The 138,117-nt window shown below is 50.5% G+C and overlaps 8 protein-coding genes across 45 annotated transcripts in view; 3 read left to right on the top strand and 5 right to left on the bottom strand.

Moving 5' to 3' along the window:
- Nucleotides 1–55,462, bottom strand: part of MINK1 (misshapen like kinase 1) — a 67,388-nt gene extending 11,926 nt beyond the window's left edge. For 14 of the 33 annotated variants that reach the window (XM_054459365.2, XM_063655757.1, XM_054459367.2 and 11 more), the window contains exons 1-9: nt 55,037–55,338; nt 8,840–8,905; nt 5,331–5,387; nt 5,114–5,239; nt 1,897–2,007; nt 1,365–1,455; nt 651–781; nt 299–353; nt 66–144 (exon numbers count right to left, since the gene is read on the bottom strand). In XM_054459365.2, the coding sequence (XP_054315340.1) occupies nt 66–144; nt 299–353; nt 651–781; nt 1,365–1,455; nt 1,897–2,007; nt 5,114–5,239; nt 5,331–5,387; nt 8,840–8,905; nt 55,037–55,093 (773 nt within the window). In that variant the 5' untranslated portion in view covers nt 55,094–55,338. Of the gene's footprint in view, nt 1–65; nt 145–298; nt 354–650; nt 782–1,364; nt 1,456–1,896; nt 2,008–5,113; nt 5,240–5,330; nt 5,388–8,839; nt 8,906–27,549; nt 27,668–55,036 lie in introns of all 33 variants that reach the window. The other 19 variants (XM_063655762.1, XM_054459370.2, XM_054459373.2 and 16 more) reach the window with 7 other exon arrangements.
- On the top strand, nt 28,985–30,407 carry LOC129016773 (V-type proton ATPase 16 kDa proteolipid subunit c-like). The gene has a single exon (XM_063655777.1). It carries the CDS (start codon nt 29,496–29,498, stop codon nt 29,853–29,855), a length of 360 nt encoding a protein of 119 aa, XP_063511847.1. The 5' UTR covers nt 28,985–29,495; the 3' UTR covers nt 29,856–30,407.
- A 10,094-nt stretch (nt 55,463–65,556) lies between the features above and the next one.
- On the bottom strand, nt 65,557–81,669 carry PLD2 (phospholipase D2). Of its 2 annotated transcripts, XM_054459358.2 has the most exons (25): nt 81,559–81,669; nt 80,903–81,012; nt 80,670–80,800; nt 80,368–80,510; nt 79,578–79,683; nt 79,422–79,487; nt 79,232–79,290; nt 79,000–79,092; nt 78,753–78,905; nt 77,827–77,976; nt 74,241–74,324; nt 74,032–74,110; nt 73,157–73,267; nt 72,809–72,979; nt 72,002–72,128; nt 71,693–71,811; nt 71,489–71,602; nt 70,636–70,740; nt 70,357–70,445; nt 70,135–70,248; nt 69,919–69,968; nt 69,508–69,642; nt 69,144–69,297; nt 67,075–67,189; nt 65,557–66,347 (listed from the first exon to the last, which is right to left on the bottom strand). In XM_054459358.2, the coding sequence occupies exons 2-25, from the start codon at nt 81,009–81,011 to the stop codon at nt 66,123–66,125; spliced, it is 2,802 nt and encodes a 933-aa protein (XP_054315333.1). In that variant the 5' UTR covers nt 81,012; nt 81,559–81,669; the 3' UTR covers nt 65,557–66,122. The 2 variants fall into 2 exon arrangements, with proteins under 2 accessions (XP_054315333.1, XP_054315334.1); XM_054459359.2 differs by lacking the exon at nt 67,075–67,189 and having other exon boundaries at nt 81,559–81,664.
- A 4,585-nt stretch (nt 81,670–86,254) lies between these two features.
- On the top strand, nt 86,255–87,667 carry C19H17orf114 (chromosome 19 C17orf114 homolog). The gene is made up of 2 exons (XM_054459357.2): nt 86,255–86,561; nt 87,371–87,667. The coding sequence occupies exons 1-2, from the start codon at nt 86,489–86,491 to the stop codon at nt 87,535–87,537; spliced, it is 240 nt and encodes a 79-aa protein (XP_054315332.1). The 5' UTR covers nt 86,255–86,488; the 3' UTR covers nt 87,538–87,667.
- A 2,648-nt stretch (nt 87,668–90,315) lies between these two features.
- PSMB6 (proteasome 20S subunit beta 6) lies at nt 90,316–92,852 on the bottom strand. Of its 2 annotated transcripts, none has more exons than XM_054459355.2 (6): nt 92,516–92,852; nt 92,017–92,084; nt 91,242–91,373; nt 91,000–91,129; nt 90,658–90,802; nt 90,316–90,531 (listed from the first exon to the last, which is right to left on the bottom strand). In XM_054459355.2, the coding sequence occupies exons 1-6, from the start codon at nt 92,615–92,617 to the stop codon at nt 90,389–90,391; spliced, it is 720 nt and encodes a 239-aa protein (XP_054315330.1). In that variant the 5' UTR covers nt 92,618–92,852; the 3' UTR covers nt 90,316–90,388. The 2 variants fall into 2 exon arrangements, with proteins under 2 accessions (XP_054315330.1, XP_054315331.1); XM_054459356.2 differs by having other exon boundaries at nt 90,343–90,551; nt 92,516–92,671.
- Nucleotides 92,853–99,695: 6,843 nt separating this feature from the next.
- Nucleotides 99,696–103,291, bottom strand: GLTPD2 (glycolipid transfer protein domain containing 2). Its single transcript, XM_054459350.2, has 3 exons — nt 100,996–103,291; nt 100,608–100,774; nt 99,696–100,525 (listed from the first exon to the last, which is right to left on the bottom strand). The coding sequence occupies exons 1-3, from the start codon at nt 101,272–101,274 to the stop codon at nt 99,988–99,990; spliced, it is 984 nt and encodes a 327-aa protein (XP_054315325.2). The 5' UTR covers nt 101,275–103,291; the 3' UTR covers nt 99,696–99,987.
- Nucleotides 100,499–104,993, top strand: VMO1 (vitelline membrane outer layer 1 homolog). Of its 4 annotated transcripts, none has more exons than XM_054459354.2 (4): nt 100,499–100,633; nt 103,900–104,120; nt 104,226–104,321; nt 104,619–104,993. In XM_054459354.2, the coding sequence occupies exons 2-4, from the start codon at nt 103,926–103,928 to the stop codon at nt 104,634–104,636; spliced, it is 309 nt and encodes a 102-aa protein (XP_054315329.1). In that variant the 5' UTR covers nt 100,499–100,633; nt 103,900–103,925; the 3' UTR covers nt 104,637–104,993. The 4 variants fall into 4 exon arrangements, with proteins under 4 accessions (XP_054315329.1, XP_054315326.2, XP_063511421.1 ...); XM_054459351.2 differs by having other exon boundaries at nt 104,226–104,341; XM_063655351.1 differs by having other exon boundaries at nt 104,226–104,377; nt 104,619–104,744.
- A 2,072-nt stretch (nt 104,994–107,065) lies between these two features.
- Nucleotides 107,066–118,460, bottom strand: TM4SF5 (transmembrane 4 L six family member 5). Its single transcript, XM_054459349.2, has 5 exons — nt 118,218–118,460; nt 109,381–109,461; nt 107,654–107,790; nt 107,255–107,438; nt 107,066–107,178 (listed from the first exon to the last, which is right to left on the bottom strand). Exons 1-5 carry the CDS (start codon nt 118,392–118,394, stop codon nt 107,164–107,166), a joined length of 594 nt encoding a protein of 197 aa, XP_054315324.2. The 5' UTR covers nt 118,395–118,460; the 3' UTR covers nt 107,066–107,163.
- Nucleotides 118,461–138,117: the final 19,657 nt, after the last annotated feature.

The raw sequence follows: 138,117 nt of genomic DNA, 5'->3' as shown, positions 1-138,117 counted from the left end.
ATGAAGGTGGGGATGGCCTTGTCCAGGGACCTTCCTTCCCAGAGCCCACACTCTCAGAGACCTACCACTTCTTGGACTTGAGCCTGGGCGGAGGGTTCCGAGGAATGAGGAAGAGGGCTCGCATGGGGTGCATGTCACACAGAGCTAGACACAGGAGAGATGCCCTCAGTCCCTTTCACTGTACTGGGAGCTATAGGACCCTTCCACGGCAGGGTCCCAGGACCCACCTCCTCCCTACAGCCATTCTCTGGGCCCTTCCTTTCCCTCCCCTCCTACTCCCGGCAGACTCAGAACTTACGGGGGGCTCCCTCTGCCATCTCGATGGCTGTGATTCCTAGAGACCAAATGTCACTCTATAGACGGGGGAGAAGGAACAAGTGAATATTCCTGACAACTCTGCCCTGCAAACTCTCTTCACCCACCATCCTGGCCTCTCAGGAGCCTTCCTGGGCCACACCCCTTCCTGCAGCAGTGCCCTCCAACCCATCCCATCTTCCCACCCACACTTGCCTTGCCGTAAGATATTCCCCAGCCCCTCACTGCTCACATCATCCGAACTTCCTCTGTTCCCCAGCCTGCTCAGGCCCCACGGTCCCCATATTGCTTCCTGCCCTTGGCAGCCCCCATGCTCCCAACTTTCCACTCCATACCCTGTAATCGTAGGTGGCATCGGGGTTCTCATCACAGGCGATGACCTCTGGAGCCATCCAGTAGGGAGTCCCAATGAAAGTGTTCCGTCTGCCCACGGTGCGGTCCAGCTGAGCACTCACCCCAAAATCCACTGTGAAGACACAGACGGAGGGGTCAGCATGAGGAGTCACCTCTGCTCCCTTGCCTCACATCCCTGCGAGCACACACAGGACTCGCCTGAGCCAGCTGTGGTCCTGGCCCAACCCAGACACCCCAGCACCCTCCTCTACCCCACCACCATCCTGAAGAACCCGATTCCATCTTCCCGCATCTTAGAGAAAACCCAGGTGAAAGGATCACGGACATCAGCCCAGGCAGGAGGGTCGTCAGATCCCATCTCCCCAGAGCAACCTGCAGAGCACCTGGCCCGTAACACGTGACAGGTGAAGAGCTTCGTGAGGGATTTTCAGCAGGAGGCAGGGCGTTCCAGAAAGGGGAGGGGGAGAGGGGAAAGGGGAGGGGGAGAGGGGAAAGGGGAGGGGGAGACGGGAAAGGGGAGGGGGAGAGGGGAAAGGGGAGGGGGAGAGGGGAAAGGGGAGGGGGAGACGGGAAAGGGGAGGGGAGAGGGGAAAGGGGAGGGAGTTGGGCCTGAGCCGCCAGAGGGAAAAAGGGGCCCCTCATTCTCTGTTGTGGAGGTGAAAGGGCCCCGTCAGCCTCAGAAGGAGCCGGCGCACCTAGCTTGACCTCAGCATTCTCTGTCAGCAGCACATTCTGCCCCTTGATGTCTCGATGGATCACCTTGTGGGCATGGAGATGCGCCAGACCCTGGGACAGGAGAGCAGGGAAAATTAGCCATGCTGTTGGATGGGGTGGGAAAGAGTAAGTGGGGAGTGAGTTGAGGGGACAAGGAACAATCAGTCTGGACAGGGCTGGGCTGAAGAAGCAGACCCTCTCCACCAGGAGCCCAAGCAAGGTGAGCTGTCCTGGAGAGCTTCCTCAGAGTGGTGGCTCCAGGTGAATTCCCAGCAGTTGCAGGGTTACAGGTGGAGAAGTGGCAGAGCTTGGAAATAGGAGCTTGTCTCCTCCAACAGCCTGAGACTTCCCAAGGTGGGGACCCTGCTTCCACATCCCACCCGCATCAGGCCTGCTGCTCCCTAAAGAGGGCAGTTACGTCTCCTCCCAGCGCAGGGAGGATCTTTGCTCATGGAGAAGCTCCAGCCAGGGTAGCAGAGGAGGAGAAGACAAGGGGAGGGGCCTTGAGCTCACCCTGAGGATCTCCCTGCAGATATAGGCGATACAGTCCTCCTTCAGGGCGTTGCCTTTCGTGTTCTTTACCAGGTCAGTCACTGAACCAGCACCACAGAACTCCATCACCAGCTAGGATCCCAGGAAGGTACCGAAAGGAAAAGTATCAGTCAGACACTCCCACCCCTGCCCCAATCCCCTGCTAGACTCCTGGAGGAGGATGAGACCTTGGGGCTAGAACTGGTATGAGCTAGACAGCAAGGGCCACAGAAGCCTCACAAAGGCCACAGGACTTCCTGAAGTCAAGAGAGAGAGGGAAAAAGCCTGGGTGCGGTGGCTCATGCCTGTAATCCCAGCACTTTGGGAGGCTGAGGCAGGCGGATCACCTGAGGTCAGGAGTTCGAGACCAGCCTGGCCAACATGGTGAGCAAGACTCCGTCTCAAAAAAAAAAAAAGAGAAAAAGAGGAGAAGGAATACAGATGGAAAAGAACTGGCAGGGTGGGGCTGGGTTTAGGGTAGGAGTCCAAGGAATCCCTGAAACTGTAGACAAAATGATGCAGGTATATGCATTTTCCTTGAGGAAGGGTCTAGTACTTTCATCAGATTCTCACTGGGATTCCAAACCCTAAAGCAGTTAAGAACTACTGCTTTACGGCTGGGCGCGGTGGCTCACGCCTGTAATCCCAACACTTTGGGAGGCCGAGGCAGGTGGATCACGAGGTCAGGAGTTCAAGACCATCCTGGATAACACGATGAAACCCCGTCTCTACTGAAAAAAAAAAAAATACAAAAAAGTAGCCGGGCATGGTGGTGGGCTCCTGTAGTCCCAGCTACTTGGGAGGCTGAGGCAGGAGAATGGCGTGAACCTGGGAGGTGGAGCTTGCAGTAAGCCGAGATTGCGCCACTGAACTCCAGCCTGGGTGACAGAGTGAGACTCTCTCTCAAAAAAAAAAAGACAAAACAAAACACTACTGCTTTGGGCCGGGCCAGTGGCTCATGCCTGTAATCCTAGCACTTTGGGAGGCCGAGGTGGGCGGATCACGAGGTCAGGAGTTCGAGACCATCCTGGCTAACATGGTGAAACCCCATCTCTACTAAAAATACAAAAAATTAGCTGGGCATGGTGGTGGGCGCCTGTAATCCCAGCTACTCAGGACGCTGAGGCAGGAGAATCTCTTGAACCCGGGAGGCAGAGGCTGCAGCGAGCCGAGATCGCGCCACTGCACTCCAGCCTGAGCGACAAAGCAAGACTCTGTCTCAGACAAAAAAAACAAAAAACAAAAAACTTCTGCTTTGGATCAAGGCTGGCCCAAGGCCTGCTTCTATATGGTCAGTAAGTCAAGAATGGTTTTTACTTTTTTTTTTTTTTTTGATACAGGGTCTTACTCTGTCACCCAGAGTGGAGTGCAGTGGCGCGATCTCAGCTCACTGCAACCTCCGCCTCCCAGGTTCAAGCGATTCTCCTGCCTCAGCCTCCCAAGTAGCTGGGATTACAGGTGCGTGCCACCACGCCCGGCTAATTTTTATATTTTCAGTAGAGACGGGGTGTCACCGTGTTGGCCAGGCTGGTCCTGAACTCCTGACCTCAGGTGATCCACCCACCTCAGCCTCCCAAAGTGCCAGGATTACAGGCTTGAGCCATTGCATCTGGCCTGTTTTTTACATTCTTAAATGGTTGTGGGAAAAAAACAAAAAAAGGAATCCTATTTTATGACATGTGAAAGTGAAAAAACATTGAAATGTGAGTGACCGCAGTGAAGGTGCTGGGGTATAGCCACGCTCATTCGTTTATGTACTGACTATTGCTGCTTTCGTGTTACAACAACAGAACTGAGCAGCTGAGACAGCAAGTATGACCTGCAAAGCCTGAAATATTTACTATCTGGCCCTTCACAGAAAAAGTTTGCCAGTCCCTGACTTAGAAGCAGAAAAGGGGCTAAGAATTAGTGATTCTCTAGGTCTGCTGGAGACATAAAGAGTGCGTAGGGTCTACCTCGACAGCTGCAACAGGGAACCTGGGAAGACCCGGAGAGAAACTCCTCCAGCACAGAGAGTAACAAGGCCAGGAGATGAGGAGGGCTCTGGGTCTGCACCTCCCAGGGAGAGCAGCTGAGACCCAGAGGCAGAGAAGATGGCTCCAACCAGTCTTCCCGGGAATCAGCATGCTTGTCCAAGTTTTCACTAAAAGCCACATCCAATGCAGGAAAAGGTTGAGTGGACACATATATTTGCATATGCAATAAAAGTAATTTGCATGTGCCTACTCCTTGGAGAGTAGAGAACAGTGAGAGGAGGGGAGGACCTGTGCCCAACAGGTCCAGAAGGGGGCGCCCGGCCACTAATGCCTCTAGCCCGCCACAATCTCCACCACACACACCTGGCAGGTAGACCTCCCTGTCACCTTTCTCCCTTTCTTTGTGTGCCTGAGTGTGTGTGTTCCCAAAAAGCCAAAGGGCCTTGGAGGCCAGGACCATGGCTCATGCTCATCTATACAGAGTATACAGAAGTACTTAGTAAGTGCTTGTTGTCTGAATGGCTGCTGGGAGGGGAGACCTGGCGTCAGCGCCAAAACTCCCGACAGCCATTGCCGCACTCCCTGCTGCTCCATCCTCAGGGACTGGGCTCAGTATCACAAAGGGTGAGGCTGGGGGAACATGTCAGCACCAGTGCCCAGGCTAGGGAGGGGAATGACTCTTAGGAATGTTCTGGGCCAGGCAGGAGGAATTTGGGGGAGGCCCCAAGCTCTGCAACAGGCTCTGGTTCCAATGATGACCCAGAAGGGCTGGGTGCACTGTAACATCTGGGGTGCTTGGAGGGGTCTGGGCCCTGTTATCTCCCACAAATATTTTGGTTCTGTTGCTTTCCCAGGAGCTGTGCTCAAAGGCAGGAAAACTGATGGACGGCCTCCCCACGGTCTCTCTCACCTTTGCCAGGATTATATTTATTTATTAAGAGCCGATCGCACAGTGTGAGATACTGGTTAGGGGAAGGGTTGGGGCAAACGCCAGGACCCCTCCCCACAAAACACTCAAAGGACGAGATGCTGCAATTCATGGGGGCTGGAGTGCGGGGCCATCCATGAGGCAGGAGGCCCCTCTGGGTCCAGGGACAGGGGAGGCTGGGTAGACCGGAGGGAGGGTAGCTGGCAAGGAAAGATGCTGGGCACTGACACTGAGTCCTAGTGAACAGCCCAGAGACAGGGACTGGGGGGAAGGCAGGCAGGGGGGCGTTTCTCACCCAGAGCTGGTCATCGTTTCCCGGGGGGCTCTTCTTGATGAAGGCTCCATAGTAGGTGGCGATGTTGCGGTGGTGAGAGTACTTTTTCAGCATGTTGATCTCCTGTTTGATCTCTTCCTCCTCATCCTAGGCAAATGGGAGGAGCTGAGCCCTGAGACTCCCCCCACACTCCCTTCTCGCTGGTCCGACCCTCCCACTGCCCAGCTTCACTCCCTACCTCCGTGACATCCATGACCTTGATGGCAGCCAGCTGCCCCGTCTTGACATGCCGACCCTGAAGGACAGTGGGATCTGAGTCTATGCTCAGAGAGCAGAACGTAGAGAGGGCTTGACTCTAGGAGACACAGCTTTTTTTTTTGAGACAGAGTCTCGCTCTGTCGCCCAGACTAGAGTGCAGTGGCGCGATCTCAGCTCACTGCCAGCTCTACCTCCCGGGTTCATGCCATTCTCCTGCCTCAGCCTCCAGGATAGCTGGGACTACAGGTGCCCGCCACCACGCCCGGATGATTTTTTGTATTTTTAGTAGAGATGGGGTTTCACCGTGTTAGCCAGGATGGTGTCGACCTCCTGACCTCGTGATCCGCCCGCCTCGGCCTCCCAAAGTGCTGGGATTACAGGCGTGAGCCACCGCGCCCAGCCCGACTGTTTTCTATCTTACAGAGTGCCCCTCAGCCGGGCGCCGTGGTTCACGCCTGTAATCCCAACACTTTGGGAGACTGAGGCGGGTGGATCACTTGAGACCAGGAGTTCGAGACCAGCCTGGCCAACATGCAGAAACCCCATCTCTACTAAAAATACATAAAATTAGCCGGGTGTCGTGGCAGGCGCCTATAATCCCAGCTACTCAGGAGGCTGAGGCACGAGAGTTGCTTGAACCTGGGAGGCAAGCCGAGACCGTGCCACTGCACTGCTGCCTGGGGGACAAAGTGAGACTCTGTCTCAAAAAAAAAAAAAAAGAAAGAAAAAGAAAAAAAAAAAAGAAAGTATCCCTCATTGTGGCTACACACGTCAGTGAATGTGCTGTTCGTGGGAGTGGACAGAGGGAGGCGCTCCCGAGCCATCATGGCCAACAGAGAAACCACCTACAGTGGACTTCCAAGTTACAGGCTCGATAAAGGCGAAGGGGCTCCTCCCATAGAAACGACAGATGAGGGAGAAACATTTATGTTCTGTTCCAGCCTCTCTGGCTTGGACTTTCTACAGTCTGAAAGTTAGAGCAGGGCGTGAAAGATACTTCTCCAACCTAATGGAGGATGGAGGGAATAGGAGGCGGCGGCCAGGGAGGGAGGGGCTTTGCCTCACCCTCTTCTCCTAAGCAAGACAAAATGCTGCTTTCCTGACTCACCAACTCTGGACAGCAGGCCTCTCCCAGAATCAACTTCACCCACAAAGCTTTTTATTCTTGTCGATAGGGAAAGAACAGAGACAGAGCTGAGATTTTAGGGAACTCAGAGAAACACAGAAGGGCCAGCCGACATGTGCTAATGCTCCTGTCACCAGTCCTAGTGGGAAGAAACTTCCTCTTCTTGAGTGTGTCCCAGCCATTGCCCTCCTCCCCCAACATCCTTCTGAAATTCCTAGTGGGAGCATCTAACGCTTGGAGAGGAAAGCCCAAAGGCTTCCTGGGGAGGAGCAGGATGGGGGAAGGTGGCCCCTCATGGGGATGGACTGGCTTTGCCAGCCCATGGGTAATTTTTATCCTCAGCCAGTCAAGACCCCAAGCCCAGAGACGCAGGAGCACACGGCACTACTATTCCCATGGCAACAACAAGGCAAGAGATTGCGGGTGGGGTGCCTGTTTCCCCAAAGTTTGCAAGAGAAGGATTGTAAGAGAAAGGCAGGTGGTCTCAGTGACACAGGAAACACGGGGCTAGAGATGCAGAGGAGACTTGCGACAGTATCACACACTCTGTTTGGAGATGAAAAAGCCATGGGCCCCAGGGGGCTCCAGTCAGAGGCAGCATTCACCTTGAGCATCCTCATTCCCCGCTGGAGCAGCTCCCCTATCCAAATGTGAGCAGTGGTCAGGCCACCTCATTCCCCGCTGGAGCAGCTCCCCCTATCCAAGTGTGAGCAGTGGTCAGGCCACCTCATTCCCCGCTGGAGCAGCTCCCCCTATCCAAGTGTGAGCAGTGGTCAGGCCACCTCATTCCCCGCTGGAGCAGCTCCCCCTATCCAAGTGTGAGCAGTGGTCAGGCCACCTCATTCCCCGCTGGAGCAGCTCCCCCTGTCCAAGTGTGAGCAGTGGTCAGGCCACCTCATTCCCCGCTGGAGCAGCTCCCCCTGTCCAAGTGTGAGCAGTGGTCAGGCCACCTCATTCCCCGCTGGAGCAGCTCCCCCTGTCCAAGTGTGAGCAGTGGTCAGGCCACCTCATTCCCCGCTGGAGCAGCTCCCCCTGTCCAAGTGTGAGCAGTGGTCAGGCCACCTCATTCCCCGCTGGAGCAGCTCCCGCCATCCAAATGTGAGCAGTGGTCAGGCCACCTCATTCCCCGCTGGAGCAGCTCCCCCTATCCAAGTGTGAGCAGTGGTCAGGCCACCTCATTCCCCGCTGGAGCAGCTCCCCCTATCCAAGTGTGAGCAGTGGTCAGGCCACCTCATTCCCCGCTGGAGCAGCTCCCCCTATCCAAGTGTGAGCAGTGGTCAGGCCACCTCATTCCCCGCTGGAGCAGCTCCCCCTATCCAAGTGTGAGCAGTGGTCAGGCCACCTCATTCCCCGCTGGAGCAGCTCCCCCTGTCCAAGTGTGAGCAGTGGTCAGGCCACCTCATTCCCCGCTGGAGCAGCTCCCCCTGTCCAAGTGTGAGCAGTGGTCAGGCCACCTCATTCCCCGCTGGAGCAGCTCCCCTATCCAAGTGTGAGCAGTGGTCAGGCCACCTCATTCCCCGCTGGAGCAGCTCCCGCCATCCAAATGTGAGCAGTGGTCAGGCCACCTCACTCCCCCCGCTGGAGCAGCTCCCGCCATCCAAATGTGAGCAGTGGTCAGGCCACCTCACTCCCTGCTGCAGCAGCTCCCGCCATCCAAATGTGAGCAGTGGTCAGGCCACCTCACTCCCCGCTGCAGCAGCTCCCCCTATCCAAGTGTGAGCAGTGGTCAGGCCACCTCACTCCCTGCTGCAGCAGCTCCCGCCATCCAAGTGTGAGCAGTGGTCAGGCCACATGAGAGGGCTGGGCTGGCCAACCTAAAAGCTACCATCGGTGGCTGAGAACATGCCACTTCTGTCAGGGACAGAAGCAGCTCAAAAGCAGAAAGCCTGAGCTCTGGCTCCAGCTGTGGCTCCAGCAGGCCAGCTGTGGGAGCAGAGGCCACTTCCCCTCTGCAGAAGGTCACCCATTAGGTTCCACTACCTCAAAGTCCTGGGTCTCTCTGTGGTCCGGGGAGAGGCCAAACCCACACCTCTGGCCTTAGCTCTCTCTGAATCCCAGAAGAGTTCTGACACACAAGGCCGTATGCCCTTCCGCCTGCTCTCACTGCTGCAGGCCACCCTGCCTGGCTGCTGGCCTGTTCCCACCATGTCCGGGACTGGCTCTACACTCAGGTAGAGAGAGGCATCAACAGTACCTCCTTCTGGGTGCTCTTTCCTCTCCCCGACTCTACCTTTCCAGGGCCCCAGCCTCTGGCATCTCCCATAGCCCCCCTCAGACCTGCAGACCAGGAACCTACTTCCTTCCACTGCTCCCAAGAGTGCCCTGCAGATGTGGAGGTCATACTTCCACACCATTCATCTCACCTTGTATACCTGTCCATAGGTTCCATTGCCGACCACCTCCACAAGCTCAAAGATCCCAGCAGGGTCCTAGGGGCAGGAGACAGGAGGGAGACAGAAGAATACTGTGTCAGGACTTTAGAAAAGGATTACAGAGCTAGGTGGGGGTAAAGTGGTATCCAGTCAAGATATGGGAGTGAAGACCAGCATATCAGGAGGACAGGTGGCAGGAACCCTGGTGGCTGGCTGCCCTTTTCCTGGATTGGTTCAGAGTGAATGTTCTATGGGAAAAGTTGGAAGAAGTGAGTGGCCGGGTGCGGTGGCTCATGCCTGTAATCCCAGCACTTTGGGAGGCCGAGGCGGGTGGATCACGAGGTCAGGAGATCAAGACCATCCTGGCTAACACGGTGAAACCCCATCTCTACTAAAAATACAAAAAATTAGCTGGGCATGGTGGCGGGCACCTGTAGTCCCAGCTACTCGGGAGGCTGAGGCAGGAGAATGGCGTGAACCCGGTAGGTGGAGGTTGCAGTGAGCCAAGATTGCGCCACTGCACTCCAGCCTGGGTGACAGAGCAAGACTCTGTCTCAAAAAAAAAAAAAAAAAAAAGAAAAAAAACAGAAGTGAGAGAACGTGGAAGTCAGAGCCCAGACGGCTTTTCAAAGACATGTTCCTGATTTCAAATCCACCAAGAAACTGCGTCTGTACCCTCATCTGCAAAATAAGGGTGCCCGAGTACCTTCCTCTGGGGTTGGTACTCACATTTTAAGTGAAGAAATGCCCATCAAATGCTTCAGATGGTTCCTGGCACCAGAGCGTGTGCCCAATAAAAGTTAATGACCATTATTATTATCTTACTTCTTAAAAGCAGGGATGAGGAAAGCTAGCAGGGAGCAGGAATTTCAGGGCCACCATCCTTTTGTCCTTCCCTCTTCCCAGTCCCCCTGAGACTGAGGGCTTCCAGGCCAGGGTTTGAGGCAACTGGGGGCAAAGGGACCTGGAGGGAGGGAGTCAGCAGGTGATGATGAGAAAGGGCCTCTGAGAAGGGAGAACTTTCTGTTCCTACTTTTCTGAGCCAAGCAGTGCCAGGAGGAGAGGGCCCGAAGGGCTCGAACAAAGCCTCTAAAGAGGCTCGTCCTCCTCCTGGGCCAAGAGCAGGCAGGCCTGGCCTCAGCAATACAGCTGCGGTCGGGAGGCCACCCACACCCTCCTGGCAGAATCTTTTTTTCTGTTTTTTTTTGAGAGAAAGAAGTTGGGAGGTGGAGCTGCAAGCTGAAGAGAGATACAGCCCAGTACTGTGTGCACTCCTGCACCTCCTGCAGAATGATGGCTCTTTTTTTTTTTTTTTTCTTTTGAGACTGGGTCTCACTCTGTCACCCAGGCTGGATGCAGTGGTATAATCATAGCTCACTGCAGCCTCAGTCTCCCGGGCTCAAGCAATCCTCCCACCTCAGCCTCCTGAATAGCTGGGACCACAGGCCTGCACCGCCACTCCTGGCTAATTTTTTTTATTTTTAGTAGAGACGGGGTGTCACTATGTTGCCCAGGCTGTTCTCAAACTTCTGAGTTCAAGCAGTCCTCCTGCCTTGGCCTCCCAAAGTACTGGGATTACAGGTGTAAGCCACCATGCCTGCCTCAGAGCCGGCAGTTCTGACAGTTCTGGTGTTTCATAGGGCAGGCCCCTCCCCACCGCTATGAGGACCGAGCGGAGGCAGAAAGTGAGGATGGCACTTGGGAATAAACTCTCCAGGCAACACGTGGCCTCTGTGCTGATAATCCTAAAAGCATATAATCTAAAACTCCTTTCTCCCTGATTCTGAAAGCTAATATAGGGTTTCTGGGAGAAAAAAAAAATCCCATAACCAAAAAACCCCACATCCATGCCAATAAAAGCACTTCATCCACTGAAGTAATAAGCCCAAGGAAGACGACTTGTGCGTGTTGAAGACCAGAGGGACACCAGCCCAAGGCTTTTAAAAAATGTCCTCACTGTGCACTTTTTCCATTTTCTCAAAGAGGAGCTGGAGAGCGGAGATGTGCCCCTGGCACCCTGTGCGTGCCCCATCAGAGCATGTACCATGAGGCATTGTGACTCCACATTTACTTGTCTTATTCACTGGAGAAAGGGACTGAGCTCTCCTTGCTCACCAGATAATGTCTAGCACCTCGCTGAGGCCTGGCGTGCAGCAGCCTGAGAAAACAGCCCAGCCTGCTCGGGAGGAAGTATTGACAGAGCTGAAAGGGGTTCCTTCTCTGTGCTCTGAAGGGGACTGGGCTGACCAGACCAAGAACTTTGTGGGTCTACATTCAATTATTTGGCTTCAGCTAAAGTTACGGGAAAAAAAAAAATCTTGGCCGGGCACGGTGGCTCACACCTGTAATCCCAGCACTTTGGGAGGCTGAGGCGGGCAGATCAAGAGATCAGGGGATCGAGACCATCCTGGCTAACACGGTGAAACCCCGTCTCTACTAAAAATACAAAAAACTGGCCGGGTGTGGTGGCTCACACCTGTAATCCCAGCACTTTGGGAGGCCGAGGCAGGTGGATCATGAGGTCAGGAGATCAAGACCATCCTGGCTAACACGGTGAAACCCTGTCTCTACTAAAAATACAAAAAATTAGCCCGGCGTAGTGGCGGGCGCCTGTAGTCCCAGCTACTCGGGAGGCTGAGGCAGGAGAATGGCGTGAACCCGGGAGGCGGAGCTTGCAGTGAGCCGAGATCGCGCCACTGCACTCCAGCCTGGGCGACAGAGCCAGACTCCGTCTCAAAAAAAAAAAAAAAAATTAGCTGGGCGGGCACCTATATTCACAGCTACTCAGGAGGCTGAGGCAGGAGAATCGCTTGAACCCAGGAGGTGGAGGTTGCAGTGAGCCGAGATCACACCACTGCACTCCAACCTAAGTGACAGAGCAAGACTCTGTCTTCGGGAAAAAAAAAAAAAAACTTAACAAATTTATTCATTTTTTTTGAAATGGAATTTTTCTCTTGTTGCCCAGGCTGGAGTGCAATGGCATGATCTTGGCTCACCGCAACCTCCACCTCCTGGGTTCAAATGATTCTCCTGCCTCAGCCTCCCGAGTAGCTGGGACTACAGGTGTGTGCCACCACGCCCAGCTAATTTTGTATTTTTAGTAGAGACGTGGTTTCACCCTGTTGGTCAGACTGGTCTCAAACTCTTGACCTCAGGTGATCCACCCACCTCAGCCTCCCAAGGTGTTGGGATTACAGGTGTGAACCACTGCGCCCGGCCTAATTTTTGTTTTTTGAGAGTCAGATCTTGCTCTGTTGCCCAGACGGGAGTGCAGTGGCATGATCACAGCTCACTGTAGCCCTGAACTCCTGGGCTCAAGCAATCCTCCCACCCCAGCCTCCCAACACATTAATATTATAGGCATGACCCAGCATGCACAGCTAAAACAACATTTAATAGATGTAAATCACAGCAGGATCCACAGGAAAGAGAGGTGTTGTCACTGCAGTGCAAGGGACTAACGGGAGGTCTTTCTGACCCTGAGAGCTGGAAGGAACCTGAAAAAAGTCATCTCATCCGTCTTCAGTTCTAGATTAGAGGCTCAAAGACCATAGAGTTCCCTACAGAGCTGCCCAACAGAAGAACTCATCCATTCCGGAGCCTCTGAACTGACTGCTGCGAAGTCCTTTCTTAAATCAAACTGTAGCTCTTTCTGAGATGGAGGGAGACAGGAAAAAGGACCTAGGGTCATAATTTTCTGAACACTCCTAATCTAAGAGGGAAAATACCGTGGGCCTGTTAAAGCCATAATGATCTGTCACCATCAAGTCAAATCACTTCAAGTACACTTTAATTTTGTAACCTTGACTCCCAATCTGTCTCCTTCACCTGTGTTTGGGTGGCACTGAGGGTTGAAGGAATATTTGAGGTCAGACACCCTGGGTTCAGGTATCGACATTTAATGGGTTTCAAGTTGGTTTCCTGAAAACTCCTACTGGAAAGGGTGATTCAGAGAAGCAAGCTGAGGTCCCGCACGCGGCACTCTGGTTGTAGTCTCTCACCCCCTCCCCACCCAGATGCTCCATGTTTCAATAGCAGCACTGCTTTCCCACCACAGTCCAGCCTCTGCCTAATCCTCTTCCTCCTCCTCCTCCCTTTCCTGTATCGCAGCCACCCTGTCCTTTCTCCCTTCAACATGTGCTTGGCTTGTCCACCACCTCAGACCAATCCCTCATGTCCTCCCTCCTGAACTCTAGCCTCCCCCATGTCTTCCTTCTGCTGCCACTGATTTAACTCTTCCAAAATGGCGCTTTCCTGATTTTACTCTTCTGCCCAGAACTGGCAGCGGGGTTCCCCAATGCTTAGAGAGTCCCAACACCTCAGCCTGATATTTAAGGATGCCTCATTATTATCCAACCACTAAGTATCTTTTGAGTGAGCGCCTCCATTTGCCCTGCACTGGGCTAAGCCCTAAGCAGGGAAAAGCTATAAGGCAATCGTATCCCATTTCATTCATCCATTACATATTTCCTGAGCACAAACTATGTAATAACTCCCGAATTAGACACAAAAGGGAGCTCACCAATATATGAGAAATATAAAACCTTACAATTTTATAGATTGGCCAAGTACTCAAATATGAAAATGTGGCAGTCTACGATTATATATCATAACAGCAGCCGAAAGCACGAAAGCCGCTGAAATGCTGCTTGGTGTGGCGGAAAGAGCATGGGAGAGGGGTTTTCAACTCTGGCACTAGTCATATGTCTAACTGTTTGAGGCCTCATTCCCCTCCCACAAGCTAAGAGGGGGTTGGATTGTGTAAAAAGTCCCCTTTAGGGTTGGGCGTGATGGCTCATGCCTGTAATCCCAGCACTTTGGGAAGCTGAGGAGGCTGGATCACTTGAGGTCAGGAGTTCGAGACCAGCCTGGCCAACGTTGTGAAGCCCCGTCTCTACTAAAAAATACAAAAATCAGCTGGGTATGGCGGTAGGCACCTGTAAACCCAGCTACTCGGGAGGCTAAGGCAGGAGAATTGCTTGAACTCAGGAGGCGGAGGTTGCAGTGAGCCGAGATCGCGCCACTGCACTCCAGCCTGGGTGAAAGAGTGAGACTCCTTCTCAAAAAAAAAGAAAAGAAAAAAGAGTGGCGAAGACCATGCTGTGTTGTGGGAGAGCAGTCTGGGTTTGAATGTTGAGCTGGGGATGTTAAAGGATACACATGTACATTCTATTGCCATGCTGTGCTGTGGGAGAGTGGTCTGGGTTTCAATGTTGAATCGGGGATGTTAAGGATACACAGGTACATTGTATTGTGCAGTTAGAAACAAGGATCTGTAAATACAATTTACAGACATTCGTGAGTGTCAGAGTTGGAGATACAAACAAATTATCCAGGGAGAGTGTGGATGGCCACGGGCAACACGTGAGAGCAGCAGAACAGACGCCAGAAGAAGAGATGGTCATGGAGGCTGCAGGGGGATAAGGGGAGTGATGGCCTCGAATGCGGCAGAGCAGCCAGAGGGCACTGAAAAAAATCCCACTGACCTCAGCAGCTCGGAAGCCACTGGGAACTGCCGCTGTGTGAGCAGAGGGCAGACAGCGGGGGCTGGAGGAGACAGGGCTGTGCTGAGGAAATGAGGGCAGCACCCTTTCTGGAGAAGTCTAACCTTGAGAGGAAGGGGGAAAATCAGATGACAGCTAGAGCTGGCAGCAAAGTCAGACAATAGGGTTTTCAAAATAGGGAAGATCGTTCATCATTATGGAGGGGAAGAAGCCAAAAAGGGTGGATGTCTGAGGAGTTGATTTTTCTTTTGTTTCTGAGACAGAGTCTCTGTCACCCAGACTGGAGTGCAGTGGCACGATCTCAGCTCACTGCAACCTCCGCCTCCTGGGGTCAAGCGATTCTCCTGCTTCAGCCTCCTGAGTAGCTGGGATTACAGGCGCACACCACCAAACCTGGCTAATTTTTTTGTATTTTTAGTAGAGACGGGGTTTTACCATGTTGGTCAAACTGGTCTCAAACTCCTGACCTCGTGATCCACCCACCTCGGCCTCCCAAAGTGCTGGGATTACAGGCGTGAGCCACTGTGCTCAGCCAATTTTTGTACTTTTTATGGAGACGGGGTTTCACTGTGTCGCCCAGGCTGGTCTTGAATCCTGAGCTAAAGAGATCCACCTGCCTTGGCCTCCCAAACTGCTGGGATTACAGGGGTGAGGCACCATGCCTGACTCTGTCCATCCTTTTTTTTTTTTTTTTTTTAAAGACTTGATCTCATTCTGTTGCTCAGGCTAGAGTGCAGTGGTGCAATCTCAGCTCACTGCAACCTCCACCTCCTGGGTTCAAGTGATTCTCTTGCCTCAGTCTCCTGAATAGCTGGGATTACAGCTGACCGCCACCACACTTGGCTAATTTTTTGTATTTTAGTAGAGACAGGATTTCACCATGTTGTCCAGGCCAGTCTCAAACTCCTGACCTCAAGTGATCCGCCCACCTCGGCCTCCCAAAGTGCGGGATTACAGGAGTGAGCCACTGTACCCAGCCTGTCCATCCTTTTGATTGGAGCCATCCTAGTAGGTGTGAAGTGGTATCTCACTGTGGTTTTGATTTGTATTTCCCTCAGGAGGCTGAGGCAGGAGGATCCTATAAGTCCAGGAGTTCGAGGCTGCAGTGAGCTATGATCATGCCACTGTACTTCAGCCTGGGCAACAGAGTGAGATCACCTCCCTACCCCATCTAGAAAAGGATGGACAGTCAAAAGTGTTGCTGAGGGCATGGATAAACTGAAATTGTCATACACTGCTGCTGGGAATGTAAAATGGTCCAGCCACTTTGGAAAACAGTTTGGCAGTTCCTCAAATGTTAAACAATGAGTTATCATATCACCCAGCCATTCCACTTCTAGGTAGATACTCAAGAAAATTGAGAACATATTTCCACACAAAAATATGTAGATGGATGCCCACAGGAGGATTATTAATAACCAAAAAGTAGAAACCACCCAAATATCCATCAACTGATAAACAGATAAATGTGGTATATCTATATAATAGAATGATATTGGCAATAAAAAGAAATGACGACCAGGTATGGTGGCTCATGTCTATAACCCCAGTGCTTTGGGAGGCAGAGGCGGGAGGATCACTTGAGGTCAAGTGCTTTGAGACTGCTTGGCAGGTTTGAGACCAACCTTGGCAAGATAATAAGACCACATCTCTACAAAAAATTTAAAAAATTAGTGAGGCATGGTGGCATGTACCTGTAGTCCCAGCTACATGGGACGCTGAGATGGAAGGATCCCTTGAGCCCAGGAGCTGAAGGCAGTAGTAACCTATGATAGCACCACTGCACCCGAGCCTGGGTGACAGAGTGAGTGAGACACTGCCTCTAAATAAAAAATAAAAAATAAAAATAAAACAAACGAACAAAAAAAAGGGAATAAACTACTGCTAGATGTTGCAACATGGATGAACCTTGAAGACATTATGCTTAATGCAAGAAGCTAGTCACAAAAGGCCACATACTATGTGGCTACATTTATGTATAATGTCCAGAATATGCAAATCTAAAGAGATGAAAAGTAGATTAGTGGTTGCCAGGGGCTGGGAGGAAGGAGAAAATGGGTAATGACTGCTAATGCATACGGGGTTTCATTTGGGGATAATGAAAAGGTTCTGAAATTAGATAGTGAAGATGGCTGCATAAATCTGTGAGTATACCAAAAACCACTTTAAAATATTTTAATTTTTGTTAGTTTGTTTTTTGAGACAGGGTCTCACTTTGTTGCTGAGGCTGGAGTGCAGTGGTGTGATCTCAGCTCACTGCAACCTCCGTCTCCTGATCTCAAGCAATCCTCCTGCCTCAAACTCCCAAGTAGCTGGGACTACAGGTGCACACCACCACACCTGGCTAATTTTTACATTTTTTTGTAGAGATGGGGTTTCACTATGTTGCCCAAGCTGGTCTTGAACTCCTGAGTTCAAGTGATCCTCCCGCCTTGGCCTCCCAAAGCGCTGGCATTACAGGCATGAGCCACCACACCTGGCCTAAAATATTTTAAAAGGGTAAATTTTATGGTATGTAAATTATATTTCAATAAAGCTGTTATTAAAAATAATAATCCTTCAATATCACTAATAATAGAAGAAATGCAAATCAAAACCCAATGAGATAGCATCTCACCCCATTTAAAGGGTTATTATCAAAAGACAAAATGGCTGGGCATAGTGGCTCACACCTGCAACTGTAACCCCAACACTTTGGGAGGCTGAGGTGGGAGGATCACTTGAGCCCAGGAGTTCAAGACATGCCTGGGCAACATAGTGAAACCACTCCTCCACAAAAAATAAAACAGTCTCAAAAAAAAAAAAAAAAAAAATTGGCTGGGCGCAGTGGCTCACGCCTGTAATCCCAGCACTTTGGGAGGCCGAGGCAGGTGGATCATGAGGTCAGGAGATCAAGACCATCCTGGCTAACATGATGAAACCCCATCTCTACTACAAAATACAAAAAAAAAAGTTAGCCGGGCGTGATGGCGGGTGCCTGTAGTCCCAGCTACTTGGGAGGCTGAGGCAGGAGAATGGCATGAACCCTGGAGGTGGAGCCTGCAGTGAGCTGAGTTCACGCCACTGCACTCCAGCCTGGGCGACACAGCAAGACTCCATCTCAAAAAAAAAGAAAGAAAAAAAATTGCGCCACTGCACTCCAGCCTGGGCAACAAACTGAGACTCTGTCTCAAAAATAAATAAATAAATAAATAAATAAATAAATAAATAAATAAAATAATAAAAATGAATAAATAAAAAAATAATTTTTAAAAGACAAAAAAAAAAAAAAAGAGATGCTGCCAAGGATATGGAGAAAGGGGAACTCTTATACACTTTTGGTGGGAATCTAAATTAGTACACCCTCTATGGACAACAGTAAGCAGGTTCCTCAAAACACTGAAAATAGAACTATCATAAAATCAGGTAATACCACTGCTGGGTATATATCCAAAAGAGAAAAAATCGTCAGGTACAGTGGCCCACGCCTGTAATGTGAGCACTTTGGGAGGCTGAGGCAGGAGGATCACTTGAGCCCAGGAGTTAGAGACCATCCTGAGCAACATGGCGAGACCCTGTCTCTACAAAAAGTACAAAAAATTAGCTGGACGTGGTGGTATGCACCTGTAGTCCCAATTACTAGGGAGGCTGAGGCAGAATTGCTTGACCCTGGGAGGCGGAAGTTACAGTAAGCCGAGATTGTGCCATTGCACTGCAGCCTGGGTGATAGGAGTGAAACCCTGTCTCAAAAATAAATAAATAAATAAATAAATAAATAAATAATAATTTAACAATTAAAAAATTAGGCCGGGCACGGTGGCTCACACCTGTAATCCCAGCACTTTGGGAGGCCAAGGCAGGCGGATCATGAGGTCAGGAGATCGAGACCATCCTGGCTAACATGATGAAACCCCGTCTCTACTAAAAATGAAAAAAAATTAGCCAGGCGTGGTGGCGGGTGCCTGTAGTCCCAGCTACTTGGGAGACTGGGGCAGGAGAATGGCGTGAACCCGGGAGGCGGAGCTTGCAGTGAGCCGAGATCGCGCCACTGCACTCCAGCCTGGGCAACAGAGTGAGACTCCCGTCTCAAAAAATAAATAAATAAATAAATAAATAAATAAATAAACAAACAAATAATTAGCCAGGTGTGGCAGTGTGCACCTCTGCTTCCAGCTACTTAGGAGGCTGAGGTGGGAGGACTGCTTGAGCCTGGGAGGTTGAGGCTGCATGCAGTAAGCCATGATCATGCCACTGCACTCCAACCTGGAACAGAGTGAGATCCTGTCTCAAAAAAAAAGAAAAAAAACGAGAGAAGAAATCAGTACATGGAAGAGACATCTACACTCCTATATTTATTGTAGCACTGGTTATAATAGCCAAGATATAGCATTAACCTAAATAAATGCATACATAAAATATTGCATATCTATACAATCAAATATTATTCAGCCATAGAAAGTACTGAAATCTGTCCACTTGCAGCAACATGGATGAGCCCAGAGGATATTATGTTAAGTGAAATACACCAAGCACAGAAAGACAAACATCACATGGACTCTCTCATATGTGGGGACTAGAAAGAGCTGGTCTCAAGGAGGTGGAGAGTAGAACGGGGGTTGCCAGAAGCTGTGAAGGGCAGGGGGATGAAGAGAGGCTGGTTAATGGATTCAGAAATACAGGTGGATAGAAGAAACACTAGAAGGTTCTAGTGTTTGACAGCACAGTAGGGTAACCACAGTTATCAATACTTTATGATAAATTTAAAAAGAGCTAGAAGAGGGTTGGGCGTGGTGGCTCACACCTGTAATCCCAGCACTTTGGGAGGTCGAGGAGGGTGGATCACCTGAAGTCAGGAGTTTGAGACCAGCCTGGCCAATTGGGTGAAACCCCATCTCTACTAAAAATACAAAAATTAGCTGGGCGTGGTGGTGCATGCCTGTAGTCCCAGCTAGTCAGGAGGCTGGGGAAAAGAATCACTAGAACCTGGAAGGTGGAGGTTGCAGTGAGCCGAGATCATGCCATTGCATTCCAGCCTGAGCAACAGAGCAAGACTCTGTCTAAAAATATTAAAAAAAAAAAAAAAAAGAGCTAGAAGAGAAGATATGGAATGTTCTCAACAAAATAAATGTTTGAGGTAATGGATGTCCAAATTATGCTGATTTAATCATTATACATAGTATGCATGTATCAAAAGATCACCTGTATTCCATCAATATGTATAATTATGTATCAATTACTTTTTTTTTTCTTTTTTGGAGACAGTCTCACTCTGTCACCCAGGCTGGAGTGCAATGGTGCCATCTTGGCTCACTGCCACCTCTGCCTTCCAGGTTCAAGCAATTCCCCTGCCTCAGCCTCAACAGTAGCTGTGACTACCAGCCTCGCAAGTAGCTGTGACCACCATACCTGGCTAATTTTTGTAATTTTAGTAAAGATGGGGTTTTGCTATGTTGGCCAGGCTGGCCTTAAACTCCTAACCTCAGGTGATCCGCCCACCTTAGCGCCCCAAAGTGCTGGGATTATAGGCATGAGCCACTGTACCTGGCCCAATTTTTAAAAATTTTAATTATTATTCTTTTTTAGAGCTGGGTCTCACTATGTTGCCCAGGCTGGTCTCAAACTCCTGGGCTCAAGTGATCCTCCTGCCTCAGCCTCTGAAGGTGTTAGGATTACAATCGTGAGCCATTGTACCTGACCATGTAACCTATTTTTTTTTAACGCATTTTTTAAAATCCTAAGAGGCAGGGCATGGTGGCTCATACCTGTAACCCTGAGATTACAGGTGTGAGACACTCAGGAGACTGAGATAGGAGGATCACTTGAGCCCAGGAGGATGAGCCTACAGTGACCTGTGGTCATGCCACTTCACTCCAGCCTGGATGACAGAGCAAGACCCTGGCTAAAAAACAAACAAAAACACCCATCCTAAGAGCACCCACTATAGTGTGCAGTTTATTATTATCATTATTTATTATTATTATTTTTTTTGAGACGGAGTCTCGCTCTGTCACCCAGGCTGGAGTGCAAATGGCACGGTCTCGGCTCACTGCAAGCTCTGCCTCCTGGGTTCACGCCATTCTCCCACCTCAGCCTCCGGAGCAGCTGGGACTACAGGCGCCCGCCACCACGCCCGGAGAATTTTCTGTATTTTTAGTAGAGACGGGGTTTCACCATGTTGGCCAGGATGGTCTCAATCTCCTGACCTTGTGATCTGCCCGCCTCGGCCTCCCAAAGTGCTGGGATTCCAGGCGTGAGCCACCGCGCCCGATCTAGTTTTTTGTTTTTTAATTGAGATGCAGTGTTGCTCTGTCACCCAGGCTGGAGTGCAGTGCCAGAATCATGGCTCACTGCAGTCTCAGACTGCTGTGCTTAAGCAATCCTACTTCAGCCTCCCAAGTAGCTGGGACTACAGGCATGTGCCATCATGCCTGGCTACTTTTTTTTTTTTTTTTTTTGGTAGAATCAGGGTCTCACTATGTTGCTCAGAATTTGGTTTCTTATTCTTGGCTCTGCTGCCAACAGGCTGTGTGTCTAAGGACCACTTAACTTCTCTAAGTTCCCTTTCAATAAGATAGAAAACTTTCTTTTTTTTTTTTATTTTGAGACGGAGTCTCACTCCGCCACCAGGCTGGAGTTCAGTTGCGTGATCTCGGCTACCTGCAACCTCCAACTTCCTAGTTCAAGTGATTCTCCTGCTTCAGCCTCCCGAGTAGCTGGGACTACAGGCACACCCCACCACGCCCAGCTAATTTTTTGTATTTTTAGTAGAGATGGGGTTTCACCATGTTGGCCAGGATGGTCTTGATCTCCTGACCTCGTGATCCATCCGCCTTGGCCTCCCAAAGTGCTGGGATTACAGGCGTGAGCCACCGCGCCTGGCCCAAAAACTTTCTAACTCTATGATTCCAAACGCTCAGGTCCACACTCCATGAGGCTGCCAACCTAACGACGATTTATTCCTTCCTATCGTGTGCCAGAAACTGTGCTAGGCTAGGGAGTAGAACAGTGAGTAACTGAAGCAGTCCCTACCTTACTGGTGTTTACGTTCTGAGGAGAGAGGCACACATTAATAACCTCTACAATTAATTGTGTAATTATAGCTGTGGTATGTCTTTGTTTTCTTTCGTTGCATCTCAGATGACACAAATCCATGTATTGTTTCTTTTTTGAGACAGGGTCTCACTCTGTCACCTAGGCTGGAGTGCAGTGGCACAATCATAGCTCACTGTAGCCTCGAACTCCTGGACTCAAGTGATCCTCCTGCCCTAGCCTACCAGGTAACTGGGACTACAAGCACACACACCACTCTGCCTGGATACTGGCTTTTTTTTTTTTTTTTTTTTTTTTTTGGTAGAGACGGGTCTCCCTGTGTTGATCAGGCTGGTCTCGAACTTCTGGGCTCAAGCGATCCTCCTGCCTCAGTCTTCCAAAGTACTGAGATTACAGGTGTGAGCTACCATGCCTAGCCTATTTTAATGTTTTTTTAATAGATCACAACTTCATCATTTTATTCTATGTAGCTGTCCCACATAGGCAAATTTGTCCTTATGAGAAACAGGGGAAGAAAAAAAAAATCCTTGAAACTTTCCCCCCTAGTCCAGTGTCTGGTTATTTAAATATACATCTCATGTAAAACAGAAAAGATAAAAAAGTAAAGATAAAAATAAAAACGTATGGAGTGACACTCCTCCTGCTGCTGCCAAGTGTGTCTCTTGGACCGAAAAGGAGGAAGGAAGGTTTGGGTCGTGGAAAGAGCTCTGGTCTGTCTTATGTGCTGAGAAGTGCAGGGTGCCAAGAGAGCACACCTGACCGAGGCTGGGGAGCCAGGAAAAGGTTCTTTGGAAGAAGACATATTCAAGCTGCGGTGGTCTAACCGCCTTTCCAGTACCTTCCTCTGAACAATGAATGCTGTAATCTGCCCCATCCTTCCGGCCCTGATATTTACCAGTTTAGGAGCTTGCCCATATCAGCCATCTCAGAGATCACTGTCATTGTCCACTCTCCCCATAGGTCTTTTTTTTTTTGAGATGGAATCTCACTCTTGTCGCCTAGGCTGGAGTTCAATGGTGCGATCTCGGCTCACTGCAACCTCTACCTCCCGGGTTCAAGAGATTCTCCTGCCTCAGCCTCCCGAGTAGCTGGGATTACAGGCACCCACCACCATGCCTGGCTAATTTTTGTATTTTTAGTAGAGATGGGGTTTCACCATGTTGGCCAGGCTGGTCTTGAACTCCTAACCTCAGGTGACCCACTCCACCGCGGCCTCCCAAAGTACTGGGATTACAGGCACGAGCCACCAGGCCCGGCCCCCATAGCCCTTTATTTTATTTAATTAATTATTTATTTATTCTTTTTGAGACGGAGTTTTGCTCTTGTTGCCCAGGCTGGAGTGCAAGGGTGTGATTTCGGCTCACTGCAACCTCCGCCTCCCAGGTTCAAGCGATTCTCCTGCCTCAGCCTCCCAAGTAGCTGGGATTATAGGCATGCGCCACCGCGCCTGGCTAATTTTGTATTTTTAGTAGAGACAGGGTTTCTCCATGTTGGTCAGGCTGGTCTCAAACACCCGACCTCAGGTGATCCACCCTCCGCCTCCCAAAGTGCTAGGATTACAGGCATGAGCCACCACACCTGGCCCCCATAGCCCTTTAATAATGACACAGCTAGGCCAGGCAAGGTGGCTCACTCCTATAATCCCAGCACTTTGGGAGGCCGAGGCAGGCGGATCATTTGAGGTCAGGAGTTTGAGAGCAGCCTGACCAACATGGTGAAACCCCATCTCTACTAAAAATACAAAAATTAGCTGGGCGTGGTGGCACACACATGTAATGCAGCTACTTGGGAGGCTGAGGCAGGAGAATCTCTTGAACCCGGGAGGTGAAGGTTGCAGTGAGCCGAGATTGCGCCACCGCACTCCAGCTTGGGCGACAGAGCGAGACTCTGTTTCAAAAATAATAATAATAATGAGACAGCTAGCAATTTTTGAGCATTTTATTTGTTCCTGGTACTGCTGAGCACTTTAGAAGTATAATCTCACATGACAAGTGGGTACTATTGTTATACTCATTTCACAGGTGAAAAAGTTTACAACAATTAAACACTTGCCCAGGATTACACACAGCTAGGAAGCAGTGGAGCCAAGATTTGACCTAAAAATTTCACCTCGAGGCCTGCAGTGTGCTTTGCCTGGTCATAGCTCCTGTTGCCTAAAGGACCGGGTTTTCAACCATTTCCTCCCATTTCTAGCCCCAGCAACAGTTTAAGAAATGAGTTCCTGACCCCAGGGAGCCAGTCCAAGATTGAAGGAAAAAAGGTAACCTAAGGCAAACTTCCCCTTCAGCCATTTCAAATAAAAGGGAAGATGCCAGAGAGTGCATGGAGAGTCAAGGCTGGAGAGCCCATTATTATCTCAGGTAAAGGAAAGCAGAGGCCATGAGTGGGCAGAGCGGCCAGACTGTACACAGAGAGCACAGCAGACACGGAAGGAGAGGGTATGGGAGCTGCAGGGGGAGACAGAAGCGGGAGAGTGACCAGCTGACTTTAGCTATCCTCCGCTGTTACCATTAACCCAGAACCACCCTGTGGTTCCAGTTCCAAGGAACTGTCTGGGCTGCCATTCAGGTGCCCAGGTTCGAACAAGATTCTTTTTCTTTTCTCTTTTCTTTTCCCTTGGCATGTGAAGTGAGAAGGACATTTTTTTGGTTTTTGTTTTGTGAGGCAGGGTCTTGCAATGTTGCCCAGGCTGGAGTGCAGTGGTGCAATCACAGTTCACTGCAGCTTCAACCTCTTGAGTTCAAGCAGTCCTCCCACCTCAGCTTCCTGAGTAGCTGGAACCATGGGCATGCACCATCATGCCCAGCTACTTTTTAAAACCTTTTTTGTAGAGATGGGGTCTCACTATGTTGCCCAGGCTGGTATTGAACTCCTGGGCTCAAGCAATCCTGCTGCCTCAGACACCCAAAGTGCTAGAATTATAGGCATGAGCCACACGCCCTTCCAAGAAGGGTCTTGACTTTAAATAAAAAATAATATTGACAGCCAGGCACTGTGCTAAGTGTTTTACACATACCAACTAATTTTTTTTTTTGAGACAGATTCTCACTCTGTCACCCAGGATGGAGTGCAGTAGCGTGATCTTGGCTCACTGCAACCTCCACCTCCTGGATTCAAGCAGTTCTCCTGCCTCAGCCTCCCAGTAGCTAGGATTACAGGTGCCCACCACCATGCCAGGCTAATTTTTGTATTTTTAGTAGAGACAGGGTTTCGCCATGTTGGCCTGGCTGGTCTTGAACTCCTGACCTCAGGTGATCCACCCGTCTCGGCCTCCCAAAGTGCTGGGATTACAGGCGTGAGCCACCGCGCCTGGCCCACATATCAACTAATTTAATCCTCACCTAACTCCATGAGGTAGATATTATTATTATTCTCACTTTACAGAGGAGGAAGCAGGCTCAGGCAAGGTAAATAACTTGCCAAGGTCAAACAGCTATTTCAGTGGCAGAGCCAGGGTTTGAATGCATATAGCCGGCTCGAGTCTCTGCTGCATCTATTCCTTTATTGGACTTAGCTAGAGCAGATTCCTTCCAACCCAACAAGCCAGACAACAACATCTATTAAACCTTTCACAGGACTAAGCCTCATCTCCACAAGTAGAACAGAAGCTCCTTAAGGGCAGGAGCCATTTCTAGGTGGTACTTGGGTATACATAGAATGAGAATTAGGCAGCCTCACACTGAGATGGGTGCCTCAATGAAAACAGCAGTACTTTATCTGTACAGCTCTGAATCTATAACATACACAAAACGACTATTGTCGCATAGTGCGCATGTGGGGTAACAGTCTGTTGCTGCTTTCTCTCATTCACTAGAGCTTCTATTACTAAGCATGTCTTATCTCCTCACATTTTACATATACTAAAATGTGGGCCGGGCACGTTGGCTCACCCTGTAATCCCAGCACTTTGGGAGGCTGAGGTGAGTGGATTACCTGAGGTCAGGAGTTCAAGACCAGCCTGGCCAACATGGTGAAACTCTGTCTCTACTAAAAATATAGAAAGTGTCTGGGCGTGGTGGCGGGCGCCTGGAATCCCAGCTACTAGGGAGGCTGGGGCAGGAGAATCGCTTGAACCCAGGAGGCGGAGGTTACAGTGAGCTGAGATCGTGCCACTGCAATCCAGCTTGGGCAACAGAGTGAGACTCCAACTCAAAAAAATAAATTTAAAAAAATCTTTGGTTGATGGAGAGGCTCGGGAAGATATTATACAAGTGTTGGACTCAATTATTGAAGGGTGGGGCTCTGGGATAACAGACAGAGCGCCTCATGTGGGTCGAAATAGATGTCACCTGGCACTGTGCCCTGCGTTGTTTACGATGTATAATTACACATATTGCTTTTTTCAGCTATGAAGAGCCAACAGTGATGTTAACGCAGAAACTCTTGGTAGATGTCTCCTCTCTCGCAGCTCCGCATACAATGCAAGGCACTGGTCCCACCAGGCTGGCCCCGAGCAGCACATCCTCGTGACACTGCACTCGCCTCACTAGGGAGCTGCCTGTGGTTTGCTCCTGCTCCCCTCACAGCTCCAGGTATGTTTCTGAGTATATACGAGGTCACCAAATCCTCGCTGATTTAATGATTCAACGCCAGACAGAGCAAGGCAGAGCTGGGTTTGCTCAAGGAAAGCTTTTCAGAAGAAGCTGAGGAATAAGGGCTGGAGGGAGAGAAGAGGCACAAAGCTGGTGGCCTGAGGCAGGCAAGGGGAGGGCACGAGCTGTCCCCTCAGACTCTGCTCCTCTGCCTTAAATCCCCCTTTAACTATTTCAAGTGTATTAGTTTCCCCAGCTTCAAAAGCTTCCCGAAGGTGCTGCCTAAGGCTTCGGCATCTCCCCAGCACATGGCGCGCACTGGTGCTGTACAGTTATGGGACACAGCACCGTGGTCCTTCCACCTGCACCACGGTCTCTGCTCCCTAGAACTGACCAGGGGAGAACCAGGCATACACCAGCCTTGAGCCCTTGCTTCTTTGCTCTGCTGACCCTCAAGGGGCTCCCTGGACTCCTCCCACAGCTCCTACCTGGAGGGAAAACTAGGGGCAAATGTGAGCCCGTTCCCGCTCTCACAGTGCTGCCTGGGGCCCAGCATCAACAGACATTTTCCTTTCCTTTCCCCAAAACCAAAGGCATTTTAATGTAGTAGTAGGACAGACTGAGAGTAGATTAGAAACAAAGGGTTTGATTATTTCCCAAGAGAAAATGCAAGAGTTTATGCATAAACTGTTTCCAGAACACTGTCTGGTTGGGAGGCTGGGACACGAACTGAAGCCCAGAACCTAGGAAGCGTGAGCCAAGGCTGTGGGGCAAGGAAAAGGAGAGAAGGAGAAACCCCCGTCAGTCCCTCACAATCAGCATGTGGAAATCTAGAAATGCAGGAGAGGCCTGGAGTCATGGTGGAATCCAGGATGAAAGGGGTGGATGACTGAATGAGCAAAAGGAGGCAAGCACCAGAGGCTTGGGGTCACATTTCTTGGAAGTGGCCTGGAGCTGGCAGATGAGAACTCTGGCTGCCAGTCCTCATTCCACTAACAATAGCTCCTCTAACAACATGCCCCTTCCCTTTGTACCCCGCTCCAAATGGGGAAAGCAATTCCTGTGGTGTTGGCTTTGCATGTAGATGAAACCCTTTGAGGAGTAAAGGTTTTTTTAAGTACTTTAGCAAATGCAAACTGTTATTATCAATATTAGCCAGCATTTTTTTTTTTTTTTTGAGATGGAGTTTCGCTCTTGTCACCCAGGCTGGAGTGCAATGACAAAATCTCTGCTCACTGCAACCTCCACCTCCCAGGTTCAAGCCATTCTCCTGCCTCAGCCTCTCAGGTAGCTGGGATTACAGGCGTGTGCAACCACACCCGGCTAATTTTTGTATTTTTAGTAGAGACAGGGTTTCGCCATGTTGGTCAGGCTGGTCTCGAACTCCTGACCTCACGTGATCCACCCGCCTCAGCCTCCCAAAGTGCTGGGATTACATAGCCAGTGTCTTTCTTAAATGCCTGTCAAATAATGCTCCTGATTTATAAGCACCCTGGCTCTACCTTCTGGGTGCTCAGACACCAACAGAGAGAGAAGAGAATGAACATCCTGAGGAGTCACATATGCTAAAATATAAAGAGTAAGGTTGTGAGGAAACTGCAGGGGAAGCAGGTAGGTTAGGAAAAGGTATCCTCACTTTTCTGCTGACCGATGAGTCTTATAATTCTTGAATTTCGGTGCTGGAAAGGTCCATTAAACATTCCAGGAGATTCTAGGGAGCTTCCAGAATGGTAGAAGAACTGGAACCATAAAGCCTGGGGAAGGGATGGAAGTCCTTGGGAAAGAAGCACTAAACAGCCCAGTGGAGACAAGGAAGGACTGGTCTCTCCTGTGCTTCGAGCCCAGCAACGATTATTCACTCAGATATGTCCCGGCAGGTCCTGCTGCTAGAGCCAGTGCCGTTCCCAGACCCAGGCAAGGTGCCATCCTACCCCTGACAGGAAACAGGGCAGGAGGTGGGGCTGCCCTGGGTGCCTGGTGTCGGGAGGGGCCGGTGGGAATCCCGGGTATTGGGAGGACAAGGCAGAGTCAGCTAGCTGTGAGGCTAGGGGAGAAGACCTCTCTAATCTGGGAGAGACCCCTCCTTTCCTAGCTCCTTGTACTTCCAAAAAGGCAGGCTTCCTCCTGTTACTAACCATACCAGGACTGACTATACAGGGGCCAGAAAGACTCAGAGAAACCTGTGATAGAGAAAAACAGATGGGGAAGGGGGAGAAGAGAATTTCAGAGGACACTAGGGAAAGAGAATGGGAACTTGTGGTCTAAAGAGGGAACCAAGTCTGGCCAACATGGTGAAACCCCATCTCTATTACAAATACAAAAATTAGCCGGGCATGGTAGTGCATGCCTGTAATCCCAGCTACTCAGGAGGGCGAGGCATGAGAATCATTTGAGACTGCGAGGCGGAGGTTGCAGTGAGCCGAGACTGCGCCATTGCACTCCAGCCTGGGTGACAGAGCAAGACCTTGTCTCAAAAAAAAAAAAAAAAATTAAATTTAAATTAAAAAAAAATAAAGAGGGAACCAACAAGAGCTGGCAGAACAGAATAAAGTCTCAAGCCAAATAACTCCCTTGCCTTGGAAGAGCAAGGCTGCCAGGGTCTTGGAGCCTCTGTTTATCGGGTACCAGTTCAAAGGACAGTGAGCCTGAGCTGGCCTGGGAGGCCCTGCCCCCTCCCAGATGAAAACAATAGGCCTGTTTTCCTGAGGTCTTCCTGTAATCCAGAAGGCCCACACAGAGAGGAAGAGGGGGGCAAAGGCAGTGGCTATACCCAGTGGGGGAGGGGGTATTTAGCCTCCCATAAATTCATTAGCTTCCTTAAAGACACCCCCAAACACCAACAATCTAAGTGTTAAAATAGTGACTGCTGTGCAAATGGAGCTTTAAAACCTATCCCTTAGCCCCAGGACCACCAGATTACTAACCCTAAACCCCATCTGTAGGAGATATTCTGAAGCTACCACAGGAGAAGGGATAAGGGCCTGAGAGACAAGGGACAGATGGGGTTTCTCCAACAATTTAAGTTCCACAAGGATACAGTACTGGCAGAGATATGGAAGTAGGGGCAAGTATTCTGACAGAAGGGTGGTGTCTTAGGCATCCTTCAATTAGACAGGAGTAGCTAAAGGCTGTGTATGTGTGTCTGTGTGTGTGCATAAGAAAAGAAATAGGAGGGTATGTGTGTGTAAGAAAGAGCATCTTGGCTGGGCGCGGTGGCTCACGCCTGTAATCTCAGCACTTTGGGATGCCAAGGCTGGTGGATTGCCTGAGCTCAGGAGTTCAAGACCATACGGGGCAACATGGTGAAACCCCGTCTCTACCAAAAATACAAAAAATTAGCCGGGCATGGTGGTGCGTGCCTGTAGTTTCAGCTACTCGGGAGGCTGAGGCATGAGAATGGCTTGAGCCCTGGAGGCAGAGGTTGAAGTGCGCCGAGATCACACCACAGCACTCCAGCCTGGGCTACCGAGTGACACTCCGTCTCAAAAAAAAAAAAAAAAAAAATCTTTGCTGCCACTAATCCACTGTCTTTGCACTCACCCTCTGCCATGCCCATCCTTGTCCCCCTCCCCACTCACAGACATGTCCAACAACAGCCCCGAGTATGCTTTGGTTTTCACGATCTCGGGTGCTATGGCCACCATGGTCTCCAGTGGCCTGGGTGCTGCCTGTGGCATGGCCAGGAATGGCACCGGCATCGTAGCCATGTCAGTCATGTGGCCAGAGCTGATCATGAAGTCCATCATCCCAGTGGTCATGGCTGGTATCATCACCATCTATGGCCCAGTGGCGGCTGTCCCCCCTGCCAACTCCCTGGATTATGAGAACAGTCTCTATAGCAGTTTCCTCCAGCTGGGGGCTGGCCCGAGTGGCCTGGCAGCCGGCTTTGCCATCGTCATCGTGGGGGACACTGGCAAGTGTGGCACTGCCCAGCAGCCCTGACTATTTGTAGGCATGATACTGATCCTCATCTTTGCCAAGGTGCTCATCCTCTCCACAAAGCAGCCCCTCTCAAAACCCACCAGTCACAGAATATGGTGTAAAGACCACCCCTCCTCATTCCGGAACAAACAGCCCGACACGCATGTGCCGGGCCGCTGGCCCTCAGTAGTTGGTCTTCCAAGTGTACAGTGTCCTTGTGTTCATCGTCTGTTGGCCAGGCCTTCCCCCTCCCGCCCCATGCTGTGGGCATCTGAACCTACTCATCACCCATCCAGGTCCCCGACCAGTGAGGACTCAGGCCCCTGGATGCCCCACCTGTCTTCCTTGAGTGCTCTATGTATAAGGATGAATTAGAGCTGTCATTTTCTCTTCACTGGATATTTATAAGGATTTGGCCTGTCCATATCCCTGTGGAGCAGCCCTCGTCTCCCACCTATCTGTCACGTCATGGAGGTTCCCATTGCGGAGCCTCCTTGGATGGAACCACCCTCTCCAGCCCGTGCTGCCAGGCCCTGTGCGGCAGCTGTGTCTGATAAAGTTCTCAGATGTCGGGGGAGGAAAAAAAAAAAAAAAAAAAAAGAGAGAGAGTGTGAGTATGTAAGAGAGAGAAAATGGGAGTGGGTGTGTGAGCTGGAGACAGGGAAGTGGCAGGAAAAGTCTGATAAGATCACCTCCTTCCTACCCAAGCAGAGATACTGGACACAGCCCCCCAAGGACCCAGAGGGTAAGTAGAGCGTGAGATGCTTGCCTTTCTCAACGGGAAGTGGCCTCCCAGGCCTGAAGAAGTCTCCATTTACCCCAGAGCCAACTAGGAAGCAGGTAGGCAGCATCATCCCCACTTATACCCCAAGGTGCTTGGGGTGAACGGCAGGCCCAAAGCCAAAGCATGAGACAGATTAAATGTTCCTATGGCGAGAGAAGGAGAAGGGGCCACCAGCATCTCTCCACTGAGCAAATGAAAGGAAGAGAGAAGGCAGGCTGATACCCTCATCAATTTCCTACTGTCCATGACATACCATCATCAACTGGACTTTTTTTTTTTTTTTGAGATAGAGTCTCGCTTTTGTCACCCAGGCTGGAGTGCAGTGGCGCGATCTCAGCTCACTGCAACTTCCATCTCCCAGGTTCAAGTGATTCTCCTGACTCAGCCTCCTGAGTAGCTGGGATTACAGGTGCCTGCCACCACATCCAGCTGATTTTTTTGTATTTTTAGTAGAGACGGGGTTTCTTTTTTTTTTTTTTTGAGATGGAGTCTTGCTCTGTCACCCAGGCTGGAGTGCAGTGGCGTGATCTCGGCTCACTGCAACGTCCGCCTCCCGGGTTCACGCCATTCTCCTGCCTCAGCCTCCCGAGTAGCTGGGACTACAGGCATCTGCCACCACACTCAGCTAATTTTTTGTATTTTTAGTAGATACGGGGTTTCACCGCTGTCTCAATCTTCTGACCTCATGATCCGCCCGCCTCGGCCTCCCAAAGTGCTGGGATTACAGGCATGAGCCGCTGCGCCTGGCTTTTTTTTTTTTTTTTTTTTTTGAGATGGAGTCTCGCTCTGTCGCCCAGGCTGGAGTGCAGTGCCACAATCTCAGCTCACTGCAAGCTCCGCCTCCAAGGTTCACGCCATTCTCCTGCCTCAGCCTCCTGAGTAACTGGGACTACAGGCGCCCGCCACCACGCCCGGCTAATTTTTTGTATTTTTAGTAGAGACTGGGTTTCACCGTGTTAGCCAGGATGGTCTTGATCTCCTGACCTCATGATCCACCCGCCTCGGCCTCCCAAAGTGCTGGGATTACAGGTGTGAGCCACCATGCCTGGCCTTTTTTTTTTTTTTTTAAGACAGGAGTGTGGTGGCACAATCTCAGCTCACTGCAACCACCCCTTCTAGGTTCAAGAGATTCTCCTGCCTCAGCTTCCTAAGTATAATAATAGCTGGGACTATAGGCACCCGCCACCATGCCTGGCTAATTTTTTGTATTTTTAGTAGACACAGGGTTTCACCATGTTGGCCAGGCTGGTCTTGAATTGCTGACCTCAAGTGATCTGCCCGCCTGGGCCTCCCAAAGTGCTGGGACTATAGGCGGGAGCCACCGTGCCCAGCCTGGACTCTTTTTAATGAAGACTTCAAAAAAACTCCTTTTCTCAGCTTTTCTTACTCTCTGAAACAGACTCTCCACTCTGCTAACCCTGCCTCTCACGCTGTGGAACTCAACCAGATCTTTTTATTCTGAATCCACAACGTGAAGTACTTGTCCTCTGTTTATGGATGGCTACCTGTGTTTTGAAGTGTTTTTATGGGAATGAAGCACAGGAGGGGAGGAAATCAGGCCAGTTCTAGAAGTAGAAGGAAGGCGAAGAAACCAGGAAAAATATTTATGTGATGGGAGGAAGGGCAGTTTATAAATCACTCATGGATCTCTATGCCAGAGGGATGTGTGAGACACACGCGTGCACACACACTGACTGGCAGGTACATGCAGAGGCAGAAACAAGTCAGGACATGACACATACATGGATACAGATACCATTCTCATCAGAAACCAGTCAGAGCAGAGGGGCGCTGCCTGGAGCAAGGAGACTGGAATTTATTCCCCTCCTCCTCTCACAGGCTAATTTTGCTGCCTCCTTGTCTAGGTTCCCCACAGATCTGGCTGCCTCAGACAGGGGCCCTGGCCTGGTGGCTGGACCCAGCCTGGAGGTCTTCACAGATGGAGGCCTATAGGAGGTGGCAGCTGACACCTGGAGGGAGCTGGATGAAAGCAGGCAGTGCAGAGTAGAGAAAGCCAGGCGGTGGGGGAGGGAGTGAGGGAGAAGAGGGGACCAGATTCAAGCAGCCTTGCGCTGGTTCTAAAATGGCCACAGCAAGGCAACGGACAGATGGTCCCTTTCTGATGCTGAGCCGGGGAAGTGGGGAAAGGGAAAAGGAAAAAATAAACACCATCACAGTCAGAAATTTAAAAATAAACTGAAAAACCTAAAAAATAAACAGCTTGCTTCTGAGGTTCCGTCTGCCTCCAGAACCTTCTAAGGGAAAATAGAGAACTGCAGGCCTGGAAGGGCAGCCCCAGCCTCGGGTGTGAAGATGGCTGGAGGTCATTCTAGCCATCCCCTGTCCCCAGCTGGAGTATCTTGCAAAGCCTTTCAGGCAGCGGAGGTGGTGTCTCAGCCTTTACCTCCCCAGCACTTCTTCTCAAGTCTCACTGTAGGTGAGCAAGGCCATGGCTTTTCAAATGTCAGAGCCGTTTCATTCTGTCTCCCTCCCAACAGTCAGTTTCCGTCCGAGATCAGCAGAATCAAGTTCATCCTCTCACAGTTGCTGCCCCTCCTGCCACCACCCAACTGCCCAGACTTTACAGTTCACAGGGCGCTTTCACAGTCATGACTGCATCTGCACTTAAACCTGCAGGGAAGCTGGGCAGGAATGACTAGCCCAGAGCACAGATGAGAAAGCCAGGGCTCTAACAAGTGAAATGTTTGTCAAGGTGAAGCAAAAGCTCAAACTTGCATAGCCTTCCGATGACACACAGCAACCACACTCCTCCCACCAACCACACTCCCCCAACAATCACACTCCTCTCACCAACCACACTCCCCCCACCAACCACACTGCCCCCACCAACCACACTCCCCCACCAACCACACTCCCCCACCAATCACACTCCCCCTCAACCACACTCCCCCCCTCAACCACACTCCCCCACCAACCACACTCCCCCACCAACCACACTCCCCCCACCAACCACACTGCCCCCACCAACCACACTCCCCCTCAACCACACTCCCCCCACCAACCACACTCCCCCACCAACCACACTCCCCCCACCAACCACACTCCCCCCACCAACCACACTCCCCCACCAACCACACTCCCCCACCAACCACACTCCCCCACCAACCACACTCCCCCACCAACCACACTCCCCACCAACCACACTCCCCCTCAACCACACTCCCCCCAACCACACTCCCCCACCAACCACACTCCCCCCACCAACCACACTCCCCCCACCAACCACACTCCCCCTCAACCACACTCCCCCTCAACCACACTCCCCCCACCAACCACACTCCCCCACCAACCACACTCCCCCAACAATCGCACTCCTCCCACCAACCACACACCTCCCACCAACCACACTCCCCCACCAACCACACTCCCCCACCAACCACACTCCCCCCATCAACCACACTCCTCCACCAACCACACTCCCCACCAACCACACTCCCCCTCAACCACACTCCCCCCAACAACCACACTCCCCCCACCAACCACACTCCCCCAACCAACCACACTCTCCATCAACCACACTCTCCCCATCAACCACACTCCCCCACCAATCACACTCCCCCACCAACCACACTCCCCCCATCAACCACACTCCTCCACCAACCACACTCCCCACCAACCACACTCCCCCTCAACCACACTCCCCCCAACAACCACACTCCCCCCACCAACCACACTCCCCCCACCAACCACACTCTCCATCAACCACACTCTCCCCATCAACCACACTCCCCCCACCAACCACACTCTCCCTCAACCACACTCTCCCACCAACCACACTCCCCCCACCAATCACACTCCCCCAACCAACCACACTCCCCCTCAACCACACTCCCCCACCAACCACACTCCCCGTCAACCACACTCCCCCCATCAACCACGCTCCTCCACCAACCACACTCCCCACCAACCACACTCCCCCTCAACCACACTCCCCCCATCAACCACACTCCCCCCACCAACCACACTCCCCATCAACCACACTCCCCATCAACCACACTCCCCCCATCAACCACACTCCCCCCACCAACCACACTCCCCCCACCAACCACACTCCCCGCACCAACCACACTCCCCCAACCAACCACACTCCCGCACCAACCACACTCCCCCACCAACCACACTCCCCCCACCAACCACACTCCCCCCACCAACCACACTCCCCCTCAACCACACTTCCCCACCAACCACACTCCCCCACCAACCACACTCCCCCCACCAACCACACTCCCCCTCAACCACACTCCCCCCACCAACCACATTCCCCCTAAACCACACTCCCCCTAAACCACACTCCCCCCACTAACCACACTCCCCTCACCAACCACACTCCCCCCACCAACCACACTCCCCCCACCAACCACACTCCCCCCACCAACCGCACTCCCCCCACCAACCGCACTCCCCCCACCAACCGCACTCCCCCCACCAACCGCACTCCCCCCACCAACCGCACTCCCCCCACCAACCGCACTCCCCCCACCAACCGCACTCCCCCCACCAACCGCACTCCCCCACCAACCGCACTCCCCCACCAACCGCACTCCCCCACCAACCGCACTCCCCCCACCAACCGCACTCCCCCCACCAACCGCACTCCCCCCACCAACCGCACTCCCCCCACCAACCGCACTCCCCCCACCAACCGCACTCCCCCCACCAACCGCACTCCCCCACCAACCGCACTCCCCCACCAACCGCACTCCCCCACCAACCGCACTCCCCCACCAACCGCACTCCCCCTCCAACCGCACTCCCCCTCCAACCGCACTCCCCCACCAACCACACTCCCCCTCAACCACACTCCCCAACCAACCACACTCCCCCATCAACCACACTCCCCCATCAACCACACTCCCCACACCAACCACACTCCCCCACCAACCACACTCCCCCACCAACCACACTGCCCCACCAACCACACTGCCCCACCAACCACACTCCCCCCACCAACCACACTCCCCCCACCAACCACACTCCCCCCACCAACCACACTCCCCCCACCAACCACACTCCCCCACCAACCACACTCCCCCACCAACCACACTCCCCCACCAACCACACTCCCCCTCAACCACACTCCCCCCACCAACCACACTCCCCCTCACCAACCACACTCCCCCACCAACCACACTCCTCCACCAACCACACTCCCCCCACCAACCACACTCCCTCACAAATCACACTCCCCCACCAACCACACTCCCCCACAAATCACACTGCCCCCACCCAGTAGATTCCATCTCCCTCTGTGGGCCAAACAGGTTCTTCCTCAGGCTCACATATGACTGCTGTACAGCTGAATATCCCAGCTATGGTTTACCTGGAGCCTTGCCAATTCTCATGCTGGTACCTTTTGGTTCTTGCTGGTATGAGGATGAGGCAGAGGGACAGGAACACTGCACTAACTAGTGGCTTTCTCTCTGTTCCTTCTCACTCCTGGGTCTCCACATGCTGTTCATCACTCTCCTCCTCTTTACCTGGATGCCTCGTGCCTGTGCCTCCCGACCTCCACTGAGACAATGTCACCTCCAGGAAGTGCCCCTGACGATCCTCTCCTCCCACAATACCCTGTACTGACCCTTTCATGACACCAATTACATTTTTGTGATTGATTCTCTTATCTGTCTCCTCTGCTAGACTAAGTTCTTGGAGGTCAGGGCTGCCCTCAATACCTGTCAGTGGAATGAATGAATACAGAAATAAAAGAAAAACCTCCCTCCTTCCTTAATGCAGCAGTTATCTAGAAAAACCTCCCTCCTTCCTTAATGCAGCAGTTTCTAACACTAGTTTTGGATTATCTCCATCCTTCCAAAATAATCCTTGAATATTCACTTAAGTGGAATGCATTAGAGCAGCTACTAAAAGTGAATCTTCTTTTTGTCATATGAATCAGCACCTCATAATTTATATGCTTGGTAAATGTTTTACCAGAGAGTGGACTTTCTTAGTTCTTTTTTTTTTTTTTTTTGAGACAGAGTCTCACTCTGTTGCCCAAGCTGGAGTGCAGTGGAGCAATCTCAGCTCACCGCATCCTCCGCCTCCCCGATTCAAGTGATTCTCCTGCCCCAGCCTCCCAAGTAGTTGGGATTACAGGCACAAGCCACCACGAGCGGCTAATTTTTGTATTTTTAGTAAAGACAGCGTTTCCCTTGTTGGTCAGGCTGGTCTTGAACTCCTGACCTCAGGTGATCCACCCTCCTTGGCCTCCTAAAGTGCTGGGATTACAGGCGTGAGCCACCACGCCCGGCCCGAGAGTGGACTTTCTTAAGGCAGGGAATTCCTACATGGTTGGCAAAAACCACACGGGAACACTAATAATGGCCCAAAGAGGTCGGGAGACAACAGGGCCAGGAGAGATGAAGGGAAGGCTTCCTGGAGGAGAAAAGAGCTCAGCGCAGTGGAAAGGAGAAGGAAACGGGCAGAGGCTGGGCTGGGTGAGAAGGGCCAAAGAAGTCCCCATAGCAGCGGGGCAGACAGCGAGCAGGAAGGCTCTAAGATGGAAGAGGGTAACTCAGGGGTAGGCTTTCTTAGCGAGGACAACAGCAAGACAGGAGCGTGGTGAAATGGAATGATAGTGCTTAGTGTTTACTGAACTAAGAATCAGAAGGCCTGGGCACTGGTTCTGACTCTTCTGTATAATGTAGGCAAATCCGCAAATCACTTAACCTCTTGGAGGCTCTTTTCCTTATCTACCCAGGCCCATTTCACAAGAATTCACCCATGTAGAAACATTTTAAAATCCATTAAGTGCTACAAATTTGCATAGAGTCATTATGAAGAAACTGGCTCCCACAGAGCAAGGCAAAACTGTGGCAAAAAGTGATTCACTAAAACGGTTGGCGTTACTGGGATTTAGGGTGAAGTGTGGCAGTTCAGGAGAGAAGAAACGAGATAAACAGTAGAACTGACAGGAGGGCAGGTGACACAGAAGGAAGGAAAACCAGATCTGTGGCCTCGGAGGCAGGCTGCCGGGGCAGGGAGGAGGGTCAGTCCCTGGGAAGCAGACAGCAGAGAGAGCAAGGAAGGGCACGGCATGGCAGCAGGAGGGGCAGAAAGGAGATGCCAGGCCCGTTCGGGCTGGCAGATACCAAGCTAACGGAGGAGGACAACACTAGTAATCAGGGGTTGGATAATGATAAGGCTTCTTGCTGCTGGTTTTCAGCATAAACAGGTCATTATATCTTATTGCCAGCCTCCTTCTGTGGGAGTCAGGTGTCCACAAACCCAAGGGAAGAGACTAGGGAAGCTTCATGACCAAGAAAACTTGTGACCTGTACCCATATGATTTCGAATTCCAGAAGACCAATGAGAGGCCATGAGAGAAAACTTAGGAAGGAAAGCTCTGAAGGACAAGGGGACAGGAAAAGAGATCCTGGAAGGAGAGGGAGAGGGTGTGAAGCTGAGTCAGCTGGAGGACGAACAGGTAGAGGGCGGGGGGGCCAGCAGGAAGGGGAGGAAGGACTGTCTGAATCACACTCTGAGAAAGAACAGGGTTACTCTCCAAAGGGTGGAGATCAGATATTCTCTGGCCCCACCAAGGACCAACCCAGGATAAATTACAGCTGAAGAGACGCAGGTGAGACAGAAGGGGAACTTCCTGACCAGCAGGATGAAGCAAACATGTTCACTCAACTTTTCACCAGGCCTGTCTCTCCTGTTTATCCTAAGAAACCTTCCCAGACACCTTTCGTGCCAACTGTATGGCCTGGTGAGCCAGCTCATGCATTCATTCAACAAACACTGAGTGTCAGCTATGTAGAGGCATTGCTAGATACTATAACGTGGCATTGAACAAAACAGAAATGGTCCCTTCTTCCTTCATGGAGCTTACAGTCTAGTCAAGGAAGCAGACATTAAAGACATAATTACATAACACCTGTGAAAGACTCTGACGAAAAAGTTACAGAGTGCTGTCAGAACGATTCAAGGAGGCTGCAGTGAGCCATGCTTGCGCCACTGCACTACAGCCTGGATGACAGAGGGAGACAGTGTCTCAAAAAAAGAAGCAGCAAAGAAAAGATTAAAGGGAGGTCATGATGGGAAGGGATCCATGAAAGGCTTGCTAAGGAAGTGATATTTAAGCTGAGACCAGCCGGGCATGGTGGCTCACACCTGTAATCCCAGCGCTTTGGGAGGCTGAGGCAGGCAGATCACCTGAGGTCGGGAGTTCGAGACTAGCCTGACCAACATGGAGAAACCCCATCTCTACTAAAAATACAAAAAATTAGCCGGGCATGGTGGCGGGTGCCTGTAATCCCAGCTACTTGGGAGGCTGAGGCAGGAGAATTGCTTAAACCAGGAGACGGAGGTTGCGATGAGCCAAGATCGCGCCATTGCACTCCAGCCTGGGCAACAAAAGCAAAATTCCATCTCAAAAAAATGAACAAACAAAAAAAAACGCTGAGACCACAGGGACAGGCAAGAGTTAACCAAGGCAGGAGCAGGGGTGGGGAGCGCACAAAGGCTCATGGCAGGAATCTCAAATCTCCAGGCAAGGCAGAGTAAGGAGCCCAGCATCCTGAGCCGCCCAGCCTTGAATCTGTGCCTTTCAATAAAGCTCTTTATACATTTTTGTGCGAATGTCTTGTCTCTCACATCCCAACAAAGCTGTGTGTCCCCAAGGGAGAGGCATAGGTTTTCCCCTCAGGCTGAATGCTTTCTCTGGGTGGGTCCAGAGCTTTTACAGAAAACAGCACGCAGGGCCAGAGTGACTGCCCAGTGATTGCCGGAATTCCTGAGTCAGGACAAACAGGAGTTTCGTGTTCAGATAGAAGATTTTGAAGTTACTCTTCCTTGCAGTGACGCTGGAAGACTTTCAGGAGATGGTAGGAGGCTCTAGGACTGGGAAAGGGGAGTCAAGCCCACAGAATTCCAGGTCTACACCTGGGGCTCACTGACTCACTCTCAGCCCTTTACATTAAAATCAATAGACTGGGTGGTTTTCTTTCTTAAACAAAATACTAAGTCAGGGGAGAGGCATGTTAAAGAACCCCAGGAGACACGCTTTCCGGGAACTTTGTGCAATAAGAGAAGTTGGGCAGCTACCACCTGTCTAATGAGCATTTACCAGACTAAGCACTTTACATCCTTTTATTTAATCCTCTCAACATCCCTATTAGGTGAGTCTTGTTACCTTCATTTTACAAAGGACAAAACTGAGGCACAGGGGCCGGGTGCGCAGTGGCTCAGGCCTGTAATCCCAGCACTTTGGGAGGCTGAGGCGGATGGATCACCTGAGGTCAGTTCAAGACAAGCCTAGCCAACATAGCAAAACCCCGTCTACTAAAAAATACAAAAACGAGGCCAGGCGCGGTGGCTCACGCCTGTAATCCCAGCACTTTGGGAGGCCGAGGCGGGCAGATCACAAGGTCAGGAGATCGAGACCATCCTGGCTAACACAGTGAAACCCCGTCTCTACTAAAACTACAAAAAATTAGCCAGGTGTGGTGGCAGGTGCCTGTAGTCCCAGCTACTTGGGAGGCTGAGGCAGGAGAATGGTGTGAACCTGGCAGGCGGAGTTTGCAGTGAACCGAGATCGCGCCACTGCACTCCAGCCTGGGCGATAGAGTGAGACTCCATCTCAAAAAAATACCCCCAAACACTGAGGCATAGGGGTATGAGTTACTTGCCAAAGAACACATAGTAAGTGACAGAACTGGGGTTTGAATCAAGTCTGTCTCCAAGGTCTGTGCAGTTGCAGGGAGCGATGGGGAAGGTCCCCCATTCCAGGTCCCTCTCTGTCCCTAAGGAACAATTCCCTGTCTTCACAAGTCAATCCCCACTTGGTTCTGACTGCTCTTCCTCCTCAGCACTAGCAGACTCAGGAAACCATCTCTGGAGTGTACGTATTCTGAAGGTCATATTTCAAATCAAATAGTCCTTCAGAGTCCCTCCCGTCCTCCTCCCTCCTTCTTCCTTTCTCTCTCCCCTCCTCTCTCCTTTTAAACAGAGACGAGGTCTCTATGTTGCCCAGGCTGGTCTCAAGCTACTGAGCTCAAGCACTCCACCTACCTCTGCCTCCCAAAGTACTGGGAATACAAGCATGAGACACTGCACTGGGCCCAGACCTTTTTCTGAAACTTCCCTTTTTGTGTCCTTCCCATGGATTCTGGGCTCCATGCCCACACTCCGACACTGCGCCCAACCTGAGATCTCTCTACACAGTAGGAACTGATGTTTCCAAGACCAGCTCTGAGACACCACCCGCCCTGGCCACTGGCACCCCCCGTTTCTGTCAGCTCCCCCCAGCTTAACACAGTCACCACCTCATACATGCACTTTTCCTTATATATAGAATGCTGCAAATTACACATTTAATATATTCATATGTTTAAGTCAGTGTGAGAACAAATAAAGCATATTTTGACCTCTATGACGGAGGCTGGCTCTGTCTCATAGTAGGCACTCAAAAATTTTTAGGAAGAAAGAAGGACTCCTGGGCCTGAAGGGATCTTAGGGAATCCTATCATCCTACAGCCCTCGGGAAACACTCCCTGCAACTGCATAGGATTTGGAGACAGACTTGGATTCAAACCAGCATCAGCTCACCTAGTCAGGTGTGGTGGTGGGAGCCTGTAATCTCAGCTACGCTAGAGGCTGAGGCAGGAGAATTGCTTGAACCCAGGAGGCAGAGGATGCAGTGAGCCGAGACTGCGCCACTGCACTCCAGCCTGAGCGAGACTCCATCTGAATGAATGAATGAACGAACGAACGAACTGGAACCAAAACTAGAACCAGGTCGCACAGCTCCTCATGCCGTGTTCACTCCATGGATCACATTGCCTCAAAGGCAAAGGCAAACAGCCCGTTGTGTTAGCAGGCCTCCCACTGACAGCTCTTTAGAGATGGGCAGTTTGGGCCACCTGAGGAGATTATGAGGCCAGGAGAGGAGATCCGGGCAGTAGCAGGTATGTTCATTGTTAACTTGTGAAACACATCTAATCTGCAAAGACTACACTTTGGACTCCACACTGACCAATCTCACACGAGATCTTTGTTTCTGGTGGGGACTGGGCAATGCAGCAGAGTCATGAGGCATGAGTATGGGAAGTCAGCTCTCATTAGCTCTGAGGCCTTAGCCGACTGCTGGCACCTTCTGAAATGTAAGATGGGGCCGAGCATGTGGCTCACACTTGTCATCCTAGCACTTTGGGGGGCAGAGGTGGGAGGATCACTTGAGGCCAGGAGTTCAAGGCTATAGCGAGTTATGATCACGCCACTGCATTCCAGCCTGACAGCACGACCCTGTCTCAAAAAAAGTCATAATAAGATGGCCCATAGAGGCTCTGCTTTAAACACAAATACTTCAATCACTTATCACTTGTATTGGCGATGGTGATGGGAACAACATCCAGGCAGACTGTAGGATAACACCTAAGGATGTTAGTGTCTCTAGGACTCATCAGTTGGAACATTCCTTCATTCAAACTTTGAACATTAGGGTGGGGTAGACTGAGACTCAGTCCAAGGAAAACAACTGACTGCCATTCAGACCTGGCTCAGCCTAAGAAAAAAGTAGGCTTTAGACTGCAGTAAGAGGAATTGTGGTGAGAAGGGCCATTCGGCATTGGGCAGTTCCTGGAAGGTGTCATCAAATACATGTAGCCTCCTCTAAAGTTGTACACGGAGACAGAGAAAAAAAGACCTCATGAGTCCTTGAGTCTTCCCTTGATCCTTGCAACCTGACACTATTGTGAGGAAACGCAGGTCTTTTGCGCTGCAGGCTTCTGCCTGGTAATGTAAGGGCACAGCCCACAACAGTGTACCCTAAGATACCACCCCAGCCTACCAGCTAGAGACCTGTATTTTGACCTCTAAGACAGGGGGCTCTCCTGCCCCCCTCTCTTCCTGGGTCACCTGGAGAATGAGTGTGTCATTCCCTCCCTTTTTCCTCCTTCCCCATGAAGGTCAATGAGAAACTCTAAATAGCAAGGATGAGGGAAAGTGAGGAGGCCAGGAAGGCCATTGCACTCATCTCTGTTCTAAAATATCCAACTCAGCCATGCGCGGTGGCTCACGCCTGCAATCCTAGCACTTTGGGAGGCCGAGGCAGGCGGGTCACTTGAGGTCAGGAGTTTGAGACCAGCCTGGCCACCACAGTAAAACCTCCGTCTCTACTAAAAATACAAAAATTAGCTGGGCATGGTGATGCACACCTGTAGTCCCAGCTATTATGCTTGGGAGGCTGAGGCAGGAGAATCGCTTGAACCCAGGGGTGGAGGCTGCAGTTGAGCTGAGATTGTGCCACCGCACTCCAGCCTGGGTGACAGAGCAAGACTCTGTCTCAAAAAAAAAAAAAATCCAATTCAATTCCAGATCATGCTTTGGGTCTGTCCAGGGGTATGAACACTAGAGGAATACAGAGCCTGACCTGGCTCTCAACTGTCCAGGCCTGGAGGTCCAGGAGGGTTGACCCCCCCTTTAACACATGTACCCCTCACATACTAATACAGAAATGCTGCTACATTCCATGTTCTTCATCCCCTAAACGACCTGATCTCCAACTTCCTCTAGCACCTACCCCATCAGACCCCCAGGATGAGACGGAGTAAGAGGCTGAAAACAAGCACCTGATCTCCAGCTTCCTCTAGCACCTACCCCATCAGACCCCCAGGATGAGACGGAGTAAGAGGCTGAAAACAAGCACCTGATCTCCAGCTTCCTCTAGCACCTACCCCATCAGACCCCCAGGATGAGACGGAGTAAGAGGCTGAAAACAAGCAAGATGACAAACATGAGCACAGCAGAACCAGAACTCAAGTCATGGCTGGGGGGTGGCAAAAGGAACTGAATACGGAACAGAAACCCTTAACTTCTCTTGCTACTGCCCAATCCTCTTGTGATTCCAGGCAGCCATTTCATTTAAAATCCCTTTCAGAAGCCTGTCATCTTGCATTAGAGCTGGAAGCGGGGTTGTGTTCTGGGTTGGCTGATGATACATGGACTTCTGAGACATGCACCTAGGCTGACTCAACAAATATTAAACATCTGCTCGGTCAGACCCTCTGCTCAACTCTGCACACACAAAAGACGATGAGATGCAGAATGGTGGTTGCCAGGGGCTGGAAGGTGGTGGGTTCAGATAGTGTTTAATGGGTACAGAGTTTCATTTGGGAGGATGAAGAAGTTCTGGAGATGGATAGTGGTTACAGTTGCACAACAAGTGTGAATGTACTTAATGCCACAGAACTGTATGCTGAGAAATGGTTATAATGGTAAGTCTTACATATACTTAATCACATTAAAAACAACAACAACAACACATTTTTAAAGGGTGGGGGGAAATGAGACAGCCTTCCTTTCCTCCCTCTGAAGAGGCTTTCTTTTGAATTATTTGACTATCTTTCTTGCAGACCAAATATTCTGAAGTCTTCTGCATTTCCTTCTCGTCATCACAGTGATGTGCCCAGCGGCCCTACATTTAGAAATCTCTATTAGTTCTGGGTACGAGCCCCATGGAGCTCTGTATTCCCAACATGTGCTTCCCAGTGCCAACCCACCACCTGTTCAGCTCAGGCTCAGGTCACTTACTCTCCCCACCTCAAAAAGACCCAGGTATACGAATAAAAGGTGTCCTCTACTAAGACACAGATCTAGAGGCCATGTGCTCCTGGAGGGCAGTACCTATCTCTCATACAGACTGTCTCCAGCCCATGAAACAGGCCATATTCCAAAAGTCTCCAAAAACTTTACCAAGAAACATTATGGATAATGTTATAGTCCTCAGTAAGCCCACAAAGCCTGTTTACTGTAAGTCACAGAAATATCACACATTTACAATTAAAACAGGCAGGCCGGGTGTGGTGGCTCACACTTGTAATCCCAGCACTTTGGGAGGCCAAGGTGGGTGGATCACCTGAGGTCAGGAGTTCGAGATCAGCCTGACCAACATGGTGAAACCCCGCCTCTACTAAAAATACAAAAATTAGCCAGGTGTGGTGGTACGCACCTGTAATCCCAGCTACTCGGGAAGCTGAGACAGGCGGATCGCTTGAACCTGGGAGGTGGAGGTTGCAGTGAGCCTAGATCACGCCATTGTACTCCAGCCTGGGCAACGGAGCAAGACTTCATCTCAAAAAAAGCAAAAACAAACCAAAAAACAGGCAGAAAACAATACTAGTTGCATGTAGTCTAGAGTGCCAGCTACACACTGCCCTCCTGTCCTCCCCTCAGTGCCCACCCCTAAATACACCCCGCCACGTGGGAGCAGGCCTCCCTCCAACAGCATGGCAGCCCAGGTTTTGGAGTCAGACTTGAGTCTGAATGTGGGCTCTGCTGCTTGCTGGCTGTCCAACCTCAGGCAAGTTACTTAACTTCCAAGTTAATTTCTGTAAGCTTTGGTTTCTTCATCTTGCAAATGAGGATAATATCGTCCACCTCAAAGGGTTATCGTGAGGGACAATGAGATTACAGAAGGAAACAACCTACTGCACAGTAAGTGTTCATTACTGTTCTTATTCCAACCCCAAACACCACCTTCTGAAATGAATCTTCATCATAACAGAAATGACTTCTATCAGAGCAATCTTTGTTCCAAACAGAAGACAGAAAAAGGACTTACTAGAACCAACCAACTTCCTTTTTTTTTTTTTTTTTGTGACGGAGTCTCATTCTGTCGCCCAGGCTGGAGTGCAGTGACGCAATCTAGGCTCACTGCAACCTCCGCCTCCTGAGTTCAAGCGATTCTCCTGCCTCAGCCTCCCCAGCAGCTGGGATTACAGGTGCCTGCCACCATGCCTGGCTAATTTTTTGTATTTTTAGTAGAGACGGGGTTTCACCATGTTGGCCAGGCTGGTCTCGAACTCCTGACCTCAAGTGATCTGCCTGCCTCGGCCTCCCAAAGTGCTGGGATTACAGGTGTGAGCCACCGCGCCCAGCCCCAACCAACTTCTGATCCACATCCTGCCTGTTCCCCCTACCCTGCTTCGACACGTGGGGCTCAGGTAGTTTCCACTGTGAGGAATGAGCTTGTTAAGGTTAGGCGGACTCTCCACTTCCTCTAAACCTTAGCTACCCAAGGCCAGGAGCCTACCAAGTTCTGCTCTCCTGACTGGGACTGGGAAACAGTGAGCCGTGGAAGGCAGCTCTGCTGCACAGCTCCAGCTCATCCTGCTCAGCTGTGCTGCTTCCCAGCCATTTGTCCACCCTGAAAGGATACACTAGGGCAAGGTGTCTTCTACTCTCTCTGGTCACTCCCCGAGATGTAAGTAATGACACTCATTCACCACACCTCTGTCTTCAAAAAGACAAGTGTAGGATGAAAAGACCCCAGAGAAGAGACGATGTGCTGGCCCCTCTCTAAGATGCCACATGCACCTGCCTATCTTTGCCTCACGCTGCTTAGGCTTTGGGGCATTCTGTCCAACTGTTTTCTTGAAGACTCTTTCCTGAGTCACTTAGAACTAAAGACTAAGTATTGCAAGCTTCAGCCACTTTCTTAAATATGTGCCTTGAAAGAAAGAGTGGGTGGGTGGCGAAAAGAGAACATGAAAATCTTCCTTACAGTCTGGCTGGGAGCCTACCTATTTTACCTCCAGAGGTATGCTAGCAGACAAAAGCTGCTAGATATGTGCCATGCCCAAGGGTAATTTAGAGCCCACATTCCTCTCTCTACCTGCAAAGAAATACACAGGGGACTTAGGAACTACTTCCTACTTCATGGAAGAAACCTGTCCAGTCCCTCCCCGGGTCACTCCCATGTCCATAACAAGTTCATGAGAGGTACCAGTAGCAATCTGGGTGGAAAAACAGTTCTTCGATGCACTGTCCCAGACTCTGCCAGATGGCTGACATCCCCGATCCCCATGTGCTAAATGCCGTTAGTGCTCCCAAGACAGTTTTTTTTTTTTTTTTTTGGACGGAGTCTCGCTCTGTCGCCCAGGCTGGAGTGCAGTGGTGCGATCTGGGCTCACTACAAGCTCCGCCTCCCGGGTTCACGCCATTCTCTTGCCTCAGCCTCCCAAGTAGCTGGGACTACAGGCGCCCGCCACCGCACCCAGCTAATTTTTTTTGTATTTTTAGTAGAGACGGGGTTTCACCGTGTTAGCCAGGATGGTCTGGATCTCCTGACCTCGTGATCTGCCTGCCTCAGCCTCCGAAAGTGCTGGGATTACAGGCGTGAGCCACCGTGCCCCGTGCTCCCAAGACAGTTAATTCTCCCTCCTCAACATTTCTGAACACCCCCTGGAGGCCAGTGGTGCCCTGGCTGAGAACCACTGAGTCAGCACCTGTATTGCTTTGCATCCCACGGTGCCCAGCATATACTGGGCACCCTGTACTACTTGTGGATTGAATCTAGTAGGAAAGGTCCAGTCACAGACATACTTAGATCCATGTCTCTTACCAAGTAATTTCTGAACCCCTACTGTGTGCTCAGCATCTTTACAGGGATCAAGAGGAAATATGGATCACAGTCTCTATACATAAGGAAGTGGTAGGAAAAACAAGACCATAAAACATTATTCAATATAAGGCAATATATAAGCCAATGCTAAACTGTAAGGTCTGTGAGAAAGTGGATGACGTGATCAGTAAAGGCTGGCAAAATCAGGGGAGGCTTTGTGGGAAAAAAACATAAGTTGAGGTGGCTCTTGAAGGAGGTGGGATTGTCTTCATTTAGCCCTACCGATCCTCAGTCTGTCCCTGCCAGGACCGCTGTTCATGGAAAACTCCTCTAGGCCCGTGGTTCTAGGAGCAATTCGGCAACTCAAGCCCTTCAAATCCCATCCCCAGGGGGCTCCTGGAACAAGACGGTGTGAGAAATTTCCCATTCTTTGTCAGAAGACCAGCGAATATCAGGCCTGCTTTCAGGAGGCCTGCTCATCCCAAAGGCAATGGAAGAAACCACTGGCGGAAGTGCCAATGGCGGAGATGCCCAAGACAGAACCAAAAAGCACTTGGTGCTACGTGTACATACTGAGTCACAGGCTCTAAGTGCTGGGGCTCCCAGTTGTGACCACAGACACTCCCCACATCGCCTGTCCCCTGTGGCCCTGGAATTTACCTGCTGTGGATGAACCTGAGGTCTCAGCTATCTCCTCTGTCAAAGGTCTTCTTGTCTCCTCCCTCACCAACCATCACCATGTTTGTTAGGCAGCTCGTCCCCATTTCCTCCATTCATCTCTCTCCAGCCACCTAGGCTCCTCCTACAGGCTGTGCCACCAAACTCTCCTCACAGCCCACCCCACCGTCTTCTACGCTGCCATCCTCCTGACATTCAAGCTGGTCCCAGAGTCTGGCTCCTCCAGGAAGCCCAAGACTTGTGGCTTCCCCAACCCTGTTTCCTTTCAAACAGGCAAAATCAGTAACACTCCCCCTCCACACCCCACTCATCTTTTACTTGTATACAATGTAAATGGAGAGTCTTGTCTATTTATATACACTATCTATCCAATGTTAGAAAGAATCCCACTTCCCACAGACCACGGCAGCTAAGCTGAGGGCTTGGCCTACTTGTTCTTATTTCCGTGAGACTTACCTACCTTCCAAACCCCAGGCACCCCTTAGGCTAATAACATCTAGGGATACACCCTCCTCTCTCATACACCCCATTCTGAGGAGCCACATCTAAGTCTACAGACCCAGGACCCAGAGTCCCTCCCCCAGTAAGTAAAAATGAGGATTATATGAGTCATAAGCTCTTTCCATATACATGCTCTTAACTTTCGAGACAAACAAATAAACCATTTTTTTCCCCTCCCACAGGAAGATTCAGAAGAAATCCTTTTGGAATTAAGCCTGGAGTTTCCACCCCATCCTCAGGCTTCTTGCCCTCAGTTGTTGACCAAATGCTTCACCATAAGAATGGCCCCATTCCAGAGTCTCCCAATTCTCGCCATCACCAAACTCTACCTGCTGGTTCAACTCTATCTAATCTTTCTGCAGCAATGCCAGTTTAGCTTTCTGACGTGATTTACGTCTCTCTCAATCAACTAGATATTTTTGTCTTTTAAAAGTTTTGTCTCGTAAAAGCAATTTTTTTCCATGACACAGCCCTCAGGAGATCCTGAGAACATATGCTCAAAACAACTCTTGTTATATGTGCCCACGGCATGTTAAAGTTTTCACTACAGTCCTTATCATGGCTTGCAATCACACACACACACACACACACACATTAATAATTACTTGATTAATGTCTCTCCCTACTACTAGACTGTATCACCACTGTGTCCTCTGTGCCTAGTTCTAGATCTTTCCTCAAACAGAACACAAAATCCTACCCACATGTAGCACGTACAACCTCAGGCTGTCTAGCCACTGGACAAAATCTCCAGGGGCTCTCTTGGGTCACTACAATTCCATCCCTCTTTTCTCTCCTCCCTTTACTATTCCCGCCTTTAGTAAGAACAAAGAGCCTCAAAACCCTTTTTCCATTGCCCCCTGGAAGAGCTTCCTACAGATAAGAGAAGCCCAGTCTCAAGCCAAGGACTGGTTGGTTTGGAGGAGAATGGCAAAAGAACTGGAGAGAGCAAATGGCCGTGAGCTGTGGACAGGATCCGAGTCTTCTACAAGTCATGTTTTTGTATCTTACTATACTCTGTGGGCATTCAAGAAATGCTTTGAGAGTTGACTTATTAACCTGATCACTTTTGTTCTGTCTTCAATCCAGGAAAGAGAAGACTGAGACAGATAGTAGTAAAAAGTAGGTGCTGAAGGGAGTGGGGCTGAAGACCAGGTTTCAAGATGACTGCCCACTGACCACAGAAAATGAGTGTAATTCATGGAAATCAGGTTTAACAAAAATGTCCCAACTTTGAAGGTTGCAGGATATTGAGGAAAACAGTAACAGTTAAGAAAAAGAGTCTAGGCCGGGTGCAGTGCCTCGCGCCTGTAATCCCACCACTTTGGGAGGCTGAGGCAGGCAGATTACAAGGTCAGGAGATCGAGACCATCCTGGCTAACGCGGTGAAACCCCGTCTCTACTAAAAATACAAAAAATTAGCCAGGCATGGTGGTGGGCGCCTGTAGTCCCAGCTACTTGGGAGGCTGAAGCAGGAGAATGGTGTGAACCTGGGAGGCGGAGCTTGCAGTGAGCCGAGATCGCGCCACTGCACTCCAGCCTGGGCGACAGTGCGAGACTGCATCTCAAAAAAAAAAAAAAAAAGAGTCTAGGCTTGGAAAGGCATTGCTTGCTTGGGTGGATGTCCCCAGAGATCTGGTTAAATAGCTTAGTAGCGGACTGAGTACTATATTACATCCTTTCCATAGAATCTGGAACCTGATTCTCAATACAGTAGATTGCCAATGCTTGGCGACTGACTGGTGCAGGACAGGGGATTATTGATAACTTTCTCTGATTCGACTTTGTCTGGAGACAGAAATATTAGACAGGCAGACTCCCACAGGCTTCTGGAGGTGTTCTCCAGTCCAGAATTGCTTTATGTTTCTGGGTTGAGAGGTTACTGCATGCCTTATCTACAGACCTACGCCAGAACACAAGCTTATCAAGAGCGGCCGCACACTTCCTGCCATCATGTCCCCTAAATGACAAACAAAGATGGTTTACATGTGCAAGTTGTGTGTGTTACCCTGTCTTAGGCACAGAGTTCAATGCGGAAAGGAATGGAGGCCAGATTTGAAGTCAGGATTCTACACAGCACAGTTTTAACTGAGCTCCTGGGGCAAGAGTGAGGGGGTGGGCCAGCTGGCTCCCTTGCTGACCTTACTGTTATCTTACCTGTCAAAACCTCCCCGCTGTGTATGTCCCTAAGGACTATGGCAAACTGTCCTATCCCATAGCATAAAGGGTGGTGATTGATGTCTCTCCCTCTGTTTGGGGAATGACAGATCACCTAGTTTCAGCCAAGTTCTCAGTAATCTTCCTTCCGTCATTTTGCCAAAGCAGCATTTCACTTCACTCTAAATGCCTCGAGCTCTCCAAACAGCCCCATCCCCCTTTTGCAATTTTCTAGGGAAAAAAAGTCACTATTGAATGTCCTTACTTCTGCAGCAGGAGGTCACTCTTCCCATTCTCCTGCCTAAGGCATCTGTCATCAACATTTGGACAGCTAGCACATCAGAACACAGTGGCAGTCCCACGTTGCTCAGCAGCCTAGAAATACATGCCCAGAACTGCCAGCTTTCCGAGTGGTGCTGGCTCCACAGCCGCATGAAGAGAGGAGGAAGGCGAAGACACTTATCCAAAGAACAGACACAACAACACAAAATCATTTGAAAAAGAACATCTCTGTCAGCAGCTACCACCGAGCAACAAGTCCTTCTTGAATGTGCTCCATGCTATGATTTCAATCCAGCAACGCTAAGCATAGCTCCATAGTTTCAAGGACACCGCAGTCGAAAACTTCGAGCTGGACGGTAAAAAGAAGCTGTTTGATTTATGAAGTGGGTCAACCAAAAGGAGCAATGCAAAAGTAAAGAGGTCAGGCCGGGGCCTGCCCCCTCCTTGTCCCATCCACTTCCGCTGATATTTATCCTTTGTGAGAAGCCAAGAGTTCCAAGTCAGAAGGTTCTCCTGGAATATAACCAAGCTTAGACACAGAGGCCCACATTTTCTCTTGGATGATCCTAACTTTACTTCAAGGGCATCGCTCAGCTGGAGGCTTCCAGAACTGTTTACCCCAGACAAGGTCTGATTCTAAAAACATCCCAGAAAAAATATATTCTTAATTGTGCATAAATAAAAGAGGGGCAAAATGAAGCCTAAGAAGCCTGGGGTTTATTGAATACTTTCTCTAAGCAAGCACTGCGCTGAGCTTTCACGTGTTGTAACAGGCACTTCTGCAACAAACATTTGAGCCCCCATTATGTGCAAAACACGGTTACAGGCACTGGAGATACAAAAATGAACAAAATAGTCAAAATCTTAGCTTTCACCGAACTGTCTGTTGTTGTTTGAGACAGAGTCTGGCTTTGTCGCCCAAGCTAGAGTGCAGTGGTGCAATCTTGGCTTACTGCAACCTCCACCTCCCAGGTTCAAGTGATTCTCCTGCCTCAGCCTCCTGAGTAACTGGGATTACAGGTGTGCGCCACCACGCCTGGCTAATTTTTTTGTATTTTTTTTAAGTAAAGATGGGGTTTTACCATGTTGGCCAGGCTGGTCTCGAACTTCTGACCTCTCAGGTGATCCATCTGCCTCAGCCTCCCAAAGTGCTGGGATTACAGTCGTGAGCTACCACACCCGGCCACTGAACTGACATTTTAGTGGGGCTGACAGAAATATATACGTCAGCTGGTGATAAATACTATGAGGAAGGATAAAGCAGACTAAGGGAATGCTATATAAAATTTTGTATAAAAATAAAGCAGAGGAGGGAGTGCTATTTTAGATAAAGTTGTCCTGGAAGGCTTCTCTGATTGCCATTTGATAAAAATAACTACAAAAAGGGCTATCACATATATGATCACTATGTGCTGGGAACTGTACTAAGTACTTAATGTGCATTTAATCCTCAGCAACTCTGCATTCAGTACTATTACCATGCCCACGATACAGGACTGAATGAAGCTTAGAGACGGTAAGGCTCTTGGCAGAATCTGCAGTAAGGGGAGCAGGGCCAGGGTTACATTGTAAGGGAAGAAGCTAGGACTTGAACTCAGGGCTGCAACTTCAAACCACATGCTTTTCCTCACCACGCTGCAGCCAGGCTGGTGGAGAAAAGGAACCTCAAAGAGGTCAAGTGTGGCTGTGGCTACAAAGTAGCAGGTCCATCTGGCCTCCCCACACATGGCTAAGAGATTAACGCAATTCAATCTTCCCTAATATCAGGCGATTACTCTCATCACCAGCTGAAAACCAAGCCTTATCTTGAAACAAGAGGAGAAATACACCTTGGGCTCCTTAAGGCCAGCAAATAAATACTGAATATGTTCCTCTCTCATCCCTCTCCCCAGCCCCCAACACAAGATGGTGTAGTAAAGGGAGACACCATTTCTCACTGGAAAACAGACAGGAATAGCACAAGAGATGACCACACTAGCTGCTTGACAGTGCCACAGCTCTCTGAGGTGGAGTCAGGGGGACAGGCACTGAGAAAAGGTCCTCAGCAGGGAGAAGGCAGGCCCTGGCTAGCCCCATGTCAAAGGAGGTACAGCTCTCCCTCAAGCCCTTGCATTTTAGGATGGAAAGGGGGAAGCAGAATGCTTTCTTAAGCAGCATAAGGTAGGCCAGACAGAAGCACTGGGAGCAGGTCACCAGGTCTCCTGAGGGGAGAGGAGAGTAAGGCTGGAGGCAACTGAGGAAGGCTAACATTGCTTCAAGCCGAGAAGTCCAGAAGGGAAATACCACATCTAAGGTCAGAGGGTATTTGTGGAATTGCTGGAAATCCCAGGTTGAGGGTCCAAGCCAAACTACCAAGAGGCTAAAAGAGAAACCCAAGCAGAGTCCCACAAGGTTCAAAGCAAAGGTTGTGGTTTGGACCTGCCCCGTTTTTTTGTTTTTTGTTTTTCAAGACAAGGTCTCGCTTTGTCGCCCAAGCTGGAGTGCAGTGGTGCAATCTTGGCTCACTGCAACCTCCACCTCACCGGTTCAAGCGATTCTCCTGCCTCAGCCTCCTGAGTAGCTGGGATCACAGGTGTGTGCCACCATGTGTGGCTAATTTTTGTATTTTTAGTAAGGATGGGGTTTCACAGTGTTGGTCAGGCTGGTCCCGAACTCCTGACCTCAGGTGATGCCCCTGCCTCTGCCTCTGCCTCCCAAAGTGCTGGGATTACAGGTGTGAGCACCTTGCCCGGCCTGACCCACCCATTTTTTATTGTATTTTAGTCACCCCAGCCACAGGAACCTGTAGCCAGTTAATCAATAGCCAAGGTAGGAAGGAAAGGTGGAAGTTCATCCCAGAATGGAGCACATTAAGGGACTTTTATTCAGAATCTGGATTTCCATCTTATATCCCAACTGACTTGGGCATCCCAGTTTAAGCCCTGGCTAAGCTGACCTTAAGAATCTCCCTCCTAAAGCCTTCAGACCCTCTCCCCATCAACACACACACATGTGCCTGCGCACACAGAGAAATTCAACGTTCACTCCCTCTCCCCAGAAATTTATCACGTTATCTCCAGCAAGTCAGGTCTCATGGCCCAACATTGCATCAAACAAATTATGACCTGAAAATGGGAAGAAAAAAAACTGTGTCACCTAGAGAAACCCAATTAACAACATGACTCCGCTCTCTTCAATTCCCCTCTCCCCTCCAGCCATATCCGGGGCACCTGTGTGGCTGACCGCCTTTTCCCACTACTGGCCATGTTCCCTGGCTGACTCAAAAGCCAGAAGACAGTCTGAGCAGGGGCCTCCAGAGAAGCGAACCTAGAGATGGGAAGTCCTGCTCTCCCCACACCTTGGCCTGGTGAGAGCGCTGGAAGGGCACAGGATCAAAACACCACCTGGCTGATAGTCTGGAGTGTTCACCTTGAAATCACTAAGTTGCCACTTAAGCCAAAGCTCCCTGCCGAAGAAAAACATAAATGCTACAGAAAGCTCTTCCACCAGAGTGTGTAAGTGCCCCACAAGGGACAATGAACGGGTATTTCCAAGAAATTCCTGCAGCATTTGCTTCCTCTCAACCCCTTTCCTTATTAGCTCCTACCTTGAGAGGTCTCCATTGCTTCCAGCCTTTAGCTAACATAAATACCCACTGCCTTTCCAAACCTTCAGCCTGACCACATGTAGCATGTGTCGTGTGTGCGCGTGTGTGTGTGTAAACATCATCTTCCCAGCCCGTGCTACAGTTTCCAAAGAGAAGAAATGCCTCCCCTCCTCCCCGAGGGCTCCCAGCCCCACGCTGCTGCAGTTGGTCATGTAATATTCAGGGACCCTGAGACCGGAAATGCCTGGTTCTGAACTGCTGCACTTGAAACAGGAGAGAAGGGATAGGGAAAACTGAACGTGGGATTGAGGGTGACGGTACAGGGGTGGGGTGGCTGAAATTCCGACCAGGGAAAGGATGCAATTCAAGGGTGGGCGAGGCAGAGAAAGGGATGAGAGAGAGGCTGTCGAGACAGTTGCAAAGTCAAAATTCGAGGAGCTGAGGAAGAGGAGGGGAAGGAAGAAGACAGAAGTAAGGGCAAAGGTGGAAAAGGGCCGTAAGGAGGTAAGGAGCCACAATAAAGATTCTCCAGGTGATGGGGGAGGCTAAGTTTAGGCGAACCAGTGGGTCCCGAACCCCAGAGTAAAGGTAGGGTGGCACGGAAGTGTGGGGGCGGGGCACCACAGGGTGGGGACCGAACTGGCTCCCAGCATCTGCAACCAGTGGAGAGAGAAGGGAGCAGAGGGCGGGGGCCCAGCCGCGGCGGGAGTCCGGGAAAGGGGCACGGGTCGCCAAGGGGACCCAGGCTGGTGGAGGGGGCGCCCGGGAGCACGCGAGGCGTGCAGCCACCCCGCTCCCTCCCCTGCGGCGGGGACAGGAACCAGGGCGAGGCTGGGGAACGGCGCGCTCACCCGCAGGGCGGACAGGTCGATGTCGTCCAGGCTGCGGGCGGGGGCTGGGTCGCCCATGGCCTCCGCGGGGAACGGGGCACCGGGGCCGCTCACGCTCCGGCTCGGTTACTCCACTGCCGCCGTCGCCGCTTCTCCCCCATCGGAGAACCCCGGGGACGGACTCCACCGCGCCTCCCCCGGAGACCGGGGAGGGGGAGGGCCGGCGCGAGGACCGACCCACCGACTGACAGTCGCTATCTCCCCGGAGCCAGCCACCCGAGCCTACCACCTCTCCTGCGCAGGCGCGGAGCGGTCGCGCACTGGGAGGGTAGAAGCTCGAGCGTGACGCGAGCGCGCCGGGGCCCCCTCCCCCTAGGCGCCGACACCTGCGCGCAGGCGCAGGCGAGCAGGCGAAAGGCGCGCGCGAGGACGGAGCGACCGCGCGAGCCTGGCGTGAAAGAAGTGGGCGGCGGCCGAGGCGGCCGCGGAGCGCGCCCACCGGCTGGCGCGCGTGCGCACACGCGTTTCCTTGTCTTTACCTATTTTTTTGCCCTTTCCCTCCCTTATTTCCTTCTCAGATCTCCTTTGACGCCTTTCCTTCCCTTTCCCTCCTTCTTTCGTGTGCCCAGCTGCCAATCAAGCCACCTACCTTTCCATGTGCGGGGGAAGGGGGCGGTACCCAACCCCCTCTATTACTAGGGGGTTGTTATGGTAACTCCCCACGCGAGGGCTGGGTGGCCTCTAGATAGGACGGGCTGTCCACCCACCCAATTGCTATGGCAACAGTGGAGCCGCTGAGGGAGGGGCCACTCCGTGAGAACTTGGCTGGAGAAAGCACGTGGGAGTTGGGGGGCAGAGGAGGGGCACCGGCTGCCTCAGGACTGCCCTTTCCACCCTCACCTAGCAGGTTGGGGAAGCATCAAGGAGCTCTCAGATCTCAGGATAAGGAATCCTACCGCAGACGTGTATCTCTGCACCTCTTTTAAGAAAGTGTTCTGCACAAAGGAACTGTTTCAACAATTATTCATTGATCACTGGAGTCGCGCGTGGAGGAAGGGGTGGCGAAGGGGAAGAGAGGGAATCTGCGTTCAGTCCCTTAAAATATTGCTTGGGTCACCTTAGATCTAGTCATGTTGGCACAGCGCCTACAGCCATTAGCCTCAGTGGAGGCGGGGTAATGCTATCTAAGAACCACGAGTCATGTTCTACCACTGAAATGCTGTGTGACCTTGAGCAAGTTGCTTTGCTTCTCTGAGGTTTTCTTTCACTGTAAAATTGAGGGGGGAGGCTGTATGATCCTCAAGAGCTCTTCTAGCACCAACACTGCCTCTGAAAGACTCCACCACCAGCCTTAATATAAACATCATTTAAGAGAGTTTAATTTAGAAGTCCTTGGAAAATAGCTGAACACATTCCTTTCTGGACCCTTAGCATTTGGATGCACAGCCAGTCGGCCCCCTTCCCTAACCCCTAGCCCATTTTCCTTGCCACTGCCCTTATTCAAGCCGCTATCCCCATTCATCTCCTATTTGGCCTTCCGGCCTGACTCCTTCAAGTCAATTCTATTCTTTTTTTTTTTTTTTGAGACAGAGTCTCGCTCTGTCGCCCAGGCTGGAGTGCAGTGGCGTGATCTTAGCTCACTGCAAGCTCCGCCTTTCGGGTTCACGCCATTCTCCTGCCTCAGCCTTCCAAGTAGCTGGGACTACAGGTGCCCGCCACCTCGCCCGGCTAATTTTTTGTATTTTTAGTGGAGACGGGGTTTCACCGTGTTAGCCAGGATGGTCTCGATCTCCTGACTTCGTGATCCGCCCTCCTCGGCCTCCCAAAGTGCTGGGATTACAAGCGTCAGCCACCGCGCCCAGCCTCTATTTTTTTTTAAAGACAAAGTCTCCCTCTGTCACCCAGGCTGGAGTACAATGGCATGATCTCTGCTCACTGCAACCTCAAGCTTCTGGGCTCAAGCTATCCTCCAGCCTCAGCCTCCCAAGTAGCCAGGACTACAGGCAGCGCATGCCACTACGCCTGGCTAATTTTTATATGTTTTGTAGAAATGGGGCTTTGCCATGTCGCCCAATCTGGTCTCAAACTCCTGGCCTCAAGTGATCTGCCCGCCTCGGCCTCCCAAAGTGCGGAGATTACAGGATCCCTTGAGGCCAGGAGTTGGAGGCCAGCCTAGCCAACATGGTGGGGTTTTTTGTTTGTTTGTTTGTTTTTGAGACAGTTTTAGTTTAGTTTAGTTTTTTTGTGAATTTGTTTTTATTGGGGAACAGGACACAGGGTGGAAAATGTCACCTTGGTGGAGACAGAGTTTTGCTCTCGTTGCCCAGGCTGGAGTGCAGTGGCACAATCTTGGCTCACTGCAACCTCCGCCTCCCAGGTTCAAGCAATTCTCCTAACTCAGCCTCCTGAGTAGCTGGGATTACAGGTGCATGCCACCACGCCCAGCTAATTTTTTGTATTTTCAGTTGAGACGGGGTTTCATCATGTTGGCCGGGCTGGTCTCAAACTCCTGACCTCAGGTGATCCACCTGCCTTGGCCTCCCAAAGTGCAGGGATTACAGGCATGAACCACCACACCCGGCCAAGCCTGGCAGACATGGTGAAACTCCGTCTCTATTAAAAATACAAAAAATTGGCTGGGCACGGTGGCTCGCGCCTGTAATCTCAGCACTTTTTGGGGAGGCTGAGACGAGCAGATTACCTGAGGTCAGGGGTTTGAGACCAGCCTGGACAACATGGTGAAACCACGTCTCTACTAAAAATACAAAAATTAGCCAGGCGTGGTGGCAGGCGCCTGTAATCCCAGCTATTTGGGATGCCGATGCAGAAGAATCGCTTGAACCCGGGAGGCAGAGGTTGCAGTGAGCCGAAAACCTGCCACTGCACTCCAGCCTGGGTGACAGAGCAAGACAACGTCTCAAAAAAAAAAAAAAAGCCGGGCGCGGTGGCTCACGCCTGTAATCCCAGCACTTTGGGAGGCCGAGGCGGGAGGATCACGAGGTCAGGAGATCAAGACCATCCTGGCTAACACGGTGAAACCCCGTCTCTACCAAAAATACAAAAAAAAAATTAGCCGGGCGTGGTGGTGGGCACCTGTAGTCCCAGCTACTCTGGAGGCTGAGGCAGGAGAATGGCGTGAACCCCGGAGGCGGAGCTTGCAGTGAGCCGAGATGGTGCCACTGCACTCCAGCCTGGGCGACAAGAGTGAGACTCCGTCTCAAAAAAGAAAAAAAAAAAATTGGCCAGGCGTGGTGGCTCATGCCTGCAATCCCAGCACTTTGGGAGGCCAAGGCAGGCGGATCACGAGGTCAAGAGATCAAGACCATCCTGACAAACATGGAGAAACCCCGTCTCTATTAAAAATACAAAATTGGCCGTGTGTGGTGGTGCATGCCTGTAATCCCACCTACTTAGGAGGCCGGGGCAGGAGAATCTCTTGAACCTGGGAGGCGGAGGTTGTGGTGAGCCGAGATCATGCCATTGCACTCCAGCTTGGGCAACAAGAGCGAAACTCCGTCTCAAAACAAAACAAAACAAAAACCAGATTGGCTGGGCATGGTGGCTCACACCTGTAATCCCCGCACTTTGGGAGGCCGAGGCAGGTGGATCACCTGAGATCAGGAGTTCGAGACCAGCCTGGCCAACATGGTGAAATGCCGTCTCTACTGAAAATACAAAAAATTAGCCGGGTGTGGTGGGGTGTGCCTGTAATCCCAGCTACTCGGGAGGCTGAGGCAAGAGGATTGCTTGAACCCAGGAGGCAGAGGTTGCAGTGAGCTGAGATTGCACCACTGTACTCCAGCCTGGGCGACAGTGTGAGACTCTGTCTCGTTTAAAAAAAAAAAAAGCAGATAAAGTGTAGCATCAAAGACCCTTCAAGATTCTGCTGGCTGGGTGCAGCGCACCAGCATGGCACATGTATACATATGTAACTTACCTGCACGTTGCACACATGTACCATAGAGCCTAGAGTATAATAATAATAATAATAATAATAAAAAGAAAAAAAAAAGATTCTGCTGGCTCTTCTTGCCTTCTTTTTCTTTGTTAACGGTTTGTTTCTTTAGGAGTTGGGGTCTTGCTCTATCACCCAGGCTAGAGTGCAGTGGCATGATCATGGCTTACGGCAGCCTCCAACTCCTGGGCTCAAGTGATAATCCTGCCTCAGGGTCTTGAGTTGCTGAGATTATAGGCATGAACCACCCTGCTTGGTGCCTGCCTTATTTTTCAATACTCAACTATTAGACCTCACATTTTCCAGCCATACTGAAATACTCTACTCACTTCCCAGAACTCAACTTTCTCTCCCCCAACCTTTGCATGTACTCTGTTTTCTCCTTGGAATATTCCCTAGCATCTTGGCCATGCCCACTCTCACCATGCTTTGCTTTGTCCTACGTGTCTAAATCACCTCCTCCATGAAGCGTTCCTTGACTCACCAAGACTAAGTTTGGTTCTTCTGTTTTAGCTGCCTGGCTTTAGTCCATGGTAACATTTAATGATTTGAATTGTAAATGTCTTTTGAATCTCCTTAAAAGCAGGAATAATATTAGTCTTGTTCAGCACATGGCCTGGCACCCACTAGAAAATCAGTAACACTTAAAAAAATAAACAAAAGAAAGAAAATCACTAATACTTAAGCAATGAAGGTGGCCAGGCGCTGTGGCCCATGCCTGTAATCCCAGCACTTTGGGAGGCTGAGGCGGGTGGATCACCTGAGGTCAGGGGTTCAAGACCAGCCTGACCAATATGGTGAAAACCTGTCTCTACGAAAAATACAAAAATTAGCCGGGCGTGGTGGTGTGCAACTGTAATCCCAGCTAGGCGGGAGGCTGAGGCAGGGGAATCGCTTGAACCCGGGAGGCTGAGGTTGCATTGAGCTGTGATCACCCCACTGCACTCCAGCCTGGGCGACAGAGCGAGACTCCGTCTCAAAAAAAAAAAAAAGTAATGAAGGCATCTGTTGTCTGGGTGGGCACTGTAGCAGTTCAAAGTCAAGACCATGGGATAGTAGAAAAAAGCATAGAATTTGGAGATAGTGCTTTAGGCAAATCACTAACCTCTCTGAGGCTCAACTCTGTCATCTGTAAAATGGAGATAATAATAGGGAGGTTAGGATAAAGTAATATATGTAAAGCACTTAGCATATACTAGGTCCTCAATAAATTTACTAATGCCTCAGTCATAGAGGCTACTCTTTCCATTCTGGGTTTAGAGCCAACTCTTCTGATTCTAAGCCCTCTGCTTCCACCGCCCACCCCCCCTCACTATGGTTGGTCTCCATTTAAAAAACTCCAGGACTAGGCCGGGCACAGTGGCTCATGCCTGCAATCCCAGCACTTTGGGAGGCCGAGGCGGGTGGATCACCTGAGGTCAGGGGTTCAAGACCAGCCTGACCAATATGGTGAAAACCTGTCTCTACGAAAAATACAAAAATTAGCCGGGCGTGGTGGTGTGCAACTGTAATCCCAGCTAGGCGGGAGGCTGAGGCAGGGGAATCGCTTGAACCCGGGAGGCTGAGGTTGCATTGAGCTGTGATCACCCCACTGCACTCCAGCCTGGGCGACAGAGCGAGACTCCGTCTCAAAAAAAAAAAAAAGTAATGAAGGCATCTGTTGTCTGGGTGGGCACTGTAGCAGTTCAAAGTCAAGACCATGGGATAGTAGAAAAAAGCATAGAATTTGGAGATAGTGCTTTAGGCAAATCACTAACCTCTCTGAGGCTCAACTCTCATCTGTAAAATGGAGATAATAATAGGGAGGTTAGGATAAAGTAATATATGTAAAGCACTTAGCATATACTAGGTCCTCAATAAATTTACTAATGCCTCAGTCATAGAGGCTACTCTTTCCATTCTGGGTTTAGAGCCAACTCTTCTGATTCTAAGCCCTCTGCTTCCACCGCCCACCCCCCCTCACTATGGTTGGTCTCCATTTAAAAAACTCCAGGACTAGGCCGGGCACAGTGGCTCATGCCTGCAATCCCAGCACTTTGGGAGGCTGAGGCAGATGAATCACGAGATCAGGAGTTCCAGACCAGCCTGGCCAACATGGTGAAACCCCGTGTCTACTAAAAATACAAAAATTATCCGGGCACGGTGCGGGGGACCTGTAATCCCAGCTACTCGGGAGGCTGAGGCAGGAGAATTGCTTGAACCCGGGAGGTGGAGATTGCAGTGAGCCAAGATTGTGCCACTGCACTCCAGCCTGGGTGACAGAGCAAGACTCCATCTCAAAAAAACCCAAAACAAACAAACAAAAACCTCCAGGACTAGGGAGGCGAAGGCAGAGAGTTTGAAGCAGAAGCCCTCGGCACCCCTGGCCCAGCCTGGGGCAACCGCCGCTGCCTCTCTCACTCCACAGTGAATGAGGTAATGGTCCCCCTGGGGAAAGAGGCAGTTAGTGCTGACAATGAGGCTAATTAACAGGATGCCAATTAGCACCAGGAGACCGCTATATGTAGGAGGGGAGAATTCTGGCACAGAAGTAGCTTCTTTAGCTTCTCGTGAGGACTGAGAGCTGAACTCGCTCCGGCAGAGCAACATCATCCCCTCTTCATGCCTCACCCACCCAGCACATCTCTCTTCCAGGAAGGCTTCCTAATCTCCATACTTCACCCCCCTCGGTTTCCTCCTGCATCTGCGGTCAGTTCTGAGACTGGGGCATGAGGCTGTGGGAATGAAGGGCAAGAGCCAGGACTTGTGCTACATTTTTTTCTTTCTTTCTTTTTTTTTTTTTTTTTTTGAGATGGAATCTTGCTCTGTCGCCCAGGCTGAAGTGCAATGGCGCGATCTCAGCTCACTGCAACCTTCGCCTCCTGGGTTCAAGTGATTCTCCTGCCTCGGCTTCCCCAGTAGCTGGGACTACAGGCGCCTGCCACCACGCCTGGCTGTTTTTGTATTTTTAGTAGAGACGGGGTTTCACCGTGTTAGCCAGGATGGTCTCGATCTCCTGACCTTGTGATCCGCCCACTTCGGCCTCCCACAGTGCTGGGATTACAGGCGTGAGCCACCGTGCCCGACCTACATTTTTTTCGAATTGAAAATATTTTGGGGCCGGGCGCGGTGGCTCACGCCTGTAATCCCAGTACTTTGGGAGGCCAAGGCGGGCTGATCACTTGAGGTTGGGAGTTCAAGACCAGCCTGACCAACATGGAGAAACCTCGTCTCTACTAAAAAGTATAAAATTAGCCGGGTGTGGTGGCACATGCCTCTAATCCCAGCTACTCGGGAGGCTGAGGCAGGAGAATCACCTGAACCTGGGAGGAGGAGGTTGTGGTGAGCCAAGATCGCGCCATTGCACTCCAGCCTGGGCAACGCGTGAAACTCTGTCTCAAAAAAAAAAAAAAAAAAGAAAATATTTTGGGCCAGGCACGGTGGCTCATGCCTCTAATCCCAGCACTTTGGGAGGCCGAGGAGGGTGGATCATGAGGTCAGGAGTTTGAGACCAGCCTGTACAACACGGTGAAACCCTGTCTCTACTACAATATACAAAAATTAGCCAGGCACGGTGGTGCCTGCCTGTAATCCCAGCTACTCAGGAGGCTGAGGTGGAAGGATCAATTGAGCCCGGGAGGTCCAGACTGCAATGAGCCCTGATTACACCACTGCACTGCACTCCAGCCTTAACAACAGACTGAGAGCCTGTCTCAAAAATGAAACAATAAATAAGCTGGGCACCATGGCACGCACCTGTAGTCCCAGCTACTCTGGAGGCTGAGGTGGATTGCTTGAGCCCAGGAAGTCGAAGCTGCAGTGAGCTGTGATTGCACCACTGCACTCTAGCCTGGGCCGCAAAGCGGGACCCTGTCTCTAAAAAATAAAAAGGAACAAAAATAAAATATTTCAGACATACAAAAAGTTATGAATATATACGTGTGTTTATGTTTTTTTAATTAAGAAATTTTTAGACATGGGGGTCTTGCTATGTTGCCCAGGCTGAGCTTGAACTCTTGGTCCTCCTGCCTCAGCCTCCTGAATAGCTGGGATTACAGGCTTTAGCCACCATGCCCAGCTTTTATATACACTCAGTTTAAGAAATAAAAGGGGCCAGGTGCTGTGGCTTGTGTCTGTAATCCCAGCACTTTGGGAGGCTGAGGAGGGTGGATCACCTGAGGTCAGGAGTTCAAGACCAGCCTGGCCAACATGGTGAAACTCTGTCTCTACTAAAAATACAAAAAAAAATTAGCCAAACGTGGTAGTGGATGCCTGTAGTCCCAGCTACTCAGGCAGCTGAGACAGGAGAATTGCTTGAACCTGGGAGGCGGAGGGTGCAGTGAGCTGAGATCGTGCCACTGCATTCCAGCCTGGGCAACCCTGGGCAACAGAGCAAGACTCCATCTCGAAAAAAAAAAAAAAAGAAAAGAAATAAAAAGGGCCAGGTGCTATTTATGCCTGTAATCTCAGCATTTTAGGAGGCTGAGGTGGGAAGAGGACTTAAGCCCAGGAGCTCAAGACCAGCTTGAGCAACATAGCAAGACGCCATCTCTACAAAAAATAAAAATATTAGCCAGGTGTGGTGGCACATGCTTATAGTCCCATCTATTCAGGAGGCTGAGGCAGGAGGATCTCTTGAGTCCAGGAGTTCAACATTGCAATGAGCTATGATTGTGCCATTGCACTCCAGCCTGGGGGACAGAACAAGACTCTGTCTGCCCCTACCCATCAAAAAAAGAGTTACCATTGTTACCAGTGACATTCTCTCTGTGTACCTCTCCTGGAAGGTAACCATTCCCAGTTTGGTATGTGCAATATGCTTCCATAGACCTTGCCATATTTTCCACCTCTTCCCTCTGGGCAGAGGGCTGTCCAGTAGAACTCTGTGCAGTGATGGAAATAGCCTATACTTGCACTGTCCAATATGTTAGTTACTAGCAACAAGTGGCTACTGAGCACTTGAAATGCAGCTAGTTTAAGGGACTAAATATTTTTTTGAGACAAAGTCTTGTTCTGTTGCCCAGCCTGGAATGCAGTGGTTGCAATCTCGGCTCACTGCAAGTTCCACCTCCTGGATTCAAGCAATTCTCATGCCTCAGCCTCCTGAGTAGCTGGGATTACAGGCACCCGCCATCATCCCCAGCTAATTTTTTTATTTTTGTAGAGACAGGGTTTCACCATGTTGGCCAGGCTGGTCTCGAACTCCTGACCTCAAGTGATCCACCCACCTTGGCCTCCCAAAGTGCTGGGATTACAGGCGTGAGCCACTGCACCCAGCCCCTGAATTTTTAATTCTAATTTTAATTCACTTAAATTGAAATAGCCAGGCCCAGCACGGTGGCTCACACCTGTAATCCCAGCACTTTGGGAGGCTGAGGTGGGTGAATCATCTGAGGTCAAGAGTTCGAGACCAGCCTGGCCAACATAGCGAAACCCCGTCTCTACTAAAAATACAAAAATTAGGCCGGGTGCAGTGGCTCACGCCTGTAGTCCCAGCACTTTGGGAGGCTGAGGTGGGCGGATGATGAGGTCAGGAGTTCGAGACCAGCCTGGCCAACTAAAAATATACAAATAAGCCAGGCATGGTGGTGGGCGCCTGTAATCCCAGCTGTTCAGGAGGCTGAGGCAGGAGAATCGCTTGAGCCCAGGAGGTGGAGGTTGCAGTGAGCTGAGATCACGCCACTACACTCCAGCCTGCACGACAGAGCAAGACTCTGTCTCAAAAAAAAAAAAAAAAAAAAAAAATGAGCTGGGCGTGGTGGCACACACCTGTAGTCCCAGCTACTCGGGAGGCTGAGGCAGGAGAATCACTTGAACCCGGGAAGTGGAGGTTGCAGTGAGCTGAGATCATGCCACTGCACTCCAGCCTGGGTGACAGAGAAGACTCCGTCTCAAAATAATAATAATAATAATAATAAATAGAAATAGCCAAACGTGTCTAGTGGCTAGTGGCTACTGTACTGGACAGTGAGGCTCCAGAACAGAAGTGCCATATGGGTGAGGACTTTGTTGCACTCACTTCTGTGAGTCTAGAACAGAGCTGGCAAATAGCAGGGAATCAATAAATATTTAAGTCAATGGCTGAGTCTTGACAGAAAGCTAGTCATGTCGGTATTATTCCCATTTCCCAGCTGGGACCACTGAGGCCCAGAGAAGTGATATGACTTGACAAGTTCACCTAGCTTCTCCTTGAGGAGTCCAGGATTTGGGTCCAGTTCTTCCTGACCTCAAGCCTATACCCTCAGCCACTCCCACAGGGCCTTCATTAAGCCTCTACCAGGGCTGTTGCTTGAACAAGAGGCAGCCTCTCCAGGTCCTTCTCAGAGCATCTCCCTCACCTGCAGTGGTGATAGCAGCTTCACAGTTCTCCAGGTGCCCTGGTTGGGCCCTGCCCGTCCTTCTACCCAGGCGTCACTGTGTCAACACCTTCTCCTCTCCGGAGCCAGGTGACCGAGCTCCCAAAGCCACAGATAGGTAGAACAGAGGTGGGGAGAGGAGAAAGAAGAACGGAGGAGGGTGGAGATAAGGTGAAGGGGACTGGTGCCCCATGTGGGCAGGAACGGGAGGCTGGAACAAGCACTTAGTTCCTCCAAGGAAGACGCATGAACCTTTTCTACACCTTTATTTATGAAATGCTTATTGAACGGATACAGAGTTAGTGTCTGTCAGCAGGCTGGTGGAGGGAGCTAATGTACCCTCCTTCCTTCCCCTGGTGAGGGCTGAAGCCACAAGTGGCTTTATCCTTCCCTCCACCTTGGCAGCAATGGGCTGGGAGGGCCCTGGGACAGGGAGGGGGTTCAAGGGCAGGAGGAGGAAGGGAACAATGGGTAGTAGCGCCTGGGGCAGAGCCCCCTTCTCCTGGAATAAGAGGCTTGACCCTGCTCACCCTGGCAGGAGCTGTGCTTCTCCTTTGCAGCATGGAGAAGTGGTTTGCACTGGGCAGCAGGGGGGATGAGCTCTGGGACTCTCTCCTCCTCCCCAGCCCAAGGTTCGGAGTGCCCTCTTCAGCTATTTCTCACATAAGGGTCCTCTGTGACACCTCTAGTTCCCTTCAGGAATGCCTGCCTCCCCAGATCTCAAAGGGCACTGCCCTCAGTCCTTGGGGTTAACGGGCAGGGAGCCAGACCTGGTGGGGCACAGCAGCTGGTGACCTCTCCCTGACGGGAGCCTCAACTATGTCCACACTTCTAGGGGGATCATGCCCTCCTTGCTACCCAGCGGGGGCAGCAAAGACTCATCCTCTAGGAACTTGAGGGGGAAATGGACCAGGTGGCCCTGGACCTGGGTGAGCTCAGACCGAGCCAAGGGGGGACTGACTGTGGCCAAGGGCTCCACGGCCACGTACTCCCGGAGAGTCCGCAGGGAACGCGTGGCATTGGACGGCAGGCAGCGGAAGATCTGTGGGCAGGGGCATGGACGCCAATGAGGCTTGTGGAGACTCTCCCAACAATCTAAGTCCAACTAGGCTAGACCCCTTCCCCCATACCATCTCTCCATACTCCCGTTGACCCTGGGCCACTAACTCTCTTTTTTTTTTTTGAGACGGAGTTTCACTCTTTTCGCCCAGGCTGGAGTGCAATGGTGCGATCTCAGCTCACTACAATCTCCACCTCTTGGATTCAAGTGATTCTCCTGCCTCAGCCTCCCGAGTAGCTGGGATTACAGGAACCCACCACCATGCCCGGCTAACTTTTGTACTTTTTTTTTTTTTGAGACAGAGTTTTGCTCTTGTTGCCCAGGCGGCTGGAGTGCAATGGCGTGATCTCGGCTCACTGAAACCTCTGCCTCCTGAGTTCAAGAGATTCTCCTGCCTCAGCCTCCCAGCCACACCTAGCTAATTTTTTTGTATTTTTAGTAGAGACGGGGTTTCGCCATGTTGGGAGGCTGGTCTCAAACTCCTGACCTCAGGCGATCCACCCACCTCGGCCTCCCAAAGTGCTGGGATTACAGGCATGAGCCACTGTACCCGGCCTGGGCCACTAAATCTCTTGATAGCAAATGTCCCCAGGCCCTCATCCCCCTTCCCAGAATGACTGTGTGGTAGAGCTTCTCTCCATCCTACCCTGAGCAGGATAATCTACAAATTTCCCCAGGCCACTCTACTGCTTCCCTCCCAAGTTCCCACCTGCTCATAGATATTGGCGTTGCTCTCAGCCGTGTCTTGCCACAACTGGAAGAAGTCATCACAGATGGGGTCTTGGAGATCCAAGTCTGGCTGGGTATTTGCTCCAAGAATCACACTATAGGAGAAAGGGGTCCCAGCAGGGCCAGATTAAGATCCATAGGGAACCTGAGTACCAGAAAAGTTACATTGTCCCTACTCAGGTAATTCAAAATTGGCTGGGCACGGTGGCTCACGCCTGTATTCCCAGCACTTTGGGAGGACGAGGCCGGTGGATTGCTTGAGCTCAGGAATTCAAGACCAGCCTGGGCAATATGGCAAAACCCCATCTCTACAAAAAAATACAAAAATTAGCCAGGCGTGGTGGCATGTGCCTGTAGTCCCAGCTACTCGGGAGGCTGAAGTGGGAGGATCACTTGAGCTGGGGAAGTCGAGGTTGCAGTGAGCTGTGGTAACGCCACTGAACTCCAGCTGGGTGACAGAGCAAGACCCTATCTCAAAACAAACAAACAAACAAAAACAAAATAAATGCAATATAAAATAGTAAAATAAGTGTAAAAGAAGCCAACAGAGTTCTGATTTGTCTTGACTTCGATGACTACCTTGATGCTTTAAAAAATTACTTTTAAAAGATTTTTTTTTTGGCCGGGTGCGGTGGCTCACGCCTGTAATCCCAGCACTTTGGGAGGCCGAGACGGGCGGATCACGAGGTCAGGAGATCAAGACCATCCTGGCTAACACGGTGAAACCCCATCTATACTAAAAATACAAAAAATTAGCCGGGCGTGGTGGCGGGCACCTGTAATCCCAGCTACTTGGGAGGCTGAGGCAGGAGAATGGTGTGAACCCGGGAGGCGGAGCTTGCAGTGAGCCAAGATCGTGTCACTGCACTCCAGCCTGGGTGACAGAGCGACTTGTCTCAAAAACAAAACAAACAAACAAAACACAAAAGATTTTTTTTTTTTTTGGCTAGGGGCGGTGGTTTATGCCTGTAATCCCAGCACTTTGGGAGGCCGAAGCCTGAGGTCAGGAGTTCAAGATCAGCTTGGCCAACACAGCAAAACCCTGTCTCTACTAAAAATAAAAAAATTAGCTGGGCGTGGTGGTGGGTGCCTGTAATCCCAGCTACTCCGGAGGCTGAGGCAGAAGAATTGCTTGAACCCAGGAGGCAGAGGTTGCAGTGAGCCAAGATTGTACCATTGCACTCCAGCCTGGGCGACAAGAGTGAAACCGTGTCTCAACAACAACAACAACAAAAAAGATTTTTTCTTTCGTGGCCAGGTGCAGTGGCTCACGCCTGTAATCCCAGCACTTTGGGAGGCCGAGGTGGGTGGATCACCTGAGGTCGGGAGTTCGAGACCAGCCTGACCAACACGGCGAAACCCCATCTCTACTAAAAATACAAAATTAGCGGGGCGTGGTGGCGCATGCCTGTAATCCCAGCTACTCGGGAGGCTGAGGCAGAAGAATCGCTTGAACCTGGGGCAGAGGTTGCGGTGAGCTGAGATCTCGCCATTGCACTCCAGCCTGGGCAACAAGAGCAAAACTCCATCTCAAAAAAAAAAGATTTTTTTCTCATTTTTTTTTTTGGTGTTCCTGCTTTACTGATACTCTAAACTGATTAGTCTGCCTACTGATTTTTTTTTTTTTTTTTTTTTGGAGGCAGTCACGCTCCGTCGCCCAGGCTGGAGTGCAGTGGCGTGATCTCGGCTCACTGCAACTTCCGCCTCCTGGATTCAAGTGATTCTCCTGCCTCAGCCTCCCGAGTAGCTGGGATCACAAGCGCCCGCCACCACACCCAGCTGATTTTTTGTATTTTTAGTAGAGACGAGATTCACTATGTTAGCCAGGCTGGTCTCGAAATCCTGACCTCAGGCAATCCACCCGCCTTGGCCTCCCAAAGTGCTGGGATTAGAGGCGTGAGCTGCCGCGCCCAGCCTTGCCTATTGAGAATCTAGTACTGCCTCTACCTCTGGCTCCGGGAGCACCTATGCGGTGCTACCTTTCGTCCTGCTCAAAAGGCAGACGCCCCCATCTCCCTCCCATCCTGTAGCACCCCGCCCCAGCTCTACCTGAAGCAGTGCTTCCGCAGACTCAAGGCAAACCTGCCCGCCTGATACTCTGCCCCATTCATGAGGGATGGTTCCGTCTCTGTGTCCTCGATCAGCACGGCCAGCTCACTGTCCCGCTTCCCCAGCAAGCTCCGGTCATTGATGTTTGCAGAACCTGGGGTGGATGCGGGGCACACTGTCTGCTTGGGCCCAGGGCACTCCCCCCAGTACCCCATCCCCTCTACCAAAGCACTGGCCTGCAACATTCCTTCTTGGACCCTCCACCCCTACGTGAGCCTCAGCTGCAGTCTCTGTCATCCCACCTCTCATCTCTTTGCCTGTCCCCACACCCTCTCCCTGCCAGGGGCCCAGATCCGGCACTGACCGATAATGACTGTCCGGTCATCTGCGATGAGCATCTTGCTGTGGATGTAGATGAGTTCCGAGACGGGGTGCCCGCCTAGCTCTCCATGGGTACGAAGCCCGCAGATGGAAATATAGTCCCGCCATGCTGTCCCCACTGCGTACAAGAGGTGGTGTGACAGGAGGGGAAGTGAGGTGAGAGGTGGCTCTGTGTGCAGACAGGGCCCTGTCCCACCTCCTCTCACTCCAGAAGCTCTTCCTACATAGAGTCTGGTCTCTCTCCTTCTCCCTGCGGTGAAAGGCCAGCTATGGCCTGCATAGCATCAGAGGCTCACAGGAATGACAGCCTCCTTCCCCCACCCCCAGGCCTCCAGCGCCCCAATCTCCCTCTTCCAGGGGCCCAGGGCTTGAGCCCCCAGCCCCCAGCACTCACTGGCTGCTTTGAGGCGATGCAGGATTGAATACTCCCCACGACACAGGGTCCTGAGAGAAAAGAAAGAGGGAGAGAAGTGGAGGCTGGCAGAGGGGAGGGGAGCGCAGGAGAGGTGGCCCTCCTTTAAGGCCCAGCAGGAAGGGATCAGGACAGAATCAGGAGGGGGACACGGGTGGGATGGGGCCACTGAGAGCTGGAGTCGGCCTGGGGGGTCACCTGTAAGTAAAGTGCAGAATGGCCTGGATGGAGTTGCCACCGCCTGTGGAGATGTCACCCTCGAAGCCAGGGAGTAACGGCAAAAGCACGTAGACTCGGTAACACTGCCCCTGTCTGGGGAGAAGGTGGAGCCAGAGGTGCGACTGGTCCCTCAAACCCCACCCCCTTCAACTGGGCTCAAACCACACCCACAGTCCCCACCTTCCTGACAGTCCACCTTACTTGTGGGCCTTCAGGATTCTGTCCACAATCTCATCGCCCACCTTGTTCAGAACCGTCCGCCCATCTGAGCAGCTAATGAAGAACTGATTCTGGGGCAAGAACCAGAGACAGACATCAGCAGCCTGGCCCCTGGCCCTGTCCTCGGCCTACAGCCTTGGTCCCAGGCTCCAGGCGTCTGCTTCTGCTCCACCAGCCCTCGATGACTGACTCCACTCATTCCCCAGGTCTCTCTCCTGGGACACCCCTTGCATGCTCTCCCCCACCTCCTCCCGGTCAGACCTCAATGTAGAGGAAGTGCCGGCTCTCCCTGATGGTGTGCAGGTAGGCATTGAGGATGGAGTTCTCCAGAGTCCCTGCTGACCAGCGGTCCACTGACCGCAAGACCTAGGGAATGGTGAATGCGATGTGCTTCATTTTTTTTCTTTTTTAAGACAGAGTCTCGCTCTGTCGCCTAGGCTGGAGTGCAGTGGCATGAGCTCCGCTCACTGCAAGCTCCGCCTCCCAGGTTCACGCCATTCTCCTGCCTCAGCCTCCTAAGTAGCTGGGACCACAGGTGCCCGCCACCACGCCTGGCTAATTTTTTGTATTTTTAGTAGAGACAGGGTTTCATGGTGTTAGCCAGGATGGTCTCGATCTCTGGACCTCGTGATCCGCCCGCCTCGGCCTCCCAAAGTGCTGGGATTACAGGCGTAAGCCACTGCACCCGGCCTTTTATTTTATCTTAATCTTTGAGATGGAGTCTTGCTCTGGTGCCCAGGTGGGAGTGCAGTGGCGTGATCTCAGCTCACTACAACATCCTCCTCCTGGGTTCAAGCGATTCTCCTGCCTCAGCCTCCCTAGTAGCTGGGACTACAGGTGCGCACCACCATGCCTGGCTAATTTTTTGTATTTTTAGTAGAGATGGGGTTTCACCGTGTTAGCCAGGATGGTCTCGATCTCCAGACCTTGTGATCCACCTGCCTTGGCCTCCCAAAGTGCTGGGATTACAGGCGTGAGCCACCACGCCCGGCCGTGATGTGCTTCTTAACCACAGGGAAGGACAGTGTGGGCAGCTCTCATACCAGGGAGAGTGGGTTGGGGTGTTAGGCTGAAGGAGACAAAGGGGAGGGCTGGCTGAAGTGGGGGGCCTCACCTGTACGGTGGTGCACTGCCCTCCTGGAAGTGTGAAGGGGAGCTGATTGGCCGTGCTGGTCGACTTGGGAAGCAGGTAGGGGTACATGGGAGTCTTGTACTTGGCCTTGGTGGTCTGAGGTGGAGGGATGGCAGAGTCAGCAGGAGGTGCCAATCCGCCCTGGCTCCCTCCCTACCTCCAGCCCCTACCGGAGGGGATGAACACCTTGGTGAAGTTCCAGCGCTGGATGAAGTGTCGGGCGAGGTCCCGGGCAGGTAGGCCATGGACGACCACCCCAACGTCCCGCCATGGCATCCGGGGGGTCGTCTCCCTGTCAATGAAATCTGGGGGGTCCCAGGAGAGTCAGGGGAGACGTCAGGGCTGGACTCCTTGGGACACTTGGGGCAGGGAGAAGGAGCCTGCCAGAGGGAGGGCTGTACTACCCTTGACCCCTCTCATCCCATTCTCAGTACCAGCCCCAGCTTCTGACCCTGCTCTCAGCTGTCTGGGGCTTTGGCGGGTGGGAGGCTTCACCTTCGAAAGGCCGGTCCAGCTGCACCCAGTCCTTGGTGATAAGATTGCTGTAGTCCTTGCCCAGCCAGAAGAATTGGTTGTGAGAGAGGTCTGGGGTGGCTGGCGAGTCTGGGCACGGGGTGGGAGGCTGTAGGGGGAACATACCCAAGCCAGGGGCAAGGGGAAGTCATGGGGCTGTACAGAGCCAGGGCCAAAGAGAGGAGCACTGAAAGAGTGACAGAGACCGAGAGGAAGAATGAAACAGAGGGTCTGATTCCCCAGCCTTCCCCTCCAGCCGCCTTTGACACTTTTAGAGGAATGGGGTGATGGTCAGTGAAAATGGGGAAAGGACTGGGTTACAGCACTTTTTTTTTTTTTTTTGAGATGGAGTCTCGCTCTGTTGCCCAGGCTGGAGTGCAGTGGCCCGATCTCGGCTCACTGCAACCTCCGCCTCCTGGGTTCAAGTGATTTTCCTGCCTCAGCCTCCCGAGTAGCTTGGATGACAGGCAACCGCCACCATGCCCAGCTAATTTTTTGCATTTTTAGTAGAGACAGGGTTTCACCATGTTGGTCAGGCTGGTCTCGAACTCCAGACCTCAGGTGATCCACCGGCCTTGGCCTCCCAAAGTGCTGGGATTACAGGCATGAGCCACGGCTCCCGGCCAGTTACAGCACTTTCAAAGTGGGTTCTTGGAGTCCCAGAAAGTCTGAGGAACCCTGAGGTGGGCAGGGCCTGGAATGACTGAGGGGGTAAGGCTGGAGCTGGGAAATGATGTTGACTGAGCTTATCTGAGTTTGGGGGTGCTCAGAAGGCCTCAGGGGGATTACCTGGGAGGCAGCTGATTCAGAGGAGTCTCCAAGGTCAGTCAGTCGGTAGTGCAGGTCATCCCAGCGGCCATAGGCAAGGTCCAGTCCCCCCAGGAATGCTACCACTTGGTCTACCACCAGGAGCTTCTCATGATGGGCCCACAACGTCACTTGGTCTGGGTGACGCATCACCTGGAGCAGGTATGGAGGGTTCATGAGGGTGGGTTTAGGTGAAGGAAAACAGGAGGTACTGGGAGGGAGAGAGGAAAGATGGAAAGATGAGACCGTCAGGGAGCGGGAGCACTGGGGGCTGGGACAGTGTGGGGAGAAGGGCTGTCATGTGGGAGGGTCTCTGAGGCCCAGATTCACCTTTATGTTGGGGTGCAGCAGCATCAGCGCCCTCTTGCTATAGCCACTGTTGATGCCCAACGCCAATTCCACTTCTTTAAACAGCAGAATAGACACGCGGACACCCTCCTCCTGGTGGTGAGTTGGGGAATCAGATCCTAGCGCCTCTCCCAGAGTAGCCCCTTTCTACACTCCCAGACCTTTTCCACGTGTGTCCCTCCAGCCTGTCTGGAGATCCTAGAGGCTCTGCCACATATGCCCTGCTTTGCTGCTTGCCGCAGACTTAGACTAAATGTCATCTGTGTGCTCACCCACTCAGCCATCCACACATCTATCCACCCACCCTTCATCATCCATCCATCCATCTTCCCAAGCATTTACTCATCCCTTTATGTACCATCTATCATTCATCCACCTACCCGCCTACCCTCCTAGCCCTCCACCTTTCCAACTCATATCCTTCCATCCATCACCCTTTCTGTCCTCTATCCATCCACCTGCCCAGCCACCCTGCATCATCCATGCATCCTTCTTCCTGTCCGTCAACACCACACATGCCCCCTCCATGGCAGGTGCTGTGCCTTGTAGTGGAACAGTGATATTAACTAGTCCAGTGAGAGAGATAGACATGTACACCCCCAGATAACACAATAAAGTATTATGTATACTGGGAGGAAAGTCTCTGCCAGGTGGAGGGAGCATGAAGAGGAAGTTGTCAGTTCTCCTTAGGGCAGAGGGAGAGGGCGGAGGTGATGCCTGACAGGCACTGGGCCAGGATGGGCACTTTTCCCTCCCCTGAAGCCTCAGACTCCCTGCTTCTCCCAGGCTGCAGCCCTGCTAATCAACCTCCACCCACAGGCAACCCCCTCCCGCTGCGTCCTGACTGCTGTCCTCACCGCCTTCCTCTTGAGCATAATGTCCAGTCTCCAGTCATCTGAATGGGCCGGACGCTTCAGGTAAACCTCAGGACTCAACCTGGGATTCAGGGCAGTGGATTAGGGGCAAACGAAGCCCCAGACCACCAGCTGCACCCCCCCCCTCCTCCTAATGCTGATCTGCCCAGGCTCTATCCTGCCCCGTGTTGTTGGGGCCTTTTCCCACTCACCACCAGTCTGTGATGAAAATCTCCTCTTGAGCTCGAAGGATGGCATCTGCTACAGCAGCAAAGTAACCTGCCCCATTCACAAACCTGGGGGGAGGCCAAGCCAAGGAGGTCAGGGGAGTCAGAAGCCAGAAAGCTCTGGAGAGTGAAGACCGGAGGACAGTCGTGGGTCAGAGGTGACAGCAAAGTCAAAGATCAGAAATGATCAGAGAGCACAAGTGGTATCAGACACATCAAAATAGTGTTTGCCCATATGCGCTAAATACAAATAAAAATTACAAAAAGACACAATAACCTAATCAACTAAAGAATGGGAGGATTAATACATCATACATAAAGAACACCAATAAATCGACAAGAAAAAGTCACATGAGCCAACTGAAAAATGAGCAAAGAGTAAGAACTGACAGTTCACAGAGAAATTAAAATGGCCAATTGTGGCAAATGTTCAGTTTCATTAGTAAACAAAGAAATTAAAATGAAATTACATTTAAAAAATCCATTAGATTGGTAATAATTCAAATCATTGGTAACATTCGATATCAGCATATTGAATGTTATTCAATATGCTGGGGAATATTCAATATACTGGGGAAGTGGGTATTCTCATAGACTATGGGAATATAACTTTTAGGAGACAATTTGGCAGTATCAAAAAATATATGTATAGCTTTTTTGAGATGGTGTCCCGCACTGTCACCCAGGCTGGAGTGCAATGGCATGATCTTGGCTCACTGCAACCTCCGCCTCTTGGGTTCAAGCAATTTTCCTGTCTCAGCCTCCCAAGTAACTGAAATTACAGGCGCCCGCCACCATGCCTGGCTAATTTTTATATTTTTAGTAGAGACGGGTTTTTGCCATGTTGGCCAGGCTGGTCTTGAACTCCTGACCTCAATGATCTACCCGCCTTGGCCTCCCAAAGTGCTGGGATTACAGGCATGAGCCAAAGCGACTGGCCGGCAGTATCAAAATATTAAATGCACACACCCTTTCATATCATTAAATATACATAGTAATTACATGCCTAGGAATACATCCTATACAATGCTTAGGCAAAGACTGTGTTCATTGCATTGTTTGTAAGAGTGAAAAATGGGAAATAATCTAAGTGTCTAATCTCTCACACAGGTATTAAGTGAAAAAATAAGTCACAGAAGAGGGTGCATGATCTCATTTATGTTGAAACAAAAGTAACACGTGCATGCACATGTGAAAATATGCAGGAAGGCTGGGCGAGGTGGCTCATGCCTGTAATCCCAGCACTTTGGGAGGCCGAAGCCAGTGGATCACTTAAGGTCAGGGGTTCGTGACCAGCCTGGCCAACATGGTGAAATCCTATCTCTACTAAAAATACGAAAGTTAACTGAGCATGATGGTGCACACCTGTAATCCCAGCTACTCAGGAGGCCAAGGCAGGAGAATCGCTTGAACCCAGGGGGTCAGAGACTGCAGTGAGCCGGTATCGCGCCACTGCACTCCAGCCTGGGGACAGAGCCAGACTCCATCTCAAAAACCAAACCAAAACAAAACAAAACAAATGAACAAACAAAACCTTCTTCCATGACTAATATCACATGTGCCTGTGATATTAGCACATGGGACCCTGTGAGATCAGGTGCCACTGACTCCCAGCTTCTCCTCTGACTGCTTCTCCTCACTCAGTAACAACAATATGTCCTAGTGGTTCCCAAACACCCTGAGCTATTTCTGTCTTCTGTGCCTGGACTGTTCTGCATTTTCTTTATCTTGTATAGTTCCATGAGGATCAGCAAGTGTATGTTCCCATGCAATTACCAGTCCTATCAAAATATAGGACATTTTTATCGTCCTGGAATATTCCCTTTGTGCCCCACTACAGGCAATCTTTTCCCCATACCCTGATCTGATTTCCATCACTGTGGATTGGTTTTGGCTGTTTTAGAAGTTTATAGCCAGGTGCAGTGGCTCATGCCTGTAATCCCAGCACTTTGGGAGGCCAAGGTGGGCAGATCACGAGGTCAGGAGATCGAGACCATCCTGGCCAACATGGTGAAACCCTGGCTCTACTAAAAATACAAAAATTAGCTGGACGTGGTGGCGTATGCCTGTAATCCTAGCTACTCAGGAGGCTGAGGCAGGAGAATCACTTGAACCGGGGAGTCAGAGGTTGCAGTGAGCCAGGATCGTGCCACTGCACTCTAGCCTGGCGACAGAGACAGACTCCATCTCAAAAAAAAAAAAAAAAAAAAAAAAATTAGCTGGGTGTGGTGGCACACACCTGTGATCCCAGCTACTTGGGAGGCTAAGGCAGGAGAATTGCTTGAACCGGGGAGGCTGAGGTTGCAGTAAGCTGAGATTGCGCCACTGCACGCTAGCCTGGGCAACGAGAGCGAAACTCTGCCTTAAAAAAAAAAAGTATATAGGCCAGGCACTGTCGCTCATGGCTGCAATTCCAGCACTTTGGGGAGGCTGAAGCAGGATGATCCCTTGAGCCCAGGAGTTGAGACCACACCCGGCTAATTTTTTAAATTTTTTGTAAAAAAAATTTTTTTTAATTAGCTGGGTGTGATGGCATGTGCCTGTAGTTTCAGCTACTTGGGAGGCTGAGGCAGGAGGATGATTTGAGCCTGGGAGGTCGAGGCTGCAGTGAGCCACGATCACACTACTGCACTCCAGCCTGGGTGACAGAGCAAGACACTGTCTCAAACAAAACCCAACAAAATTAATATTGTGTCAGTCTCTGATTTAAAGCAATCAGAGGTGGACCCTCAGGTGGTGACTACCTGAGGGTCACCACCTCGTGGAAACCTGTCCTGATATCCCTGCTGGATCAGGTACCTCCTGTCTGTGCTTGTTACCTTCTACCTATCACCAGTATGGCAAGTTCACATTGTTTCACGATTTGATCACCTACTTCCCTAACCCAGAGAGGCCTGTGTCTTACTGCCAGCACTGCTAGGTGCTTAGAAAAATGTTTATTAAGGCCGGGTGTGGTGGCTCACGCCTGTAATCCCAGCACTTCGGGAGGCCGAGGCGGGCGGATCACCTGAGGTCAGGAGTTCAAGAAGAGCCTGGCCAACACGGTGAAACCCCGTCTCTACTAAAAATACAAAAATTAGCCAGGTGTGGTGGTGGGTGCCTGTAATCCCAGCTACTCGGGAGGCTGAGGCAGAAGAATCGCTTGAACCTGGGAGGCAGAGGTTGTTGCAGTGAGCCAGATCAATAGAGCAAAACTCTCTCTCAAAAAAAAAAAAAAAGAAAAGAAAAGAAAATATTTATTAAATGAAGGACTAAATCAGAGAGATTTGAGAAGATCATAGAGAACAGAGAGGGTCAGTATGGTAGAGGGGGGTTTAAAAGGTTATAGGAGGTTAGAGAGGTCAAGGGTCAGAAGAGATGACCAAGTGTGGGGGTCAGAAAGGTCAGAGCGACATCAGAGAGATCAATGTGGTTAAAGATGTCAAAGGTCAGGAAGATTAAAGAAGTCATGGGGCGGGTCATTGAGGTCAGAAGGGTTCAGATGAGATAAAAGAAAGGATGAAGGACTCAGAAATTACACAGGGGGTCAAGAAAGCCACAGACAAACTCGGAAGGGATGTCAATGTCTCACCACCGGGCCAAGGTCCCAGGCCGGGGTGGGGCGTAGCTGTCATGCTGGTGCAGCTGTAAGAAGTCTCTGCCTGGGCCCTGTGCCAGCTCAGTGATCTCTTGGGCCCACCACCGTGCCTGCCGGTAGCTGCTGCACTTGAGAATCAAGGACCTGGATGGGAACGATGAGATGTCCATAAATCCTCGCCCTCTATACCTGTGATCTTGCCTAGAGACCTCCCCTTTCTTTCCCACTTCCTCCCTTAGTCCCTAATCACAACTCCACAGGGACAGGGCGTGTATGTATCTGCCTTATTTATTTATTTATTTTTGAGAGAGAGTTTAGCTCTTGTCCCGCAGGCTGGAGTGCAGTGGTACGATCTCTGCTCACTGCAACCTCTGCACCCCAGCTTTTAGCGATTGTCCTGCCTCAGCCTCCCAAATAGCTGGGAGTACAGGCACGCACCACCACGCCCAGCTAATTTTTGTATTTTCAGTAGAGACGGGGTTTTAGCATGTTGGCTGGGCTGGTCTCGAACTCCTGACCTCAGGTGATCTGCCCGCCTTGGCCTCCCGAAGTGCTGGGATTACAGGTGTGAGCCACCGCGCCTGGCCGTATCCACCTTACTCATAGTTGGATCCTAGTATTGTATCAGCAACCAGTATTGTACCAGGCACTCGGGTTTGTTGAATGAACAAATGAACAAATGGAATTTCATTTATGTCAGCAGTTCCCTTCCCAGGCTTCTACTAATCCCCTTTCTCTGGGCCCAGTCTAAGAGCAGTCCCAAGCATCTGGCTAGACCAGTTCCTGGTTCAAAACTATGTCCAGATCTGGGGAGGTGGAAAAGCCTTCCTGTCTCCTGTGGTCCCTCTTTCTCACCTCCCAGCAAGGCCGTGGGCTGGCTCACCACTCAGCTGGTGTCTCTCACCCCAGGGAGGCCTCACCTGTGGGAGGTGTCGATCCGCACACCGTGCCGTGCCTCCGTGCTCCTTTTCCCCACCTGCACCTCGAAGCCAGGGTCAAAGAGCTGAACAAATGAGATGGCACCCGTCTCGAGGCACATGTACAGCAGGAAGGAGTCCTTCACCACCAGCCACCTAGAGCAGAAGGGCTCCCTGTGTTCCTCTCTGCCCTCGCAATCTTCTTCCTCACCCCCACCCACTGCCCAGCTGGCTCAGCCATAGCCCGTACCTCTTGGACCAGCGATAACAAACTTGGTCTCGGCCACAGCAGGTGAGGCCGGGAACACGGTGGCCACCTGAGCGCTTCCGGATCATCCCCTCCCTGTGGGACAATCAGGAAGAGAGGCGGGATGAGGACTCCAGACCCCCAGCCCACCCTGCACTGCTTGCCCCAATCTCAGGCAGGGAGAAATTAAGAGCGATGTCTACGGATGCCTGGGTGAAGGGGGCCAGACACTCACAGTCCTTTGCGGCCCAAGTCTGGGATAAAGGACAGATGACTGACTTCCAGGAACTCTGTCTGCAGAGGAAAACAAAAGCCCAGAGGAGACACCTGGCTTTCAGCCCCTCAGACCCTGGGGCCCCTGGCCCTCCTCCCCCTGAGGGTCTGATAATCCTGCTCCACATCTAAAATCGGCCCCTGGACCTTACCATGGCATGGTAGTTGCGATAGAAAGACATGGTCAAGAGACGGTTGAGGTAATTCTCCAGGTATTTCTGAAGTGGAGAAGAGAGAGAGAGAGACAGATGGGACCGAGCCATTTGCACCTCCAATGCCTTCCCGGAGGACCTGGCATCTGGTCCCACCTGTTTGCTGGCTGCATGTCTGGTGGAGCCCTCAGGATCTGCCCGGGGTAGAGAGGGCATCTCTCTGTTGGCTGCATCTCGGGCTGGAGAATAGGCAACGGCAAAACTGTGGAAAGGTTGGATGAAGGTCAGGTAAGAGCTGGGAGGCTGGGTGCTCTGGTTCCTGAAAACACTGGAGATGGGGCTTGGAGGAAAAGAAGAGGCCTGGAGGTGGCCAGGCGTGGTGGCTCATGCCTGGAATCCCAGCACTTGGGGAGGCTGCAGCAGGTGGATCACTTGAGCTCAGGAATTTAAGACCAGCCTGGGCAACATAGCAGCACCCCATCTCTACAAAATATACAAAAATGAGTTGGGTGTGGTGGCTGTGGTCCTAGCTACTCTGGAGGCTGAGATGGGAGGACTGCTTGAGCCCAGGAGGTTGCCATGAGCCAAGACCATACCAGTGCGCTCTAGCCTGAGTGACAGAGGGAGACCTTGTACAAAACAAAAACAAAAAAACAAACAAAAGGCCTAGAGGCTGGCAAAAGGAAGGCCCCCTACCCTGGGAATGGAGACTAGAAAAGGGTGAGGCTGCCAAGAGCATTTTGGGCATCCGGCCCAACTGAGATGCTGGCACAGAACCATGGACAGGCAAAGCTGAGCAGGGAAAGTTTCCTAGTAACTGGGGTCAGCGGAGGCAGCACAGTGGCCAGAGTTGCAGGGAGGAAAGGTTGTGGGCCCGGGGTGAGACAGATAGAAAGGAGGGTGAGGGGCAACTGCCCTCTACAGGAAGCAGTCTGGTCACCCTCACCGAGCCAGAGGGAGCAGACTCATCAAGACTTTGTGTCTCAGGAGGTCCCGATGCAGCTCCTGAAAATGACGGAATTTCTTCTTGGTTGTCCAGGAAAAGTCGCCGTGAGTCAAACGGACAGAATACAGAGTGCAGGTTCCCACCTAGGGGTATGAGGAACTGAATGGATGTCCCCTGCGTGGGTCCCCGCCTCCCCACTCTGGCCAGCCCTCCCTTTCCCCCTTCCCTGGGGCCAGCCGAGCCACCTTGGATCCATTCCGGGCCCTCCTCCCTTTCCCCCTCCCTGGGGCCAGTCTGGCCACCTTGGATCCGCTGGTATATCTTTCGGTGCCCACCACCTGGGCTGTGACAGGGACCCCAGGTGCGAACACCAAGGGGTGCACTTTCAGAGGCTGAAGCTCATAGATGGCCAGAAACGGGTGCATCCGGTCGGCTGGGAGGAAAGAAAGTCGAGGAGTGTAGACCCCAACAGGCCCCAGCCCCCTGGCTCCCGAACGCCTCTCCTCCCTGAGGGCCATCCATATTCCCTGTGTACCTGGGTCCTCTCCCTCCTTCAGGGTGTCCACCTCATCGGACTCCATCTGGAGCTGGCTGGAGTCCAGTTCGTCCCCAGTGGGGAAGAGGCTCTCAGGGGTCGCCATCATCCTAGGAACATTGGGAAGCGTTAGGGAGGCAAGCTGCCCTGCAGAACCCGCCCCCCATCCTAACTCCCGCAGGTCCTCCATCTCTTCTAGATCCTCCTCTTCCCCCACGGACTCCTGACCGCCCGCTGATGACGCCTGACCAGTTTGCAACGCCCCACCAACCCCTTTGAGCCCCCATCCCCTGCCTTAGTCCTTCATCCACAATCCCAGTCCCGCCCCCCGACCCCCGCCCCGTCCCGTAACCAGAGCCCCGGGGAACACCCAGCCAGGCCCAGAAGGCTCCAACCTAGGGCGGCGCAGCAGCTGCGCGGGGAAGCGGCCCCGGGTGGTCGGGAGAGCGCGCGGCTACGGGGCTCAAGCCAGGCCAGGCGGGCCGGGGGCAGGGGTCCAGGCGGGAATGAGGAAGTTACGCGATCCCAGCCCGGGGGAGAAATCCCGAAATCTGAGCGTGCGACTGAGTCTGGAGGCCCCGCAGCCCGAGCCCGTTCCGTCCCCGCCCGATTTCCGAGACCCGGGACCCCTGCGCGCCCATTCCCGGCCCCCTCACCCTGGCAGACGGAGCCAGCGCCCGCGCGGGTTCCCAAGCCAAGAGAGCAGAGCGGAGCCGCAGCCGGAGCCCACGCCCCAGCGGGCCGGGGCGGAGCCCAGCTCAGGGCCTGCCCTCGGGGGCGGGACGGCCCCCGGCCTCACCTCCGCCGGATTCTCGTCTGTCCTGTCCCGCCCCCGCCGCCCTCGGCCCGCCCCGCCGCCCAGCGCGCCACCGAGAGCCCGGGGCCGGGGGCCGCCCTGTGCTCTGCAGGGCCGCCGGGCCGCGTAGCTCTCTCGGTGCGGCGGGCAAGTGCTGCCCGGCGTCGGGGCGTCCCGCGCCGTCGGTCCCAGCGTCCCCGGCCGCTGCCTCCCGGGGCACCCCGCGCTGCGCGCATCCCTCGGGCTCGGCGCCCGACCGGGGCCCCTCCAGCCGCGGGCGCTGCCTCTGTCCCCGGGGGGACGCGCCTCCGCTGCGGGAGCTGCCGGTGAGTGCCCCGCTCCCGGACCCGCTGCGAGCCACATTTGAGCTCAGCTCAATGTACAAACTCAGCGTACAAACGCCTAGCCCAGATAGCGTTTGTACCTGGAAGGAATGAGGGCGTAAAAGGCCTGAGGGGTGGTGGCTACAAACCCATTAGTGTATGAAAGCGGGCATTCTTTCATTCATTCACCAAACATTTATTGCGCGCTTACTCCGTGCCAGACACTGAGCGTATGGTAGTAAATAAGATGGTTAGGGAGCCTGCTCAGCTGGAATTGGCAGTCTAGGGGGAAATAAAATTTTTTCGGGTATTAAAATACAAGATATTTCAATCTTTTTTAAAAAGCAGATTTATTTTTCTCTTTTGATAGACATGTGGGTTTCTAGTTTTGCCCATTGTTTTAGCTCATGTAAACATTCCTGTAAGTCTTTGCGTGGATAGTTTTCCTTTATCTTGGGGTAACTAGGGAGTGGAGTTGTTCGATCATATAAGTGTATGTTTAACTTGTAAGAAACTGCCAAACGATTTTTTTCTAAATGGTTTTTCCATTCTAGATTTCCAAAATCAGTGTATGGTGGTTCCAGTTATTCCACGGCATGGCCAACATTGGATATTGTCAATCTTTAGCGTTGGCCATTTAATGGGTGTTCTAGGCACATCATTGCAATTTGATTTGCATTTCTCTGGAGATCAATGATATTGACCATGTTTCATGTGATGATTTGCCATTTGTATGTCTTCTTTTATAAAGTGCCTATTCAGTCTTTTGCTATTTTTTATTTTTATTTTTATTTTTTTGAGACGGAGTCTCGCTCTTTTTTTTTCTTTTTTTGAGATGGAGTCTTGCTCTGTTGCCCAGGCTGGAGTGCAGTGGCGCAATCTCGGCTCACTACAAGCTCCGCCTCCCAGGTTCACGCCATTCTCCTGCCTCAGCCTCCTGAGTAGCTGGGACTACAGGCGTCCGCCACTACGCTCGGCTAATTTTTTTTTGTATTTTTAGTAGAAACGGGGTCTCACCGTGTTATCCAGGATGGTCTCGATCTCTTGACCTCGTGATCCGCCCTCCTCGGCCTCCCAAAGTACTGGGATTACAGGCGTGAGCCACGGCGCCCGGCCAGAGTCTCGCTCTTGTTGCCCATGCTGGAGTGCAGTGGCGTGATCTCGGCTCACTGCACCCTCCCCCTTCCAGGTTCAAGGGATTTAGGGCTAATTTTTGTATTTTTAGTAGAGACGGGGTTTCACCATGTTGGCCAGGCTGGTCTCAAACTCCAGACCTCAAGTGACCCGTCCTCCTCAGCCTCCCAAAGTGCTGGGATTACAGGCGTGAGATACCGTGCCCGGCCTTTTGCTAATTTTTTTTTTTTTTTTTTTGAGACAGAGTTTCGCTGTTGTTGCCCAGGCTGGAGTGCAATGACGCAATCTCGGCTCACTGCAACCTCCGCCTCCCGGGTTCTCTCCTGCCTCAGCCTCCTGAGTAGCTGGGATTACAGGCACCCGCCACCACGCCTAGCTAATTTTTTGTATTTTTAGTAGAGACGGGGTTCCTCCATGTTGGTCAGGCTGGCGTTGAACTCCTGACCTCAAATGATCCGCCCTCCTTGGCCTCCTAAAGTGCTGGGATTACAGGCGTGAGCCACCGCACCCGGTCTTAAACTTATAAAACAGGCAAAAACAATCTATAGTGATGGAAATCAGATCAGTAGTTGCCTGTGGCAGGGTGTAGGGAAAAGATTGCCTGTAAAGGGACACGTGAGGGAACATTCCAGGATGATAAGAATGCCCTGTATTTTGATAGGAGTGGTGATTGCATAGGAGCATACACTTGGTAATACTCATGGAACTGTACATTAAGATGTGTGCATTACATTTTATGTACATTTTTGCTCCAATAAGGTTCATTGAAAGAAAAAGAAGGCCGGGCGCGGTGGCTCACACCTGTAATCCCAGCACTTTGGGAGGCCGAGGTGGGTAGATCACGAGGTCAGGAGATAGAGACCATCTTGGCTAACATGGTGAAACCCCGTCTCTACTAAAAATACAAAAAATTAGCTGAGTGTGGTGATGCGCGCTACTCGGGAGGCTGAGGCAGGAGAATCATTTGAACCAGGGAGTCAGAAATTGCAGTGAGCCGGGACAGAGCCACTACACTCCGGCCTGGTGACAGAGTGAGACTCCGTCTCAAAAAAAAAAAAAAAACAGATTTCTGTGTAACTCAGGCAGTACCGTGTAATCAGCAACCTAACACTCCTCACGTTGTGGCACCCTCAGGGAATGATGAAACAGCACTTGTGGCTGGGCGCAGTGGGTCACGCTTGGAATCCCAGCACTTTGCGAGGCTGAGGAGGGCAGATCACGAGGTCAGGAGATCAAGACCATCCTGGCTAACACAGTGAAACCCCGTCTCTACTAAAGATACAAAAAATTAGCCGGGTGTGGTGGCGGGCACCTGTAGTCCCAGCTACTTGGGAGGCTGAGGCAGGAGAATGGCGTGAACCTGGGAAGCGGAGCTTGCAGTGAGCCAAGATCGCGCCACTGCACTCCAGCCTGGGCTACAGAGTGAGACTCCATCTCCAAAAAAAAAAAAAAAAAGGAAAAACACAGCACTTGCACAACTTTACTTAAGAGCACTTAGAGTCCTTGGCTAGGATGCTCTTGACTAGATGCTCCCAGCCTTGGCTCTGGCCACCCCAAACTGGCTGAGGTCATCGATGCTTGCTTGGGGACATGCTTCAGAAGCTCAGTGTACTGGTTAAAAGAGTAGATTCTGGGCTGGGTGTGGTGGCTGATGCCTGTAATCCCAGCACTTTGGGAGGCTGAGGCAGGCAGATCACTTGAGGTCAGGAGTTGGAGAACAGCCTGGCCAACGTGGTGAAAGCCCATCTCTACTAAAAATACAAAATGTGGCTGGGGATGGTGGTGGGTGCCTGTAATCCCAGCTACTTGGGAGGCTGGAACAGGAGACCCGCTTGAGCCCTGGAGGCAGAGGTTGCAGTGAGACGAGATTGCACCACTGTAATCCAGCCTGGACAACAGAGCAAGACTCCATCTCAAAAATTAAAAAAAGGCTGGCGCTGTGGCTCACGCCTGTAATCCCAGCACTTTGGGAGGCTGAGGCGGCTGGATCACAAGGTCAGGAGATCGAGACCATCCTGGCTAACACGGTGAAACCCCATCTCTACTAAAAATACAAAAAAAATTAGCCGGGCGTGGTGGCGGGCGCCTGTAGTCCCAGCTACTTGGGAGGCTGAGGCAGGAGAATGGTGTGAACCCGGGAGGCAGAGTTTGCAGTGAGCTGAGACCACGCCACTGCACTCCAGCCTGAGTGACAGAGCGAGACTCTGTCTCAAAAAAAATAAAATAAAAAAAAAAACAGAGTAGATATTTGGGGTCAGACTGAGTCAATGTGAGGGTTGTGAGCTGGGCATGGTTCCTACTCTGCTAATAACTGCCTGCGTGACCTTGGGCAAATTACCTTGCCTCTCAGTGCCTGCTTTTTCACATCTGTAAAACCAGGATAGACTTACCTAACCAGCGAGGGACTTACCTCAAAAGATCTTTGAGGCCGGGTGCGGTGGCTCACGCCTGTAATCCCAGCACTTTGGGATGACAAGGCGGGTGGATTCCCTGAGGTCAGGAGTTCTAGACTAGCCTGGCTAACATGGTGAAACCCCGTCTCTACTAAAAATAAAAAAAAAAAAGCTGGGCATGGTGGTGCACACCTGTAGTCCCAGCTACTCGAGAGGCTGAGGCAGGAAAATCGCTTCAACCCAGGAGGCAGAGTTGCAGTGAGCTGAGATCGCGCCACTGCACTGCAGCCTGGGCGACAGAGTGAGACTCCGTCTCGGAAAAAAAAAAAAAAAAGATCTTTGACATGATTAAGTGAAATGAGATAACATATAAAAGTCCCTAGCATTTACCTGACACAGCCTAATGAATCAATTACAACCATCTTCATAACAGGGGACAGGAACTATCAGACCGTTTAATGAGAATCTAACATTTCCCTGAATAATAAAGTTTCTTATTCTAAAAAATTAGAGTATTCTTTGAAAGTTTACATCTTGGGCACTTCAATTCTCATTCTAAAATACAAACAAATCCCCAGCGGTGTCCAGCCTGGCGCCAAGTTGTCGGGCATTTCCATAGTGAAATGTTACTGTATCTGTCTGTCACAGCACCTCTGCATCTGTCCCTGCCATGCCACCTCTCCCAACCACCTCCTGCTTCTCCATGGGGATCAGAAAGGACCCCCAAATTAATGGGGCATAAAAATAGGTGTCTGAATGGGAGTGTACCCCCACCCCTTTCTTCCTCCCTCCTCTCCCCCTTCCATCCCTGGCGCCTGTAATCACCAGGTGGTCTGAGGCTAAGTGGTAGTTTTGCCCATGGTGGGGGGGCTTGGAAACCACACCCCTCTCCCGGGGGCCCTCTTGGCCATTCCCAGCTCCGGTCGCCTCCACTGTTGAGATGGGTCTGAAGGGTGCATGGTGTTTCCCATGGTGCGGGTGCCGGAGGCAGCGGGGGACTGAAAGAGGAGCAGGTATGGAGTAGACTAAGGGTACAGCGGGGCTGTCAGGCAGACAGACAGACAACTGCATGGCGGGGAGAGAAATGCTCAAACCAGCAAAGGGAAAAGGATCATCTGTCTTCCTGGGTGGGAGATGGATCACTGAAGTCCTCACAGGACAGGCTAAATACTTCGTAGGGCCCAGTTCGAAATAACCAAGTGGGGCCCCTTGTTAACAATTTAGGAATTTCGGCCGGGTACAGTGGCTCCTGCCTGTAATCCTAGCACTTTGGGAGGCCAAGGTGGGCGGATCACGAGTTCAGGGGATGGAGACCATCCTGGCTAACACGGTGAAACCCCATCTCTACTAAAAATAAAAATAATTAGCCGGGTGTGGTGGCAGGCGCCTGTAGTCCCAGCTACTTGGGAGGCTGAGGCAGGAGAATCACTTGAACCTGGGAGGCGGAGGTTGCGGTGAGCCGAGATAGTGCCATTGTACTCCAGCCTGGGCAACAGAGTGAGACTCTTATCTCAAAAAAAAAAAAAAAAAAAAAGAAGAATAAGAATTTCAAGATGGTGACAGCAGAGACCTATCCCAAGCATGGTGGCCCTTCTGGGTCGGAGGATCCTATGCAACTGCACAGGTCACATGCGTGTAAGCCAGCCCTGCTTGCTCTGCAACAGCCCCTCTTCCTCTCCCTGCTGCTGCCACCAACACTCCTCACTAGCCCCCAGGCCCCAGGTGTCTTCCCTTGCTTCTTCCCTCCTCAACCCTGGGTTGGGGGTGAGGGAGGAGGTGAACCCTGACCTACAACTTCCTTCTTCCTCCTCCAATCTTTTAGGCCTGAGTCCTGCTGCCCCTCCAGATCCCAGTCCAGCTATAGCCCCCATCATGGCTGAGGGAGGGGTACCCTCGCCAGGGCCTGGTGCCTACTTCAGCAGGAAAGCCCGACTCTCCTTCCGCCACCAGCTGCATGACATAGCATCGGCCAATGACTCCACCATTTGAAGGGGACAACGAGGAGCTGAACCTCCAGGAAGGCTTAGCAAGTTTCCTTCCCTAGATTTCTCAGAGATCCTAATGTCCACCTCCCCAAGTCCTTTCTAACCTTCTCATTAAATGTGTCCATAGTTGCTAACTGCTGTGTGTGTGTGTGTGCTGGGGGTGTAGATGGGGCCAAGGCTGCAGGGCTGGGTTATGGGGCTGAGATGGGAAGTGTTGTCTATGGTGGGAGTGAGACACAGCAACGATGAATATGAGGCAGCTGACCTAACGCAGGTGTGACAAGCGGGAAAATAAGAATTGGCTGACGTCAAGCTTCAGGGTTGAGTGTGGTGAAGACAGTCTGGGGCGGCTGGGGGCAGGGCAGGATAGCAGATGGGATGAGAAAGCATATTCATTCACTAAATGCCGAGTATCCACCCCTGCACGGAGGCATGGAGGATATATCAATGAATCAGGAAGGAGGAATTCTCCTCACTGAACTGACTTGCTAGTAGAGGGAGGGAGATGATCATACACAGGTAAACAGCTAAGCAGAACCCAAGACAGTGATGTGTGCTGCTGTGAAGAAAATGAAACGGGCATGTGAGAGTGGGATTGGGGGGTGGTGATTCTTCAGTTTCAGGTGGTCGGGAAAGGCCTTTCTGATGAGGTGACGTTTGAGCTGAGCGCTGCATGATGAGTAGCCATGTGGAAATCTGGGAGTGATGTGTCAGCGTAGGTTTACTAGTTCCAACAAATGGCCATCTCTGGTGCAGAATGTTGACAGTGGGGGAGGCTGCCCACGTGGGGAGAGGAGCACATGGGAAATATCTGTATTTTATACTCAATTTTGCTGTGAACCTAAAACTGCTCTAAAAAATGAATTTTAGGCTGGGCGCAGTGGCTCACGCCTGTAATCCCAGCACTTTGGGAGGCCCAGGCAGGTGGATCACCTGAGGTCAGGAGTTCGAGACCAGCCCAGCCAACGTGCTAAAACCCTGTCTCTACTAAAAACACAAAAAAATTAGCCAGACGTGGTGGTGGACGCCTATAATCCCAGCTACTCAGGAGGCTGAGGCAGGAGAATTGCTTGGACTCAGGAGGTGGAGGCTGCAGTGAGCCGAGATCACACTACTGTACTCCAGCCTGGGGGACAGAGCCAGACTCCGTCTTAAAAGAAAAAAAAAAATTTGGGAGACTGAGGCAGGTGGATCACCTGAGGTCGGGAGTTTGAGACCAGCCTGACCAAAGTGGAGAAACTCCGTCTCTACTAAAAATACAAAATTAGCTGAGCGTGGTGGCACATGACTGTAATCCGAGCTACTCGGGAAGCTGAGACAGGAGAATTGCTTGAATCCGGAATGTGCAGGTTGCAGTGAGCCAAGATCATGCCATTGCATTCCAGTCTGGGCAATAAGAGTGAAACTCTGTCTCAAAAAAAAAAAAAAAAAAAAATTATTTAAAAATAGCTGGGTGCAGTGGCTTACGCCTATAATCCCAGCTACTCAAGAGGCTGAGGCAAGAGGATCGCTTGAGGCCACTTTAAGACCAGCTTGGGCAACATAGGGAGACCTTGTCTCTAAAAAATATTTAAGGCTGGGTGTGGTGGCTCATGCCTGTAATCCCAGAACTTTTGGAGGCTGAGGTGGGTGGATCACCTGAGGTCAGGAGTTCAAGACCAGCCTGGCCAACTTGGCAAAACCCCATCTCTACTAAAAATACAAAAACTAGCCAGGCACAGTGGTGCGCGCCTGTAATCCCATACCTACTTGGGAGGCTGAGACAGGAGAATCGCCAGAACCCAGGAGGCGGAGGTTGCAGTGAGCCAAGACCAGGCCACTGCACTCCAGCCCGGGCAACAGAGTGAGACTCCATCTCAAAAAAAAATAATAATAAAATAAAATAAAAAAAGGCTGGGCACAGTGGCTCATGCCTGTAATCCCAGCACACTGGTAGGCTGAGGCAGGAGAATCACTTAAGCCCAGGAGTTTGAGGTTACAGTGAGCTATGACAGTGACACTGCTGCCTGGGTGACAGAGCGAGACTCTGTCTCTAAAAAATACATAATAATAAAATTAGCCTGAGGTGAGGTGACACACACCTGTAGTCCCAGCTATCGAGCTCCTTTATGTCCCTGGCTTGAGTGGGGACAGCTTCGGAGGGGCCAGAGTCCATTTTCAGCCTCTCATCCAAGGGGCTGATCACACCCCCTACCATGGGAATGGTGGCTTCCAGAGCTGGCCAAAAGCACTCCTGGTGGCTGTGTTCTCCCACTCAACATTCATCTTAAATTCCATTTGCAGACAAGGCCCACCTTTCTCCCAAAAGCCAAGCAAGTCACAGTGCTACTGCTGACCACAAGGTGAGGTAACAGAGGTTCAGTGTGGAGAGAGGGGACCATGAGGCTCGGCTGGAGGAGGCTGGTCTTTGTGGCCTTAGGGGCAGTAGTCACCCATGATGACTGGCAGGAAGCAGGCTGAAGGAAGGTGACTCCAGTTTTAGTCAGAATTCCGAGTTCCACCTTGGGCTTGAACAGGGAGTGGGTGTTGCTGGTACCCCCAACACCAACCACAATCCAGTGGTTCAAGGACCTGGATATGGTGGCGGAAAGGAAGTTTGGGGGAAGGTAGTTTGGAGAAGAGGTTTGAAAACCACCCATGTAAAAGCTTACTGGGGAATAAAGCATTCATAAACTCCTTTCATCTCCTCTCCAACTTGCTCTGAGTTCAGTGCAATGGTTTTTACAAACAGGAATGGGCCAGACAAATTCAGGCTCAAAGTACAAAGTACAAAGTACAAAGATTCTCTGTGACAAACTTTATTAAATTTTGCATCAGTACGGGGTATCTCTTATTGCATACTAGAATCCCAGGACTCAGGGGGGTGGTAAAGTGGCAATGGCGAATTTGGGTATCTGGTCTCCCAAAAGCACTTGCCGCTCTACCCCTGACTCTGCAATGGCTGCCAGGCGGATCACTCCTCCACTGGAGCCATCCCGCTCCATGGCCAAAGCGAGAGCTGTGGATAAAAGGAGAAAGCTGGGTTCAGATTCAGATGCTGGGATCACTGCAAGGAATGAGGAATGCTGGCCTGACTTGGGTAGTTGGGGTTGAAGCTCATAGGCCCAGAAGCCTAAGCTCTCACCATTGGCAGTGAATTGCAGACACTCTTCCTTTGTCATGCCTTCCCGGTAGGTAGCATCAACATAGCCATAAATGTAGGAGCTCCCGGAGCCTCCAATGGCAAAGGACTGCCTTACCATCATACCCCCCATAGGCACTGAGTACACCTGCCAGATAGAAGGAGAAGAGTCACCAGTCGTATCCTCCCTCCAACACATGTACATTCACCTGTCCATTCTGCTATTGGTCTGAGGCACGTGAATAGTAAGAATAAGTGAGGTAGAGACTGGAAAGAAAAAGAAAATGGCTGGGGAGAGGATAAAAGGCCTGGCTCAAGTGTGCTCTGGTCGGGTGGGGATCTGACCTGCCCTCCTTCTTGAGGGTCCCAGCCTGCGATGATGATTCCCGCCATCAGGTCTTCCCGGTATCGGTAACACATCTCCTTAAAGAGGCTGGCTGCTGTGTGGACCAGTGGAGGCTCATTCAGTTCAATGCTAGAGGGTCAGGGAAGTCACAGAGAAAGTTTCAAGACCTAGAAGTCAGGCTATTTAGCTCCTCAGCTTCCAACTCCCTTCAGATACTTGCCCCTCCCCTGCCCACAAGCACCTGTGGAAACCGAGCTGATAAGTGACAGCATCAGCTACTGCCTGGGTATCAGCAGCTGAGCCTGAGCGACAGCAGAAAATGTGGTCGTGAATAGGTGTCAGCTTGTCAGTCACTCGATTGGCGATGTAGGACCTGCAGGATGGCAGAACAGTGAGGAAAGCAGCCCACCTGTCTTCCACCTCCATCCCATCACTACCCACCCTCTTAGGGCTCAGGGATAGGATGTCCAGTATTGCCTTTTTTTCCTTTTTCTTTGAGATGGAGTCTCGCTCTGTTGCCCAGGCTGGAGTGCAGTGACGCGATCTCTGCTCACTGCAGCATCCACCTCCTGGGTCCAAGCGATTCTCTAGCCCTAGCCTCCCAAGTAGCTGGGACTGCAGGCACGCACCGCCACACATGGCTAATTTTTGTATTTTTTAGTAGAGACGGGGTTTCGCCATGTTGGCCAGGCTGATCTCGAACTCCTGACCTCAGGTGATCCACCCGCCTCGGCCTCCCAAAGTGCTGGGATTACAGGCGTCAGCCACCGTGCCTGGCCTCCAGTATTGCTTATTCTCATCCAAACTGAAGCGGGCTGGAGAACAGACTTTTGTAAGGATTCCACTAACGAGCGAGGGGAACTGAAAGTAACAAAAGTTGGGACAAATCTTTTATCTCCAGAGAGAGAAGAAACCTCTCTTCCCACAGTGGTCTGTGGAGGCAGGCAGGGTGGGCTGGCAGGCAGGAAAGGAAAAGGAAGACGGGAAGACCTTTCACAAATCTGTCCTGAGCTCACCCAGTGGTTGTTCTGGAGTCCGCCCCCAGAACCACGCCCCCGTCAAATTGCACGGCCATGATAGTGGTCTGGGAAAAGGGAAAAAGGAGTAAGTCTACATTCTCCAGCATACACAAACCTTAATGATCTCTCTACCTAGTTCCCAAAATACAAATCTGTGCGTCGCTGAACCATTTTCAAATCTTATAGGGGCCTCAGCACCCCGCAGAATACCAGAATGCCAACCCTCAAATCTCAAAAGACTCATCCCGTACTTAAGCCCAAGATCTTCACTAGCCTCGCAGGATTTCAGAATTTCAAACTTCAGCCCACCCTCCACCTCCCACTACGAAGCTACCGCACCACTCCACCATCCTCGAGGTACCTCTCCCCATTCCTGGAGCACAACACATTCCACCTCCCCTCCACCCCTGCCAGATCTCTCAACCCCACTCAGGCTTTAATCTTCCCATCGCGTCAGGTCTTGTGCACGTCCTATGAACCCCGACTGCTTCCTCACCCCAGTGGAGACTTCTCGGCTTTCCCAGTCTGGAGTGAAGGCCTCCGGCCCCCAAGCCGGTGCCGGCCCGGCTCCCAGAGCAGCTAGTAAGGTAGCCGCCATCTTTCTCCTCTGGTACTGCCTCAAAGCAACTGTCGTAAAGCGCTCTGTCACGCTCTTTGGTCGCGCTTTGAGGCTTTCTGGGAGCGAAGCTACTCCGAGGTTGACGGCAGAAGAGAAAAGAACAGTACAGTACTACATGGGGACGGTTCTTTTGCGACAGTGAGCACTTGATGGCAGCGTGGCAAGCAACAAAACAAGAAAGTCAGCAAAAAACAAAAAAAAAACCCAACAAAACAAAAACCGTCCGGCACTTTGGGAGGCTGAGGCGGGCGGATCATGAGGTTAGGAGTTCAAGACCAGCCTGGCCAACATGATGAAACTCCTTCTCTACTAAAAAATACAAAAATTAGCCGGGCGTGGTGGGGCGTGCTTGTAATCCCGGCTACTGGGGAGGCTGAGGCAGGAGAATCGCTTGAGGCCGGGAGGCGGAGGTTGCAGTGAGCCGAGATGACGCCACTGCACTCCAGCCAGAGCGACAGAGCAAGACTGTGTCTCAAACAAAACAAAACAAAAAACAGTCCTAGTGGCTTGCGCTGTACCGATCTTATGGAGTTACAGTCCAAAGGGCCCACAAAATAAACCTGAGAGTCTTTGGGCTAAAATGACCACACCATGTTTTCATTTCTTTTAGTTATATACTTAGGAGTATATGCTGGCAGAGGAATTTATGGGTTCTATAATAACTGTGTTTAACATTTTGAGCAACCAACAAACTGTTTTCCACAGAAACTGCACCATTTTACATCCCTACAAGCCATGTATGAGGGTTCCAATTTCTCCACATCCTCACCAACACTTGTTATTGTGCATTATTTTAGTTATAGCCATCCTAGTGGGTGTGAAGTGGTACCCTGTGGTTTTCATTGGTATTTTTCTAATGATTAGTGATGCTGAGCATATTTCCATGAGATAATTGGCCATTTGTATGTCTTTTTTGATGCAATGTTTATTCAAGTTCTTTGCACATTGTAAAATTGGGATATGTCTTTTGTTTAATATATTTTTGGGGTTTAATTTTTTTTTTGAGACGAGGGTGGGGTGTGTGTGTGGGATGGGTTTGTCTTGCAGTGTTTCCCAGGCTGGAGTGCAGATGGGATCATGGTACACTATATCAGCCTCAAACTTCTGGGCTCCAGTGATCCTCCTGCCTCAGCCTCTCAAGTAGCTGGGACTACAGGTGTGTGCCACTGAACCCAGCTCTATTTGTCTTTTTATACTGGTGTGATCTCGGCTCACTGCAGCTTCCGCCTCCTGGGTTCCAGCAATTCTCTTGCCTCAGCCTCCTGAGTAGCTGGGATTACAGGCATGCGCCACCACGCCTGGCTAATTTTTGTATTTTTATTAAAGAGATGGGGTTTCGCCATGTTGGCCAGGCTGGTCTCGAACTCCTAACCTCAGGTGATCCTCCCGCCTCAGCCTCCCAAAGTGCTAGGATTACAGGCATGAGCCACTGTGCCTGCCTCTATTTGTCTTTTTATTGTTGAGTTGTAAGAGTCCTTTTTAATATTCTAGGTACTAGAAACTTATCAGATACATGATTTGAAAATATTTTCTCCCATTGGATTGTCTTTTCATGTCCTTCATTGGTGTTCTTTGAAGCATGAAAGTTTACAGTGGCAGCTCTTACATTTTTAGGTCTGTGGTCCATTTTTAGTTAATTTTTGTATGTGATGTGAAGTAGAAGTCCAAATTCATGCTTTTGCATATGGATAGTAAGTTAGTTGTTCCAGCACCATTTGTTGAAAAGACCTGCCAGGGGCAGTGGCTCATGCCTGTAATCCCAGCACTTTGGGAGGCTGAGGCAGGTGGATCACGAGGTCAGGAGATCGAGACCATCCTGGCTAACACGGTGAAACTCCTCTACTAAAAATACAAAAAAAAATTAGCCGGGCGTGGTGGCGGGCGCCTATAGTCCCAGCTACTCGGGAGGCTGAGGCAGGAGAATGGCCTGAGCCTGGGAGGCGGAGCTTGCAGTGAGCTGAGATCCTGCCACTGCACTCCAGCCTGGGCGACAGAGCGAGAGTCCGTCTCAAAAAAAAAAAAAAAGAAAAGAAGACTGTCTCCCCATTGAATGATCTTGGCACCCTTGTTAAAAATCATTGACCATACATGTATGGACTTACTTCTGGATTCTCTGTTTTGTTTCATTGATCTATATGTCTGTCCTTATGCCAGTATCATATTGTCTCGATTACTGTAGCTTTGTAGTACTTCTTTTCGTTTCTTTCTTTCTTTTCTCTCCCTCCTTCCTTCCTCCTTTCCTTTCCTTTCCCTTCCCTTCCCTTCCCTTCCCTTCCCTCCCCTCCCCTCCCCTCCCCTCCCCCCCTCCCCCCTCCCCCTCCTCCCCTCTCCCCTCCCCTCCCCCCTCCTCCCCCTCCCCTCCCCTCCCCTCCCCTCCCCCCTCCTCCCCCTCCCCTCCCCTCCCCCCTCCTCCCCTCCCCCCTCCTCCCCCCTCCCCTCCCCTCCCCTCCCCTCCCCCCTCCCCTCTCCTCCCCTCCCCCGTCCTCCTCCCCTCCCCTCCCCTAGCCTCCCCCCTCCCCCCCTCCCCTCCCCTCCCCTCCCCTTCCCTTCCCTTCCCTTTTTTCTTTGTTGACAGAGTCTTGCTCTGTCACCCAGGCTGGAGAACAGTGACGTGATCTTGGCTCACTACAACCTCCACCTCCCAGGTTCGAGCGATTCTTTTGCCTCAGCCTCTCAAGTAGCTGCGACTACAGGCACCTGCCACCACACCAGGCTAATTTTTCTAGTTTTAGTAGAGACGGGGTTTCACCATATTGGCCAGGCTGGTCTCAAACTCCTGACCTCGTGATCTGTCCGCCTCGGCCTCCCAAAGTGCTGGGATTACAGGAGTGAGCGACCGTGCCCGGCCTGTAGTACGTTTTTCAAAATTGAGGTAAAATTCACATAACAAAATTATTTTACAGTGCACAATTCAGTGTCATTTAGTACATTCACAATGTTGTACAACTATAACCATTTATTTATTTATTTACTATTTATTTATTTTTTTGAGATGGAATCTTGCTCTTGTCGCCCAGGCTGGAGTGCAGTGGTGCGATCTTGGCTCACTGCAGCCTCCGCCTCCCGGGTTCAAGCGATTCTCCTGCCTCAGCCTCCCGAGTAGCTGAGATTACAGGCGCCTGCCACCACGCCCGGGTAATTTTTATATTTTTAGTAGAGATGGGGTTTCGCCATGTTGGCCAGGCTGGTCTCAAACTCCTGACCTCGTGACTCACCTGCCTCAGCCTCCCAAAGTGCTGGGATTACAGGCATGAGCCATTGTGCCCGGCACAACTATACCCATTATCCGGTTTCTGAATGTAGTAATTTCTAGATTCAGGAAATGTGAATCCTCCAACTTTTTCCTCCTTTTCAAGATCATTTTGGCTTTTCTGGATCCTTTGCATCTCCATATAAATTTTAGCATTAGCTTGTCCATTTCTGCAGAAAAGGCTGTTGGAATTTTGTTAGGGATTGTACTTAATCAATTTCCATTTGTGGAGTATTGCCATCTTAACAAGTCTTCTTCTCATAACATGGGTTTTTTTTTTTTTTTTTTCATTTGTTCAGGTCTTCTTTAATTTCTTTCTTTCTCTTTTTTTTTTTTTCTTTGAGACGGAGTATCGCTCTGTCGCCCAGGCTGGAGTGCAGTGGCGTGATCTCAGCTCACTGCAAGCTCCACCTCCTGGGTTCACGCCATTCTCCTGCCTCAGCCTCCCGAGTAGCTGGGACTACAGGCACCCACCACCACACCCGGCTAATTTTTTTGTATTTTTAGTAGAGACAGGATTTCACCGTGTTAGCCAGGATGGTCTCGATCTCTTGACCTCGTGATCCGCCCGCCTCTGCCTCCCAAAGTGCTGGGATTACAGGCGTGAGCCACTGCGCCCGGCCCTTTAATTTCTTTTAACAGTGTTTATAGTAGTTTTCAATATATAGGTCTTGCACTTCTTTGGTTAAATTTGTTCCCAAGTATTTTATTCTTTTTGATGCTGTTATAAGTGACATTGTCGTCTTAATTTCATTTTTGGATTGTTCATTGCTAGTACATAGAAATACAACTGATTTTGGGTTTGATCTTGTATCCTGCAACTTCATTGAACCATTTATTTGTTGTTTTTTGTTTTTTGTTTTTTTGTTTTTGAGACAATCTTATTCTGTTGCCCAGGCTGGAGTACAGTGGCGCAATCTCGGCTCACTGCAACCTTCATCTCCCGGGCTCAAGCAGTTCTCCTGTGAGCGCCACCATGCCCGGCTAATTTTTGTATTTTTAGTAGAGATGGAGTTTCACCATGTTGGTCAGGCTGGTCTTGAACTCCTGACCTCGTGACCTGTCTGCCTCAGCCTCCCAGTGTTGGGATTACAGGCGTGAGCCCGGCCATTTATTAGTTCTAAGAGTTTGTGTCTATATTCTTTAGAGTTTTTCTGTATAAACCATCATATCATCTGCAAATAGAATTTTATCTCTTCCTTTCCAATCTGGATGCCTTTTATTTCATTATCTTGCCCAGTTGCTCTGGCTAGTTACTTCAGCACAATGTTGAATAGACTGGCAAAAGCAGACATCTTTGTCTTGTTTCTCATTTTAGGGGAAAAGCTTAGGGGAAAGCTTAGGGAAAAGTCTTTCATCATTGAGAATGCTGTTAGTCCTGGGTTTTTCATAGATGCCTAGGCAGGGGAAGTTCCCTTCTATTCCTAGTTTGTTGATTTTTGTTTGTTTGTTTGTTGTTTTTCTTTTTTGTTTTTTGTTTTTTTGAGACAGAGTCTTGCGCTGTTGCCCAAGCTGGAGTGCAGTGGCACAATTTCGGCTCACTGCAGGCTCTGCCTCCCAGGTTCCAGCGATTCTCCTCCCGAAGTGTTGGGATTACAGGCACATGCCACCGTGCCCGGCTAATTTTTGTATTTTTAGTAGAGACGGGGTTTCACCATGTTGGCCAGTCTCTACTAAAAATACAAAAATTAGCCTGGCATGGTGGTGTGCCTGTAGTCCCAGCTACTCGGGAGGCTGAAGCAGCAGAATCACTTGAACTTGGAAGGCAGAAGTTTCAGTGAGCCTAGATCATGCCATTGCACTCCAGCCTGGGCAACAGAGCAAGAGTCCTTCTCAAAAAAAAAAAAAAAAAAAGGAATACAACATTGGTTCAGCATATGAAAATTAATGCAATATACCATATTAATAAAGGAAAGATGCAAAATTATCTCAATAAACTCAGAAAAGCAGTTTAAAAATCCAACATTCTCTCATAATAAAAAACAATCATTGGCCAGGCGTGGTGGCTTACATGTATAATCCCAGCACTTTGGGAGGCCGAGGTGGGTGGATCACCTGAGGTCAGAAGTTCAAGACCAGCCTGGCCAACGTAGCAAAACCCCGTCTCTACTAAAAATACAAAAATTAGCTGGGTGTGGTGGCACATGCCTGTAATTCCAGCTACTTGAGAGGCTGAGGAAAGAGAATTGCTTGAACCCGGGAGGTGGAGGTTGCAGTGAGCCCAGATCACACCACTGCATTCCAGCCTGTGCGATGGGAGTGAGACTCCATCTCAAATAAATAAATAAATAACAATCAACAGTTGGGCGTGGTAGCTCACACCTGTAATCCCAGCACTTTGGGAGGCCAAGGTGGTTGGATCACCTGAGGTCAGGAATTCGAGACCAGCCTGGCCAACATGGCGAAACCCCGTCTCTACTAAAAATACAAAAATTGGCTGGGAGTGGTGGTGGACGCCTGTAATCCCAGCTACTCAGGAGGCTGAGGCAGAAGAATCACTTGAACCTGGGAGGTGGAGGTTGCAGTGAGCCGAGATTGCGCCACTGCACTCCAGCCTCAGTGACAATAGTGAACTCCGTCTCAAAATAAGTAAATAAATAAATAAAATAAAATACGTTATAGGAGGGTGGGAGAAGGGGCACAAAAATAAAATAAAATACATTATAGGGAGGGAAAGGATGGACAGAGAAACAATTAGGAGGCTAGTGCAGTAATCTAGGATATATTCTCCCTTCATAGTCAAAGGTACTAGAAGTGGAGAAAGTGGGCACTGCTCAGACTTTCACAGATTGGATGCTGATGTGATGAAAGAGAAACAGAAGGGCTGGGGCTGGGCACAGTGCCTCACGCCTGTAATCCCTGCACTTTGGGAGGCGGAGGCGGGCGGATAACCTGAGGTCGGGAATTCAAGACCAGCCTGACCAACACGGAGACACCCTGTCTCTACTAAAAATACAAAAAGTAGCCTGGTGTGGTGGCGCATGCCTGTAATCCCAGCTACTTGGGAGGCTGAGGCAGGAGAATTGCTTGAACCCGGGAGGTGGAGGTTGCGGTGAGCCAAGATCGCGCCATTGCACTCCAGCCTGGGTAACAAGAGCGAAACTCTGTCTCAAACAAACAAACAAACAACAAAACAACAACGACAAAAAACCCAGAAGGGTCTGGGTGACGAGGTTTTTGGTCTGAGGACCTGGAAGAATGGAAGTGTCATGCACTGGCCAGCAAAGACTATGAAGGGAGAATTTTCGTGGGGAGGGCGTACTGGAGCTTACGCCCATGGTAGGTTTGCTATGGACATGGTAGGTTTGCTATGCCTAGGTGACATCCAAGTGGAAATACCGAATAGGCAATCGTATATGTAGGATTCTGGAGTCCAGGAGAAAGTGGATTGAAGTTGTGATTTGGGAGTTATCAGTGTATGAAATGGCAAGGTCTTTCATGTTCATTGTGGGAGTGGCCGTGGAGTCATTTAATAAACATATATTATGCAGCTGAGCACCTGCTTGGTGTGAGGCATGACGCACATGCGCTTGGGTAGCTCAAGGGTGAGGGTGCCATTTATTCACAGAGGCAGGGAACACAGGAGGAGGTGCAGTTCTTAGGGGGATGGTGGTGGGACCCGCGTTGGACGTGTTGCATTTGCAGCGTCTGTGGAGTGTGCAGGATGCTTGCACAGGGGTGAAGCTCAGGGACAAGTCTGGGCTGGAGACTCAGCGTGTGGTTGGCAACCGAAGCCACGGGAGTGACTGCGATAGGCCGGGGGAGCGTGAGTCTCTCGGCTGCCGAGAACAGAGATGACACATCTTCTCACATTGGTTTTTTATTTCCCTTAAGCGCCTGTCGTCATCACACAAAACGCTCTACGTCGACGCTGCCAAATACTGCTTTTTATTCCTCACAGCTCCTCCCGTCTTTCCGAGACTGCGGACAGAGGGAGCTCGACGCCATTCCCTGCCGGGGGCGGCCCTCGCCGCGGCGACGTCACGGAGGAGGCGGGATACGGAGGCGGCCGCGGCGCGGGCTGCAGGACTGACCCCGGGCTGCGCGGCCCCACCCCGGGCGGTCCGCTCCGTTCCCGCCGGTCCCCGCAGCCGCCGTCTTAGGCCAGCTGAAGCAGGCCGCGCTCGGCCGGCAGGCTCTGGGTGCGGTTGTAGACATCCTCCAAGGTGCCGGCGGCCCGGACCAGCGCGGCCCGCGCCTCCGCCTCGGTGGCTCCGGGACACGCCAGCTCCAGCAGGCGGCGGCGACCTGGGAAGGCGAGGAAGGCGAGGCGGGCGGTCTGACGGACCAGCCAGGGGTGATGCGGACCCAGGGCCGCACGGTAGGCGTCGCTGCACTGCACGCCCGCGTCTGGGCCTCCCAGCGCGCGGGTCGCCACCCGGTGGAGGCAGAGCTGGGACCAGCGCAGCGCGCGGTGCAGCAGGAGCAGCGTGCGAGAGCCCGAGCTCCAGGCCAGGTCCCGGGGGGCCGCCCCCGGCTGCTCTAGCAGTCCCGCCCTCCGCTCCCACGCCGCCATGGCCGCCAGCGACCAGTAGTGCTCCGCGTCCGGGCCGTGCACCCGAGCCTCCAGGGCTGTCACCTTGGTGAAGACCTCCCTAGTGGCGAAGGCGAAGACGGAGCCGAGGGGAGTCAGGAACCTGCGGGCGAGACGACTTGAGAGAATGGCGATGGAGCCGCCAAGGAGGCGGGGACCGGCTGGGGGACGGGGAGGCCACTCACTCGACGAGTGCCTTCCATCCCGCCAGGTACGGGGACAGCCCCACATCCCCTTCGGGTTTCAGACTGGCGTGGAACCGCCTCATCATGCGGCCCAGCATCCCCCTAGGGCCCAGACACGGAGGCTGTTTCCTCTCCGGGGCCTCCAGGGGTCCCGACTCCTGCCGGACCTGGTGGGGAGACACGATGGGAAGAGGTGGGAGCAGATTTCGCCCTGAAGAAATTGTTCCGAAGGTTTAGCTGGTGGCTCTTCTGCTGTGCGCTCAGCTTCCGACGGGAGAGGGTAGACCAGGGGGAGGACCCGCCCTATGCCGGACCCTCAGCCTGGCTCCACGTCTCCCTGTTCTGGTCCCTCCTGAAGCGCCCGCGCCCAACCCTGCGCCTAGCGTACCTGGAAGGGCGCCGTTCCCACTGGAACGCAGGGCTGTGCCCTGGGTCCGCAGCCCGAGCGGGCGCCCGGGGAGAGGAGAAACGGAGCGGTGAGGGCTCGAGAAAGAGGCTTGAGTCGTGAGGGCCTGGACTCCGGGCTTCCTCCCGGAGCAGGTGATGGAAGGGGCAGCTCACCTAGGCTCCGAGCACTGAGATAAAGCAGCAGCAGCGCGAAGATAGCGAGAGGAACTGAGTGGCTGAACCAGTGTCGCAGGACTGGGGGCCGCACCGCCACTCCCATGCCTGCTGCTGGGACCGCCGCCCCCTCACCGGCGCCTAGCCAGTCCGTGTCCCTCCGCCTCCGGGAGGGGACAGAAGCCCGTGGTGCCCTGAGGCGCAAAGGGTTAATAATTAACCTACTAAGGCCCCTTCCCCTGTGCCCTTCGCCCCAAAGGGCAGCTACCCTGGGTGCGAGGAACCGGGTGAAGGGAATTTGGGGGATTCGACAGCAGTGACAGATCAGTGCATTTCCCTTCCCTGTAGGGCCAGCTGTAGTAAGAGGCACTCTGAGTAGTGGGAAGAGAGGCAGGGGCCAGAACAGCTCCCCTACTGAGCAGTGGTGTGGGCCCTAAATTCACTCTGGGCTTGAGTTCCCTCCACTGTAAATTGAGGATAATAATAGGCACTTTGCAAGCCTCATGTGAGGATTAAATGATAACGTATGTGAAAACACTAAATGGAAAAGCTGACCACAATTGCCCTATAAATCTTATTAAGTTCAAGCATTGCACGCCTCTGGGATCCAGGGAACACCCACTTCTCTCTCTCTCTTTTTTTTTTTTTTTTTTTTTTTTTTTGAGACAAAGTCTCGCTCTGTCGCCCAGGCTGGAAAGTGCCGGCTAATTTTTATATTTTTAGTAGAGACAGGGTTTCACCATACTGGCCAGGCTGGTCTCAAACTCCTGACCTTGTGATCCGCCCGACTTGGCCTCCCAAAGTGCTGGGATTACAGGCGTAAACCACCGCGCCCAGCCGGTAACACCCACTTCTAAATTATCTATCTTATCCCCAGGGGACTTTGTCTTGACCTGGATACATGACCACTTGCAATCATATACATACGTCAGGCTTTATCCTTTTGCATTTTTGTGGTTTAATTTTCAAAACTCCAGATTGGCTCTTCAATCATTCATTGCACCAACTTTTATTAAGTACTTCCGCACGTACTAGGCTTCGAGAATACAAAAGTGCCTTCACAGAGCTCAAGGTCCACCGGGGGAGAATTTATCCTCTGTCTCCCCCACTGGAATGTGAGCTCTGATGACAGGGGCCTTGTTATTCTTGCTTACAGCACATGGAATATTGCTTAAGCCAAAACATATTATTGCTAAATAGGTATTGAATAAACAAAGGAGTGTGTATGAGGGGCAGGTAAATCAGGGGTTGTGGCCCCTAACAAATTTAGCCAGGCATTTTTAGGCCAGGCACGGTGGCTCACGCCTGTAATCCCAGCACTTTGGGAGGCCGAGGTGGGCGGATCACCTGAGGTCAGCCTGGCTAAAGCGGCAACACCCCGTCTCTACTAAAAATATACAAATTAGCCAGGCGTGGTGGCGAACGCCTATAATCCCAGCTGCTCGGGAGGTTGAGGGAAGAGAATCGCTTGAACCCGGGAGGCAGAGGGTGCAGTGAGCCGAGATGGTGTCACTGCACTCCAACCTGAGCGACAGAGTGAGACTTCGTCTCAAAACAAACAAACAAACAAACGAACAAAAAACATACTTAGCCAGGTTTTCTCGCTTTTTGTTTTGCAAATTAGGAGTCCATCTGGTGGTCACAGGGGGAAAGGCATTCCAGGAAAGGATAGAAGGATACAGAAAGCAATGGAAGAAACAGCATGATCTTTTCTTAGGGGTTCTTAGTCTCCTGTCCCCAAACTTCTTAGAGTTATTCCTGTTGGACCGGGCGCGGTGGCTCACGCCTGTAATCCCAGCACTTTGGAAGGCCGAGGCAGGCGGATCACAAGGTCAAGAGATAGAGACCATCCTGGCCAACACGGTGAAACCCAGTCTCTACTAAAAATACAAAAATTAGCGTGGCGGAGTCTTGGCGCGCGCCTGTAGTCCCAGCTACTCGGGAGGCTGAGGCAGGAGAATCGCTTGAACCCAGGAGGTGGAGGTAGCAGTGAGCCGAGATCGCGCCACTGCGATGCCACCACTGGGCGACAGAGCGAGACTTCGACTCAAAAAATAAAAAATAAACATTAAAAAGAATTATTTCTGTTTGTGTATATCTTCTTCCAAGGTAGGGAGGAGTGTCCCGGATTCTCAAGGTGTTAGGGCCCTGATCTCTCAGAAGACCTCTCAGAGGAGGAGACTTCTGAGTTAACAGGAGTTTTCTCAGCTTCTCCAGTTCGAGGATTCTTGTCCTATCCTCACTCTGATGTCCCCTCACATCCTGGAGGTCTCTGGGTTTCTCTTGCCCCATCCTGTCACTGGTGGGACTCCCGGGAGGTCACTTCCATCCCTAGCCCTGGTCTCCGCTCTGTCTCCGCTCTCACTGCTGGAATGTTTCCCAGCTTGTTTGGCTGTAAACCTAAGGCAAATTGCTTGCCATTTTTGAGCCAGTTCCCTCATCTACAAAATAGGAAGGATAATTCTGACCCCCTAAAAATTGTTGTGAGGGTTAAACAAAATACTGCAAAGCGCTAACCATAATTCGTAGCCTATAGTAAATATTCAGTAGGTGATGGTTATTTTAATTCGCCCTCTCTCACTGCTCCTCCTACCCTAGCTCTGGGAGCCTCTGCCTCCGGGAGCAGGAAATAGGGTTCCGGGAGTGGATTAGTTTTGGGTTTCACTTAATGTGGGAGGCCCTTCCGCAATCGGAGCCCTCACAGAGGCCAAACTGATATAAATCTGCTTAGGAGGCCTGATTCACAGACGCTGCTGGATGGAGCGGGGCGCAGGAGCCAAGCTGCTGCCGCTGCTGCTGCTTCTGCGGGTGGCTCCTTTCACATGTGCACAGGCAGATGGCCGGAACGGCTACATGGCGGTCATCGAAGTGACCAACGGGGGTCCCTGGGGCGACTGGGCCTGGCCTGAGATGTGTCCTGACGGATTCTTCGCCAGCGGGTTCTCCCTCAAGGTTGGGGCTCAGGCGTAGGTCCTGGAGAGGGCGGAAATGCGTGGGACCATAGAGCCAAGGATGATAATTCCGTGACTCGCCCTTGCTCCTATCCTCGATACCCAGGTGGAGCCTCCCCAAGGCGTTCTTGGCGATGACACCGCACTGAATGGGATCAGGCTGCACTGCGCGCGCGGGAACGTCCCAGGCAATACGCACGTGGTAGAGTCCCAGTCTGGAAGGTGGGGCACAGGGGTCGAGGATCCCTTGGGGTGATGGTATGTCCCTTACCCTCTGTTACATACTCCGTCACGACAGGCAGGCTGGCTCCTCCAGAGCTGCGGGGCAGTATAGACCGGGGAGGCGAGGGGTGGATGGAAGACCCCCCTCCGCTCCTCGGCGGAGGTCAGGGAGCACCCAGCCCACCGGGTCATATACACAGCGCTTGGCTTGGAAAGTCTCAAGGGCTTGGTGAATGGGGGCGCCCGCAGAGTCAATGCATCTCCCTTTGCCTTGCAGCTGGGGCGAATGGAGTGAGCCGCTGTGGTGTCGCTGCGGCGCCTACCTAGTGGCTTTTTCGCTTCGCGTGGAGGCACCCACGACCCCCGGTGACAACACAGCAGCGAACAACGTGCGCTTCCGCTGTTCAGACGGCGAGGAACTGCAGGGGCCTGGGCTGAGCTGGGGAGACTTTGGAGACTGGAGTGACCGTTGCCTCAAGGGCGCGTGCGGCCTGCAGACCAAGATCCAGGGACCTAGAGGCCTCGGCGATGACACTGCGCTGAACGACGCGCGCTTATTCTGCTGCCGCAGTTGAATGGCGCCTCTGCCGCCGCTCTCTCCCTGGCCAGGAGGCTAGTCCCACCTCTTGCTATTAAAGCTTCTCTGAGTTGACTTTGGTCTCGCCTGTTTATTTATTTTATTTATTTATTTATTTATTTATTTGAGACTGAGTCTCGCTCTGTTCCCCAGGCTGGAGTGCAGTGGCTCACTCGGCTCACTGCAAGCTCTGCCTCCCGGGTTCACGTTATTCTCCTGCCTCAGCCTCCCGAGTAGCTGGGACTACAGGCGCCCGGCACCACGCCCGGCTAATTTTTTTGGTATTTTTAGTAGAGCCGGGTTTCACCGTGTTAGCCAGGATGGTCTCGATCTCCTGACCTCATGATCCGCCCACCTCGGCCTCCCAAAGAGCTGGGATTACAGGCGTGAGACACCGTGCCCGGCTGGTCTCGCCTGTTTAAGGAATGGGGAACTGAGTCTCCTTTTCCCCTCCTAACTTAGCATTAGGTGAGGCATACATTTGGATTTGGTCTCAGGGGTCTATGGTAGATTGCTGAAAAGTTATGGACTCGAGAAAAACGCACTTAAAGACATAATTTTCAGACAAGTGATGGAAGTCCGGCTTTTTTTTTTTTTTTTTTTTTTTTTGGAGTCTCACTCTGTCGCTCAGGCTGGAGTGCAGTGGTATGATCTTGGCTCACTGCAGCTTCCACCTCCTGGGTTCCAGCGATTCTTCTGCCTCAGCCTCCTGAGTAGCTGGGACTATAGGTACCCACCACCATGCCCAGCTAATTTTTGTATTTTTAGTAGAGGTGGGGTTTCCCCATGTTGGCCAAGCTGGTCTCAAACTCCTGACCTCAAGTGATCCACTGGCTTCAGCCTCCAAAGTGTTGGGATTACAGGCTTGCACCATCGTGCCAGGCCAGGAAGTCTGGCTTTCTGAGAGGGTCTGCAGACACCCTGCCTCCATTAGGTGCCTAGGTTGTCTCCTTTCTGAACCAGTGACCTAAGATTAAGAAAATTCTATCAAATTATGGCCAGATGTGGTGGCTCACAGCTGTAATCTCAGCACTCTGGGAGGCTGACGTGGGTGGATTGTTTAAGCTCAAGAGTTGGAGACCAGCCTGGGCAACATGGTGAAATCCCCTCTCTACAAAAAGTACAAAAATTAGCAGGGGTATGGTGGTGTGCGCCTGTAGTCCCAGCTACTCAGGAGGCAGAGGCAGGAGGATTGCTTTAGTCCAGGAGATGGAGGCTGCAATGAGCTGAGATCGTGCCACTGCACTCCAGCCTGAGTGACAAAGTGAGGCCCTGTCAAAAAGAAAAAAAAAAAAAATTCTACCAAATTAGGAAGTGACAAAGCCACAGTGGCTTTACACTTCCATTTTCTAGAGCTTAAGAGGTTACAGTGTCTTTTCCATAGTTTTCATTATTTTCTCCTACAAAACGGATCCCTGTTTAGGATCTTTGTCCTTGCTGTTCTCTCTGCCTATAATCCCCCAAATATCCAGATGGTTAGCAAGCCCTCCTGATCTTGTCTCAAATTTCATTTTCTCAAATTTTCCCTGTCATAAAAGAGAGTCTCTCCATAAGTCAATATCAATCCCATTACCAACATGTTTTTAAAAAGTGCTTATTGGCTGCGCACGGTGGCTCAAGCCGGTAATCCCAATACTTTGGGAGGCTGAAGTGGGAGGATTACTTTTGCTCAGGAGTTCGAGACCAGCCTGGGCAACATGGCGAAACCGCGTCTCAACAAAAAACACAAAAAAGTTAGCAAGGCATGGTGGCATATGCTTATGGTCCCAGCTACTTGGGAGGCTGAGACGGGAGGATTGCTTGAGCCCAGGAGGTGGAGAATGCAGTGAGCCGAGATCATGCCACTGTCTTACAGCCTGAGTGACAGCGAGACCCTGTCAAAAAAAAAAAAAAAAAAAGTGCTTATTACCTATTGAAATAATTTTTTGCTTCTTTAAAAATTGCCTATCTTCCACCCTTGGAATGCCAAGTTCCTTGAGAGAATAAAACTTGTCTGTCTTGTTTACCATCGTTATTTCCAGCGCAACCAAATAGCTCAGTATCTATTTGTTAAGAAAGTACGAGTCGGGTGCAGCGGCCCCAAAGGCCAGGTGTATCTGTAGTCTCTCGCACACTCCTCCTTACAGAAGGCACAATCTGAGACAGAGAAGAGAGCTCAAAGCAGTTTATTCTAGTGAGCAAGGGAGTGAGTGAGCCAGGCAGGCGTCCAGGAAGGAGCAGGTGTAACCCGGCGGTCAGTGGAGCCTCAGTGAGGGGCGTCCTGCAGAAAAGAGAAGGTGAGAAGGCAGCCAGGACCAGGCAGGTTCCCTCTACAACTCCACCGCACGCCATTTCACCTGTTTTTTCCTGCAATCGCCACAGAAGACACCAATGGTCGCGTTCACCAGCTGGATCCCACACAATACCATCTCCAGGCAGGAGGCGGCCACCAGCAGCGAGAAGAGCGTCACATTCCAGGGGACCACGCGAGGGGGCGCCTCGCACCGATCCCATAGAGTGCGGTTGAGCAAGTAAGCTCCCCTGTGGGAGGGGTAAGGCCACGTGGGAGAAGGCGGCCTGCGCGTGCGCCACCCCCGCCCCCAAGAATACGTCCCAGGGGATTTGCAAAGGCCCAGGTAGCCCACGTGGAGCGAGTGCTCTCGAAGTCGAGTCCCGCCCAGGTGTCCCAGTCCACGGGGGAAGGGCGGGAGGGAAGAGGCAGAGAATGGAGGACACGAATACAGGCTAAACCTTACGCGGTGTCTTCGAAGTGGTAGCCCCACTCGCCGTTCATTAAGCATCTGGGTCCATTTCGGAGCCCAGCTCCAGACACCGAGAGGCAGTAGATGGCACCAAGCACCCCGAACGCCGAGGAGAAGACCGAGCGCAGCATCTGGATGTGGTGTGGAAGGGGAGGTAAGGCCCAATCTCCCCACCTGTGGGTGACGACGCTCAGCGCCAGCCCCCACGCATTATCGAAATCTGCTCCAGTCGGGTTGTTAAAATGTATTTTTTAATGCCGGGCGCGGTGGCTCACGCCTGTAATCTCAGCATTTTGGGAGGCTGAGGCGGGCGGATCTCCTGAGGTCGAGAGTTCAAGACCAGCCTGGCCAACATGGAGAAACCTTGTCTTTACTGAAAATACAAAAATTAGCCGGGCGTGGTGGCACATGCCCGAGGCTGAGGAGCAGAGATCGCACCACTGCACTCCAGCCTGGGCGACAGAGCGAGACTCCATCTCAAAAAAAAAAAAAAAAAAAAAAAAAAAAATTAGAAATTCGGACTCGGTTTCTGCACCTGTCCTCGCAGAACCACAGCACTCTCTATGGAATTCCTAGCTACACAAGCTCCTCTGCAGACTCCCAGGCTCCATCCCACCCCTCCCTGGCACCCACAAATCTCAGATCTCAATAATACTGAGGGGTAGGCGGGTGAGGGGGAGAGGGGGGAACTACAACCCCAGTGAACCTCGGCGGCTGCTGGCCTTCGGGTTAGCCTAACTGCAAGCCCGGGGTTTGAAGGGAAATTTATTTTAAACCTGACCCGAGGCTGGGCACGATGTCTCACACCTGTAATCCCAGCACTTTGGGAGGCCAAGGGGAGCAGATCGCCTGAGGCCAGGAGTTTCAGACCAGTGTGGCCAACAGTGAAACCCCGTCTCTACTAAAAATATAAAAATTAGCTGGGTGTGGTGGCAGGCGCCTGTAATCCCAGCTACTTGGGAGGCTGGAAGAACAAGAATGGCTTGAACTAGGGAGGCGGAAGCTGCAGTGAGCCAAGATCCTGTCACTGCACTCCAGCCTGGTGACAGACAAAGACTCTGTCTAAAATACATAAATAAATAAATGTAAAATAAAATAAAAATACATTTTTTTGAGGCGGAGTTTTGCTCTTGTTGCCCAGGCTGGAATGCAATGGCACGATCTTGGCTCACTGCAATCTCCTGCCTCAGCCTCCCAAGTAGCGGGATTACAGGCACCCGCCACCACACCTGGCTAATTTCTGTATCTTTTCTTTACTTTACTTTTCTTTTTTTTGAGACAGAGTTTCGCTCTTGTTGCCCAGGCTGGAGTACAATGGTGTGATCTCGGCCCACTGCAACCTCTGCCTCCCGGGTTCAAGTGATTTTCCTGCCTCAGCCTCCTGAGTAGCTGGGATTACAGGTGCCCACCACCACGCCTGGCTAATTTCTGTATCTTTTCTCTTCTTTTTTTTTTAAATAACTGCTTACTGCAGCCTGGACCTCCTGGGCTCAAGCGGCCCTCCCACCTCAGCCTCCCGAGTAGCTGAGATTGCAGGTGCTTGCCACCACGCCCGGCTAATTTTTGTATTGTTAGTAGAGATAGGGATCTCGCCATGTTTCCTAGGCTGGTCTAGAACTCCTGGCTCAAGCCATACTCCCACCTCAGCCTGCTAAAGTGTTGGGATTACAGGCAAGAGACACCACCCCCAGCCCTGAATTCCTTCTTAATCTGGATCTTACCCTGCAGCGGTTTCCACAGCACCCAGCACCACAGCAGCCCTTGCCCCCTGCCCGAACAGCTGCAATTCCTGGACACAGTACCTGTGGGACAAGAGTCATTGTTATAGCACGTTCCCCCAGATCCTCCAGGCCTGACTTGCATCAGTGCCTACCTCCTTCAGGAAGCTGCCTGTGATGCCTTCAGCCCTTTGGACTGTAGAAGACCTTATCTCTACTTCTCCCGGAGCTGCTGGGCTTCACCTTACTTTATCCTTATCTACGTGCCTACCTTATCTCTGTTCAGATTGTGGCCTCTGGAGGGTAGGGCCCAATATCATTATTTTCCCCAGTCTTGGCACATAGTAGGTGCCCTACTGAATGGAAATCAGGGAAACTACTTCACATGCTATGAATTGATTCATCTCTCAGGGTCTCAGTTTTGCCTGTGTAAAATGGGTCTGGAAGATCTACCTCACAGCTCTGTTCTCAGGATTTAATGGGCGAACAAGCTGACTAGGTGTTAAGACTGGCTCAGAGGCCGGGCGCGGTGGTTCACGCCTGAAATCCCAGCATGTTGAGAGGCCGAGGCGGGTGGATCACCTGAGGTCAGGAGTTAAAGATCAGCCTGACCAACATGGAGAAACTCCATCTCTGCTAAAAATACAAAATTAGCCGGGCGTGGTGGCACATGCCTATAATCCCAGCTACTCGGGAGGCTGAGGCAGGAGAATTACTTGAACCTGGGAGGTGGAGGTTGTGGTGAGCTGAGATCGTGCCATTGTACTCCAACCTGGGCAATAAGAGCGAAACTCCATCTCAAAAAAAAAAAAAAAAAAAAAAAAAAAAAAAAAAAAAAAAAGACTAGCTCAGAGTAACTCAATATTTATAAGTTCCCTCAGCAGCAGGAAGGGATAGAGGTGTTGGAGTGTCTGGTGAATTTGGATTACAGCAGAGTGTGGAAGAGTGCTAGTGGATGGTCTGACATGGAGTGTAGCATTTTCCAAGGTTCAACTCTTGGTGTTTTTTTCTCCCTGTGGCTTTCCTAACAATGCCCATCCCCTTTCAGGGAATCAGCTCTTCACTCTGCCAGAAGTTGCCTCCAAAACTGATGCTTCCAGATCCTCGTTAACTTGAATGTCTTGGGTTTAGCTCAAATTCAAGCAGCCTCACGCTCATCTCACAATATTCCGCAAATTCATCTCCCTTTGACTTTCTTGTCTCCATCAGTGGAAAAAATAACATCTACTAGGTCACCCAAGCTGGAAATCTTTAACGTTGCACCCAGAAAGACATCAAATTTTCTCAATTTTTCCTTAAGTGGCTCCTGAATCTGTGAGTCCTTCCCCACATTGAATCCCTAATCACTTCCCATGAGGATGTTCTCAGCCTCCCTATTACACTCTCATAGCTCTTGCCCCATGCCACCCTACACTCTATCCTCTATCAGATTAAACATAGCATTTTTTTCTTTCTTTCTTTCTTTCTGAAACAGGGTCTCACTCTGCCACCCGGGCCGGAACGCAGTGGCTTGATCATGGCTGACTTTAGCCTTGACCTCCTGGGCTCAAGTGATCCTCCTGCCTCAGCCTCCTGAGTAGCTGGTATCACAGGCATGCGTCATCATACCCAGCTAATTTAAAAAAATTCTGTAGACATGGGATCTTGCTATTTGCTCAGGCTGGTCTTGAACTCCTGGGCTCCTCCTGCCCTGGCCTACCAAATTGCTGGGATTACATGTGTAAGTCACTGCACCTGGCCTAAACATAGCTTTCAACTGGTCTTTTCTCTGCTCAAATCCTTTAGGGTCTCTTCACAGAGAAGCCCGTCAAGACTGAACTCTTTTTTTTTTTTTTTTTTTTTTTTGAGACAGAGTCTCACTGTGTCTCCAGGCTGGAGTGCAGTGGTGTGATCTTGGCTCACTGCAACCTCTACCTCCCAGGTTCAAGTGATTCTCCTGCCTCAGCCTCCTGAGTAGCTGGGACTATATGCACATGCCATCACACCGGGCTAATTTTTTGTATTTTATTAGAGAAGAGGTTTCACCATGTTGACCAGGATGGCCTCGATCTCCTGACCTCGTGATCCGCCCGCCTCAGCCTCCCAAAGTGCTGGGATTACAGGCGTGAGCCACCACGCCCGGCCAAGACTTGTAACTTGAATGTCTAAGTCTTGTAAGGCATTTAAGGCTCCTCATCTGGCTCCGTTATCTTTATCTTTGTTGCACAAGGTCAGGTTCTTTGCCTGTCTCCTGTCTCTGGAATTCCACAGCTGTCTTGCTTTTTGCTTTCTTGTGTGTGTGTTTGCTTTTTGAGACAGGATCTCACTCTGTCACCCAGGCTGGAATGCAGTGGTGCAATCATGGCTCACTGCATCCTCAACCTCCTGGGCTCAAATGATCTTCTCACCTCGGCCTCCCGAGTAGCTGGGTCTACAGGTGCAGAAAAACATGCCTGGCTAATTTTTTTGTAGAGTTCATGTCTTACTATGTTGCCTAGCTGGTCTCGAACTCCTGGGCTCAAGCGATCCTCCTGCTTCAGCTTCCCAAATTGCTGGGATTACAGGCATGAGCCACTGTGCCTGGCTCCTCATGTGTCTTATCTGGCACATACCATCCAAGGCAGCATTTTGTGCTTCTCCAGGGAAAGGGCTGAGAGTTTCAGTTCTATTATATCATCCCCAGCAACCTCAGAGAAACACCTGCTCTCTCCTCTTCCTGTCTCATGGCAGGGCCAGGACCCATGCTGACACATTTGCTTAGCCTCCCTGGTTAGGTCACTTACTGGAGGCTTGTGGATCCAAACACACCTAGAATTGCCTTTTGGATTTACCAATTTTGAATGATCTACTTGTCTGAAGTTTTTGCTTTTGTTTGAGAGAGGGTCTCACACTGCTGCCCAGGCTGGAGTGCAGTGGCATGATCATGGCTCACTGCAGCCTCCACCTCCTGGGCTCAAGTGATCCTCTCACCTTAGCCTTAGAGTAGCTGGGATTACAGGCTTGTACCACCACACTCAGCTAATTTTTTCTTTTTTGAGATGAAGTTTTGCTCTTGTTGCCCAGGCTGGAGTGCAATGGCGCGATCTTGGCTCGCTGTAACCTCCACCTCCCGTGTTCAGGTGATTCTCCTGCCTCAGCCTCCCGAGTAGCTGGGATTACAGGCATGCACCACCACGCCCTGCTAACTTTGTATTTTTAGTAGAGACAAGGTTTCTCCATGTTGGTCAGGCTGGTCTGAAACTCCTGACCTCAGGTGATCAGCCTGCTTCAGCCTCCCAAAGTGCTGGGATTACAGGTGTGAGCCACCGCACCTGGCCAGACCCAGCTAATTTTTAAATTTTTGTTGAGATAGTCTCACTATGTTGCCCAGGCTGGTCTTGAATGCTAGCACTCAAGTGATTCTCTTGCCTCCGCCTCCCAAAGTGCTGGGATTTTATAGGCACGAGCCACCACACCTGGCCCTATTTGAGATTTTTACTCTTTTTGATTAAAGTGTTTGCTTCCCTTTGTAGTATGTGCTTCTCTGTCTCATTCGTTGCCATCTTTTTGTCTTAGTGAAAAGTGTCATCATAAATGAAGAAGAAAACACTGTGTTTATAGCCTGAATCAGCTCATATTTCTCCATTTCCACAGCCACTGGCCTAGTCCAAGCCACTCTCATCTCTCCTGGATGTCTTCCGTGACCTCAGTTTGGTCTTTTCTTTTTCTTTATCTTTTTTTTTTTTTTTGAGATGGAGTCTCGCTCTGTCACCCAGGCTGGATTGCAGTGGCATGATCTCGGCTCACTGCAACCTCTGCCTCCCGGGTTCAGGCGATTCTCCTGCCTCAGACTTTCGAGTAGCTGGGATTACAGGCATGCACCACCACGCCCTGCTAACTTTGTATTTTTAGTAGAGACGGGATTTCGCCATGTTGGTCAGGCTGGTCTCGAACTCCTGACCTTATGATCTGCCAGCCTCGGCCTCCAAAAGTGCTGGGATTACAGGCGTGAGGCCCTGCGCCCAGCTCAGTTTGGTCTTTTTCTGTATGTATTGCAGACCTTCTACTACCCATTCTCCACACAGTGGTCAAAGGAGTCTTCTTCATTCCAGTGGTGTGTGGAGCAACCAGGCCTCTCACACTGCCAAGGGGAATGAAATTGGCATAAGAACTACAGAAAACTGGCAATATCTATTAGCACTGAATATTTGCATGTCTTAAGAATCAGCAGTTTTACTGCTAGGTTTTTATCCAATAGAAATGCACATGTATTTGTACCTAAATACATCTACAAGAATGTTTATAGCAGCATTATTTGCAAAAAAACCAAACTGGGAACGATCCAAATCTCCTTCAACAGTAGAATGGGCCGGGCACAGTGGCTTATGCCTGTAATCCCAGTACTCTGGGAGGCCAAGGCAGGCGGATCACCTAAGGTTGGGAGTTCAAAACCAGCCTGACCAACATCGCGAAACCCCGTCTCTACTAAAAATACAAAAATTAACCGGGCACGGTGGCACATGCCTGTAATCCCAGCTACTCAGGAGGCTGAGGCAGGAGAATCATGTGAACCTGGGAGGCAGAGGTTGCAGTGAGCCGAGATGGCGCCATTGTACTCCAGCTTGGGTGACAGAGTGAGACTCTGTTTCAAAAAAAACAAAAAAGCAAAAAAGCAAAAAAACAAAACAAAACAAAAAAAACAGTAGAATGTATAAATGAGGTATAGTCACATAATAGAACGTATAAGAAAAAAAGAAAACTACAGCTACACCTAATAATATGGGTGGCTCTCACAAACGTAATATGGAGCTAAAGAAGCCAGATACAGGCCGGGCACGGTGGCTCACGCCTGTAATCCCAACACTTGGGGAGGCCAAGGCGGGTGGATCACCTGAGGTCGGGAGTTCGAGACCAGCCTGACCAACATGGCGAAACCCCGTCTCTACTAAAAATACAAAAATTAGCCAGGCGTGGCGGCGCATGCCTGTAACCCCAGCTACTCTGGAGGCTGAGGCATGAGAATCATTTGAACCTGGGAGGCGGAGGTTACGGTGAGCTGAGATGGCGCCACTGTACTCCAGCCTGGGCAACAACTCCGTCTCAAAAAAAAGCCAGACACATACTCTATGATTCCATTTGTGTAAAGTGCAAAATAAGCCAAACTCGTCTATGGGGTTAGAAGACAGAATAGTGGTTACGCTTGTTGGTGAGGTGATTCTGGGGTTCCGTGTGTGGTGAGAGGCATGTCTGGGCTTCTGGTAATGATCTGTTTCTTGACCTGGGCTCAGATGTGCTCACTTTGTAAAAGTTTGTTGAGGTGTGTACTAAGGATCTGGGTACTTGTCTGTATGACTTAAATAAAAAGTTTTAAACTGTCAAAAAACGAAGTGCCAAAAGTCCTTCAATAGGGCCTGGCGCGGTGGCTCACGCCTGTAATCCCAGCACTTTGGGAGGCCGAGGCGGGCAAATCACGAGGTCAGGAGATTGAGACCATCCTGGCTAACACGGTGAAACCCCATCTCTACTAAAAATACAAAAAAAAATTAGCCGGGCGTGGCGGCAGGCACCTGTAGTCCCAGCTACTCGGGAGGCTGAGGCAGGAGAATGGCGTGAACCCAAGAGGTGGAGCTTATACTGAGCCGAGATCGCGCCACTGCACTCCAACCTGGGCAACAGAGCGAGACTCCGTCTCCAAAAAAAAAAAAAAGTCCTTCAATAGTTTTCTGTTGTACTTATAATAATAAAAATTCAAAAGACTACACTGTGGCTTTTCAGGGTGTTCCAGGCCTAGCCTCTGCCCTCCTCAGACCTCATCTCATTACATCTCACCTCACCAGCCACCTGTCTGATCCTCAGAAGTGTGGAGCTTGTTCCCACCTTAGGCTTTGTACTTCCAGCCCCCAGTGTCTGCAACACTCACACCTTCTTCTTGTCATTTGGGTCTCAGTTCAGACATCACCTTATAGAGCTCTTCCCTGAAAATCCTATAAAAAGTGGCATCTGCTTTGCCTAGGAGCTCTTCATGCCAGCACCATTTTATTTTATTTTATTTTTATTTTTATTTTTTTATTTTTGAGACGGAGTTTCACTCTTGTTGCCTAGGCTGGAGTACAATGGTGCAATCTTGGTTCACTGCAACCTCCGCCTCTCGGGTTCAAGCGATTCTCCTGTCTCAGCCTCCCGAGTAGCTGGGATTACAGGCGTGTGCCACCATGCCTGGATAATTTTTGTATTTTTAGTAGAGACGGGGTTTCTGCATGTTGGTCAGGCTGGTTGTGAACTCCTGATCTCAGGTGATCCGCCCGCCTCAGCCTCCCAAAGTGCTGGGATTACAGGCATGAGCCACCGCGCCCGGCCGATGGTACCTACTTCTATCTGAAATTGCCTTGCCTAGTTCTGTACTTCATTCAATGACTTTTTTATTTTTTATTTTCTTGAGACAGGGTCTCGCTCGGTTGCCCAGGCTGGAGTGCAGTGGTGCGTGGTCCTAGCTCACTGCAATCTTTCATTTCTGGGCCCAAACTAGGACTACAGGCACATGCTGCCATTCCGTGACTATTAATTGGGTGTCTGCTAAGTGCAAGGTGCTGGTCTAGCACTGGGTACACAGCGGCCAACAAAGCAGGCAGTGCTTGCTCTCGTGGGACTTCCAGCCTTGCTTCCATGAGACTGGTGGCCTCACCAAAGGGAACACAAGCTTCAGGGAGAGCAGGAACCTGTCTGTGTCCCTGTGATATAGAGCAGTGCTTACTTATTTGTTTATTTATGTATGAGATGGAGTCTTGCTCTGTCGCCCAGGCTGGAGCGCAATGGCGCAATCTCGGCTCACTGCAACCTCTGCCTCCCGGGTTCTCCTGCCTCAGTCTCCCGAGTAGCTGGGATTACAGGCGCCTGCCACTATGCCTGGCTAATTTTTGTATATTTCTTTAAGTAGAGATGGGGTTTCACCATGTTGGCCAGGCTGGTCTTGAACTCCTGACCTCAGGTGATTGGCCCGCCTCAGCCTCCCAAACTGCTGGGATTATAGGCGTGAGCCACTGTGACCAGCCGGGTGGTGCTTCTTGAGAGTGACTCTGGGCACAGAGGTGGAAGAAAGGCAACTGTGAATGCATATTTGGGGAAGGGAGACTCAGGGAGCTCCGCTGAAGCAAGCCGGTTAGATGGGGCAGAGGAGTGTGGGGAGACAGGGGTGGTTTAGGTTGGAGAGGGAGCACCCCGTGACAATGGCTAAGTGTGTCAGCCTGAGAGGAGTGTGACTCTGAAAGAGAGTTGAGTTTAGAGCGATGGAGTAGAGTACAGCAGCCAAGATCCATGCAGGAGGAGGGAGTAGAAGAAGAGATACCAGAGAGTAAGAGGGGATTGTTGGTTAAAGGAGAGGTATCCTCTTTTAGCAAATAGAGGTGTGACCAGCGAGGTGTGACCAGCAAAAGGGACCAAGGGGAGCTCTCCCCTGGAGAATGTCATTAGCCAACCGTCCTGAGAAGTGGAGAACTGTGCTGGGTAGATCTTTTGTTTTTATCGCATGAAGATATTAAACTAGGTTGACCATCCCAAAGTTTCCCTAAATGGGTGGAGAGTTGGAAGATGGGGGTTAGTAAATTGGGGAAATCTGTGTCTCCTTTTCTTCCACTTCTGACAGATCCTAGTCTTGGCCAGGCATGGTGGCTCACATCTATAATTCTAGCACTTTGGGAGGCTAAGGCAGGAGGATCACTTGAACCCAGGAGTTTGAGACCAGTCTGGGCAACATAGGGATACTCCGTCTCTACAAAAAATGTAAGCTGGGGCAATGGCTCACATCTGTAATCCCAGCACTCTGGGATGCCAAGGCGGGTGGGTCACCTGAGATCAGGAGTTCGAGACCAGCCTGGCCAATGTGGCGAAACCCCGTCTCTACTAAAAATGCAAAAATTAGCTGGGTGTGGTGGCACGTGACTGTAATCCCAGCTACTCAGGAGGCTGAGGTAGGAGAATTGCTTAAACCCAGGAGACAGAGGTTGCAGTGAACGGAGATGGCGCCAGGGCACTCCAGCCTGGGCGACAGAGCGAGACTCCGTCTCCAAAAAAATAAAAAATAAATAAAAATAAATATATTTAAAAGTGAGCTGGGTGTGGTGATGCCCACCTGTGGTTCCAGTTACTCGGAGGCTGAGGTGGGAGGACTGCTTGGGCCCAGGAGGTTGGGGCTACAGTGAGCCATGTTCGTACCACCACACTCCAGCCTGGGCAATAGAGACAGACCCTGTCTCAAAAAACAAAACAAAACAAAACAAACACAAAAACCAACCCCCGCCTCTGCCCCTGGCAAATAGCTTCTCATCTCCCGGAAGACGACTTGAGGGCATCCTCCCTGCCATACTGATCTAAGTTCTGAGTTTATCCTTAGCAGTCCACACAGATTGGGCTTCCAGAAATGTTGGGTGAGAGTGAATGGACATGGAGGCAAGGGAGGGTGACTGATCCGTGATGGCAGTCCTTGGCTCTGGGTAATTTCACTGCACCCCACCCTCATGCCTTTTATTATCCTGCCCTGATGACGTCTCTGACAACCAGCTGCTCCTTCTGCCTCAACCATTGTAGTGAGGTTTTCCTAGCATCTGCTCAACAGTGGGGACAGGGAGGACAGGTAGGACATGCTCCCTACCCGGTAGGGGAGCTCTTTAGAGCAGTGAGGCTCTCGTCCTTTCTGTGCCCCTCAGACATTCAGCTTGGGATGCTGGGGCTCCTCCAGGACTGACTCCAGAGGGCTCCTAGCCCCCACCAAGCCATTGCCATCCTCTCCCAAGGAACCATCCTTATTCCTCTCTCCCTCTCCCTCCTGTTCAGAACCCCTTAGGTGGCACCCAGCCAGCTGGCCCGGGCTCCCCTGCCAGCCTTCTCACCATTAGGCCCCCGCCGAGGAAGCCGCCCATGAGCCAGACTTGCAAGCTGAGATGGTTGGTGTTGGTCCAGGAGGTCTCCCCATTAGGTACCAGCAGGAGGGCGTTGGCCACGATGCAGACCAGGCAGAGGGTAATGAGGGAGAGCCCCACACAGCGGGCACATTTTCCCGTACACATGGTGAGGTGTCAGGAAGGACAGGCAGTGAGTGAAAGTAAGCCGGCAATTCCCAGGTCCAGAGGAAAACAAGCCTGGAGCATGGAGCAAAGGTCAGACAGAGGCGTGGCAGAAACTGGCAGGATCAGAATGATAAGGGAGAGAGGCACAGGATGTGGGCCCTGAGGAGGCAGAGGCGGAGGAGCTGCAGCCCTGAGGTGAAGGGAGGATGTGGTGCTGGACAAGGTGGGGGCTATGGACACACTACCCTGTGTTAGTGCCTTCCTGTTTTTTCTGCACAGCTCCACAGCCCCTCTGTTGGTTCCATACCTGCTTTGCAACTTAGCCAAGCCCCTTCATGTCTCTTAAGTCTCAGTTGCCACTTGTGTCTGGGCACGGTGGCTCACACCTGTAATCCCAGCACTTTGGGAGGCCGAGGAGGGTGGATCATCTGAGGTCAGGAGTTTGAGACCAGCCTGGCCAACATGGTGAAACCCCATCGCTACTAAAAATACAAAAATTATCTAGGCACGGTGGCGGGCACCTGTAATCCCAGCTATTCGTGAGGCTGAAGCAGGAGGATCACTTGAACCTGGAAGGTGGAGGTTGCAGTGAGCTGAGATCATGCCATTGCACTCCAGCCTGGGTGACAAGAGTGAAACTCTGTCTCGAAAAATAAATAAATAAATTAAATAAATAAAGTGACAAGAGTGAAACTCTGTCTCAAAATAAATAAATAAATAAATAAATAAATAAATAAATAAATAAATAAATAGATAAATAAATAAATAAATAAGTAAGTGATGCCACTTGCCTTCTGGGCTACTTGTGGGGATTAAATGGGACAACCTGAGAAGTATTTTGTAAACTAGGAAGCACAGAGCAGATGTGTGGTGGCCTCTTCATTTCTGCTAGCCTCACAGGCAGCGTTCTTCCCAGGGAGAAATTAGAGATGATTGTGGCTTGTATTGTCCTTGCATTTCGTCTTTTTGGTATTTGATTATTGATGTCTCCTCCTCTTGAGGCCACAACCTGTCTCTCAGGGTGGGTTCAGGACCTAGGCCTCATTGATGAGAGCATTCTATCCTGCTAGCCTTGGTGTTTGATTTAGCAACAGCCATGCGATCTGAGCCAGCTCTGTGAGAATCAGTTTCTGCCTTTTTTCGTTGGCATTCTGAGGTCAAAGAAGTTCTGTTTTTGTTGGGGTGCTGCAGTTTCCTTGATAACTTCTTTTTTTTTTGAGACGGAGTCTCACTCTGCCGCCCAGGCTGGAGAGCAGTGGCATGATCTCAGCTCACTGCAACCTCCGCCTCCTGGGTTCAAGCGATTCTCTTGCCTCAGCCTCCCAAGTAGCTGGGATTACAGGCACCCGCCACCACACCCAGCTAATTTTTGTATTTTTAGTAGAGATGGGGTTTCACCATGTTGGCCAGGCTGGTCTCGAACTCCTCACCTCACATGATCCACCTGCCTCAACCTCCCAAAGTGCTGGGATTACAAGCGTGAGCCAAGCCACTCGTTCGACTTCTTTTTTTTTAATTAAAAAAATGTTTTTGAGACCAGGGTCTTCTGCCTCAGCCTCCTGAGTAGCTGGGATTATTGGCATGTGACACCAAGCCCAGCTAATTTTGTATTTTTATTAGGTCTCCCTTTGTTGCCCAGGCTGGTGTGTAGTGGATCATGGCTCCCTGCAGCCCTGACCACCTGGGCTCAAGTGATCCCCCAACCTCAGCCTCCCAAGTAGCTAGGACTATAGGTGTGTGCCACCACGCCTGGCTAATGGTTTTTTTTTTTTTTTTTTTTTTTTTGAGACGGAGTCTGGCTCTGTCGCCCAGGCTGGAGTGCAGTGGTGCGATCTCGGCTCACTGCAGCCTCTGCCTCCCGGGTCTCAGAAGCAAACAGGAGAGTGAAGGCCCCATAGAATGAACCCTAGCTCAAGTAGGATGTGGGAGTGACATGAAGAGATGAGGGTAGCAGGAAGGGCTTCAGGGCTTAAGAGGGTATGCAATGAGGCTGTCACCTGGAAAGTGTCACCAGCCAGTGGTCCCTGATGCAGCCCCTCCCAGCGGCCCACTCAGACCACTACAGAAATGTGGAAAATGGAGAAAAGCCAGAATCTCTGCTATTTATAAGACAGAGGAACTGGATTGAGAAAAATACACGGAGAATTTACCTCTTGAATCAGAGGATGCCTGAAAAGGAAAATACTTTGAACCTCCCCAACTATTTGTCTCTGACTCATAGGCAATTATGATAACTGATACATTCGGTTTTGCTTCTGTTGGCATGTTTAATGCTTTAAAAAACATTTCCATATTGCTTTTGATGTTTTCTGTCCCTTTTCTTTTTTGTTTTTTGAGACGGAGTTTCGCTCTTGTTGCCCCGGCTGGAGTGCAATGGCGTGATCATGGCTCACTGCAACCTCCACCTCCCAAGTTCAAGCAATTCTTCTGCCTCAGCCTCCTGAGTAGCTGGGATTATTGGCATGTGACACCACGCCCAGCTAATTTTGTATTTTTAATAGAGACAGGGTTTCTCCATGTTGGCCAGGCTAGTCTCGAACTCCCGACCCCAGATGATCCCCCGCCTCGGCCTCACAAAGTGCTGGGATTACAGGCATGACCCACTGCGCCCAACCTCTGTCCCTTTTCTTTAAAGATTTTACATTATCCTTTTTTTTTTTTTTTGAGACAGGGTCTCTGTCACTCAGACTAGAGTGCTAAGGTAAGATAATCATGGCTTGCCCCGGCTGTGACCTCCTAGCTCAAGCAGTCTTCCCACTTCAGCCTCCTTAGTGCCAGGATTACAGGCCCACACCACCACACTCAACTAATTTAAAAAATTTCTTTTGGCCGGGCGCGGTGGCTCACGCCTGTAATCCCAGCACTTTGGGAGGACAAGGTGGGCAGATCACGAGGTCAGGAGATCAAGACCATCCTGGCTACCATGGTGAAACCCTGTCTGTACTAAAAATACAAAAAAAATTAGCCAGGTGTGGTGGCATGCACCTGTAATCCCAGCTACTTGGGAGGCTGAGGCAGGAGAATTGCTTGAACCCAGGAGATGGAGGTTGCAGTGAGCCGAGATTGCACCACTGGACTCCAGCATGGGTGACAGAAGAAGCCTCCATCTAGAAAAAAAAAAAGATACAAGGAAAAGGGTCACATTGGATCCCACCCTAGATCACCTGACCCCCAGCCAACTCATATGTGTGTATCAGTGAAATAAATGCCTATATTTATTTGACACTAAGACTTCGTCAAGGGGGATGGTTTGTTGCCCAGTAACAGGTTCCTAACACAGACCTCCTTATCCAGGCCAGGGCTGGTTGATTGAGGAACAAGTAGCTGACCCAAAGGCAGACATGTAGCCAGAGACCTGTGAGGTCTCTTGAGGTGAGAACTCCATCCGACAGAGGTACACTGACTGGATAATGACCAATCCACCGACTGGATCTTCATGATTGGGAAAATGTGTCTGTGAGACAAGCTGAGACAGTCATCGGAGAGTGGGGCGGCTTCAAACTGGGAGCTGTATACAAGAAGGAAGCAATCAAAAGCCAGAGGCAACTGACACCAGAAATAAGCAGAAGTCACAGCAAGAGAAGTGTGTGGAGAACAGTTACTCTGAAACAGCGCCAGAGGGAGAAGCGCAGGCACTGGAAAGCTCTGGTTCCTCAGGAGGAGGCCGATGAGAGGTTGTCACCAGAACTAACGTTGAACTACCAGAGCAACTGTCATATCTCAAAGAGTGGCCCTTCCAACCGTGGACCTGAAGAGGGGATTCAGCCTTTGTCCTGATGGACAGAGAGCAGGGCCAAGAGCTGGCCACCTATTTGTCTACAAGTTGCTCAGGCTGATTCTGAGAGATGGTACCTCTTTTTTTTTTTTTTTTTTTTTTTTAAACAGTTTCACTCTTGTTGCCCAGGCTGGAGTGCAATGGCGTGATCTCAGCTCACCGCAGCCTCCGCCTCCCGGCTTCAGGCGACTCAAGTAGTTGGGATTACAGGTGCCCGCCACCACGCTTGGCTAATTTTTGTATTTTTTGTGAAGATGAAAACAGGGTTTCTCCATGTTGGCCAGGCTGATCTCTAACTCCTGATCTCAGGTGATCCATCTGCCTCGGTCTCCTAAAATGCTGGGATTACAGGTGTGAGCCACTGTGGCCAGCCAAATGGTGTCTGTTTTGAGGATGAATAAAGAGAAAAAAAATAGTTGTGTGGGTGGGGTGGTCCACAGGCGTTCATTACATTATTTTTATACAATTCTGGATGAATGAAATAATGTTAATAATGTTAACAAAACATTATAGGGATTCTGAAAAATTTTCTCAAAACCAGGGAAGGGCGAATCAGCCTGAAGACTGAAAGAAACAGAATTCTCTGGAGGAACATTTACTATAGGATTTGGAAGAGATTTCCAGGAAGATTTTTGGTGACATGACTAGAATTCTCCTGGAACTAGGAACAGAATAACTTAAGAAAGAAAAGGCTGGCCGGGCGCGGTGGCTCACACCTGTAATCCCAGTACTTTGGGAGGCCAAGCTCGGTGAATCACCTGAGGTCAGGAGTTTGAGACCAGCCTGGCCAACATGGCAAAACCTCATCTTCACAAAAAATACAAAAATTAGCCAAGCGTGATGGCAGGCACCTGTAATCCCAGCTACTCAGGAGGCTGAGGCAGGAGAATCGCTTGAACCCAGGAGGTGGAGGTTGCAGTGAGCCGAGATCATGCCATTGCACTCCAGTATGGGCAACAGAGCAAGACTCCATCTCAAAAAAAAAAAAAAAAAAAAGGTCCAGGCGCAGTGGCTCATGCCTGTAATCCCAGCACTTTGGGAGGTTGAGGCGGGCAGATCACCTGAGGTCAGGAATTCGAGACCAGCCTGACCAACATGGGGAAACCCCGTCTCTACTAAAAATACAAAAATTATCCGGGCGTGGTGGCGGGTGCCTGTAATCCCAGCTACTCAGGAGGCTGAGGCAGGAGAATCTCTTGAACCCGGGAGGTGGAGATTGCAGTGAGCCAAGATTACGCCATCGCGCTTCAGCCTGGGTGACAGAGTGAGACTCTGTCTCAAAAAAAAAAAAAAAAAAAAAAAATTCAAGAAACTGCCTTCTCCTAAGAACAAGAATAGAGCTGGTGGAAGTGACACCACAGTTAAAACATCTGCACTAGGAGAAGACGTCACTGAGTGCAGTAGATCCACTCAGGTCACTGGGTGGAAAGTTATACTGCATGGCAGGTAAAATGTTAAAAGTCAGCTGACCATAGATTCATCCTGACAAAATATTTGAATTAAAGGATACATCTAGGCAGAATTTAAAAAGGCTACTTAGAAAGAAACAAAAGTTGGTGTGGCCAGAGTCTTCTCTGAAATACTGAATGTCAGAAGACAAAGGAGTAAGGTAGCCGTGTCAACCAAAAAAGGTAGAACTATCGTATATATGTCTAAGTTGCATTTTGTATGTTAAGGGCAACACAATTGCATTTCTGAGAATGTTTGCATTTCAAAATAACACTGTGGCTCCTTTTTTTTTTTTAAGAGGAATTGTGTTGACTCACCAAGAGATGAAGTAAAAAAAACCCCAAAATGGGGAAGTCTTGACGTAAGTCTAAATAATTTTCATATATCTGGTTACAAAACTGGATGCACATTTTGGAAAAAAATACTTTTCTTCTCCTTTGAGTCAGAGTCTTGCTCTGTCATGCAGGCTGGAGTGCAGTGGTGTCATCTTGACTCTCCGCAACCTCAGCCTCCTGAGTTCAAGCGATTCTCCTACCTTAGCCTCCTAAGTAGCTGGGATTACAAGCGTGGGCCACCACGCCTGGCTAATTTTTATATTTTTAGTAGAGACTAAGTTTCACCATGTTGGCCAGGGTGGTCTTGAACTCCTGACCTCAAGTGATCCACCTGTCTCGGCCTCCCAAAGTGCTGGGATTACAGGTATGAACCACCACAACCCGGCCAGAGCCACTGTGCCAGCCTCATTTTTTTTTTAAAGACAGTGTCTCACTCTGTTGTCCAGACTGGTGTGCAGTGGCATAATCTTGGCTCACTGCAACCTCTATCTCCTGAGCTCAAGTGATCATCCTGCCTCAGCCTGCCAAGTAACTGGGACTACAGACGTTCACCACCCACCATGCTTGTCTAATCTTTTTGTGTGTATGTGTGTGTATATATATATATATATATATATATATATATATATATATATATATTTTTTTTTTTTTTAGACAGAGTTTCGCTCTTGTTGCCCAGGCTGGAGTGCAGTGGCGCGATCTCAGCTCACTGCAACTTCCACCTCCCGGGTTCAAGCGATTCTCCTGCCTCAGCCTCCCTAGTAGCTGGGATTACAGGCATGTGCCACCACGCCAGGCTAATTTTGTATTTTTTGTAGAGATGGGGTTTCTCCATGTCGATCAGGCTGGTCTCAAACTCCTGACCTCAGGTGATCCACCCATCTTGGCCTCCTAAAGTGCTGGGATTACAGGCGTAAGCCACCGAGCCTGGCCATCTTTTTGTATTTTTTGTAGAAACGGGGTTTCATTTCGTTGCCCAAGTGGTCTTGAACTCCTGGGCTCAAGAAATCTGCACACATAGTCTTCCCAAAGTGTTGGGATTACAGGCGTGAGCCACTGCACCCAGTCCCGTAAAAATTTCTTTTAAAGTGGCCGGGTGTGGTGGCTCACGCCTGTAATCCCAGCACTTTGGGAGGCCGAGGTAGGCGGATCACCTGAGGTCGGGAGTTTGAGACCAGCCTGACCCACATGGAGAAACCCCATCTCTACTAAAAATACAAAATTAGCCAGACTTGGTGGCGCATGCCTGTAATCCCAGCTACTTGGGAAGGCTGAGGCAGAAGAATTGCTTGAACCTGGGAGGTGGAGGTTGCGGTGAGCAGAGATCGCGCCATTGCACTCCAGCCTGGGCAAGAGCAAAATTCTGTCTCAAAAAAAAAAAAAAAAAAAAATTTCTTTTAAAGGGCAACTGTATAATGTAAATTCTAAAAATGATATTAATACTATTAAATATGTCAGTATTGCTTGCCATACTCTGGGTCCATTGTAAGGAACTATACCAGGTAACAGAAAACCCAACTCTACTGCAACAAAAAGGGAATTTATTGGTTAAAGCAATCAAAACATCCAGTAGGACTGAAGTAGGACTAACTTCAGGTGCAGTTTGGTCCAGAAGTTCAGGATGTCACCAGTGTTCTTGTTTCTCTGCCATTCTCTCTGCTGTTCCTTTTTTTGGCTTTGACTTCCTCCTTAAGTGGGATCCTCCTCCTGACAGTAGTATTAGCTGCAGCAGTTCCAGAGCTTATGTCTTTACACCCTACCACCAGGAGGAAGAGAATCTCCTCCCATAGCTTTCCCTGAGTAGAGAGGAAGTTTCTTTCCCATTTACCCCAGAAAATTTCTCCTTGGTGCAGACTGGGTTCTATGTCTGTCCCTTACACGGATCACTGTGGTCAGAGGGGTAGAACATGCTGTATGAGTCTGTTCTCACTCTGCTAATAAAGACATACCTGACACTGGTACTTTATAAAGGAAAGAGGTTTAATTGACTCACAGTTTAGCAAGGCTGGGGAGGTCTCAGGAAACTTACAAACATGGCAGAAGGGGAAGCAAGCACCTCCTTCTTCACATGTGGGCATTCCAGCACGGGGGGTGTTGTCAATTCCATTTAAGCCACCAGGCTGGGAAATTAAGGGCAGTATTAGGAAGGAGGAAAGGCAGAATGAATGATGGGGAGGCATCCAACAAATATCCTCTCCAGGGAATCTGTCTAAACTCTGTGGCTCCATACTCACTGCCCATAGCTGAGTAGCACACGCTTGACCTAGTATGTGACAGAGATAGTGAGTTAGTCCTAGTCTTCTGTTTTTATTGTAGTAGTAGACTTTGTAGTCTGCTGCTAAAGGCACATGGCTGCTCAGTTAAGACTGTATTTTCGGCCAAGCACGGTGGCTCACGCCTGTAATCCCAGCACTTTGGGAGGCTGAGGTGGGTGGATTACCTGAGGTCAGGAGTTTGAGACCAGCCTGGCCAACATGGTGAAACCCCATCTCCACTAAAAATACAACGATTAGCTGGGCGTGGTGGCTTACGTCTGTAATCCCAGCACTTTGGGAGGCTGAGGCGGGTGGATCACCTGAGGTCAGGAGTTTGAAACCAGCCTGGCCAACATGGTGAAACCTCATCTCTACTAAAAATACAAAAATTAGCCAGGCGTGGTGGCTCACGTCTGTAATCCCAGTACTTTGGGAGGCCAAGGCAGGTGGATCACCTGAGGTTGGGAGTTTGAGGCCAGCCTGACCAATATGGAGAAACCCCATCTCTATAAAAATACAAAATTAGCTGGGTGTAGTGGCACATGCCTGTAATCCCAGCTACTCCGGAGGCTGAGGCAGGAGAATCGCTTGAACCTGGGAGGCGGAGGTTGCAATCAGCTGAGATCGTGCCACTGCATGCACTCCGGCCTGGGCGACAGAGCGAGACCCCGTGTCAAAACAAAAACAAAAACAAAAAAAATCCCTATTTTTTTCTAACTTCTTTTGTAGCTGTGGCCATGCATTGTCACATAGTTATGGCTTACGGGAAGGAGTGTAAATGATTTGATCAACTTTGTTTCTTTTTTGTGAGAATGCTGCTAGTTGATCTTACCTTACTGCAATGTTGGTTTTAAGGCATAATGCAGATGTTTTCTGTAAGTTCTATGAGATCCCCACAATAAAGTATTTAATGTAATTCATTTATAATTTCAGCTTTTATTTTAGATTTGGGGTACATGGGCAGGTTTGTCATAAGGGTATATTGTGTGATGTTGAGGTTTAGGAACATGATTAATCCTGTTACCCAGGTACTGAGCATAGAACCCAGTAGTTTTTTTTTGTTTTTTGTTTTTTTGAGACAGCGTCTCACTTTGTCACCCAGGCTGGAGTGCAATGGCACGATCTCGGCTCACTGCAACCTTGGCCTCCTGGGTTCAAGCGATTCTCCTGCCTCAGCCTCCCAAGTAGCTGAGATTACAGGTGCATGCCACCACACCTGACTAATTTTGGTATTTTTTAGTAGAGATGGGGTTTCACCATGTTGACTGGGCTGGTCTTGAACTCCTGACCTCAGGTGATCCACCCACCTCAGCCTCCCAAAGTGCTGGGATTACAGGCATGAGCCACTGCACCCGGCCAGAACCCAGTAGTTTTTTCAGCCCTTTCCCCACTCTCTCCGTTCCCCTCTGGAGGCCCCAGTGTCGATTGTTTACATCCTTATGTCCATGTGCGGCCAATGCTTAGCTTCCACTTGTAAGTGAGAACATGCAATATTTGGTTTTCTGTTCCTGTGTTAATTTGCTTAGAATAATGGCCTCCAGCTGTATCCATATTGCTGCAAAGGACATGATTTTGTTCTTTTTTTTTTTTTCTTTTGAGGTGGAGTCTCGCTCTGTCCCCCAAGCTGGAGTGCAATGGCGCGATCTCGGCTCACTGCAAGCTCTGCCTCCCAGGTTCACACCATTCTCCTGCCTCAGCCTCCCGAGCAGCTGGGACTACAGGCACCCGCCGCCACGCCCGGCTTTTTTTTTTTTTTTTTTGTATTTTTAGTAGAGATGGGGTTTCACCGTGTTAGCCAGGATGGTCTCGATCTCCTGACCTCGTGATCCGCCTGGCTCGGCCTCCCAAAGTGCTGGGATTACAGGCGTGAGCCACCGCGCCTGGCAATTTTGTTCTTTTTCAGTGGCTGCAACAATCACCTTTGGTGGTAGACTTTATGGAATGAGCTTCCCTTTCCTCGTCCTGCTGGCTGGAACGTAGGCCAGGAGTTGAGCCTTTTGGACTCTGTGGTGAGGACAACTCTTAGAGATGGTGGAACAACAATATCAGAGGATTCTGGGCTCCTGGACAACCTAGAAGAGCAGGAGTGCGGCTGTGGACCACCTGCCTCCTTACTATTTGTTTATTTATTTATTTATTTTTTGAGACGGAGTCTCGCTCTGTTGCCCAGGCTGGAGTGCAGTGGTGCAACCTTGGCTCACTGCAATCTCTGCCTCCCGGGTTCAAGCAATTCTCCTGCCTCAGCCTCCCAACTAGCTGGGATTGCAGGTGGGTACCACCACACCTAGCTACTTTTTGTATTTTTAGTAGAGACGGGGTTTCACCATGTTGGCCAGGCTGGTCTCAAACTCCTGACCTCAAATGATCCACCTGGCTCTGCCTTCCAAAGTGCTGGAATTACAGGCGTGAAGCACCAGGCCTGGCAGCCTGGTTACTATTTTGTGAGCAAGAAATAAACTTCTATTCTATTTGAGACATTGTTAATTTGGGTCTCCGTTTAAAGCAGTAGAAGTTACCAGAAATTTGTAAACTACCACAAGCTGAATGTCCAGGCCAATTAGATTTGCTTCCTCTTAGGATATAAACTGGGAAAAATGGAAAATTTGCCAGTGGTTTCTGGACTTTAAATTGGTTATGAGAATACTGTGAGATTGAGTCAGTGACGTTTATTTCTATTTTTTTTCTTTTCTTTTTTTTTTTTGAGACGGGAGTCTCACTCCCAGGCTGAAGTGCAGTGGTGTAATCTGGGCTCACTGCAACCTCCACCTCCCGAATTCAAGTGATTCTTCTGCCTCAGCCTCCCGAGTAGCTGGGATTACTGGCGCGCATCACCAAGCCCAGCTAATTTTTTGTATTTTTAGTAGAGATGGGGTTTCATCGTGTTGGTCAGGTTGGTTTCGAACTCCTGACCTCAGGTGATCCATCCACCTCGGTCTCCCAAAGTGTTGTGATTACAGGCGTGAGCCACCTGCTTGGCCTATTTCTTAAATATTTAGCATATTTCAAAAATTTTTTTTGATACAGAATCTTACTCTGTCACGCAGGCTATAGTGCAGCAGTGGTGTGATCTTGGCTCACTGAAACCTCAGCCTCCTGAGTAGTTGGGACTACAGCCATGTGTCACCACGCCTGGCTATTTTTTTGTATTTTTAGTAGAGATGGGGTTTCACCATGTTGGCCAGGCTGGTCTCGAACTTCTGGCCTCCAGTGATCTGCCCATCTCAGCCTTCCAAAGTGCTGGGATTACAGTTGTGAGCCACTGCACCTAGCCAATCAATTCTAAGTCACACGTTTTTGCACATTTTATTGTTCCCAAAATTAGGATATATTGTACAATCCATGGTGTCATATAACATGGTAGGTTTTGCCTACATTTGTGAGAACCCAGTCGTAGCTGTTCATATTGTTATCACTTCAGCTGAGTGGTGAACCCTACTGGTACTACACTTCTTGAGTTGAATTGCTGTTTATAATGTCTTCAAATAACACACAGTACCATTTACATTAGCACTGTCCCAAATTAAATACTTACATATAAATCTAACAAAATACGTATAAGATCTACATGAAGAAAACTACAAAACTCTGATGAAAGACATCGAAGAAGATATAAATAAATGGAGAGAGTCCATGTTCATATATAGGAACACTCAACATTGTCAAGATGTCGGTTCTTTCCAACTTGATCTATATCTTCAACACAATCCTAATCAAAATGTCAGAAAATCATTTCATGGATATTTACAAACTGATTCTAAAGTTTGTTTGGAGGGGCAAAAGACCCAGAATAGCCAACACAATATTGAAAGAGAGCAAAGTTGGAAGATTGACACGACCCCACATCAAGACTTACTATAAAGCTCCAGTAGGGCTGGGCATGGTGGCTCATGCCTGTAATCCCAGTGATTTGGGAGGGCGAAGCGGGAGGATTGCTTGAGGGCAGGAGTTGAAAGTTACAGTGAGCTGTGATCGTGCCACTGCACTCCAACCTGGGTGACAGAGCAAGACCCTGTCTCTAACAAAAACAAACAAAAGGCCAGGTGTGGTGGCTCACACCTGTAATCCTAGCACTTTGGGAGACTGAGGTGGGTGGATCCCTTGAGCCCAAGAGTTCAAGACTAGCCTGGACAACATGGTGAAACCCCATCTCTATTAAAAAAAAAAAATAATAATAATAATAACAACAAAAACCAAAACTGCCGGGCGTGGTGGCTCACGCCTGTAATCCCAGCACTTTGGGAGGCTGAGGCTGGCGGATCACCTGAGGTCAGGAGTTTGAGACCAGCCTCAACATGGAGAAACACCGTCTCTACTAAAAATACAAAATTAGCCGGGCATGGTGATGCATGCCTGTAATCCCAGCTACTTGAGAGGCTGGGGCAGGAGAATTGCTTGAACCTGGGAGGCGGAGGTTGCGGTGAGCTGAGATCTTGCCATTGCACTCCAGCCTGGGCAACAAGAGTGAAAGAAACTCCGTCTCAAGGGAGAAAAAAAAAAAAGTAAAAGGCTACAAGTATATGACTTTCTGGAAAAAAACAGAACTCTGAAGACAGTAAAAAGGTCAGTGGCAGCCAGGGGCTGGCAGGGAGGGGAAGGAGGAATAAACAGAGCACAGAGGATTTTAGGGCAGTGAAACTTCTTTGTATGATACTATAATGGTGCGTCATTATATATTTGTCTAAACCCATGGAACGTGCAACACCAAGAGCGAATCCTAACGTAAACTGTGCTATGGACTTTGGCTGATAATGACGTGTCAATGCAGTTCACTGATTGGAACAAATCTATCACTCTGGTGCCGGATGTTGATATTGGGGGAGGCTGTGCCTGTGTGGAGGGTAGGAGTATAAGAAAACCCTGTACTTTCGGCCAGGCAGAGTGGCTCATGCCTGTAATCCCAGCACTTTGAGAGGCCCAGGCGGGCGGATCACTTCAGGTCAGGAGTTCAAGGCCAGCCTGGGCAACATGGTGAAACCCCATCTCTACTAAAACTACAAAAAAAAAAAAAAAAAAAAAAAAGAAGAAGAAAAGAAAACCCTGTACTTTCTGCTCAATTTTGCTGTGAACCTAAAACTGCTTTTAAAAAATAAAGGCTATTCAGCCGGGTGTGGTGGCTCATGCCTGTAATCCCAGCACTTTTGGAGGCCGGGGCAGATCACTTGAGGTCAGGAGTTTGAGACCAGCCTCAAACTCCTTTGTACTACTACTTTGTAGTAGAGATGGCAAAACCTCATCTCTACTACAAATACAAAAATTAGCCAGGCATGGTGACGTACACCTGTAATCCCAGCTACTCGGGAGGTTGAGGCAGGAGAATCGCTTGAACCCAGGAGGCGGAGGTTGCAGTGAGCCGAGATCACACCACTGCACTCCAGCCTCGGTGACAGAGCAAGGCTGTCTCTAAATAGATAAATAAATAAATAAATAAATGCTATTAAGAAAAAAAAAATCTTCAAAAAGATAACATGCTTTAAAACAGAAATCAAAAGAAAATGATGTATTAAGCATAGAAACAAAGTAGTGGAGCGAAAATTTGTTAGTGAAGACATCAATTTTGTTGACATTATTTGGTAAAACAAGAATGTGTCACTAGCTTAGAAGAAAATCTCGGAGACAGTAGTGGAGCACTTTTTAAAGAAATTCCGCTTCTCCAATAGGAACACTTTTACACTGTTGGTGGGACTGTAAACTAGTTCAACCCTTGTGGAAGTCAGTGTAGCGATTCCTCAGGGATCTAGAACTAGAAATTCCATTCGACCCAGCCATCCCATTACTGGGTATATACCCAAAGGACTATAAATCATGCTGCTATAAAGACACATGCACACGTATGTTTATTGCGGCATTATTCATAATAGCAAAGACTTGGAACCAACCCAAATGTCCAACAATGATAGACTGGATTAAGAAAATGTGGCACATATACACCATGGAATACTATGCAGCCATAAAAAATGATGAGTTCATGTCCTTTGTAGGGACATGGATGAAATTGGAAATCATCATTCTCAGTAAACTATCGCAAGAACAAAAAACCAAACACCGCATATTCTCACTCATAGGTGGGAATTGAACAATGAGAACACATGGACACAGGAAGGGGAACATCACACTTCGGGGACTGTTGTGGGGTGGGGGGAGGGGGGAGGGATAGCATTGGGAGATATACCTAATGCTAGATGACGAGTTAGTGGGTGCAGCGCACCAGCATGGCACATGTATACATATGTAACTTACCTGCACATTGCGCACATGTACCATAGAGCCTAAAGTATAATAATAATAATAATAATAATAATAATAATAATAAGAAAAGAAATTCCGCTTCTCCAATGCCCTCGACAGTACAGGGGACAGTAACATAGACATTGATAGAAAGTGATTCAGAAGAGTCAGACTTTAAAGATGTTTTTGGAGTATTTTAACCATATTATTTTTGTTTTTGTGTATGCACCAGAATTAGATTTTTTAATGGTCTGAAAGAGACTTCAATTAGCATAAAATAAAAATGGAAGTGTTAAGAAAGCATTGTATCATGGTTTGGCTGGGTGCTGTGGCTCACACCTGTAATCCCAGCACTTTGGGAGGCCGAGGCAGATGGATCACTTGAGGTCACGAGTTTGAGACCAGCCTGGCCAACATGGTGAAATGTCATCTCTCCTAAAAATACAAAAATTAGCCGGGTGTGGTGGCACACGCCTATAGTCCCAGCTACTCAGGAGGCTGAGGCAGGAGGATCGCTTGAACCCAGGAGACAGAGGCTGTAGTGAGCCAAGATGATGCCACTGCACTCCAGCCTGGGCGACAGAGCCAGACTCTGTCTCAAAACAAACAAACAAACAAAGCATGATGTATAACACTTGAAGGTATTTAAGTCAGTGAAATGCAGGATCTAGTACCCTCTGTGTAATGTGCCTAGTTGTGGACCCAGTGGATACAGCACTAAACTTGACAGATGAGGTACCTCTTTGTAGTTTATATTATAGTTTGGGGAGACAGGCAGTAAACTAGAAATTAGAGGTTATGCTAAATTATATGAAGGAAATAGGGTGGTGTGGTAGAGAGTGACTGGGAGGCAGCTACTCAAGATTTGCTGGTCAGGGAATCAGAACTACCCTTAGACCTGGGCAGGAGGGGCTCTTACTTGGCTGTCTGCTTAGTTCAGTACTTCTCAAACCGTAACTTCATACAGATTTCCTGAAGATGGTGTTAAAAGCAGATTCTGGGCCGGGCGCGGTGGCTCATGCCTATAATCCCAGCACTTTGGAAGGCCGAGGCGGGCGGATCACCTGAGGTCAGGAGTTTGGGACTAGCCTGGCCAACACGGTGAAACCCCGTCTCTACTAAAAATACAAAAATTAGCCGGGCGTGGTGATGGGCTCCTGTAATCCCAGTTACTTGGGAGGCAGAAGCAGGAGAATCGCTTGAACCCAGGAGGCAGAGGTTGCAGTGAGCCGAGATCGCACCACCACACACTGCAATCCAGCCTGGGCAACAAGAGCAAAAGCTCCATCTCAAAAAAACAAACAAACAAACAAAAAAGCAGATTCTGATATTTAGTAAGTCGTGGGTGGGAAGAGATACTGAGCGTCGCTAACAAGATCCCAGGCAATGCTGCCGCTGCTGTTCCCAGGGCCACACCACGAGTACCAAGATGCAGAGGGCCCTGCGGATCACAAGTACGGCAACATCCCCCGCCATTTTTGGTTTGGAGAAAAGTTTTTGAAAATTCAATAACCGACTGCGCAAATGGGAATTGTGGAAGAGAAATGTGTGAGTCGAAGTGGATGTGAAGCAGAGAGTCTGCAGGTGTGAGGGTGGATGAGTTTTGTCAACCACGCGGAGCCTGGGCGCAGAGCAGCTTCTGCCCTCGCTGCCCCAGCCGCGCTGCGCTAACCCTTAGGCTTGCAGGTAGCGGCCCCGCTCCAGGGAAGGGTTTGGTTGCTTTAACCTCTGGATTGTGACGACGGTCCCAGGGGAGCAGACTAAGGGTGTGAATCGGGGCTGGGGCTTGGGCATGGCTTGTTTTATACATTTAAGTAGTAAGACTTATGACACGTACACCTATATTTGAGCTGTTGTCCTGGGCCCTACAAATATTAGCAAAGGGCCGGCAGAATATGATAATAATAATGGGCCGGGTGCAGTGGCTCACTCCTGTAATCCCAGCACTTTGGGAGGTCGAGGCGGGTGGATCACGAGGTCAGGAGTTCAAGACCAGCATGGCCAATATGGTGAAACCCTATCTCTGCTAAAAATACACAAAAATTAGCCAGGCATGGTGGCACACGCCTGTAGTCCCAACTACTCGGGAGGCTGAGGCAGGAGAATCACTTGAACCCAGGAGGTGGAGGTTGCAGTGAGCCGAGATCACGCCACTGCACTCCAGCCTGAGCGACAGAGTGAGACTCCGTCTCAAAATAAATAGATAAATAAATAAATAAAACGAACAAAATAATGGTTAACCTATATGCCAGACTCTGTGCTAACTCCCATTTTAGATATATATACACATAGGTACACACACACATATATATAATATATATTTAACTCCCATATATGTATGTGTGTGTGTGTATAATTTTTTTTTCTTGAGACAGGGTCTTGCTTTGTTGCCCAGGCTGGAGTACAGCAGTGCCATTAGAGAGCCATGATGGTGCTCCTACAGCCCCCACCTCCCAGACTCCCGAGTAGCTGGGACCACAGGTCCACACCACCATGCGACGCTAAGTTTTTTTCAAATTTTTCGTAGAGACAGAGTCTCCCTATATTTCCCAGGCTGGTCTCAAACTCCTGGGCTCAAGCAATCACCCACCTCGGCCTCCCAAAGTGCTAGAATTACAGGCCTGAGCCACCGTGCCCAGTCAATTTTATTTATTTAAGAAAACACAGGCTGGGCGTGGTGGCTCACACCTGTAATCCCAGCACTTTGGGAGGCTGAGGTGGGCAGATCACCTGAGGTCAGGAGTTTGAGACCAGCCTGACCAACATGGAGAAACCCCGTCTCTACTAAAAATACAAAAAATTAGCCAGGTGTGGTGGCGTGCGTCTGTAATCTCAGCTCCTTGGGAGGCTGAGGTAGGAGAATCACTTGAACCTGGGAGGCAGAGGTTGCAGTGAGCCGAGTTCATGCCATTGCCCCCCAGGTTGGGCAACAAGAGCACAACTCCATCTCAAAACAACAACAACAAAACCAACCTAATTTGGTGTTGTCTGGAGAAGGGATTGTAGAGGAGAGCAATGGAGGGAGGGAGACCAGCGGTGAGGAGGCTATCACAGCAGTTCAGGGGAGAAACGATGGGGGTGTGGACCAGCGGATATGACCACTGGGATCGCTGATGGGTTAAATATAGAGATAGTGGAGGGAAAGAAGGAAGTCAAAGATGGTTTCTAAATTGGGGGCTTGAGCAACCAAATAGATAGTGGTTTTGTTTCCTGAAGTGGGGGAGTTAAAACCATGGAAGTGGGCCACGCTTGGTGGCTCACACCTGTAATCCCAGCACTTTGGGAGGCCAAGGCGGGCGGATCACCTGAGATCAGGAGTTCGAGACCAGCCTCACCAACATGGAAAAACCCCATCTCTACGAAAAACAAAATTAGCCGGGTGTGGTAGCTCACGCCTGTAATCCCAGCACTTTGGGAGGCCAAGGCGGGCGGATCACCTGAGATCAGGAGTTCGAGACCAGCCTCACCAACATGGAGAAACCCCATCTCCAAAAAAACAAAAAACAAAATTAGCCGGGCGTGGAGGCGCATGCCTGTAATCTCAGCTACTCGGGAGGCTGAGGCAGGAGAATCGCTTGAACCCAGGAGTTGGAGGTTGCAGTGAGCCGAGATCGTGCCATTGCACTCCAGCCTGGGCAACAAGAGCGAAACTTTGTCTCAAAAACAAACAAACAAAAAAACCCAAAGAACCATGGAAGTGAAGGTTGTGAATGGAGACCCAGGAATGAGAGTGATGCTTTTCTGAGGACCCATGAATTGCCACTGAGGGTGTTTGGCAACATGACCTGGTGAGGAGTGGAGGTTGAATGCTCTCTGAGCAAGGCAAGGCCAGAGTTATCAGCTCCTGAGAACTAAGATCGATGTGAGGACCAGATGGAGTCATTAGAAGGGAAACCATCTCAGATGGTGAAGATTGTTTGAAATCAGATTTTTACATAGAAACCCTGCAAATATAGCCCTTTGACATTTCTCTCATCTTCCTTCTCCTAGCTCAGACTCCTGGAGATCAGGAGACCAGAACTTGTTCACCCTCCTCTGTGGTGAGCAGACACTGACATGCCAGAAAAAAAAAAAAAAAAAAAAAAAACGCGTTTGGCTGTAATATTTGCAAGACCCAAGAAGGTACTGGGAATAAATTTATTTCCATAGAGGAAGTGGGTGGTGTTTTATGAGAAAGGGGACTCAGTCTCAAAAAAAAAAAAAAAAAAAAAAAACAACAAAAACCCAAATAGTTAGAAATACCCAGGGAGACTGTCAGAAATATAATAGTAGTGGGAAATTGTAATTTAATTCTCTTTGACAAAGTAAGAAAAATATACAAAGGTATAAAGGAACAGAGAATCTCAGTGATAAAGTTGATTGATTAGTTAGCCTCTCATTCAACAAATATTTACTAAATGATATGTGCCAGGCCCTTTGCTGGATACCAGGAAGGTATCAGCCATAAATACATCATCAGTGAACATCCTGAGCCTCCATCCTCTTGGAGCATGTATTCAGGTGATATTTACTTAACTTTGTATCTCATAAATGGATAACCTACCTTTTTCAATGCCAATAAAACATTTACAAATCTTGGTCAAATGTTAGGCCGTGAAGGAGATATGGAATTCCCAAACTTGAAATTGTCCTGGACTCATACTCAGACCATAATGCAATAAACCAGAAATTTCTAAATGTTTAAGTAACAGAAACCAACCTCTTAAAAAATCCCAGAAGAGTTCTAATCAGTGAGAAAATTCAAATTGCAAATACAGATGATTATAAACAGACAATGAGGTGAGGCTTGGTGGCTGATGCCTGTAATCCCAGAATTTTGGGAGGCCAAGGCAGAAGGGTTGCTTGAGGCCAGGAGTTCAAGACCAGCTTGGGCAACATAGTGAGATCCCTGTCTCTCCAAAAAATTTTCATTTAAATTAGCCTGGCATGGTGACACGCACCTGTAGTCCCAGCTACTCGGAAGGCTGAGGCAGGAGTATTGCTTGAGCCTAGGAGGTTGAGGCTGCAGTGAGCCAAGGTCACACTATGGGGCAAAAATCATAATAGATTTTTAAGAGTGTGTTGTTGTTGTTGTTTTTTAAGAGACAGCATCTCACTATGTTGCCCAGGCTGGTCTTGAACTCCTGGCCTCAAGCAATCCTCCTGCCACGGCCTCCCAACATGCTGGGTTTACAGGCATGAGCCACTGTGCCCAGCCATATTATTATTTTATAATGAACTAAGCTTGGTGTTAGGGGCTTCTCATACTTTGTTTTATATAATCCTCACAACTAACCTAGGGTAGCACCCTGCTGCCGAGTAGGCACTCAGTAAGTATCTGTTGAATGAGCGGATGTGGCTCCGAGTTAAAGTTAGTTGCCTGGCCAGGTGTGGTGGCTCGCACCTGAAATCCCAGCACTTTGGGAGGCACAGATGGGGAGGATCCCTTGAGCTAAGGAGTTCAAGACCAGCCTGGGCAACATAGGGAGACCCCTGTCTGTATTTTTTTTTTTAAGAGACAAAAAAAGGCCACCACACCCGACCTTTTTTTTTTTTTTTTTTTTTTAAATAAAGTGACTTGCCTAAGACTACACAGCAGAAGTTAATCAAGCTGGGGTTTATACTCAGGAGGCCTCTGCTTAGTTCTGTGCTTGTAACTGCCATGCTACTCAATCAACGTGGTTGTTGAAACATGCAGACAGGAA

Source organism: Pongo pygmaeus, chromosome 19 (genome assembly GCF_028885625.2).
Source record: "Pongo pygmaeus isolate AG05252 chromosome 19, NHGRI_mPonPyg2-v2.0_pri, whole genome shotgun sequence".
NCBI classification, from domain to species: Eukaryota; Metazoa; Chordata; class Mammalia; order Primates; family Hominidae; genus Pongo; species Pongo pygmaeus.
Note: the sequence above shows the minus strand (reverse complement) of the source record. Positions and strands in the feature narration are given on the sequence as shown.

Excerpts from the sequence above, each read along its gene's own strand:
- TM4SF5 (XM_054459349.2), bottom strand. The coding sequence starts at position 118,394 with ATGTGTACGGGAAAATGTGCCCGCTGTGTGGGGCTCTCCCTCATTACC. Across the intron at positions 109,462-118,217 it reads TCCTCGGCGGGGGCCTAATG|GTACTGTGTCCAGGAATTGC; the intron begins GTGAGAAGGCTG and ends CTTGTCCCACAG. Across the intron at positions 107,791-109,380 it reads GCTGTGGAAACCGCTGCAGG|ATGCTGCGCTCGGTCTTCTC; the intron begins GTAAGATCCAGA and ends CACCACATCCAG.
- C19H17orf114 (XM_054459357.2), top strand. The coding sequence starts at position 86,489 with ATGGGTCTGAAGGGTGCATGGTGTTTCCCATGGTGCGGGTGCCGGAGG. Across the intron at positions 86,562-87,370 it reads GGGGACTGAAAGAGGAGCAG|GCCTGAGTCCTGCTGCCCCT; the intron begins GTATGGAGTAGA and ends CCAATCTTTTAG.
- PLD2 (XM_054459358.2), bottom strand. The coding sequence starts at position 81,011 with ATGATGGCGACCCCTGAGAGCCTCTTCCCCACTGGGGACGAACTGGAC. Across the intron at positions 70,741-71,488 it reads GGCAGTGCACCACCGTACAG|GTCTTGCGGTCAGTGGACCG; the intron begins GTGAGGCCCCCC and ends ACCATTCCCTAG. Across the intron at positions 67,190-69,143 it reads CTGCGGAAGCACTGCTTCAG|TGTGATTCTTGGAGCAAATA; the intron begins GTAGAGCTGGGG and ends TTTCTCCTATAG.
- PSMB6 (XM_054459355.2), bottom strand. The coding sequence starts at position 92,617 with ATGGCGGCTACCTTACTAGCTGCTCTGGGAGCCGGGCCGGCACCGGCT. Across the intron at positions 91,374-92,016 it reads GACTCCAGAACAACCACTGG|GTCCTACATCGCCAATCGAG; the intron begins GTGAGCTCAGGA and ends GCCATCCTGCAG. Across the intron at positions 90,803-90,999 it reads ACCCTCAAGAAGGAGGGCAG|GTGTACTCAGTGCCTATGGG; the intron begins GTCAGATCCCCA and ends TCTATCTGGCAG.
- LOC129016773 (XM_063655777.1), top strand. The coding sequence starts at position 29,496 with ATGTCCAACAACAGCCCCGAGTATGCTTTGGTTTTCACGATCTCGGGT.
- VMO1 (XM_054459351.2), top strand. The coding sequence starts at position 103,926 with ATGGAGCGGGGCGCAGGAGCCAAGCTGCTGCCGCTGCTGCTGCTTCTG. Across the intron at positions 104,121-104,225 it reads CCAGCGGGTTCTCCCTCAAG|GTGGAGCCTCCCCAAGGCGT; the intron begins GTTGGGGCTCAG and ends CTCGATACCCAG. Across the intron at positions 104,342-104,618 it reads GTAGAGTCCCAGTCTGGAAG|CTGGGGCGAATGGAGTGAGC; the intron begins GTGGGGCACAGG and ends TTTGCCTTGCAG.
- GLTPD2 (XM_054459350.2), bottom strand. The coding sequence starts at position 101,274 with ATGGGAGTGGCGGTGCGGCCCCCAGTCCTGCGACACTGGTTCAGCCAC. Across the intron at positions 100,775-100,995 it reads TGGGAACGGCGCCCTTCCAG|GTCCGGCAGGAGTCGGGACC; the intron begins GTACGCTAGGCG and ends TCTCCCCACCAG. Across the intron at positions 100,526-100,607 it reads GGATGGAAGGCACTCGTCGA|GTTCCTGACTCCCCTCGGCT; the intron begins GTGAGTGGCCTC and ends TCTCGCCCGCAG.